General features: G+C 35.9%; 2 protein-coding genes, 1 long non-coding RNA gene and 1 other non-coding gene across 13 annotated transcripts; 2 read left to right on the top strand and 2 right to left on the bottom strand.

Moving 5' to 3' along the window:
- The first annotated feature begins 25425 nt into the window (after positions 1 to 25425).
- Positions 25426 to 72765, top strand: LOC101259792 (uncharacterized). Of its 7 annotated transcripts, none has more exons than XR_739342.3 (15): positions 25426 to 25884; positions 26662 to 27388; positions 32093 to 38073; positions 39019 to 40496; positions 43490 to 43753; positions 45295 to 45515; positions 53520 to 53791; positions 54759 to 57804; positions 57887 to 58019; positions 64769 to 65283; positions 65489 to 66391; positions 66832 to 67023; positions 69424 to 69683; positions 70119 to 70201; positions 72548 to 72765. XR_739342.3 is itself a non-coding variant. In XM_010317254.3 (13 exons), the coding sequence occupies exons 1-13, from the start codon at positions 25541 to 25543 to the stop codon at positions 69619 to 69621; spliced, it is 14274 nt and encodes a 4757-aa protein (XP_010315556.2). In that variant the 5' UTR covers positions 25426 to 25540; the 3' UTR covers positions 69622 to 70037. The 7 variants fall into 7 exon arrangements, 1 of the variants encoding a protein (XP_010315556.2); XR_739341.4 differs by lacking the exon at positions 72548 to 72765 and adding an exon at positions 72195 to 72478; XR_011214461.1 differs by lacking the exon at positions 64769 to 65283.
- Positions 67530 to 69426, bottom strand: LOC104645498 (uncharacterized). Its single transcript, XR_739339.3, has 3 exons — positions 68291 to 69426; positions 68084 to 68177; positions 67530 to 68004 (listed from the first exon to the last, which is right to left on the bottom strand). It is a non-coding gene; the product is annotated as an uncharacterized lncRNA (long non-coding RNA).
- Positions 72766 to 105015: 32250 nt separating the features above from the next.
- LOC101259493 (photosystem II stability/assembly factor HCF136, chloroplastic) lies at positions 105016 to 118024 on the bottom strand. 4 transcript variants are annotated; one of them, XR_011214459.1, is made up of 9 exons: positions 117471 to 117867; positions 116172 to 116407; positions 108930 to 109943; positions 108245 to 108377; positions 107967 to 108089; positions 106667 to 106741; positions 105797 to 105912; positions 105315 to 105399; positions 105016 to 105240 (listed from the first exon to the last, which is right to left on the bottom strand). XR_011214459.1 is itself a non-coding variant. In XM_004231433.5 (9 exons), exons 1-8 carry the CDS (start codon positions 117808 to 117810, stop codon positions 105333 to 105335), a joined length of 1221 nt encoding a protein of 406 aa, XP_004231481.2. In that variant the 5' UTR covers positions 117811 to 118024; the 3' UTR covers positions 105016 to 105240; positions 105315 to 105332. The 4 variants fall into 4 exon arrangements, 3 of the variants coding, with proteins under 3 accessions (XP_004231481.2, XP_069149346.1, XP_010315555.2); XM_004231433.5 differs by having other exon boundaries at positions 108930 to 109060; positions 117471 to 118024; XM_069293245.1 differs by lacking the exon at positions 105016 to 105240 and having other exon boundaries at positions 105314 to 105399; positions 108930 to 109060; positions 117471 to 117862.
- On the top strand, positions 117963 to 118035 carry TRNAA-AGC (transfer RNA alanine (anticodon AGC)). Its single transcript has one exon. It is a non-coding gene; the product is annotated as a tRNA-Ala (tRNA).
- Positions 118036 to 121414: the final 3379 nt, after the last annotated feature.

Here is a 121414-nt window from a genome sequence, read left to right as displayed (position 1 = left end):
GCCCCTCCACCATATTAATTAATTAATTAATTAATTAATTAATTAAATATTTAGGCTAATTACAATACTACCCTTATCCTAGAAAAGACTATTTTACCCCTAGACCCTCCAAACTTAAGATTACCCCTTTTTAAGTCCGATTAAGACTCATCCGAGTAAATCTTCATATTTGGATGCCCTACATGGTTGGACCCAATCTTTCCTAGATCATCTAACTCACCAAGTTAGTTGTCTTGGCTGTTGCAAGGGTTCAGAGTCTCTTCTACGCATCAATCCGTGTGAACCCGTTCTAATCGTAGGCATTCTAGATACATTAAGCATTACTTAGCATAGTCATTTTAGAATTGTTACAGATTAAACTTCTTTATTTCCCAATACACCATGTGTTCCAACTCTGTCGGCAAGTGACAAGCTTTTCCAAAGACCATTCGATAAGGAGAAGTCCCTATCGGTGTCTTGTAAGTAGTCTCATATGCCCATAAGGCATCATCTAGCTTGTAACCCCAATATTTTATTTGGGAATTCATAGTCTTCTGAAGGATCGGCACGACCTCCCTGTTAGATACCCCAACCTGCCGGTTAATTTGTGGATGATATGCGGTCACCACCTTATGCCTCACCCCATACTTTGCTAACATACTATGAATCAAGTTATTGATGAAATGCATACCTCCATCACTGATTAGCCCTTGGCGTTCGAAACCTAGTGAAAATGTGTATCCTGATAAATTTGACAACCACTTTGGAATCATTTGTTGGTTATGCATCTTCCACCCACTCAAACACGTAGTCCACCGTGATTAGAATGTATTGATTACCTGAGGACGACATGAATGGCCCCATAATGTTGTACAAATAGGGCTCATCCCATATATAGAGGCTGCATCATATTTTTAAACTTCTTTTTCTGGTGTATTGATGCCTCCGGTGGAAATAAACCACTCATTAGATAATTCACAATATCCGCGTACCATGGCACCTAAGCAATGTCTAATGCAAACAGTTGTTCATCAGGAAACTCTTCACAAATTTGTTCTTCATTCTCCAAATGCGATGAGTCCTCTAATAGGGATAGATGATTGGCTATTTGATTCTCTGTCGCCTTCCTATCTCTTATTTATATATCAAACTCTTATAGGAGTAGAATCCACCTACTCAGCCTAGGTTTGGCATCCTTCTTGTTAAATAAGTATCGAATAGCCATATGATCAGTGTTGACTATTACCTTTGTTCCCACCAAATATGACTTGAATTTATCAAATGCATAAACCAGACCCAACATCTCTTTCTCAGTCAAAGTGTAGTTAAATTGGGTTGCATCTAGTGTTTTGCTAGCATTGTATATAGAGTGAAACACATTGTTTTTTCTCTGCCCCAGCAATGCCCCAATAGCTATATCACTTGCATCACACATCAGCTCGAACGGGAGCTCCCAGCTTGGATCAATAATGATATGAGCCTCAATCAACTTCTACTTAGCATCTCAAACGCCTCCAAACATTTTTCATCGAACATAAACTTCATCACTTTCTCCAATAAGCTACACATGGATCTTGTAGTTTTAGAGAAGTCCTTGATGAACCTCCTATAAAAGCTAGAATGGCCAAGAAAGTTCCGTTATCCCTTCACAGATAATGGAGGTGGCAACTTCTCAATCACTTCTATCTTTGATTTGTCTACCTCTAGTCCACTCTTGGATACCTTGTGCCCCAGCACAATGCCTTCTCTAACCAAAAAGTGACACTTCTCGCAGATTAGTCTCCTCACACCTAGAAAGGACTTTATCAAGGTTAGTTAAACAATAATCAAAAGACTAACCAAATAACAAGAAGTCGTCCATAAATACTTTCACAAAATCTTCCACCTTATCAAGGAAGATTGTCATCATGCATCTTTGAAAAGTGACTGGTGCATTGCACAAGCCAAACGGCATGCGTTTGAAAGCATACGTGCCATATGGACAGGTGAATGTGATCTTATCTTGATCCTCAGGTGCAAATACAATCTGGTTATAACTTAAATACCCATCAAGGAAACAGTAATACTCTTAGCCAGCCAACCTGTCCAACATTTCATCAATGAAAGGTCGCGGATTATGGTCCTTCCTGGTGGCTTCATTGAGTTTCCTGTAGTCCATACATATGCTCCACCATGTCACTGTTCTTGTAGGTCTCAACTCATTCTTTTCATTAGTCACCACTATCATTCTGCCTGTTTGGGCAAACACTACACTGGGCTTTCCCATTTGTGGTCGGATATTGGGTATATGATCCCTGCATTCAACCACTTGATAACTTATTTTCTATCCACATCCTTCATCAAAGGATTTAGTTTCCACTTATGTTATGCACTAGACCTTTACCCATCCTCCGTGTATATCTTGTGCATACACAAAGTTGGGCTAATACCATGGATATCTGACATTTGTCATCCCAAAGTTGCTTTCCTCCTTTTCAGAATCAATAATAGAACTTCCACATGTTCATCATATAATATTGTAGACAAAATAACTGGTAAAGTTTTGTTTCACCAAAAAATACATACCTGAGGTGGGTTCGCAGTCCTTTCAACTCCAGCTTCAGAGCTTCTTCAATGAAGGGCTTGGGTGGAGGACCCAACACCCTATTTAAAGGCTCCGAACATTCTACAAAAGTAAATAACAATGACACATCTAGGAATTGCACAATTGCATGTGCCTCACATGTCCATAAATGCCATCACCCCTCAACACTTATTCTAGAGAATCCTTGGTTGCTATATACTTGGTTTCTTCCTCAAGATTTATCACGTAATGGTAGACAACTCCTCATGCAAAGGTGGAATATTTAAGGCTTTGTACACATCAAAAACCTGTACTTTATCATGAATTCTATAGTGATCTGCCCAGCTACCACGTCTATCATTGCTTTACTAGTTGCAAAGAAAGGTCGCCCAAGATGAATGGGACCCGGGTTTAGGCTTAAAATTGAATACTATAAAGTCTATAGGATAAATTAGAGATCCTACTAGCACTGGCACATCTTCCACAACACCCTCAGCTCTAGCTACAGATCTATCCCCCAACTGCAAAATTATGGTCGTTGGTTTGGGATAACCCAAACCCTATTTTTTTATATACAAAGAAGTTGGCGTTAGGTTTATACTCGCTCCCAGATTACGAAACCCTCGAGCATGGATAGTTTTCCCTAGAGTAATATGCACAGTAGCTACCCGGATCTTTCAATTTGATGGGAAACCTATTCTGGGTCCTGGAGTTACACTCTTCAGTAAATGTAATTATCTCATATTCTTTCAGCCTCCTTTTATTCGCCACAATATCTTTCACATATTTTGCATACCTAGGTATACCCTGCAATAAATCTACTAAAGGCAAGTTAATGGATTTTGTTTTAAACGAGGAAAAAACTTACCAAAACATTCATCCTCCTTCTATTTCTTGAACTTTTGAGAGAATGGATGAGGAGGTCTTACTATTGGTTGCATTTTTTAGCTGGTGCAACTGCTTCATTCTCGTTAGGGTTAATCTTTTTTGGTTCACTCTCTTTGTTTACCGCTTCAGTATTGCTTTTCATAGGAGCTAGCTCCTCCAATTGCAACCCACTGTGTGTACTCACTGCATTCACTTGTTTAGGATTTGGGTTAGTTTTTCCAGGCAATCCTCTTTATGGTCGTGAATTTTGGTCACTAGCAAATTACCCAAATTGTTTCTCAAAATTCTAAATAGCCAACTGATTATTTCGTACATCTATGACTAACTGAGCTTGATCCGCCATAATTTTCTTAAGTATCTCCTCAACACTCATGTTCCCTGATTGCTTCTTAGGTCTCTCCCTCTGAATCTATTGATGAAACCCCTGTGAGTTAGTAACCTTGAGGCCTGTACTGATTCTGCCCTTGGGTTTGATTTTGATTTGCACCGCATGAAAAGTTTGGGAGGTTTTGCCAACTTGGGTTATATGAATTCCCATATTTTTGTTGACCATCTCCTCTCTGGGCATAGCCTAAAAAATTTATAGCGTCTGGATTTGCACCACATATATCTGCAGTGTGACCACTTCATTCGCAAATCTTGCACCAAGACAGTGGTTGTTGATATGCATTAACTTGAGAGAGTTGTCGTCCCAATACCAAGTTGCTGAAATATGTACTCATCATATTTTGCATGAAAAAAATCTGTGCAGTCAGAGTAGTCATAACATCTATCTCTAACACATCTGCTATTTTCTAAAAACAAGTTTCAGTTCCCCTCCGTTCCACTTTGGATTTCCCTAATATCCAGTTCAACAAGGTGTACAGTTCAACATATGTTTTCTCTAAGGCATGTCCACCTACAGCTGAATCAAGCTCAATTTTTGTGTTACGCTCCAAACCTTCAATGAAGGTATGGACCAACACCTCATTAGATTGATGATGATGAGGGGAGCTCATCAACATCAACTTGAACCTGTCCCAAGCTCATACAAGTTTCCACCACCATTCTACCTAAAGCTTAAGATGTCAACATAGATGTTTTTCCAAATAGAAAAAATCTAATGAGGAACTTATGTGCTAGATCGATCCAGGTGATTATTGAATTAGCACTGAGCTCAACAATCTTTTTGCTTTCCCAAGCAGAGAGAAAAGGAATGTGGACCGTAGGATCCTCATGTGAGAGACTAGAAACTACCCATTCGAGTGCAAGATTTGCACCATACTTTACTTCATTTCAAACCTCCCACCAGATTAAGGTTTCTGAATTCACGATGTTATATTGGTAGGGCGTGGGATTTCCAGGTCTCTAAATCTTATCTCATTAGAATCTTGTGACTGAAGATGGCAATTCATCAATGACCAAAGGAATGGTTTATTCAGCTTGTCTCCACCTTCTATGTATGTATACTTCAGGTTCTCAGAAAGGAGACTACAACTCTTGATCATTGTCCAGTTTGAAATGTCAAATGACATGCAATAACGAAATTCTCAGATCAAGTTCTCAACACTATCGTTTTACTTCAAAAATCAAATATTTTCTAATTCTAAAGTCCTCAATAGCGGTACCAAAAACTTGTTACGGTCAAATCGCACACGCAAGTGCACGTGATCGCACAAGTAATAGAGTGGATCTTTTTGAGAGTCAGGTATCATACCCACAGGGACTTAAGATTAGAACTTATCAATTCTCCTAACTTATAGTTCAACACAAATGTAATTTATAGATTTCAAAATTTTTTGCTATCTACTTCTAACTTAAAATGAAATATAACTAGTATGATTCAATTTCACAAGTTTTTAAATAATGATTTTGGAAGATCCAGGGTTGCAACTCTCAGCAGAAATCATGCAATCAAGATTATTTAAATTGATCATTATTAACTATCGAATCACTGAATCACAGGGTTAGATGTATGATCATGGCTCCTGACCTTGAATTGCCTACAATATTTAACAATCTAACTACATTGTTGAGCGGGGATAGAATGATTAAATGTTGAGCATTACGATATCTTACGTTATGGTGATTCAAGCAAGGTCTCTAGGTATATCTCTATACTAGAGACGAATCAAGCTCTGTACAATCTCCCATGCCCGGCATTCTATAATCTTATTCCTCTTCCAAGTTTGATTCGGACAATAAATTTATTTCTATGGTGATCAAGCATGAAATGCAATAATAGGAACATAAGAGAGTTCATTTGATAGTCCATGATAAACCCAAAACCAAACTCAAAATTCATCTTGTTGCCACAACCCTACAACTAAGGTATTTAGCTATTCATAATCCAATAAACAATCTTCGATGGTTCTGAATCATCAGTAAGATTGAAAGGAAAAGAGATAGCGAATTAACCCTACAAACTCCAAAGCATAGTTCTCCAGTTGTACTCGTTCGAAAATAGAATAATCATAATCTAATAAAATAAAATAAAACCTTATTTATACTAAAAGTCGAAATGGCCAATTCTGGGCCTCAGGTGCAGGACGCGTGATGTTCTTCCTATTCTCGTCCAAGGTTTATTGCCTTTGGCGCGATGCGCGAATGACACGAGGCATTCTGCCTCAAATTTAATTCTCATCATTCATTTTCTGCTCCCTCTGCACAATACCAAACCAACACACAAATGCCTTAAAGCATTTTCTTCAGCTTTTTCCTTGCTTCCTTTTAACTTGAATCTTTCCATTTCTCCCTTTGTCCCTTTTTGTACACGTTTCTCCTAATAAGCTTACCTACATAACTAATCATGTCAGTTAGCTCAGAAATACATCAGACTCGATACGACGCGGGACCAACCCACAAATTCTTTAAAGCATTTTCTTCAACTGCTTCCTTGCTTTCTTTTGACTTGAATCTTTTAGTTGCTCCCTTTATTCCTTTTTGTGTTCGTTTCTCCAATAAGCTTCCCTATGCAACTAATCATTTTGGTTAGATAAAAAATGCATAAATTACTCGATACGACTCTAAACATATACTTTGTGAATTTAAACTAGGCATAAATGTGAACATACTTAGCATTATGGGCATATAAATATGCCCAAGATCAAGCATCGTTCGGTAATGCTTCAAAATGACATGGATTTATCTCGTTTGATGGTGCATGCTCAACAAATTGAGGAGAATAGTCTTAAGACGAAAAATAGGGAGGCCAAGAAGGCAAGGACCTATGATGGAGGTACTTCTAAGGATAAGTTTGAAATCCAAGACAAACCAAAGTTTAATAAAAGATTCTCCAACCAATTTCCTTCTAATTTCTCAAAAGCTAACAAGGATAGGGTTTCTAACCTTAAGCCTCAAGGAGGAAAAGGATGTGGTTCATAAAGTGAGAAACCCAATTGTGCCAAATAAGGCAAGAGGCACATGGGTAAATGCTGAGTGGGAACCAATAGTTTTGTTGTGGAAAGAGTGGTCGCATGGAGAAATATTTTCCCATGGCCAAGACTCAAGGAAGGGAGATCATCCAAGCTCAAGCAAGTGCTCTTAATCCGATGCTCCTAAGAAGAACCGCTTCTATGCTCTCAAATCTAGGGGTGATCAAAAGGATTCTCCGGATGTTGTTACCGGTATGTTGCAAGTACTTTCAATTAATGTTTATGAATTTTCATATCTGGGTGACACTTTATCATTTTTAACTCCTTTAGTGGCTATGAAGTTTGAATTACTCCCTGATGTCCTAGTTGAACCTTTTTCGGTTTCTACCTTGGTGGATGACTTCGTTATTGCTAAAAGAGTCTATAAGAGTTGTCCAATAGAGTTACATGGGTTGATTCAGTAGAACTTGATATGTTGAACTTTGATGTCATATTGGGGATGAATCAGTTACATGCTTGTTTTGCTTCAATTGATTGTAGAAGAAGGGTAGTTAAATTTCAATTTTCTAATAAACCTGTTTTAGAATGGAAGGGGGGAAACTCAATTCCTATAGGTCAAATTATTTCATGTCTAAAAGCTTGTAAGATGATTTCTAAGGGATGTCTCTATCATATTGTAAGGTTCAAGGACATTGGGTCCGACGCTCCTCCTTTAGAGTCAGTCCCCATAGTGAAGGATTTTTTGGAAGTCTTCCCTAATTACTTACCTAGAATACCTCCCGAACAGGATATAGATTTTGGCATAGATTTGATGCCAAAGACTAAGCCCATATCAATTCCTCCTTACCAGATAGCTCCAGCCAAGTTGAAAGAATTAAAGGCTCAACTCAAGAATTTTCTAGACAAGGGTTTTATACAAGCAAGCATATCTCCATGGGGAACTCAATATTATTTGTGAAAAAAAAGATTGGTGTCTTAGAATGTGTATTGAATATCGATAACTAAACAAGGTCATTATAAAGAATAAGTATCCTATCCCTAGAATTGATGATTTGTTTGACCAACTCCAAAGGGCGAGTTACTTTTCAAAGATTGATTTGAGGTCAGAGTATCACCAACTTAGATTTAGAGGAGTTGACATTCCTAAAATGGCTTTCCAAACAAGATACGGTCAGTATGAGTTTCTAGTTACATCCTTTGGTCTAACAAATGCCTCGACGGCTTTTATGGACATTACGAATACGGTGTTCCAAAATTATCTTGATTCATTTGTAATTATCTTTATTGATGATATCTTGGTATATTCCAAGAGTGAGGACGAACACGTGGGTCATTTGAGGATAGTATTGAAAGTCCTTAGGGACATTGACTCTTTGCTAAATATACTAAATGAAAATTTTGGCTAAGATCGGTGGCTTTTCTTGGTCACATTATATCTAGTGTAGGTATTGAGGTTGATCCAAAAAAGACGGAGACGGTTAAGAATTGGCCTAGACCTCTAACTGTCACAGTTATTCGAAGTTTCTTGGGTTTAGCCATGTATTATAGGAGATTTATTTATGGGTTTGCATCCATCACATCTCCCTTGACTACCCTAGCCCAAAACAAATTTAAGTTTGATAGACGGAAGCTTGTAAAAGGGCTTCCAAAAGTTGAAAGATAAGCTTACCTCCGCTTCGATTTTGACTTTACTGGAGGGTACCGAAGGGTTTGTTGTGTATTGACGCTTCTCGCGTAGGTTTGGATTGTTTCCTCATGCAATATAGTAAGGTGATAACATATTCCTCTAGACAACTCAAGGTTCATAAGAAGAACTATCCAACTCATGACCTTGAAGTAGCGGTCGTAGTGTTTGCTTTAAAAATATGAAGTCACTATCTATATGGAGTGCATGTAGATGTGTTTACTGATAATAAGAGTCTCCAATATGTGTTTACCCAAAAAGATTTAAATCTCTTACAAAGAAAGTGGTTAGAGCTTTTGAAAGATTATGATATGAGTGTCCTTTACCACCCCGGGAAGGCCAATGTAGTTACGGATGCTTTGAGTCAAATGTCTATGGGTAGTGTAGCCCATGTTGTCGATGGTACGAAAGAGTTAGTAAAATATGTGCAAAGATTGGCCCAGTTGAGTGTTCGACTTAAAGATTGTCATAAATGGGGTTTTTATGGTTCATCGTAACTCCAGATCATCTTTAGTGGTTGAGGTGAAATCTAATCAACATCTTGATCCTCTATTGATGGAGTTGAAGGAATCGGTTCTTAGTAAGTCCAATGAGTCCTTATCCCTAGGAGTATGGGGTACTTAGGTATCAAGGTGTATTGTGCTTTTTAGATGTATATGACTTAAGATGACAAATTTTGGAAGAGGCTCATGGTTCCCGATATTCCATTCATCCGGGTGCAACCAAAATATAAGGATCTACAAGAGATCGATTGGTGGAATGGTTTGAAGAAGTATATAGCGGAATTTGTGGCTAAATGTCCTAATTATCAACAAATCAAGGCCGAACATCAAAGACCGAGAGGTTTGACTCAAGATATAGCTATTCCCACTTGAAAGTGGGAAGATGTCAATATGGATTTTCATCATGGGCTTGCCTCGTACAGGAAGGCATTATGATTCGATTTGGGTTATTGTTGATAGGTTAACCAAATCAGCCCATTTTATTCCCGTCAAATCTACTTATTCATAGAAAAATATGTCAAGTAGTATCTCAAGGATATTGTGAGAATGTATGGAGTTCCTTTGTCTGTCATTTCGGATAGGGGTACTCAATTCATTTCTCATTTTTGGAAAGTATTATAAAGTGGGATCGGTACAAAGGTGAAACTTAGTACCGCATTTCATCCACAAACGAATGGTTTGGTAGAACAAACCATCCAAACCCTAGGAGATATGTTGAGGGCATGTGTCATTGACTTCAAGGGTAATTGGGATGACCATCTACCATTGATTGAATTTTCCTACAATAATAGCTATCACTCAAGTATCACCATGGAACCTTTTGAGGCCCTTTATTGGAGGACATATAGATCTCCGATTGGGTGGTTCGAGGTAGGTGAGTATGCTCTAATAGGTCCCGAAGCAATTTATGAGGTTGTGGAGAAGGTCCAGCTCATAAGGGATAGATTGAAGATGCCCCAAAGTAGGCAAAAATCTTATTCCTACAATAGAAAGAAGGACCTTGACTTTATGGTAGGTGACTTGGTCTATTTGAAGATATCACCCATAAAAAGAGTGATGAGGTTTGGTAAATAGGGGAAACTTAGTCCTCGGTATGTGGGTCCATATGAGGTTGTTAAATGCATCGGGAGTTTTGCCTATGAGTTGAAATTACCTATTTAGTTGGCTCTACTGCATCCGGTTTTCCATGTGTCAATGCTCAAAAAGAGCATAGGCGATCCAGGGTCAATCCTTCCTCTAGAAAGTCTTAAAAGTTGATGCTAACCTTTCCTATGAAGAGGTCCCAGTTGAGATTTAAGATCGGCAACAGAATAAATGAGGAGTAAGGAATTAGCCCCCTTAAACGTTCTTAAGAATAATCAGCTTGTGGAAAATGCTACTTGAGAGGCCGAGGCCGAGGCCGAAATGATATCCTGATATCTTCATCTTTTTCTGTCCTCTTCTAGTCAACGGTGAGGTTAGTAATCCCTCCTAGTTTTGGTTCAAGAAGGGTCATAGTATATTTGAACTTCCATGATTAATTATGCATGTTCTCTTGAAAATTCCTGTTTCATATATGTCTTAAATAATATATCCTTCATACTTGATGACACTTGATTATATGCTTGGTATAGTTGAGTTAGATGATATTTCTTGTTGTGAAATTACTCAAGTGTGAAAGTGATGAAATAATGTTTTGTCTCCTTGTTGAATATGTTAAGCTACATGAGAAGGAGAAGAAATTCCTCCTTGCATAACGTGAAATAATAAAATGTGTGCATATTTGGTAGTTGGCGTGGTTTCTACTCTTAAGGATGTCTTGTTGTGTTTGAGAATGGAGTGAATGTTTCCTCCTTTGGATTTGAATCATCATTATACATCATGTGTTGGTTGGGCTGCTAGTCTTGAGTCATAAATCCCAAAAAGATATTTAAAGTGTCATTCGAGGACGAATGTTCCCCAAAGGGGGGTATTTTTATACCTCAGAAATCCTATGACCTAACCTAGAGCCTCACCTAGTGAATAATGATTAAAATGGTGTTTATAAACCTAAACTGTTGTAATTAAATTTATTAGGAAGTATTAGATCCTAAACGTCAAGGAACGTCCATGACGTCCGAAAACTAGTGAAACTGAACTAGTAGATGTCCTTAGCTCTTGTGAAGGTTTGGGAGTGTCATATGAAGGGTAAAACTTGTGAAAATACTTGAAATAGGTAAAATATAATGTTTATAGGTTCAAAATGTCCAGTTGCAGCCCCCCAAAGACCACCCTAGGGACCCAAACACTTGCCCGACAAGCTGCTCAAGGTAGTAAGCAATTGTGCTTGGAGGGAGCATGTCCACGTCGCGGAATAGCTCCACCAAGGGCCAAAGTGTTGGTCTGTATCGCAGACATATTGCAGACTCTACTATCCCAAAATTTATTCTAGAAAACTTGTGGGAACATCTCCGCGACACTGACTTGTTCCGCGACGAAAATTTTGAAAATTAAAGTCAACTTTGACTTGATTAAAAGGACCAACTAAGTGAGGGGTGTTTTGGGTATTTTAGGGTATGGGTATATATTGATATTAAGTCAGCTTTTACCTCATTTCATTAACCCAAAACAAATCCCCAAATTGAAAACTCAACTCACTTTTCTCTAATCCTCTCTCTACCCAAACCTCCATTGAAGAACATTGAAGCTTCAAGAAGAAGATCAATTCTCCAAGTTTTCTACTCAATTTTGTGGCTAAGTCTTCATTAAGTTATGGATTATTTCACTCTTGGGATTCCATTCTCCAAGAGGTCCATTCAAAGATGTTTTCATAATCTCCAAAAATCAAGGGTTTTTTTATACACGTAGGTCTTCTTTTTAAACAAAAATTATGGATCAATTATGATGAATTATGATTACTTAGGGTTGTTGAGATGTATAATGATGAGTAATTGTTGTTGTTCATTTAAAATTCCATTGGACCCATGCTCTTCCCCAATTTCATAAATCTTGGATCTTATTTGATGAATTGGTTGAAAATGATGAATATAACCATTGTTATATTGGTGTTAATTGTGTTATCACTTCATGGACTGTCTTATATCATGTATTATTTGGGTTTTGATCTAATTCCTTAAGAACCCATTAATGTCCCTCTTCTCCTAACTCCAACTCTTGAATTACGTTGATTAATTATTAGGGGTGATGTAATTGAGTATATCCTTGTATGATTGACTATCCTATGATGATGATGGTAATTGATTTGATGGGTAAATATCATTGATTTGGTATCAAGTCTTGAATGGTTTTCATAGGGGCCATTTTTAAGACCTTAAAGGTCATGAACTTGTTATTGTAGTATAGTTCGTTTATCTTTGGTAATGTTGGTTATCAAAGTATGAATGATGAAGTTATGAATGTATGATCATGCTATGAGTATGATGGTTGTGAGATGATTATAGGTGTACTATTATAGGGGTTGTAGGTAAATCATATGTGCATCTTATGATCATGCTATGATGTAATGTTCTCACGTGATGTTGGACTTGTAATGAAAGGGCTTTCTCATCCTAGAACCTATGAGCTATGAACATGTTATATGAGGGGTCAAAATCCTAACACCTATGTTATGAATCAATGTTAAGGAAGACTTAAAGATACTTCAAAAAGGGAATTTAGCTTAGCACCGAGTAAACTTAACAATGAAAGGTGTTCCTTCACAAAGGAAGGTAGGTTCACCCGATGCTCTCAAGAGGTGGAACCTACAATTCTAATTAGCATAAAGAGGGTTTCTAGTAAGAACCTCCTAGTTCCTTAACTATGTGTCCTCATAGGAACCTTAGATAGTGGATCCACGTAAATGTTATATGAATGTATATGTCTTACCTTAGCAAGTAGGACACCCTTCTTTCGGTGTGAGGGGATGACACCACGTTCCATGTTATCTCATATGGTCTATGTTGGTTATGCCGATGTTCCCCAAATGTTAAAATGAATGAATGAAAGTGAGAAGATGAACACTAACTAGGAATACCAAAGAGGTATTACTTAGTGTAGGTAAAGGTAAGGGTATAAGACTTTGCCTATACATTACACAAGTGGACCTTGAGGGGAATTCTATGGTGGATTCTTTATGTATATATGAAATGCATGATGTTGATCTCATATGATATGATATGTATGATGTTGGTTTCACTTGATATACATGATGTTGGTCTAAATTTTTATGCATGATATTAACTATAATTGTTATGATGATGTATGAGGTAAAAGACAATGCATATGATCTCTTTGTTGGTTTACTTGGTTTATGTGGGGTTAAGGCTTCACATACATGTTAAACTAGTAAATTTGGATTGGGGTTATGAGTACGTTATTGTAATGTATTGATGAAATGGACTTTATATATGAAATGTTCACTATGGCTTTGTTATGATGGTACTCTTGAACATGAATATGAATATGTCTTGTTGTCATTGTGATATGGACTTTTATATGTTCTTACAAGTACATAAAGACTTTTAAAGTGAAATTAGCGTGTTTATAACAATATGTCCTTTCGTGCATGTTTTCAAATGTCATACTTGCATATGTATCTACACTTAGTACATGTGGTTTGTACTAACTCATATCTCTTCTATTTCTACATAAATGTAGTTTTGGGCTATTGAGGTGCTTCAAGGCCATTTCTCAAAGAATCTTGGATTGTCCCCAAGTTGGTGAGTCCTCAAGTCTGAGGACAAAAGCCTATAAATCTAGCTTTTTATTTTGTTTACAATAAAAGTCATTGTTCTATTTCCTATTTCAAGGACTATGTTGTATTCTCTTATAAGACTTGTAATGATGTAAAGGTCAAGTCCCACTTTTCATACTCTTATTTTTTTAGATGGTTATGTGAGACAATTATGGATTTTATTTTAATATATGAAGTGAAGTTGAACTTCAAATGAAAAGTTTTAACTTTTTCGCTTTTTATTCTATATATGATGCAATGATGTATACTAAGGGCTTGTACAAGGCTCTTAGAGGACGAAGACGCCGGTTACGACTAGGGAGTGCTCTCCGGTTATGAAAAACTTGATGGACAAAAATTGAACAAATATCGACAAGTGTTATTTGGTAGATTGCGCGAATCTACCAAATTAAGAAGCAACAAATGATGTGAAAATTGGAAGAAATTGAAAAAATAAGTAAAAGCTCTATAACGTAAATCGAATGATAAATAGATTTTATGAAATGTAGAACTAGTAAAAAAGGTGTTTATCGTTAGAAATATATGATAATACCCGCAAAGGAGGGAATTGGAAAAACTAGAGAAGGTAAAGATTTATAATAGTTAATTTCGGCACAAATCTATAATAAATTTGAGTGTTAATGGGCAAAAATTATCACACCTAATGATGAACAATTATGCCAATTTTTTAAAAGTAAGAAGAGAACTCTTTAAACTCATGGATTAAAAATCAAAGGATGAAATCAAATTTGATATATTTTAAAGGAAGAAACAGAGTTTTTTTTTTTGAAATATTACCTAAGAAAATTTTTAAACAAGGTCATTAAAATTTTGCTCCAGCCTAGGACGATATGAGCCTAATAGATGCTTTAGATTTATAAAAATGCACTAAAGCGCAAAAATATTAATATAAAACTAAATAATTTATGAACACAACATAAGAATTTAAAAATACAACATGTATCAATTAAAGAAAAAATAAACGCAAGATAATTTATCTTCTGAAAAAATAAGAAACCACAAAGGTGATGTTAGTAATAATCAATTAAAATCATGTTGTAAATAAATTCATATGTCACGTTGCAAGTAAGCAAACAAATATTTGCAAAGCACATAACACAAATATATTAATTAATGTGTCCTAATATATAGGTGACCTTTTTATGCCAGAGGTTGGCGTGACGTGCATTTGAAAAATAAATGTGTAAAAATATGTCGTTTCATTGCTCTTTAAATAATTAAACGAATCTATTCTCAAAGTTAAATACAAAAAATAGACTTAAGCTTTGTTACATATTATGAAAGAACTCGCATGTTCGTGGTTTTATCTCCATAGGTCAAAACTTGAGATCTTTATAACTATCTGCATCACAAAAGGGTTAGTAATAACCTTCCTCCTCAAAATTTAATTGGTTTAGAACAAACGGTCTATATTTTGGCACAACTATTTTTCAAATAATGCACACATAAATAATAAGAGTCACTTAGGATCGTGAACTCATTTGAAAGTTTGAATAAAGTTGACTAACGAACTTAATATACCAAGGATATAAGTCTCTTAAGTTTACATCTGAATGAAAAAGTCGAGTGAGAAGACTATGCGGTCAGTTTGAAGAAGATTTGAACACCACGCACATACGTCAACTCTCCTAAATTTTGAGATTTTAAAAGAAATGTGTGTGTGCACGTGTATGTATGATAGTGTAAATTTTTAAGAATTGCAGAAAGTATGAACGAAATGAATTTTTTTATAAAGCAGTAGCAAATTAAATAATTCATACAAAATAGTAACAAATAAGCAAATTATATCACATAAGCATGATAAATAAAATATTTAAGCAATTAAAATAAAACAAACAATAAAAAACAACAACCAAAAACTAAAAGTCTTAATTATTAACTTGTTTGAAACCTAAAGTCCCTAGCGGAGTCGTCATATTGTTATACCCCATTTTAACTCACGTCAAATAGTGTACAACATTGGTGATTCCTTAATAATTAACATAAGGAGTCACCTCCTAATTATTTTTAAGGTTAATTGAGACATTTAAAGTTTAACTAGGTAATACTAAAAATTAACTCCTGAATGATCTAATTAATTTATGTGGTTCGATATAAGGGTTCTAATTTATCCTACAGGAAAGAGGTTAAACATTCTTTAAGATTCTCTAAACATAATTACCGGCTAAACTTAGATTATTTATATTAAAAATAGAAACCGTGAACAATATGAAGTAATCAATATAATTAAGAGAATCTATTATAAGTATTTTAAGAAAAGTAGCACATAATAAAATAAGATTTTAAACTTCATTTAAGTAGACAAGTGATATGTTATATATGTTTATAAAATACTTATAATATAAATTTATGAAAAATAAATGTTTAGACATTTAATTATAGAAAAATAATTATTTTACGTAAATTCATGTTTATTAAATGGGGTAGTAATTAAATTCAACCCTTTTCTCTTAGTATGAAAGTAGACTCGTCTCCATCAATAATTTCGAAAACTCTAAACATGAACACAAAAGCAAATTATTTGAATATCATAACAAAAGTATTTGACGTACTAACACCTCAAACGAAATAGACTAAAATATTCCGCCAAGTGCCTAAATAAATTTGAATAAATGTAACTTATTTAGAATACTTTTCTTTCAAAATAGGAATAAATTTATAAGAAGTCATTCAAAATCTTTTTCAAGTTTAAGAAAATATGTCAGAAATTAGACTTTTATGATCAACTTAAGTATTTAGTTAGACAAGATATGAAGCAATCAACTAGCATTTTTTATTATATTCTTATGTTAACTATAGGTCTCAATACATAATTGCAACCACGAAATAAATCTAAGCACACTAATAAATCAAGATCATGAAATAAGGAATAAGAAAAGGAAGGTCATAGGCATCCCAAGCATATTGCTTGCTTTTTTCACTATCGTGTATAACTTAAGAATATAAATGTTGATTTTTTCTTGCCCGGATTAGAGGTAGCATCGAGTCTATGAGACTTAAAATTGCTAGAGTCTTCAATCAAGACTTTATTTTTGCTCTCCAAGGTGTACATGCAAAGAAAAATAAAGGTAGAGGATAAAATTTACACTAAAGATAAAAGAACAAAAATGGGTAAGATTTCAAATTCTAGTTGTTCCACTTAAGATGCATAAGGATTTCTAACAAGTCTCGACCAATTTCCGAATAAAGTTTAAAGACAAACCTAAAGATATAGTTTTAAGTCATTTAAATACCTACACATATTTTATAATTATGAAGGTTTTAAAGCAGCAAATACTAAGCAAAACAGAATATGCAGTAAACTAATTCATGAAGAATGATAAAAATATTTGAAAGTCATTACATATATCTCGTTATATAGGTTATAAGAAAAATGCTTTAAAACAGAACTTAAATCTGATATTTCAACACAAGCAACATACTAAAACGTAGAAGAGAATTATACAACATCTAAACAGTAAAAGAAGCAGAAAAGTCCTAAAGAAATAAAAGGGCTTCAAACAGAGAAAAAAATACTATTACATGTTTTATGCACTATAATATGATGTTTTAAATATTATATTTTACGGAACAGTAAAGCTGGATCGTCTATCAAGAATTTACATTTGAACTTCAACACCTCTGAGCTTGAATAGACTAAAATTTAAGAGTGAAGACTAAGATCATTAGTGAAAGAATTGAATTCCTTCTTGAAAAAGAAGAACAATGTTAAAGGTAGATAAGTTGTAGTTATTTGGTGTTTTTCAGTAAGTCGCTAAAAAGGTGAAATTGCTGAAAGAGTAAGTATTTATAGAGAAATCTGAGAGTTCTAAGCCAAACATTTGGTCGGAATTTTGAGTTCGAAATTTGAACTTGATCAAACCCGAACATTGGATTCATTGGATAAGTCTACAGGTAGAATAAAGAAAAAAAAAGCTTGGACAAATTAAGTAAGAGGCAGATGTTCTTACTAGAAAATGGAGAGGCAAAACTCGGATCTATGGATAAAAGAGCTTGGAACTGTATGAAAATGATGAAGCAGACAAAAGAGTCGATATTGTGAGAGGGGCGCGTTAGCTAGACAATCTGGAGAGTTAAAGTCATGTTTAGAGTTAAGGAGTATTATGGACCTTAACGTTAGGGAAAAAATGTGGGCCGAAGCATGCTAGAATAAATGGGCTAGTTTGGAATTTTTTGATTTCCTTTCTTCTTTTGAATTATTTTAGGCTTCTAACTTAATAACTAACATAATATATGTTAAAATATGATAACTAATAATTATATGATAAAATATGAATACCAATTTTATGCTTACATAAAATACAAATACAAAATAAGAATGTAATTAATTAAATAAGTAAGAAACTTGATACAAGGAGACAACAATTAATTATTTTAAGAAGGTAAATGATAATAGTAATTTCAATAATAAAATATATAATTTTGGTAGATAAATAGTTGTAATAGTAAAATAATTTTGAAAAGAGATAATTTGATACGTTATTAAATTAGAAGCTGGAAAAATGAATTAGAAAAAAGAAGAGTCAAAATTGGGTGTCAACACTTGTAACCTAAAAATTTATTCTTCTTCTTTTCCAATATCTGAGGTGTTACAACAGGCTTAGCCAAATTTATAGAACTTGTTATTATGAAATGCATTTTTATTAGAAGTGTTTTTTGGAAGAAAAAAAATACCTTTGTAGATTAATATTTTGTGTTTGGCGTTGCTTCCAATTGCACACGTAAGTCTACGCTATCACACAAGTAATATAGTGGCTCTTGAAAGAATTAAATTATCGAACCCAAAGGACTTGTCAATTAACTATTTACTAAATTATATTAATTCTTTATTTATTTAAAAGGGGGGATTTCAAAAAACAAATATTTTAACAAAACTAATAATAAATATAAAATTAAAAAAAAAACAATTAACTAAGAAAAGATAGATGTTTATAAAATTAATGAATGAATTGATCTAGAATTATAATTTACCAACAATCATGTTTAGCATCAATTTCATCAACTTATTTGGTTATCTAGTTATTGAATCACAGGGTTAGATGTATGATCATGGTCTTTTGACCTTTAATCATCTACAATAAATAACACTCTAACTACATCGTTGAGCGGGAATAGAATGATTAAATACCGAGCATTAAGTTATCTTCATGTATGGTGACCCAAGCAAGGTTTCTGGTTATATCCCTATCCTAGAAACGAATCAACTCTAACTATTAAGAGTTAAACAAGCTCCTTGTATTCCACGTTCTATCATCTTATTCCTTTTCCGAGTTTAATTTGGACAATATGTTTATTTCAATGGTGATCAAGCATCAAAATAGTAATCTCAAGAATGTAAGAACAACTAATATGATAAACAAATCATGTCAAATCAAAATCATTAAACAATCATATTGTAAGTAAATATAATCCAAGAAGGCAAGAACGAGAAGTTTAACTCTACATAGAATAGAGCAGTTACAACGAATCATTCAAAGAAAAGATGTAAAATAAAGAAAAGATGTAAAATAAAGAAAAGAGAAAAAAAGAAGAAACCCTAAATCAAAAGCTACTTTTTACATTATATCCTCCTCCTCTAATAATTATTCTTATGAACTATTTATAGATGTAGGAAACCCCGATTGAAATAATTGAGTCCAAATCAAATTAGGAATTCAAAACCTAAAAGAATTCCACGTGAAACCTTCATTCTTGGACTTCTTGAGATGTTGCCACGTGGCACAACTATAATGTGCACTTTTATTCGATTTCAGCCAACTTTGCATGTATATAAATATTAATATAAAAATTTAATTTAATTCATTAAGTTGTGCGCTTGATTTCCTTTTTCAACCTTCCATTTTTAATTCTTTTTAGCTTCAAATTTCTTCTTCTTCAAATCAATTTAATTCTACAAATAAAATACACTATTTAACACAATCCGTAAAATTCATGATCAAAAAGCACAAAATGTAAATAATAAATGTGAGACAAATAATGATAAAAAGTATGTATTTTGGTCTTACATCATTTGGTTAATCCATTTGATTTTTTTATCCCGTTAATATAAGAGATTTAATTTGTGCTTGGATCAAACATTTCAAAAATATTTTTTGGAAAAGTTGTGTTTTCAACTTTTGAAAAGAAGCTACAACTCAAAAATAATTATCTCCCTCCAAAAACACAATAAATTTTAAAAAGGCTCGATGAAGCAGAACATAAGTAGGAAGAAATATTAAATGAACATGACAAAGCAAGTTAATATTAATCTTATTTTACATGGCTGATTGAAATTTTTGCATCCGCCTCCACCTAAGCATTGTCAATTTGAATTTTCACTAAATTATGAATCCTTAATTCTGACCCAATTTATAACCTACAATTTTAATATAATCAAATCTAATCCAATTTTCTCTTATTTTATATATCAATTCATCCTATCAAATCAAACCCATTATATTGTCTTGCCCAATCAAAAGAGGGATGTGTTGTTGGGAAATAGGCAACAAATATCGAATCAACATCAGGTTACCGTTCATTAATAAATTCGTAGCATCGTCAAGAACAGATCCATGACAGCAAAAAGAAATGAATTTAAGGATAGTCTAATTCATTAATCCGATATAAAACTTGAATTAATAGTATGTTACTCACAGTTCAATAATTAAATGAGGTCACATGCCTTCACAATACAACAAATAGTGCAACTTACAATTTACTCACAATTAATTTAATTTCTTTGATCTATTTTCATTCATCTACCAATAGACTAAGTAAAGCTGAATCCTCTAATAACATTAGAAAATAAGTATACAACTTGTTATAGGCATTCATATCATATCAACAACACCTTAACTCCAGCAAGCACCATAATAATTGTTGTTCTTTTGTCAAATTTCAAAAAAAAAAAAATAGTGTTTGATTTGGAAGGATGGATCGATCCGTAAAATGAGAGAAAATCATGTTAGGGTTAATTATACTAAAAAGTGGGTATTGTTATATATCGCGTCAAGATTAATGACCCTACTTAATTGAAATCTAGTTGACTTTTCTTAGATGGAGGGGTTGGTCCCACGTGACTTGTAACGTCACTATAAATTTAGATGTTGACTCTTTAGTGTATTTGTAGCCTTTTGGAATAACGACGGGGGCATTTTTTATCCAAAAAAAATGTATCAAAGGGTATATAAGTGGTCTATTTCACATAGTTTATAAATAATTTTGACCTTTTTCGATCTAAAATTAGGCGGTTTTTTAACAGTGTCAATATACTGTTAGGGTTTTTTTGGTAGGAAGTATTAGGAAAAATAGTTTATGTATTATATATGGTATTAATGAGTAATATACTTGGTAGTATTTTTGGGCCTAAGTATAACTAATCCATGGATTAGTTATACACACCACATGCTATTATGGGATGTATTAGTGATACCTTTCATTTGATGGTATTAGTAAGGAAAATTCACACCATATACACATTTAAGAGTCAATTTTACGAGTTCTAAACATACTTTTAAATATTTCTTACTTATAACAATTTATTCGAGGGTTATGACATATATAAATTAAATTTAATTTTATTTAAAAATCAATTTCAATTTATTTAATAAATTATTACAATTTATTAATTTATTTAATAAATTATTAATTTATTTATAGTTTTATATAATTAATTTATAATATGTAATTAATTTGATTTCATTTACTTTTTTAAAACTGAAATTTTTTAGTTACACAATTTAAGGTATTTACATAGAACACATTCCTTGATTGCAGTTAACACCTCCCATACGTCCATCACATCCCTCTCCAAATCTCTCATTCATCAATCCCCCCCCCCCCCCCCCTCGGCCTATCCAATTCTATACGCCACCATTCCTTTAGTCCACATTCACCTTCGTCTCTCACATTTTTCTCATCACCCAATTACACTAACTTTAGAATTATCCATTCAATTTCGATTTTCAACGAAATCATATTGAAGAAAATGATTGTAACTCCTCGAAAGAGCCCCGATTAGTTAAAGGAACTTCCACGGATGAAGTTCATGCCCCATCTTTCAACATATTGAATCAAACACTGTCGTCAAAAATTGTTCAAACTCCGAGTAAGGGTGGTTCATCTCTATTGAAAGATCAAAAGGAAAAAATTGGTGAAACCCCTTCTAATTCTGATTTTGATTTTGTTAATGAATCAAAAAAGAAAAAAGGGAAAAAAAGCAATGAATGCAGAAGTTGCGTCAATCTTCAAAAGTATCAACAAGAAGATGAACAAAAAGAAGGTATCGGAAATCCCAACATCTAAAAAAGAAATAAAAAAATTATTAGGGTAAGTATTATATATTTTTTTCACATTGTTCAAACTACAGATTTTTGTCTAAAAATATTACATTATGCTTATCTTCTTTTCGAAACATTTGTTTGGATGAAACGTATATGAAATCTGATTAATATGTATATGACTCTGACTTTAATGTTAGATTATTGGATATTTGTATGAATTGTGATATAATATTGATATACAAATGGTGTGAATTGTGCTTTAACATATGTGTGATTGTCTATTAACTGTGTATATGATATGAATTATTAAATTGGTATGAATTGTCAAACTAGTGATCTTTTCTAAATATATCACATTATGATTATTTTCTAATCTAAACATATTGTTAGGATTAAACGTGTATGAAATCTGATTAATATGTGTATGACTCTGACTTTAATGTTGAATTGTTGTATTTGTATGAATTGTGATATAATATTGGTATACAAATAGTATGAATTGTGTGATGATATGAAATTATGAATGTTTATATGAAATATAAACTGAAGTTAGTGTTGAATAAAATTTGAATAACAATGGTGCAAAGTTTGTTTTATTTTTGTATAAATAATTTTATTTTATAAGCAAAGAAGGTGTCACACACTGGTCTTCATGTACAAATATGAATGTTCTTAGTGATTTATTGAGTTTTTTCGGGCAAGAGACGCTTTAATAATTTTTGAAACAAACACCATTGGTGTATTTATGAATTACACAACATAAAGATTCAATGTCAGTTATTGCAACATGTCAGAAAAGACATATTTTTTGCCAAAATAAATGGTACAGAATTACATTTTGAAATCAATAAATACGCAACAGTTACTGATCTTAAATGTGGACTACTTACAAACTTTGCTTCATATTCATCTATCCCAATTAGATTTATCACAAAATATATTGGTCAAATGAATAATGTCCCTTAGTTAGTCTTCTTGAATAAGTTTAAAGAGGCTAACTTATTTGAGCAAGAACGCCGTTTTAAGATTGGTGTTCTATACTTCATTAGTATATTTTTTACTGTTTCAGAAGCCTAAAAAACAACCATACCTAAATTGTATTTTGATTTGGTTATGCCCAGTTATTTAGTATATGATCTTCCCATGGGGTAACAAATGTTTCAAATTTGACACTCAAAGCTTCCAACCGTCGACTGGAAAAAAAACCAACTTCATTCAAATTTAGCTAGTTGCACCTCACGTTGCAGATTTGATTTTATGAGGGTTTTCATCCGTTTGACAACACATTTGCTATCTGTATTGCATCTGGCACACGTAAACACTTAAACTTATATAAAATTGAACAAGTAGACATGTGTGTCCTATATAACCATGATACACGTAGGACTCCACGTAGGATACAAAATTTCCATGTAGGGTGCTATATAGGATGAATGTATCAATTTGTTCAATTTTATACAAGTTTAAGTGTCTAGTCACATCTAAAGTTAAGAGTTATAGTTTTCAATTGATACCAAGTTAAGGGTCATATTTATGTATTATGCCAATAATAAAACGTAAAAAATACTAACCTGAAGAATTCCATCTTTCAATAGACACATAGTTGTCCATCATAGCAACATCAAGATTGTTTCAAACAAAAAAAACATGAATTAATCTTCAGTGATAAGATCTCTTAAAAAATTTGAAAGAGAGAAACGTGAAAGAAATGAATAAAGTAAAATTTTTTAAGTAATTTTAACAAATTAGAATGAATTAAGAAAACTAAATATTCTTAATTAGTTTGAATTTCCTTGATTTATGTTAATTGATAATTATCTTCAATTAATTCAAATTTTATTTTACTTTTTTTTGTAGACACGATTTATTTTACTTAGTTGATCTTTTTAATATTTTCAAAAACAAAAAAAAATTAATTATTATTATTTTTAAAATAAACTATTATAACCTGAAATTATTTATTGTTACAACTTGAAGTTAAATTCTACTGTTATAACTTGAAAGTATTAATCTAATATATGTCATATATAAAATTTTTACGTAGATGGTCTATCTATTCTATATTGAAGATTGACTTTTTAAGTGATTACTTATTAAAATGACAATTATTTACCCTCAAATAATTCAAGTGAGAAAATAGCAAACATGACCATTAAAGTGTTCTTCTCCTGCCTAGTTATAAGGCGATAGAAAAATAATATTGTCCGACAATTATCTATCTACCTTATCCCGATTACATAAAATATAAAATTCATAATAATTCAAGGGTATGATTGGAAAGAAGCTTTTTATAGAATTTTAGTCTAAACACAAAGTAAGTTAGGAAGCAATGAACCAAGCACTTGATAAAATCCTTCATTACTAATCCTGCACTAATAATTCTTGCGTTATTCATTGTTCCACCAAACATCCCCTTAATCCCTAATCAATAGAAACTTTGACCTTATCACTTTTATAAATTTCAACACTTGATATACACTTGTTGTTTATTTTTGAGTTTTTGGTCAAAAACATTCTTAAACTATACCCTAAATTTAAATTACATCCTTAAAGTATAATTCTTAGTAGAAAATATTGCTCAAATATTTAAAAGTGAACAATTTTCATCCTTCTATTAGATATCGTAAAAAAACTAAGGGATCTTACAAAAATATGAGCATAATTTCATTACATGCTATAAGAAAAAATTTAGACACTTATTACCTACTGAAACAAAAAATGTTTGGTAGCTGTGAGATACATTATCTGCTCTTTTTCTAAAATGCAAAAAAGGTGGAGCTTAATTATCTTTTCCTTTCTCATAGCCAAATTGTATTTAGATCAATAAATTTTAGACCAATATAATATTGAAGTGATCAAAATATCAATCATTTCTCGCATTTGAGTTTCTTTTTGCATAATTAGAAGTGGAAGTCTCCAGCAAACGCCGATTCTAACATATTCAATTGAGAAGAAACATATTTTAACTATAATATTTTCAATATGAAATTACATGAAAAATAAATGAAAAAAATTATTAAATTAAAAGATATTACATAATGCTAAATTCAATTATCGAAAAAGTTTACAATAACATTTTTGACGTATATAAAAATGATAACTACGAAGGAATGACTTGATTTTTGTATGTTTTATGATAAACTCAAATAGAAAGATGAACATTGTTCACTTTCATTTATTTAAAAATTATTTTCTACTAAAAATAATTTTTGAAGGATATAGTTTAAGTTTGAGATATAAAAATGATAACGACGAAGGAATGACTTGATTTTTGTATGTTTTATGATAAACTTAAATAGAAAGATGAAAATTGTTCACTTTCATTTATTTAAAAAAATTATTTTCTACTAAAAATAATTTTTGAAGTATATAGTTTAAGTTTGAGATATAATTTAAGTATTCATTTTTATACGCTTAGTTCTAAACAATTAAAATATAACAATACTACAGTTCATTATATATATATATATATATATATATATATATTGTTCCTCTTCTTCAGTCGGTCATGGTTGGTTCTCAATTCTACTTCTTGTAATGACTTGACTCACAAGTTGCGGTTGCTTCTGACTTGATCCCTAATAATTATTGCCGGGAAATGGATTCTACATCGCCGGAGTCAATCCTCCTCGAAGATTTCGGTCAGAAAGTAGATCTAACTCGTAGAATCCGAGAGGTTTTGTTGAATTATCCGGAGGGAACTACCGTACTTAAGGAGCTCATTCAAAACGCCGACGATGCCGGAGCTACCAAAGTTTGCCTCTGCCTTGACCGCCGAAATCACGGGACCGAGTCACTGCTCTCTGATAAGCTTGCACAGTGGCAAGGCCCTGCTCTTTTAGCTTACAACGATGCTGTTTTCTCTGAAGAGGATTTTATTAGTATTTCTAGGATTGGTGGCAGTGGCAAGCATGGCCAGGCCTGGAAAACCGGTCGCTTCGGGTAATTTCATATATTCAACATGTCCTCACTAGTTGGTTTTAATGTTAACTTTGGTAATTTGGTAACGGAGGCGTAATGTGTATACTTGAGTAAATGCCACTATGTCAAATTTTGGTGCTAGAGTGTTATCTCAAGTATTTTTGATATTAAAATTGCAAAATTCTACTTGAGATTCTGAGGGCTTGAACTAGATTACCGGTTTTGGAGTCTGGTCTGGTACTAGGCTGATTTTGTAAATTTGTGATTTTGTCTGTGTTTACTTTTGAGTTCAAATATTCGGAGGTCACATGGAAGCAATTCATGGAAGTGTAGAACAACTAAAATTAATAGGAACCTTTGTCAGAAAGAAGCTTGTAGTCAAAATTTTAAGTAGTAGTTATATACCTATCAAGGAGATTTAAGTTAGTGTAATTCTCTGAAGAAGGTGCAGACATATCAACTGCTATAATATAGAAAGTGTTTATTTTTCTTCAAAAGAACCTTTGATACTAAATATTGCTGTTCTTTTTTTCTTTTCTTTTCATTGAGGATTTCTGCAATAGCAATTAGTAATTCTGAAGAAGAGTCTTTCCCATTGTTTGATCTGAATTTCGAACATATTAATTCACAATGGGTACTTGTTACTGAATTTAAATGAAGAAAATTTTGCACCTTTTGCTTAAAAAGGGAATTAACTGAAAGGTCGAGGGAAAGTTGTACTGTTTCCCCCCTCAATCTTGTTAAGTTTCTGGCAAATGCAATCTTCTCATTTCTTTGAATTGGCGTTTTTTCTTTCAGGGTTGGCTTCAACTCGGTGTATCATCTAACTGATTTGCCATCATTTGTAAGTGGAAAGTACGTTGTACTGTTTGATCCCCAAGGTGTTTATCTTCCTAATGTCTCGGCATCAAATCCCGGAAAACGGATTGAGTATGTTAGTTCTTCAGCCATCTCACTGTACAAAGATCAGTTTTCTCCATATTGTGCTTTTGGTTGTGACATGAGAAGTCCTTTGCATGGAACTTTATTCCGTTTCCCTTTGAGAAATGCAGATCAGGCTTCTAGAAGTAAGCTCTCCAAGCAAGGCTACTTGGAGGATGATATCTCGTCAATGTTAGGACAACTTTATGAGGAAGGAGTTTTCTCACTACTTTTTCTTAAGAGTGTATTATCAATAGAGATATATGAATGGGATGTTGGTTTGGCCGAGCCACGGAAGACATATTCCTGCTCTGTGAACTCCGACAACAGTGATACCATTTGGCATCGTCAAGCACTTCTGAGACAATCTAAATTGACTGATTCAAATGATTCTTTCGTGGATACCTTTTCATTGGAATTCTTGAGCGAGGCGGTCAATGGGAGTCATCCTCAGAAGAGAACTGATAGGTTTTATATAGTACAAAGATTGTCTTCACCGTCTAGCAGGATAGGTGCTTTTGCGGCGAAAGCATCAAAGGACTTCGATATTCACCTTCTTCCTTGGGCATCGGTTGCTGCTTGCGTATCAGATAATTCAACCAAGGTAATGTTGTTTCTCCCTTCCAGTTATTTTACAATTTACAACTCAACCAATCAGGTAAATAGGTGAAGGCATGCTTTACGGAGGAGGAGGAATCTCAATATTTGTTGAAGTGTCTGGCCATGATAGGAGGTGGACGATTAGGATAAAAGGGTAGTAGATAGTCAATTATTAGTCTTGTGTTTTCGTACTCGTAGATTTCTATTTCTATTTGTTGTTCCTTCAGCCTTGCTTATTGTATTTTTGTGTTGTTCTTCATGCTTGTTGTTGTTATAGTCTTTTTATTTGTTGTTGCTGCATGCTGTTTCCTTTGATTCGGTTATCGTATTAGCTGTTGTTATTACTATTCCCTTCCCTACTTCTATACCTCTGTATTTCCTTCCCATATTTGTTTGGTATGTGTCACATGAACCAAGGGTCTATTGGAAACAATCTTTCTAGTTTCAAAAGGTAGGGGCAAGACTACATGTACCACCCTCCCTAGACCCACTTGTGAGAAATGTGAGTTAGGCCCCGCTTGTGGAATTACAATAGATATGCTGTTGTTGAAGAAGTGTGAATATTTTTTATTTAAAAGTTTAAGCATATTGTGTCTCGACATGCCGGCTCACGTGTTGATTTGATTCTTTTTCATTGGCCAAACACGTGGGATTTTGTTATTTTCTTGCTTGGGTGGCGGTGAAATTTGGTCTGGAACCTCTGCCTACTTTTATAGCATGTTAAAAACTAGTTCTTGGCCTAAATCAACTCCAAAAGCTAGTTTAAGATGTGAGGGTTACCCATGCAATATAAAGAGACCACCCATCTCTTAACCAACCGATGTTGGTCTCTTTTACAACCCCTCGCCTGCCTAGGATTGGACGTATAATACGGGGTCTAAACATTGAGAAACCAAGAATTGGGATGAGTCCTACTTTGCTACCATGTTAAAGTGTGTCAGTTTTTATGCTGTTAGAGGGATAACACATTTTAATTATTTAATTATATTATGTCTCGACAGTTGAGAAGTCTCACATTAGTTGGTCAAGGGATGTGCGGTATTCTCATATGGGTTGAGCAATCTTCACCTCTTGAGCTAGCTTTTCGTATTGAGTTAAGAATCAAGATTTGTGCCTTAAATATGATATTAGAGTAGGCGAGGATTCTAGGTTCAAATCTTACCGCGATCCAGATTAAGAAAGAATCTCCATATCACCCATGAAGAAGTATTAGGCCAGGACATGAGAGGCATGTTGAGAATATACTCAAGTAAATAGAATTGTGCTCTTTCTAACAACTTAAGCTTTTAGATGAGATGGTCACACAACTCAATAATATCATTGAGTATTAACGATACAATCAAGATGAATTATTGTCATTGTATCCCACATTTGGTATAGTGTGGATAATTTTGAAAACTTATGCTTACCTGCTAGCAATAGATCTCGTGATAAAAGTGTCTTTAGAAAATGTATTAGATAACATAGTTTAAGTTTACATAAAATGATTTATATTTTTACTTAACAATTAAGTATAGCCTGTATTGAACATACCAGTTAAAAAAAAATATGTGTAGTAGTTATCTACATTAACTAAGGTTTTGATGCCCAAAAAACGTGTGGTTGTGATACAAAAATAATTTCATAAAGAAAAAGCAAGATATCAAATAAAGCCGATATGAAAAGACAATTGCTAACAAAACAACTATGTTAGGAAAGAAGAAAGGAGAGAAATGAAAAATGGCTTAGTGGTAAGTGGCTTTGGAGGTTCGGGGTGGAAGTACATGCTTTGTGAAGGGAGGTGATAACGGATAAATATGGGATTACATAAGGAGGTTGAAGCACTAGGGATATCACCTTGCCTATCATGAAGGGATGATACTATTTTTGGGATACAACTCATTCTAGGTTAGAGATGGAAGGAGAGTTTGTTTTTGGGAACATGATTGGCGTGGGGACGTTTTATTAGATGATGAATTCCAATGCTGGTATAGATTGTTTTGCCAAAGAGACTTGCCAAGCCAACAAATTAAGGGTACACAAGGTAAAGAGATTTTTAGGAATTGAGATCTAGAAGGGAATTCAAGATTGGGAAGTAACTGAGTTTCAAAGATTGTCACCCTTTCTTCATAGGCTAGTCAATCTGGTTGATAATCCCGATGCTTGGTGTTGGGGCTCGAAAAATAATGGGGCTTTCTCAAAATATAATGGAATGTTCTCTGAAGTCCTTTTATGAGAAGTTTTTGGTTAGGGGAGGAACTGAATTTCCTTGTAATGCAATATGGATTCGAAGGGTACCGAGGAAGGTGTGCCTTTTCACTTGGCTAGATTCTAGAGGGGAATCTTGACAAAGGAAAATTTTAGAACACGGAAGGTTGTATGTGTCAGTTGGTGTTACATGTGTAAAGAGACGGGCAAGGACGTGGATCATCTTCTTCTACTTTGCGGGACAACATGAAAGCATGGTAGGATATGTTTAAGGTGGTTTGACACTTCATGGGCAATACCAAATTCTTTGATAGATTTGATGTTAAGTTGGGGTGTTGGCTAATCAAGAACTCATATGTTCAAAAGATGCATGTTGTGGAGATGAGGAAGTTGAGATGGATATGTGGGCATATTTGGATCGACAAAGTTAGGAGTGAGGTTATTTAGGAGAAGATGAGAGTAGCCCTCGTAGCGGACAAGATGAGGGAAGTGAAACTAAGATAGTTTGGTCATGCGAAGAGGAGGTGGTGGCCCTTGTAGCGGACAAGATGAGGAAAGTGAGACCGAGAAGGTTTGGGCATGTCAAGAAGAGGTGCACTGATGCCAGTGAGAAGGTACGAGAGGTTAGTTGTAGAGGGTACGAAGAGGTTTAGAGATATAGACCGAAAAAGTACTGTGGAGAGGTAATTAGATGATATGACACAACATCATATTACCGAGGACATGAACCTATATAGAAAGAAGTGGAGGTTGCGTATTAGGGTAGGAGGTTAATAAGGATGGAGTGTTCTCTTTCCTTTGTTCCTTTCTTATATCCGTCACTTACACCACTTGTCATATTTATTGTTATGCTTTCTTCATTGTTTTCTTCCTCTTTTACTTGAGTTTGATGCCCTTGAGCTTAGTGTCTTTCGGAAACCGCCTCTCTAGGTAGTGGTAAGATTCGTGTACACCCTACCCTCCCCTGACCCCACTTAGTGAGATTTTTTGTGAAACTAGTGTGGGATTTCACTGGGTATGGGTATGTTGTTGTTGTTGATGTTAAGTTGGAAGAAAGGGAGAAGGAGAACAATACGAAGGGCTTGGATTGTGGTTCCACTTGTTTTGATTTAGGTAGTTGGGAGAGACAGAAATCAGAGCTTTTGAAGGTGTGGAGTCAAGTTTCTCTCAGTTGAGAAGTAGTGTCTGTTCCCTTATTTGCTTTTGGTGTAAACAGAAAGTTCCTTGCTGTATAGATGATTGGATGGAGTTTTTGGAGAATTATATCATGTAGATTCTTTACCTGTTTGTATACCCCGTGTATATACGATCAATTTGTCCATGTATATGGATGAACCACATTTACTTGATCAACAAAATGAAATAAAAAATACCCCATTAGTACATCTTTCGTATGTAAAAATCATAACACTTAGAGGAGGTTACATGCCCTCCTTGATCCAATTCTCTCCTTCAAAATCCACATCAAACTATTGACTATGTTTTAAATTCCTGTATCATTACGATGTACTAAATTCAATTCAACTCACCATCGGAAGTTTTGAATGCTATGCACAATGTTATTTGTGTTATTTCATGAAGTGGTTGAAACAATTTGGGATATGTTAAAGGGCCGTGTGCCAGGTAAAAATGAAATAGAGGCACATAACAGTTTAGGATAAGGTTAAGTGTCATTGCAAATGAAGTAGAGGAAGTACTTGGTAGAATTTCTTCTTACTTCTGCCAGTACTCAGACCACACCTTTGCTACTCTTGTGGTTGGACAACACAATAGGCTGTCTCCCAACAAATCTCTCCTATTTCTCTAATACCCACCAACCCCCAACCCCCAACCCCCTTGTGCTTGTTAATAAAAAAAAAAACAGATTGAGAGAAAAAAGGAAAACAAATGCGGATCATCTAATCTGCCTATCCCTTCTTTTCATTTTGGTAATACATTTTTGTGGGATGTGCTTCCGGCGCCTATAATTGATGCGTCATATGTTTCAAATTGCTCATTTTATGGTATCCTTGTGGGTTCATGACACCACTGATTGGCTCTTGTGCTTAACTTTGGGCTTGTAACCTAAATTGTTGGTGCTACTAAAGTACGTAGGCATCAGTGCTTATTGGTATGGGTTTAGTCCTCTTTGGTGTTCCATATGTGTCATCTTCTCTGTTTTTAAGGTAGAACAACCAAAAGTTATCCCATCTAATTGATTGAGGATGGGAATCACATTGATGAACCAACTTATACATCTAAGTATGTTAGGAATTAGCTGTTCCCTTTTTTTTCCCCACTTGTTTGCTTCTTTTATATAGCCAGATTTTATGAGTTGTATATACCTGTTGTATCACTTGAAATGAAATAACTTTATGGCTTCAGAATTTAAGGGGACTCTGGACTTCTATGCTTCCTTTCTGACCCCACTCTTCTCCTTCTCCCGTCAAGAATTATTTAATTGAAAGGAGGGCTTCTCTATTAGTTAGTTTCGGTTCTTACTCATCTGATATATCTGTCGTTGTATATTTTCATTTTTCAGGATGATGCACTTAAGCAAGGTCAGGCTTTCTGTTTCTTGCCTTTACCTGTCAAAACTGGATTAAGTGCACAAATTAATGGATTCTTTGAGGTTTCCTCCAATCGTCGAGGCATTTGGTATGGATCTGATATGGACAGATCTGGAAGAATTCGTTCGCTCTGGAATAGGCTTCTCTTAGAAGATGTTGTAGCTCCTAGTTATGCTCAATTACTGCTGGGTGTGAAACGGATGCTTGGTCCTACTGAGACTTACTATTCTTTATGGCCGACTGGTTCATTTGAAGAGCCATGGAATATTTTAGTTGAACAGATCTACCAGAACATCATTGATTTCCCTGTTTTCTATTCCAATGTCAACAGTGGAAACTGGGTTTCAGCAAGAGAAGCTTTTCTTCATGATAGCAAGTTGTCAAAAAGCAAAGAGTTTGGTGATGCGCTTGTCCAGCTAGGCATGCCTGTTGTTTGTTTGCCAAATGGATTATTTAATATGCTTGTGACTTGTGTTTCTGGTATTAAATGGAAAATAGTAACACCGGATTCAGTTCGTCATTATCTTAGGCAAAGCAAGTTTGCTAGTGCAATAGACAGATCTTACAGGCTTATGCTGTTGGAGTATTGCCTTGAGGACCTTGTTGATACTGATGTTGGCAAACATACATTTGGTTTGCCTTTACTTCCTTTAGCAAATGGGGACTTTGGTTTGCTGTCTGAACCTACAAATGGAATATCTTATTTTATATGCAGCGATTTGGAATACGCACTTCTTCATAACCTTTCTGATAGAGTAATCGACAAGAAAATCCCTTGCAATATATTGGACAGACTGACCGCTGTTGCGAAGGCATCTGGTGCAAACCTTAGTTTTTTCAGTGTTCCCAAGCTCCTTCAAGTAATGCCCAAATTTTTCCCTGCTGCATGGAAATATAAAACTAAAGTTCTTTGGGACCCTGGGTCGTGTTCTACTCCAACAGTATCATGGTTTGCGCTCTTCTGGCGTTATCTCAGAGATAAATGTGCAGAGTTAAGTTTCTTTGGTGATTGGCCTATCTTACCATCAACTTCGGGGCATTTGTATAGACCCTCTAGGCACTTAAAATTGCTGAATGCAGAGAACTTATCTGATAAAATGCAACATGTTCTGATTAACATAGGATGCAAGATACTAGATCGCTGTCATGATATTCAACATCCAGACTTACCTAACTATGTCTGTGATGCTGATGGTGCTGGCGTTCTGCAGTCTATCTTTGATGTTGTCTCTTCTAGTGAGAGAACGGAAGATTTTCTTGAACATCTGGTAGTGGAAGAAAGAGATGAGCTTCGTGGATTTCTTCTGGACCCGAGGTGGTATATTGGCAATTGTATGGATGTGTCCAACTTATGCAATTGCAAAAGGTTGCCCGTTTATCGAGTTTATGGGGTAGAGCACTCTGGAAGTGTTAAGTTCTCTGATTTAGTAAACCCTCAAAAATACTTGCCACCTTCGGATTGTTCTGCATCTCTCCTTTCTGCTGAGTTCATTATTAGTTATTCAAATACCGAAGAAGAGGTGCTAAGTAGATATCTTGGTATTGAACGAATGAGAAAGGCTGACTTCTACAAGAAGCACGTCTTAAATAGGGTCAATTTGCTGGACCCTGACCTTCGTGACAACATCATGATTATGATTTTGAGAGAGCTACCTCATCTTTGTGTTGAGGATGCACATTTTAAAGAAAATCTGAGAAACTTGGACTTCATCCCTACGTCTAATGGCTCCATGAGAAGTCCTTCGGTGCTGTATGATCCTAGAAATGAGGAATTATATGCTTTATTGGAAGATTGTGATAGTTTTCCTTATGGTGCTTTCCAAGAATTTGGTATTTTAGACATATTACAAGGTTTGGGTCTCAGGACAACTGTGTCCACTGAGACAGTGATACAAAGTGCTCGAAGGGTGGAAAAATTGATGCATACTGATCCAGAAACTGCTCATTCTAGAGGTGAAGTGCTTCTTTCATATTTGGAAGTGAATGCATCAAAGTGGTTACCGGATCCAACCAAGGATGATCATGGAACCATGAATAGAATGTTCTCGAGAGCTACAAATGCATTTAAACCTCGTCATGTTAAATCTGACTTAGAGAAGTTCTGGAGTGATCTTCGGTTAGTATGCTGGTGCCCGGTTCTTGTTTCTTCGCCATATCAATCTCTACCATGGCCTGCTGTCTCATCCATGGTTGCTCCTCCTAAACTTGTGAGATTGTACTCTGACTTGTGGCTGGTCTCTGCTAGCATGCGCATACTGGATGGACAATGTTCTTCTTCAGCTTTATCTAATCAATTAGGTTGGTCTTCTCCACCTGCAGGAAGTGTAATTGCTGCACAGCTTCTTGAGCTTGGGAAAAATAGTGAAATTGTTACTGATCCAATGCTAAGGAAGGAATTAGCCTTAGCAATGCCAAGGATATATTCTATATTGATGAACATGCTTGCTTCAGATGAAATTGACATTGTCAAAGCTGTTTTGGAGGGCTGTCGCTGGATTTGGGTTGGAGATGGATTTGCAACTGCTGATGAGGTTGTCCTCAATGGTCCTCTACACTTGGCTCCTTATATTCGTGTTATACCTGTGGATTTGGCAGTTTTCAAAGAACTATTTGTGGAGCTGGGCATCCGACAGTTCTTGTGTCCTAATGATTATGCTAATATATTAAGTCGAATGGCAATTAAGAAAGGTTCCCTTCCTTTGGATACTCAGGAAATCAGGGCTGCTATATTAATTGCGCAACATCTTTCTGAAGTTCAGTTTTCTGAAAATCCAGTTAAGATCTACCTACCTGATGTGTCATGTCGATTGCTTTTTGCTACTGATTTGGTGTTCAATGATGCTCCCTGGTTACTTGATTCAGAAGATCCCAGTTCCTCATTCGGTAGTTCATCTAATATGGCTTTTAATGCAAGTCAAACTGTCCATAGATTTGTGCATGGGAACATTTCTAATGATGTCGCTGAGAAACTTGGAGTACGCTCACTTCGAAGGATGTTGCTTGCAGAAAGTTCTGATTCCATGAACCTGAGCTTGTCTGGTGCTGCTGAAGCATTTGGGCAGCATGAGGCATTAACAACCAGGCTTAAACATATACTTGAAATGTATGCAGATGGACCTGGGACTCTGTTTGAGCTGGTACAAAATGCAGAGGATGCTAATGCTTCTAAGGTGTTTTTTTTATTGGATAAAACTCAATATGGGACTTCATCTGTTCTCTCTCCTGAAATGGCGGATTGGCAGGGACCTGCTTTGTACTGTTTCAACGACTCTGTTTTTACTCCCCAGGATTTGTATGCAATCTCTCGTATAGGTCAAGAGACCAAACTAGAGAAACCATTTGCCATTGGAAGATTTGGGCTGGGCTTTAATTGTGTTTATCACTTCACGGATATTCCAACTTTTGTTTCGGGAGAAAATATTGTTATGTTTGACCCACATGCCTGCAATTTACCGGGTATATCTCCTTCGCATCCTGGACTAAGGATCAAATTCGCTGGGAGAAGAATATTAGAACAGTTTCCTGATCAATTTTCTCCATTTCTGCATTTCGGGTGTGATCTGCAGCATTCTTTCCCAGGTACCCTCTTCCGTTTCCCCCTTAGGAGTGCAAATGTTGCTTCTAGAAGCCAAATAAAGAAAGACGGGTACACACCTGATGATGTCCTAGCTCTATTTCATTCCTTTTCGGAGGTTGTTTCTGAGACGTTGCTTTTCCTGCGGAATGTGAAAAGTATTTCGATTTTTGTCAAAGAAGGTGCTAACAGTGAAATGCAAGTGCTACATTGTGTTGACAAGCAAAATGTAGGTGATCCCGAGGATGAAAGTAATCCAAATCATCAGGTCTTCAGTCTTATGTACGGGAAGCAGCATGACAAAACTAATAAAGTTCAGTTCCTTAACCAATTATGTAAGTCTGTGAATGTAGACTTGCCATGGAAGTGTCATAAGATTATGTTGTCTGAGAAGAGCACTTCTGGTGGTCGTGCACATTTGTGGTTAACAAGTGAGTGCTTAGGATTCTTTCGAGGTAAGAATAACCATGATAACCTTGATAATAAGTACCACAAAGCTATTCCTTGGGCATGTGTTGCTACTTGTTTACACACAATGAAAATTGAAAGCAATTTGGATGATGGTTTTGTTAAATCTGATCTCATTGCTCCTAAATTGCTAGACTTCCCAGCGGCATCGGCTGGTTCTATAGAGAATTTTGAGGGTCGTGCCTTCTGTTTTTTGCCACTGCCAGTGATTACTGGGCTTCCTGTGCATGTCAATGCATATTTTGAGTTATCATCTAACCGAAGAGATATATGGTTTGGTAATGACATGGCAGGGGGTGGGAAGAAACGCTCTGAGTGGAATATGTACCTACTTGAAGATGTTGTTGCTCCAGCTTATGGTTATTTACTTGAGAAAGTTGCTTCAGAAATTGGCCCATGTGATTCATTCTTTTCCTTTTGGCCAATCAAGATGGGATATGAACCATGGGCGTCAGTGGTGCGGAAACTCTATAACTTCATCTCAGATTCTGGTCTTAGAGTATTGTATACGAAAGCTAGAGGTGGACAATGGATCTCAACAAAGCAAGCAATTTTTCCAGATTTCGCTTTTGACAAGGCACAGGAACTTGTGGATGCATTATCAGATGCTGGGTTGCCATTGGCAACCATCCCTGAGGCTCTTGTGGAAAAATTTAAGGACATTTGCCCGGGAGTGCATTTTCTTACACCTCAACTGCTCCGTACTCTTTTGATTAGGAGGAATCGTGAATTTAGAGATAGAAATGCTATGATCTTAACCCTAGAATACTGCTTGCTTGATCTAAGAACTCCATTTCAATCTAGCACATACTTTGGCTTATCCTTGATACCTCTTTCCAATGGTTTATTTACAAAGTTTCAGAAGAGGGGGGAGGGTGATCGAATTTATATTGTTCAGGGTGACGGCTATGGTCTCCTCAAGGATTCTCTTCCCCACCAACTTGTAGACTCAGGGATCTCTGCTTTTCTCTATGACAAGTTATGTGAAGTAGCCCAAAGTGAAGACTTTAACATTACTTTCTTGACTTGCCCTTTGCTTGAGAGGCTTTTTGTGCAATTACTCCCAGCAGACTGGCAGCTGGCTAAACAGGTGAATTGGGTCCCTGGTTGTCAAGGACATCCTGATTTGGAATGGATGAGACTGCTGTGGAGCTATCTTAAGTCTTCTTGTGATGATCTCTCTTTGTTTTCGAAGTGGCCTATTTTGCCTGTTTTAAACAATCGTCTCCTGCAGCTAGTGGAAAATTCTAGTGTAATCAAAGATGGTGGATGGAGTGAAAATATGTCATCACTTTTGCTGCGTGTTGGATGCCTGACTTTGACGCGTGACGTCCCAATAGACCATCCCCAATTAATGCGTTATGTCCAGCCTCCCACGGCAAGTGGTATACTAAGTGCATTGTTGGCAGCTGCTGTGAAGATAGAAAAGATTGAGGGACTCTTTAGTAATGCATTGGAGGGAGAAATGCATGAACTTAGGAGTTATATTCTCCAGTCCAAGTGGTTCTGTGAAGATGCTCTGAATAGCAGTCAGATGATTATCATCAAAGAGATTCCTATGTTTGAATCATTCAAGAGCAGAAAAATGGTATCTTTGAGTAGGTCAGCTAAATGGCTAAAACCAAATGGTGTACATGAAGAATTGTTGAATGATGATTTCTTGAGAATCGAATCAGATAAGGAAAGGATCATTTTGAATAAATACTTAGAAGTTGCAGAACCTACAAAGGCGGACTTCATCAAACATTATGTAATCACTCACATGCCGGAGTTTATTTCTCAAGATGGATTACTCTCATCCATCTTCCAAGATATCAAATATTTGATGGAAGAGGATGACTCCTTCAAAGAAGCAATCTCCAATGCGTCTTTTGTTTCAACTCGTGATGGTTCCTGGAAAGAGCCTATCAGGTGTGTTTATTTATCCATTTAGTAAACTAGCTTATGTCATGCGTGAATGACTTAATCCTCGACGATCTCAAATAGTTGTTTTTTCACTCAGTCAAATTAGTTCTGCTTAGAAGTTATGCACAAGTATAATGCTACTAATTGTAAAACAATGTAAAGGTGAAGTTATCTGTATATTTTTTCTAATGGGTCACCAAATGATGCAGGAAGTACACTATGGGTAGAACATTTATTTCCCAGGGCTAGGTTGTAGATCATATTTCACAAATATAAACTGAATGAGGAGTCATTTTCTTACGAGAAGTGTGAAGAAGTCCCTGATCGATGGTTAACTTGATGGGTGGTCCACTTATATGGTCTTGGGATATCCTCTTCTCATGAGCTAAGCTTTCGGATTTAAGTTAGACCCAAGATCCATTTCTTTAAAATGTTGTTCATGCACCAGATCTTAAGCCCCGGGCATGAGGGAGGGTGTGAAGGAGTCCCACAACGGTGGTTAATGGGAGGGTGGTCTCCTATATGGTCCTGGACATTTCTTTCCTCATGAGCTAACTTTTGAGTTTGAGTTGGGCGCAAGATCCATTTCTTTACCAGAAGTGATAATCGGTAGCATTATTGTAGTTATATTTGATATAAAATTATTGGTACATGCTCGGTCCTTTTTGGTTTTGCTACATCAGTTTTTCTTTTTTAAAATCGACATGCTAAAAAACATAGCTCTAATAAAATCAGCGTAAGCTTGACATTTTCTGGGCCAACACACAGTCTTTCTCCTATTCGACCTCTGCTTTTAAGTTTTAACCGTATATATTTTGTATGGTGTATCTATGTGATCTACATACAATAACTCTCGTGTGTGTGTGTGTGTGTGTATGTATATATATATCTATAACATGTGGAGTATGTTCTTACATGTATGATTGTGGAATCTCTGTATTGTTACTGTAGGCTTTATGATCCTCGTATCCCAGAACTTAATATATTGTTGCATGGAGGTGCCTTCTTTCCATGTGAAAAGTTCTCTAGTCCGGAGTTACTTGAGATTTTGGTTAACCTTGGGCTTCGGCAATCTTTAAGCTTTACTGGTTTGCTTGATTGTGCCACATCTGTGGAATTGTTGCATAATTCCGAAGAGTTAGAAGTGGTGAAGAATGGTAGCAGGTTGCTTCACTTGTTGGACACTGTGGCGTCAAAGCTGTCAGCACTAGACGGGGACTCTAGTACTGGATATGAAACTTCTGAGGGGTCAGGTCTTAGTGTTTGCATTGAAGGAGCTGTTGATGTTACTGACAACCTGTCAGGAATTATTTCATTTCTCAGCAACTGGATCGACGATATGACTGGAGAAGAATTTTGGTCAGCACTGAGATCCATCAGTTGGTGTCCTGTACTTGTAGAACCGCCTATCAGAGGATTGCCGTGGTTAGCCTCAGGTAGAAAAATTGCAATGCCAATTAATGTTCGGCCCAGGTCACAGATGTGGATGATTTCATCGAAGATGCATATCCTGGATGGTGAATGTTCCGAGCATCTGCAACATAAACTTGGTTGGATGGATCGCGCAAGTATAGCGACTCTGTCTGAACAATTGCTTGGACTACCTAAATTCTATGCGGAGGCAAATGAAAGCCCAGATGTAGCACCTAATCTGGATTCAGTTTTGCAGGAGCAGGTGCTCTTAATTTATTCGCAGTTGCAAGAATTTATTGGTATGGATGACTTCGAGGTTCTCAAGTCTACCTTAGATGGTGCTCGGTGGGTTTGGATAGGAGATGATTTTGTTTCTCCTGCTGTACTTGCTTTTGACTCTCCTGTGAAATTCAGCCCCTACTTGTATGTTGTACCGTCTGAGTTAACGGATTTCAGAGATTTGCTTGTGGAGTTGGGCGTTAGACTCAGTTTTGATGTTTTTGATTACTTCCATGTTTTACAAAGGTTGCAAAATGATGTGAAAGGATTCCCCCTTTCTGCCGATCAACTGAGTTTTGTCAATCACGTGCTAGAAGCAATTGCAGATTGCAACATGGATAGCTTAATATTTGAGTCTTCTGGTACTCCTTTATTACTTCCTGATTCTTCTGGAGTTCTTACGAGTGCTGGTAATCTTGTTTATAATGATGCTCCTTGGATGGAGAGCAATACCGTTGGTGGAAAGCGTCTTGTTCATCCATCTATAAGCCAGAATCTTGCGGACAGATTGGGTATTCAATCACTTCGAAGTGTGTCATTAGTCAGTGAAGAGATGACAAAAGACTTTCCGTGCATGGATTACACAAAAATATGTGAACTTCTGGAGTTGTATGGAAAAACTGATTTCCTTTTGTACGACCTACTTGAGTTGGCAGACTGCTGCAAAGCAAAAAAGCTTCATCTGATTTTCGACAGACGGGATCATCGGTGTCAGTCCCTTCTGCAGCATAATCTAGGTAATGTAGTTTTCTGAACCTCCTACTGATTGGTTATTTAAGGCAGAAACATATGATTTTTGTGTGTTCTCGAGTTTGGAGCACCTTCCACGTGCTGTATGGCTGGCTTATTTTCTTTCCCTGCATGATTTTTGATTGTTAAAGTAAGTATATTGATTTAGCACCAAGTAACTGCTGTAAAAATTGACAAGGGCTGCATTACGACATATGTTATGAGCTGAGAAAGTCAACCATATCCTCAATGTCATTTGCAAGGGACATGTCGTGCCAAAAAAAGAAGAAGAAGAGAAGATATTCATACATATGTACTCAATGCCTAATTAGAGATTCTGATTTTCTTTTAAAAAATCTATTGTTACTTTCTTTCCAAAGGCCTGGAAAAAAATACTTTCTTTCCAAAGTGTCCACCAGATGAATAAAGGGATGTTATTCCAAGTGTTTATCTTGCCTTTCCCACTCTCACACCTTGCAGGTACTAGCACTTCAATAATTCTTCCATATTCCTTGGCATTGTCCATTTAACCCCTCTAATGTTTAGAAAGAAGTTCCATATCTGCAAAGTGAAGGTACAATGAAGAAATAGATGATTGACATCCTTTGTTTGTTGTCCGCAAAGCAAATACCTACTGCGTGTTGTATACCTACTGACATGCATCTTGTGCAACCGACCAATAAAAGCACCAGAGTTTTTAAAGGTTAATATTTTTTTTGGATGACTTTAGTGTATCTTCTCATTTAGAGGTAGATTGTTGAATGCATCTTACTGCACAATAGTAAAGTCTCGCCTCCTTCATCTTGTCCACCACGGGGGCCACACCCACCTTATCCAAAATATTCTCTTTCCTGACTCTTATCATTTCTAGTATGCCCACACATCTATCTAAATGTGCAAGTTTTTGACCGACCAATACTCCGCCAAAAACAATATACTAGTCTAACCGCCACTTTATAGAACTTACCTCTAAGTCTTGGTGACACATTCTTATCAACAAACGATACCGGGTGCAAGCCTCCATTTCAGCTGCCCACTCCAATACTGTGTGTAACATTCTCATTGATCTCATTATTACCCAGGATTACTGACCTAAGATACTTGAAACTTCCTCTCTTGGAGATAACCCGTTTACCAATCGTCACTTTTGCATCCACTTCATGAGTTGCGTCACTGAGCTTGTACCCTTTTATTACTATGTCTTAGTCCTGCAACTTAAACCCTTTAGACTCCGGGGTCCATCTCCAGATCTCAAGCTTATCGTAAACGTCCTGTGCATCGTAAATCAATATTATGTCATCGGCAAATAATATGGTACCTCCCCTTGAATATGCTGCATCAGTTCATCCCTCACCAAGGCAAAAAGCAAACAACCACAAACAATTGTATTTGAGCTTCTGTACAGTATCTATTTTTCCTTCAAAACATCTGCCATCCATTTCCTTCCTTATAACCCCAAATATACAAGCAGGCACTATAAATCCAAATCTTATTTAATAGCTTACTGATTTCCTGAAGTCCCCAGCAGTTTAGCACTTTGAATGAGTATGGCATAACAAATTGTACCTTGAATAAGTTGAAGAATAATGGTCAGCTCTGGTGAGTCACTGGACAATGCCAGAAAGAGGTGGCTGCAGCTTTCCACCTCTTTGTTTACACATAAAGCACCTTCTTCAGATTGTCATTCCCCTTCTCAGCAGATTGCTATGGATGAGGCAAGCTTTATGAGCAGTCAACCACATTAAAAAAAATTGTAAAGTGGCTTTGATTTCCACAACTAGTTCCATGTCCAATATGATAACCCACACTGTTGATCACTATTAAAAGACACTGCATTTAAATATTTTGTGAGCTTCCATTGTTTTTTGCACTCTGCATTACAGTTGAGCTGTGCTCCCTTAACATTGTTATTCTGATTAATTCTTTGTTACATTAATGTGGTTATGCAGTAGGAAGTAGAGTAGTTTTTTATGCGTTCAATTTATAAAAACCTTGGTATATCTGAAGGAAACAAATGAAAAGCCTATATGACTGCTACAAAGCAAAGAAATACTAAGTTCCATTGTAGATCTCAGAAGTGGCAAATATTCTTACTTCATAAAAAAAAAAAGTGGCAGACATCCAAGATAAGAGGATGAGTGAATAAAGTTTTTTCTTGCTCCATTTTATACGAAGAATTATTTTTAAGACCTATTATTATTGACAAACTAGTTTCCTAACCTTTTTCCATAAAAAGATTTCTTAGAAAAGGAAAGAAGTGTACCATAAGATAACTGCAAAAATACCTAGATTTTATATCATAAAAAATAATCTAAACAAAATAGTAACCTAGAAAATAACCCAAATCCTAATAACCTGCTTTTTAGGACTACTAAAGTACATCATGTCATCATGAACTTCTCCATTACTTGTACTATCTTCTAAAAACATTATTGCTCCGTTTCTATTTATGTGAACCGATTTGACTGGATATGTAGCTTAAGGAAATACACAATTTTCTTGAAACTTGTGGTTTTACACTTGCAATAACATTTGTGTGGCCATAAAAGCTTTCTATTATGTGTAAAAAGGTAATTTGAATTTAACTTGTTTTCATATTTAGAAAAGGGTCATTGTTTCCATATGGACTAATGAGGAGATCGGTTCACATAAATTGAAAGGGGTAGTAGCTTCTATTATCATCTTGCCCCCTTGGAATGCAGATTATGTAATTTACTAACACAGTGAGAACATAAACGAATAACCGACATCCAAAACGATTTCTGAAGTACTTTGTAATATGTACTTCTATAGCTTTTCTGAAGAATAACTTCTCTGCTGCCTCTCTTCCTACATTCTGTCTCTTGAAAGTAGCTATTGTAATATGTACTTCTATAGCTTTTCTGAAGAATAACTTCTCTGCTGCCTCTCTTCCTACATTCTGTCTCTTGAAAGTAGCTATTCTAGGTTTTTTGCTCTGTAGATTCCCTTGTCTTCATTCTAGAAACCTCTGATTTTGCAGGTGACTTTCAAGGGCCTGCATTAGTTGTCATCCTTGAAGGTGCTTACTTAAGTAGAGATGAAGTAGCTGGACTGCAGTTTCTTCCACCTTGGGGTCTCCGTGGTGATACCATAAACTATGGGCTGGGATTGCTTAGTTGTTTTTCAATAAGTGATTTTGTATCTGTTGTATCAGATGGCTTCTTGTACATGTTTGATCCTAAAGGTTTAGCACTCGCAATGCCTTCACATCGTGGACCAGCTGCGAAAATGTTCTCTCTAAGAGGTACATACTGCATTGTTGTTCTACTTAGTGCTTAATCATGCTTATATACTCCTGTGCCTAATGCTAATTATGCTGGACGAATGTGGAACTGTGGATAGATTTAGTTTTTACTGATACAATTTGGTACTGATCGGTAAATGCTAAATTTGATGGTCTAAAAATGTTATTCTAAATGATTATTAATGAAAAACTTGTCTAAAATAATTCGGTAAAAAGAAAAAAACAATTTAATTGAGCACTTGCTATTAGAAGTTACCATGTTAAAACAGAAAATATTAATGGTCGTATATTTACATGTAAATTTGGAACTTTGAGATAAATTTAGCATGATGATGACATGACCTGCCACTGCAAATTACATATGATCATAGGCAACGGGTTGTGCATTTTCTCCATTCCACTGTCTGTAATGATCTCATACTAACATTCTTTATAAATTTTGGGTTGTGTGCATATCCATATTATTTTATGCTTGTACATATATTTTACAGTATCTATGTACAAACTTAATTTGTTCTGACGAAAATATACTTTTCAAATGTGAAAAGTGGGTAAATGGGATAATAGGCCCTAACAACCTGCAAAAGTATGTAAAGACACTCGAATAATTTTTACAGGCTTCTTTTGCTATGATTTGTAGGAACTCATTCAGTATGTAATATAAATTACTATAAATTACTGACTTAAAGCACTGGAGAATTTCCAAAATGAATATCAAGTGATATAATCCACTAACTAATATATTCCTGTTGAAATTTGGTAAAAGGGTATCAGACCATAAAAGAAGGAAAGAAGATAGGTTCTTGAAGTTATTGTTTCTTTATGTTCCTTGATATGAATAGTAAAATTGATAACATGAAACTAAACTGTAATAAATTCATGCAATGGTCGAACTCACGCTTGGAAATGGTGTCAATATGTTATGAGGTCAGACCAAAGAACAAAAATTATAATTGATCTAAATTGTATTCATTGCCCTGTTATTAATAAAGTGATTGTGTTGGTAGATATGTCCAATTCCCATCTAGACAGACTCTTTTGGTTAGAGATATCTAGTTATCTACTATACAAGTGTTTAGACACAGCTTGAAACTATATATAATGCAAATTGTGAGATAGTGTTTGTATATCAATGCTTGTTTCACTATCTTGTCCATGTCTCAACATCAACTTGAAATAGGAAATTTAAAGTTGATAACCAACCTTGTTTGAAGAGTATTTCAAGCGAAATGATGGTTTTCACTCGCACTATTTCAACTTTTTCTCCAAGTGAAATTCATGTCCAAACACAAGTACTTTTTACCAACTTCAACTTCAACTTCAAATACTTAACGTTTCAACTTTATTTGAATATTGTCCAAATGGGGCCGTACACTGGCTGATGTGTTCCTACCTAAAAGTTCATGCTGCTGCCCAGAACTTTTGGTTCTGCTCGATCAACCATTATCATTACTGCATGTACTTTATGAGACTTTAAAGGTTTCAAGTTTTACATTTAACACTGTTAGGCATTGATGAGCAAGATTCTTGGCTTTGTTTAGGGACTAATTTGACTGAGCGATTCCGTGATCAGTTCAGTCCTTTGTTGATTGATCAAAATGTGCCGTGGTCATTGTCCAATTCTACTGTCATACGCATGCCATTTTCCCTGGAATGCATGAAAGATGGATCAGAGTTTGGCTTGAAGAAGATTTCAGTGATGCTGGATAAATTCTTAAATAATGCTTCTGCGACGATCTTGTTTTTGAAGTCAGTTTTGCAGGTAATGCTTCTCCATTTTGAAGTTGGATTTGTTGTACCTTAAATTTTTAAGTGGTGGCACGTTCTTTTATTTCCACTCCTTTACCTGCTAAATTTGAACAGTTACCAGAACATTGATTTTTTTTTCCGGATGAAGTATCCACCTATAGATCATTTCATGTGTGAATTCAATTAACATTCTCCTACCAAATAAAGAGGTGGCATGTTATCAACATACTTGTATAGTATAGTTAGTTGATAAATGCAACATAGATAACATATTATGTTGTACTTAATGAAAGTTGAGTTATAAAGTATTTAATGGGATATACACAAACACCACTTTTGGACTATTGGTTAACTGCGTATATTTATAAGATGAACTGTTGGTTGCTTGATTCTATTAAATTTTTTATTTCTTTTAGATCAATACAGTTGTTTTTTGTTGAGAAAAAGGCAAGTGTATTACAGATATCGCACCAAGAAACACCTGTCAAAAGCATTTACAAACTACATGAGTGCATCCGTTTCTATTCTTAAAGGGATTCTATAGCTCTATTAATTTCTTCAACATCATTAACACAAAACTGGTTACACCAAAAATAGAACTGCAAGAAATAATAGAGAAATATATTATTGAATTGTGTATCTATATTATTACGTTGACCCCTATTTATAAATATTATACGATAATCCTTTCTACATATGATATTATATACAAATCCTATTTCTATCCAAACAGGCAAACACTCCCCCTCAAGCTAATGCATACAAGTAATATATACGAGCTTGTTATAGATGTAACTAGTACGAGGACTAGGGAGAGGTTTGATGAAAATGTATGCAAGCTGATCACTCAACTTCACAGTTTTGTAAGAATATCTCCAAAGAATAATATTCTGTGACAAAATGACAGTCAATCTCATTGTGCTTAGTTCTCCCATGAAATACCGGATTCAATGAAATGTGAAGGACCACTTGGTTATATCACAAGTTCCATCTGACTAATTTCTCCAAATTTTAGTTCTCTGAGAAACTATTTAATCCAAACTAGCTCACAAGTTGCTACAACCATTGCTCGAGATTTTTCTTCTGCACTAGTTCGAGCAATCACACATTGCTTTTAATTCTCCAGGACACCAAATTACCTCCTAAAACACCATATCTGGATGTAGAATGTCTGTCAGAAGGTATCTCCTGCCCAATAAACATTTTTGTATCCAATGATTTGCTCATGCCCTCGATTCTTTAAGATTAGTCCTTTACTTGGAACTTACTTTATAAATTGCAAAATACAGACAATTGCATCCCAATGACTATCATAGAGAAAATTGATAAACTACTTATAAACTCACAAGAAAAGAAATGTTAGGTCTAGTCAGTGTGAGATAATTCAACTTACACAACCAGTCGTCTATATCTTCCAGGATCACTGAGTTGCTCTCCTGTCATGTCAGGATTTAAGCATTCGTATCCATAGGAGCGCCAATGGGTTTCCATCCCATCATTCATGCCTTTTCAAGAATGTCTTGAGGCGTACTTGCGTTGCGACATTATATCTGGAAAGAGCAACCTCAATATCTAAAAAATACTTCAGTCTGTTGAGATCTTTAGTCTGTAAATGCTAAAAGAGACGTTGCTTTAAAGTAACGATACCATCCTGTTCATCGTCGGTGATAACGGTACCATCAACATAAACCACCAAATAAATACATAGATTTGAAGAAGAATGCCAGTAGAACACCGAGTCATCACCCTCACTATAGTTCATGCCAAACTTCTGAAGTACTGTGCTGAATTTCCCAATCCAAGCTTGAGGAGATTGTTTCATGCTGCAAGGTGACCAACACAATCAACATACTAAGCTAGACTGTCCTTGAACAACAAAAGTAGGTGGTTCCTTCATAGAAAGTTCCTCCTCTACGTCACCACAGGGAAAATCATTCTTAATGTCCAACAGATATAAAGACCAATGACGGAAGATATAAAGACCAATGATGGACAAAAAGCATGGATAGAAAAGACAGAAATATGCTAGTTTAGCCATGAGAGAGCACATCACTATAGTCAAGGCGTATATCCCTTGGCAACAAGGCGAGCTTTAAACCGATCAACTTTGTTGTCTGGACCAACTTTGACTGCATAAACCAAACGACAACCAACAATACCTGAAGCTCTCAAGTATTACTCACATGTAAAGCATACATCTCGTAAATGATAGCTTGTCATATCTTGGATGAGAAAGTGCTACACTTGGACAAAGATGATACAAGGGCAAAATAGGTGATAACAAATGATTAATATTACGAGTGGACCATATACCCTTTTGAAGTGCAATCAGTTGATTGGGAGGAGTCAAGTTCTCCGTAGGTGCAGGGTCCGGTGCAGGTGTTAGTTTGGTATTCAGGAAGCATAGCACTGCGCTTAAATTTGGGAAAAGTGTGTTATATTCCTTCAAAAAGTCAAGAAATATCTTCTTGGGTTTGTTAGGTTTACAGCCTAAAGCATGATTTTCATGGTAGCCCATAGCATGAGCCAACTTCCTCACATTTTTGAGAACCTTATTCAAATTTATTATTCCTATGCTCTATTTTAGTTGTTAAGGCATCCTAAGTCAAATATTTTATGGTTACCTGCATTAGGTCTAGAATATGATTCTGTTTGCATGCTAGACAATTTTTTTTTTTTTAAGAACTGGTAAGTTGTATTCCTCAGATTAAGGGTGTGCTGGGAGACATCCAAGAAGTTATCAACCGAGAGCTATGAACCAAGAGTTAATTATAGAGAGCCTAAAAGATCTACCAATTGATCTGCATCCTCTACCTTTGCTTCTTTACACCAAAGTGAAAATTTACAATACAGTTCCACTTAAATTTTTGCAAGGTTCATTTTCAATTTTTTTTGCAAAGCATTGAATATATCCTCAAAACACCTCCCATTTCTTTTCTTCCACTGTCTACCAAATACATGATGGAACTGCTCTCCACAATCTCTCCGGGGACTTGCTACTCCATCTCCTGATCCAGCAGCTGAGAAGATCTGCTGTGTGTTCTTGCCTAGTCTAGTTGTTACCTATGAGGCTGAAGAAGAGTGACCACAGATGGACTGTCACTTCACAGTGCAGAAATAAGGACTGTTTGTCACCACAACCTCATTACAAAGGAAACATCTTGATGTCTATGAATGCCCCTCTTTGGTAGAACTTCATGAGTGAGGCAGAGTCACTATCAAGTGAACCACTTGATTTTGGATGGAAACAGATATTTCAACACCTTTGTCCATGGACTTGTTCAGCCTCCTGGTTTCCCCAAACTTCCAGTATACACTGTAACATAAAACCTCCCATCACTGCTATGTTTCCACTTGATTGCATCTGGGGCTGGGGAGGTACCTCTGAACTTATAAACTCCTTTCAAAAGACCAACCACCCTATCAATATCCCAGTCATTTAGATTCCTTCTGAAGCAAATAGTCCACCCTTTAGGAGTCCAAGAGTCTTCCCCAGTGGCTTCATGGTTGCTGCATGTGGAAAAAAATAGGGAACATAGTCTTCAAAGGGACTTGCCTATTCCAGGATTCCTTCCAGAACATATCTTTGTACCATCACCCACCTTATAGACAACATGTTTGCTAAGTCTACCTCATATATTCCTGATAGTCCTCCAAACCAAAACACTGTAAGGGCTGACCACTTCATTAGTGCACCATGGACTTGTCTGTCCTTATTTGTTCATGATCACCTCCTTCCACAATGCTTGGTCTTCATTAGGGCTGTTTATCGGATGGATAATTTCTCTTAACAGGTTGGCCTATCAGATGTCGGTTTTTTAATGTACTAATCCACTAGCCAACTGACAAGATATCGGTTGGTTCCGTTACAGATTGCTATTATCTGAAGATTATCAGACGGTGTATCGGATTGATAAGTATAAAATTTAACACACTATACAAATAATATTATTATCTACCAGATCTTAATAAATCTCACAGCCTCACATATAGTCTCGTCATTTATTTAAGTAGATTGTCACCTGACTGAAAGATTATGCGTAGAGTAAACAAGACCTGGCTGAAAGATTATGCATATAGTAAAAAAGACATTAAGAATCTCAATATTCATCCAAGCAACAAAAAAATCAAGTTATGCCATCTAAACAACTAAATAAGGTTAGTAGTCACCGATCAGTACTTAAAAAAACAGTTCTTTTGCAATATAATTCAGTAGCATATTTGTTCTTCTGCCTTGAAATTAAACAATCTCAAATCTCAAGTTAAAAAGATTATCCTTGAGAAGAACTTGCACATTGGAAGTGCTTCAAGTTGCACACTTGATAGATGATGTATCCATCATTCTGTTGGTTGATTTTTCCATTGCAATCATCTACAATAACAAATCAAACATAAAATTTTCATTAAACTGGTTCATTATAGGAAAATTAGCTTAAGAAGGACAATGTATGAGGAGAAATGATTAATGAATTTTTCTAATCAGGAGCAGTAATTACAACTTTCTTATTGATCTATTAGTGTAGAGGTTCTGCCTTTCTTTTTCTAGTTATATTAGCTTTCAACTATCTACTTTAATAGATGATGTGTTGACCAAAGTAGGAACTATAAATAGTTATCAAAAGCAGAACACAAGTTTTATCAATTTTCATAAAAATGCATCAAATTTAAATGGTAAGCCAAATGAAAATACATCAAGAAGCTTGGCTTAAAATCTGATATTATGACCAAAAAAAGATAAAAAGAAATCTTTAATTAAATTTGGAAAGACAAGCTTTATGTATAGTTTCATGAGGCAGGATTATAATCAACATATGTACACAACAATTAACTTACAACTTTCATTGCTTAAACTAACCTTGTGAAAGTCATCTTGTAGGTACAATTGTACTACACGTCAACTATTGTAGGGTCTTTTCCTTCGTTGGCAAAATCTGAGAAGAACAACAATATACAGTATATATAAGTCATTTACAACAGTAAACAATAAATATAATAAAAGACACTGTTACCTTTTTCAATTTGCTCGAGATTATCAAGATCTTCTTCAAGACTTCCAGGTTGTTTTAATTTTTCACTTCGTAGCCAATCTTGAAGAAATACTAAAACTTGCACCAATTTAGGAGTCAATGAGATCCTTAATTGATCGAGAAGACGTCCGCCAGTACTAAATGCAGATTTATATGCAACATTTGAAACTGGAATAACTAATACATCACAACATCTCAGCAAGAATTGGAAATCTAGTTGCGTTCATTTTCCACCAAAATAGAATATTAAATTCTTTGCTCTCATCCTCGGTTTCTTCACAAAAATACTTATCTAACTCTGTTCTAGCATCCACACCTCCACTTAGAGATTTATATTGCTTTAGATATTGCATAAGTGAATCTAAAAGTCTTGTACCTTGTGTACTTACTGAACTGCCTGAAAGCCCGGAAGTAGAAGTGTCTAATGAAGAGCAAGGTGAAGGTGCAACAAGCATAATTCATTTTGAGTTGGACTTGACATACTCGCTAAATAATGAAGTCATGTACTTCTTCACTTCTACTTGTATAGATGGCCCTTTGCTTTCTCCAAGCATCTACATAAGTGCATAGCCAACTTTCAAGCTTATAAAGAGGATCCAAAACACATGAAATAAAAATATCGTATTCATATTTGTCGGATCACCCCCAATATATCAAATTTTTCTTTCATCTTCTTTGCCATATAACTTAAGTCAGTATCTTCATTTGCAACCGATCGTGTCAAACATGCAGCCAGTGCACAAATATCAAGAAAATGAATATCTGATATGACATAAAGGGATCCAGATATGTCATGAGAAGCATAATTTGAAAAAAAATGTATTTTCAAATTCAACAGCTCTACTCAACATTAGGTAGGTGGAATTCCACCTAGTTGGAACATCTAAACATAAAGATTTTTTGCAATTGAGTTGTTCATGATCACAACTTTCTTGAAACCTTTTCAACCTCACAGGAGACTGCCTAATATATCTCACACAGAACTTTCTTTTAAACCATCCTGGATGACAAGCTTCATAATGTAAGCCATACACCTCACATGAAGGTGAGACCGTTCATCCAATTGGTTCCATCTTTGTCAATGGCTTTGTAAATTCTTTGACTGTCACGTCATTTGAGCTTGCATTATCAACAGTGACAGTGAATATCTTATTTGTCCCCCACTCACGTGAGCCCCTACTATAATTAATATTATATATTCGTTATTAGTATATAAATATAATAGAAGTGTAAATATAATATCTTTTAACGGGTTAACGGCTTATCTAATAAAAAAATTGAGTAACCTGCCTTCCACACCAATAAGCCGTTAATTTTAAAATATTAATCCGATTACCAACCGTATATCCGATAAGCCAATAAGTCAATTTTGCGGTTGACTTACTGGTTACGGTTCGGTTTTGAACACCCCTAATCTTCATTAGTGTATCACCATAACCACTTCATCAATAGACTAGTATTGTGTAATTTGAGGTTTCTGATACCAAGACCCCCTGATTTCTTATCAAGTTGAACATCATCCCATTTCACCAAATGAAAACCGTTACCCTCCTGTCTCCCTTCCATAGAAAGTCTCGTCTGAGCATGTCAAGTTTATCCACTACCCCAGCTGGAATAGGAAACATAGACGTCACATAAGTAGGTAAGGAACCCAATACTGCATTTATCAAAATCAGTCTACCTCCTAGTTCCATGCTAGAAAAATTATCAGATGTATATCCTATTTTTATTAAGGTATATGATTTATGAATGTTGGGGAACCCCGTATGTGATATCAGGAAGTTGAAAATTTATAAATATATGATTCTCTGGGAAAGACGCCCAAGCATCTATACAAGAAGGAAATCATCCACCACACTCCAAACCAGTTTTATACCATCCACCACAACTTCATAACTACCTTAAGATGCAACAGGAGGCGAAGTTCATCTCCCCCAAGCTTTAATGCATGAAACACCAACCCACATATGTGATTCCTCCCTTTCTCAGTTTTCAACAGTTAATATCACACTTTTAGCAGCCAACCTTTTAAAGCAGCACAACTCTGATGCCCAGGGGATCCTAATCATTTATACGGCAAGACCAATCTTATAGCAATCAAATAGTAGTAAGATATGACTGTGAACATGCCATCTGTGTTCCCTTGATCTCCACCTGCCATGTATTATCAACTGTGACATGCTTATGAAGCAGCTCTAGCTAGTTAAATTTAGTTGATTTCTATTTCTGAACATTTCTCATAAACCTCAAATGCTAATTATGCATGTTGTATCATTGCTAATCTTGCCAATCCAATCTCCATTTTCCTTATTTTCATTTTCTATCTTCACCATTTGTGTATTATTCTTTAATATTTTATTTCTTGCTGAAAATATTTTGGGGACACAAACAAACTGAAAAAGGAAGAAGAGCACAAGCAACACAGCCATACTGGCTAGAGTGGTTTGAAAGCTGTTGAGTTCTTTAATGGTCAAGGTTATTTATTTTTGTTATGCCTAAGGTTTAGGTCAAAGAACTGGACTGGAGATTTGTCCCTTTTTTTTTTCAATAATCGGGAAATCCTTCTGTGACCCGCCTTTTGGACCAATCACAGCCTTCTGAACTCGGTGGATAATGGGCCCACGCCTCTACCCTTCTCTTCTTAAATACCGGGCTTCGCTTTGCATGGTGTGGGGCTTGAACCTGCGACCTAATCCACAAATCCTCCACCTTTTGCCACTAGATCTAGGCCTTGGGGGCTGGAGATTTGTCCTTTCTTGGTTAGCTTTTGAGCAAGATCTGAACTTAAATGTTTGATTTATTTATTCAATCTTTTGCTTTATATTTCAAATTACTGTGTGCATATTCTTTGTTGGTCATCGCTATAACATTATTCAGTACTTCAATAGTGAAACAACACTTTTTCGATTTCATTGTGAATTGGCTGTGTGCATAGCCTTTGTTGATCTTATCTCCATAACATTGCTCTATTGGTGAAACAAAATTTTCAGATTTCATTGTCGATATGGGAGCAAGGAAGCCCTCAACCATCCTTGGAGTATTCTGTTGACCTTGATCCGTTATATTCAGTTAGTAGAAATCCTTTCTCAGAAAAGAAGTGGAAAAAGTTCCAGCTATCAAGTCTATTCAGTAGCTCAACTTCAGCAATCAAGCTACAAGTCATAGATGTAAATTCTTGGAAACAAGGAACTAAAATAGTTGACCGTTGGCTTGTTGTGCTTAGTCTGGGTTCAGGACAAACAAGGAACATGGCACTTGACAGGTAAATATCAGATGCATTGAGCTATGTACAACTTGGGCACCTCTGGTGGTCACAGAAACTAGCAGTGTTTGGTTTTGCTAACGGAAAAAAGGTAAAACTTAGAAAGAGAAGTGTATTGATAAATCCAATAGGGTAGGGTTTTGAAGGGAAGTAGACATTGTTTGGGACAGGCAATGAGGAAGTTTGGACATTTAAGCAGGTAGAAAGGCAGCACATAGTACTTTCAGGAAACTTTAGTGAAAGCAGTTCTTTAAAGATTTTCTGGTGAAAGGATAATCGTCTGGAGAAAAACTTTAGATGAAGGGGAATAGACAACTTTTTAGTCATCGAACCTTCACAACTATGGTAGATATTTGGTGATTGGCTTTGGCTGAAAATCTGAAAGGTGTTTCATATGTCCCTGAACATTTTAAGTAGTTTGACTCATAATATTTCATTTGTGCAGTCTCCCGTTGATGGTAAACTAGAATGAAATATGTTTTTAACTGTGTGATTCACTTGCATTAGTTTCTTTTTATTTTATATTTGAGTTTTATTTTAAAGCTCCAGATTCATTACTGGGAGGGTTGGCTCCTTTAGTCTGATATATAGAACTAGACTGACACTTAACTCCTTGATGAATATCATACTTGTTCCAGTAAAGAAGTCAGAGACAGATCCAATCTTACCCCTTTTTGTTAAAATATAGCAATTGGTATCACTCTGGTAGGTCTGCAAGAACAAATAAATAGACTATTGTGTAGAACAATTGATCACTGTTAGATTATCCTTAGGAATTTGAATGCCTCTTAGAAAACGAATAGAATGCACTTTTTCAGGGTTGTAATTCATTCTAGAATTCGCCATTGAGCACCCCCATCCCACCCCCTTCCCCCTTGATATTTACTGTAACAAATCCCTGGAAAGCATGTCCTCCATCAATCTGCCATTTTTGGAGCAGCAACTTTCTTACTAGCGGTTTTTGCAGGCGGTACATGGCATACAACCTTACACCTGTTGGTGGTGTTGCAGCACTGATATCTCAAAATGGGCAGCCTAGCAATACTTGTTCATCAAGCTTTATCATGTCCCCACTTCCGCTGTCCAGTACTATAAACATACCAGTCACTATACTCGGATATTTCCTAGTGTGTCATAATCAGGGACGTTTTCTTTTCAAGGACCAAGAAATGGAGTCTTTGGCAGGGCCACAGTTTGATGCTGGAAATCAATTGATTGAAGCTTGGAATCGAGAACTTATGTGTTGTGTTCGTGATTCTTATGTGAAGCTGGTATTGGAAATGCAAAAGTTGAGGAGGGAACCATCAACTTCTCTTCTGGAGCCTAGTGTGGCCCGAGCTGTCAGTTTGACTCTGAATGCATATGGTGATCAGATCTATTCATTTTGGCCCAGGTCGACTAGAAATTTGCTGATTGAACAAGAGAAAGATGGAAATGATTTCATGTCAATGAAGGTTTCTAAAGCAGATTGGGGATGTATCACTCAGCAAGTTATTCAGCCATTCTATGCTCGTCTTATGGATCTTCCTGTTTGGCAGTTGTATTCAGGAAACCTAGTAAAGGCTGAGGAGGGTATGTTTCTATCTCAGCCTGGCACTGGAATGGATGGTGGCTTGCTTCCAACTACAGTTTGTGTCTTTGTGAAAGAACATTATCCAGTTTTCTCAGTACCATGGGAGTTGGTTAGTGAAATACAAGCCTTAGGGGTTACAGTCAGGGAAATCAAACCTAAGATGGTCCGGGACCTTCTTCGGGCTTCTTCAACATCTATTGTTCTCCGATCAGTTGAGACTTACATTGATGTACTTGAATATTGCTTATCAGATATCCAGCTTCTAGAAACCAGTGAACCAAATATGTCTGATTCATTCAGAGACACTAGCAACTTAGATTCTGTTAAAGAATCTAGTGAAGGTCACACTAATTCTTTCTCTGAATCAAGCTCCAGTTCTCGTAGAATTCACAACACTCTACAACCTTCAAGCAGTTCTGGAGGAGACGCCCTTGAAATGATGACAAGCTTAGGAAAGGCCTTATTTGATCTAGGCCGAGTTGTTGTTGAAGATATTGGTCGTGGAGGAGGTCCTTTATCTCAAAGGAATGTTGTTTCAGGAACCATCGGGGATAGTATTAGAGATAGAAATGATCAAAAGCTACTATCTGTAGCTAGTGAACTCAGAGGGTTACCCTGTCCAACAGGAACAAATCATCTTACAAGGCTGGGAGCTACTGAACTTTGGGTTGGAAACAAGGATCAACAATCACTAATGATTCCTTTAGCTGCTAAATTCGTTCATCCTAAAGTACTGGATAGATCAATATTGTTGAACATTTTTTCTAACCGCACAATTCAATCATTATTGAAGCTGCAGAGTTTCTCCCTTACTTTGCTGGCTAATCATATGAGGTTTCTCTTCCATGAAAACTGGGTGAATCATGTGTGTGACTCAAATATGGTACCCTGGTTCTCTTGGGAGAACAATGCTACTTCTGCAAGTGAATGTGGTCCTTCTCCTAACTGGATTAGACTTTTCTGGAAGATGGTCGATGACTGTTCAGATGATCTGGAACTTTTCGCTGATTGGCCACTTATTCCAGCTTTTCTTGGTCGTCCAGTACTATGCCGTGTAAAGGAGCGAAAACTTGTTTTCATTCCACCTGTTGCAAGTAATTTAGACTCTATTGAACTTGAGGATAGGTCAAGTGGAGAAGCTGATCTGTCTGGATTACCTTTGGAATCTGAAGAGATTCAATCCTACAGCTTATCATTTAAAGTTGCAGAGAGAAAGTACCCTTGGTTGAGGTCGTTGCTGAACCAGTGCAATATACCCATTTTTGATAGCTCTTTCTTGGATTGTGCTGGTCGTTGCAAATGTTTACCCGGTCAGGGGAAATCGTTAGGTCAAGTTATAGCATTGAAGCTTGTCGCAGCTAAAAATGCTGGGTACTTTCCAGAACTCACTTCCTTTCCAGATTCAGAGCGTGATGAGCTTTTTACCCTCTTTGCTTCTGATTTTTCTGCAAATAGCTCTGGCTATGGAAGAGAGGAGCTTGAAGTGCTGCGTGATTTGCCTATATACAAGACAGTTGTGGGAACGTATACGAGATTGCAGAGTCATGAGCTTTGTATCATTCCTTCCAATACCTTTCTTAAGCCATTTGATGAACGCTGTCTATCTGTCTCTACTGATTCTAACGAGAAACCTCTTTTTCGAGCCCTTGGGGTCCCGGAGTTGCATGATCAACAAATTTTTGTCAAATTTGGATTGCCTGGATTTGATGAGAAGCCTCAGTCTGTACAGGAAGATATTTTGATCTACCTATACTCGAATTGGCAGGACCTACAAGAAGACTCATCAATTATTGAAGTACTCAAGGAGACTAAATTTGTTAGGTGCGCTGATGAAATGTCTGCAGAACTCTTTAAACCAACCGATCTTTTTGATCCCAGTGATGCTTTATTAACATCAGTGTTCTCAGGCATGAGAATTAAATTTCCTGGAGAAAGGTTTATCTCCGAAGGATGGCTACTTATTTTGAAGAAGGTGGGCCTTCACACTTCAGTTGAATCTGATGTTATCCTTGAATGTGCCAAGAGAGTTGAGTTGCTTGGAAGAGATTTCATGCCACCTTCAGGACTTACTGATGATCTTGAGAAAGATTTATTCAGCTCACAGGATGAATTATCGTTTGAAATCTGGTTGTTGGCAGAAAGCCTTGTGAAAGCTATAATATCAAATTTTGCCGTCCTTTACAGTAACCAATTTTGCAGTATTTTTGGGAAGATAGCATGTGTTCCTGCTGAAAAGGGCTTCCCAAATGCTGGCGGCAAGAGAAGTGGGAAGCGAGTGCTGTGTTCATATTCTGAAGCTATTATATTAAAGGATTGGCCACTTGCTTGGAGCTGTTCCCCCATTCTTTCTAGGCAGAGCATTGTCCCACCAGAATACTCTTGGGGGGCTCTAAATTTGAGAAGTCCTCCTGCATCTCCCACAGTTTTGAGGCACCTCCAGGTATGGTGGTTATTTCCTTGTATTTATATTAAATGGTACTTCATTACTCAGTCATTTAAGCATGTAGCAAAATGTACTATAGGTTATTGGAAGAAATAGTGGTGAAGACACACTTGCTCATTGGCCAGCTACTACAGGCATAAAGACAATTGATGAAGCTTCCTTTGATGTATTGAAGTACCTTGACATAGTCTGGAGTTCTCTCTCTTCTTCAGGTATGTGCGCTTTGCTTATCCTTTTTCTTGCTTATCCATATGGGGCCAGTTTATGGAGATCTATAAGAGATATGTGGGCTGATATGTATTAACTGCCCAGAGAAAAAAGGGGCGAATGGAAGAAAGACCCAAGTTTTGGAAGGATGAATGGCATGAATAAGGCAATTTGGAAGTTTTATTCCAAATATCTTCAATGTAGCTTTGTTCCAACAAAGATCAATAGCAGAGCTATGGACACCACATGGTGGAACTTACTTTTAGGAGGCAGCTAAATGATTGGGGAATTATGAGAGTCACTGAATTTCTTAACATAGTGGACACCTTTAATGGGCTTCAGATAGGGGAGGATATAACATGGAGGAGTGGTAACAACAAAGGTGTATTCAGAGTTAACAAAGCTTACAAAATGATGGATCAACCTAGCCATCATAATCGAAATTGGCTGTGGAACAAATTTGAAACAATAGGATACCTTACAAAACATTATGTTTCATCTGGTTATTGGCCAAAGAAGCAGCTTTGACTCGGGACAATGTGATGAAGAGATGGATAACCTTATGCTCAAGATGTGTTTTTGAAACTGGACAATGAACTATCAGGACAATGAACCATCTTGTGAGAAATATATTGGAAGAATATTATTGAATTGTGTATCTTAGTTGTTACATTGAGACCCTATTTATAGACACTAATTGGAACCCTTCTCCGACTAGGATTCCTATTCCTATTCCTATTCTTATTCGTATTCCTATTCTAAGTAGGAAATACTTATAACTACTTATTTCTGTTCTAACACTCCCCCTCAAGCTAGTGCATATAAATCATATGTACCTAGCTTGTTACTGATCTAATTAATACGGGACATGTCAGAGACTTGGTGAACAAATCTGCAAGCTGATCATTTGACTTCACAAATTTTGTAACAATATCTCCCGGGAGTATCTTTTCTTTGACGAAGTGACAATCAATCTCAATGTGCTTAGTCCTTTCATGAAACACTGGATTTGATGCAATATGAAGAGCCGCTTGATTATCACACACAAGTTTCATCTGATCAATTTTGCCAAATTTTAGTTCTCCCAGCAACTGTTTGAGCCAAACTAGCTCACAAGTTGCTGTCGCCATTGCTCGATATTCTAATTCTGCACTAGATCGAACAACCACATTCTGTTTCTTACTCTTCCATAACACTAAATTACCTCCAACTAAAACATAATATTTGGATGTCGAACGTCCGTCAAAGGTTGATCCTGCCCAATCAGCGTCTGTATATCCAATGATATGTTCATGGCCATGATCCTCAAAGAGTAGTCCTTTATCGGAAGCTAACTTTATATATCACAAAATACGAACAACTGCTTCCCAATGACTATCACAAGGGGAAGTCATAAACTGACTTGCAACACTCACGGTAAAAGAGATGTCAGGTCTATTCACTGTGAGATAATTCAACTTTCCAACAAGCCGTCTACACCTTTCAAGATTATTAAGTGGCTCCCCATGTCCCGGAAGAAGTTTAACATTCGGATCTATAGGAGTGTCAATAGGTCTACATCCCATCATTTCTGTCTCCTCAAGAATGTCTAAGGCATACTTGCGTTGAGAAATAACAATACCTGATCTAGACTGAACAACCTCAATACCTATAAAATATTTCAATCTACCAAGGTCTTTAGTCTGAAATTGCTTAAAGAAATGTTGCTTTAAATCGGTGATACCATCTTCATCATTACCAGTGATAACAATATCATCAACATAAACAACCAAATAGATACATCGACTTGGTGCAGAATGTCGAGAAAACACAGAGTGATTCACTCCACTACAAGTCATGCGTAACTCTTGAACTACTGTGCTGAACTTCCCAAGCCAAGCTCGAGGAGACTGTTTCAAACCATAGAATGACCTACGCAATCGACATACAAGGCTACTAGAGTCCAACCTGAGCAACAAAACTAGGTGGTTACTTCATATAGACTTCTTCCTCAAGATCACCATGCAAAAAAACATTCTTAATGTCCAACTGATAAAGAGGCCAATGACGAACGACAGCCATAGATAGAAAAAGACGATCAAATGCTTTTTTAGCCACAGGAGCAAAAATGTCACTATAATCTAGCCCAAATATCTGAGTATACCCTTTGGCAATAAAGCGAGCCTTAAGTCGATCAACCTGACCGTCAGGACTAAATTTGACTGCATAAACCCAATGACAACCAACAATAGATTTACCTGCAGGAAGGAAGACAAGTTCTCAAGTACCGCTCTTATGTAAAGAAGATATCCCATGAACCATAGCCTGCCTCCACTCAGAATGAGGAAGTGCTTCACCTGTAGTCTTAGGAATGGAAATAGAGGACAAAGATGACACAAAGGCATAATAGGGTGATGATAAACGATGATAACTTAAGAAAGTATAATGTGGGTTAGTATTTCGAGTGGATCGTAAACCTTTTTGAAGCGCAAGCGGTGGGCTAGGTGCAGGCAAGTCCGCAGTAGGAGCAGGGTCTGGCGCATGACATGAATCATCTGGGACTAGGGTTGGATGTAGACCGCGATGATAAGTTAGTAATGGTGGCACAACAACTGGAGCTGTAGAAGTAACTGTAGATTCTTCAAAGGTTGGCACAGGTAAAACTTGAGGTATGGGTAAGACCATAGATACATTAGGATGATTAGAAGATGTATAGTAAGGCTTAGACTCAAAAAATGTATCGTCAGCGGACATAAGGTGTTGTGAAGATCACGTGAATAACATCGATACTCTTTTTGGACTTGAGAGTAACCAAGAAAGACACTTTTGAGGGCACGAGGAGCTAATTATCTTTTTCTAGGGGCTAAGTTATGAACAAAGCATGTGCTCCCAAAGACACTAGGGGGGATAGGATAGAGATGTGACATAGGAAACAGTATGGAATGTGGAACCTTATTCTGAATAGAAGAAGAAGACATCCTATTTATCAAATAACAAGACGTAAGAACTGCATCTCCCCAAAAACGTCGTGGAATTATTTTAAAAGTAGTTTTCTTGATAAGGTCTGGTCGAGGCCCAGATTTTCTTGATAAGGTCTGGTTCGCTTTTGAAGAGATAAGACAAGTGGGGTCCACTACTATTCTTCTTTTCCGAATAGTACAAAAGACTTTCAGTGGTGGTAGGGTCCATCTGATATATCGATGAAGATTCCGTCTGTTTGAAACTCCTTTATCTCTTTCTAGATAATTCCGATCTTTTGATCTCTATCTGAAAAATTAATTATTTTGGTTTTTAATAACCTCAATTAAGATTAATCTAATGGATTCAAATAGGACCTTGCAAGGGCCTTAGGATTCATCATATCTCCATTCTTGTCACTTTGTGACGAAGCTTCATCAAGAAGTTGCATAATAGCAACTTCATCCGGATCATTATCTAATTCTGATAATGCCTTTTCCAGTTTTTTCTTTAGTTCACTCTTTGATGGTGAAGGCCTGGTTTGAGTCTTCTTGGATGAAGATGATGGAGATTCCTTTTGGCGGAATGATCAGGGTGATCCTTATACTTGTATGCGTTTGTATAGTGAATCCTTCTACTTACCCTTTTGTCATCTAGACCCTTAAATTCAATACAAATAAGATTTTTGAACCCCTCTCCTCATGTGTGTAGTTCACTCTCCCTTAAATTGATGACATGTCAAATCCACATCACCTATATCAATGACATGTCAAATTCATATCATCTATATCAATGACATGTCATAATTATCTTTTTAAAACATTTTTTAAGATTTATTAACCAAATTATTTAATTAAAAATAAAATAATTAAATTTATATTTATTTCTTAAAATAAAAATTGATACTCCTGTGACTTTTTCCCCCCCAAAATAAAGTCATTGTTGCATTTCTTCTTCCCCTTTCTTTCTAGCATCATCTATTAAGAAGATGAAGAGGATGAATATAGCCCTCGAGATGATTTCCTCCTTCAACCATCACAAAATTATCAACCTAAGCCGTCGCCGCACCATCAGATCTGGCCAAAAATCTTTTCGCTATCGTAACCAGATCCTTCAACCCTCACCTGCCTAATTCTCCCCTCACCTTACTACCATCGTCTCTCTCACTCTACAGCGAATCAATTGTCTGCGAGGAGCACCGCCACCATAAACCTCTCCCTTTGCCGGCGAACCAATGGACTCAAGGAGGTTTCAATGTCAACATCTCTTAAAACAATTACAAGACTATGGAAAGAAGGGGTTGGACATATTTTCGAGGAATTCTATGCTCAGGACAAAAAATTGTTATGACTATAGCACCAACTCATCCTGTTAATGCCTGAACCATTCAACCAACTTTTGTCTTTCAATTTAAGGTATGAAAGCTTGTAAAATTTTTAATTAAATTTTAAATTTAGGTTCTGCAAAAAGGCCCCTCCTGAAAATGGGTGAAGAAGATGGACACTTTTTTATTAGTTTGTGGTAAAAGAGAAAAAAAAGGGATGGGCAGGGGATGGAAATGGCTGAAAAGGAGGTGTAATGGGTGAAGAAGAAGGAGATTTTTAATCATTGGTCAAAAATAAATAAAAAATTATTTATTTTATAATTTTTAGTATTTATTTAAGTAAAAATGCTCCCTCACTCGCCTTAATATGCGTGTGGTTACACACTTTTGCCAACTCAGACATTCAAATCCACATAAGCTTGGTCAATGGTTAGAGGGTTTATTAAATTGTGTTTTATTGAGTTGAGGGGTCTAGATGACAAAAGGATAAGTAGAGGGGTTCACAATACAAACACATACAAGTATAAGGGTTGCCTTCCTTTTTAGCTGAGACCAGCATATGAATCGGATTTCTTTTGAAAGAAATTTGATCCAGTCAAAATCTGCAATAACAAATGTCCAGCTAATAATATAAGAAAGACGTTTCTTAATAAAATATTTACAGAGCTTAATATTCTCTGGGAGAGTGGATATGCCTTCGTTAATTTGAAATTGAGGATATTTATTTGCAAATTGCTTAGGCATAACTTGTTCAGTTCCACCAAAATAGCTCCACCATTCGTAGAACCATCTTGGGATAATGGAAGTTGCTACTTCCGGACAATACTTCACAAATCAAGTATTTGTGGTTGGCCTAACATATAAGAAGTTAGTCCAAGCATTTTTGTACTCATACCAATTATACATTTGTGGATTAAAACGTTTTGAAAAGTTGATAGGAGTTTGTAAGTGGTCGACTTGCCACTCAAATGGAGATAAAATCTTTTTAATAGTAAATTTGGAATAGGCAATGCTTTTCGGATCTGACTTATCAGCGAGTTCATGTTCAATCTCGGTAGACCCTATATCTACGAGAATAAACTCAAAAAATCTCCTGGTTTTTAAGGAATTATCCGTTTCTATGTAATTCTTGTTTGAGTAAAGGGGTTCCAGGAGGTGTTTAACCTCATAGCTTTCATATTCTTGTCTAAAGCAAGCATGGGGAAAACCTGCAAAGAAACAACGTCAAATTTCTCTTTTTCTTTTGCAGTAGTTTTAACAGTATTCGGAGATATTGCCTCTACGAAGCTTTCTGGCTGCTTCATTGCATAACTGTCACTAGTTTGAATTTGGGAAAATCTAAGTTTTCCCGATGGGGATGTTGAACTGGGCTGCTCCTGCTCCTTTTGAAAAGGCTTTTTCAAAATCAGCATGTTTGAAGAACTACTTGATGGTAGTGTAGAGGGAACAATTGGAGGCCATTGGGCAATGTTGAATATCTGTTCTGGTTCAATTCAGGCCTTATTTCAAATGGGCCTGCTGCTTTGCTTGATCCATTAGAAGTGGGCCTAATTGCTTTTCCGCCTGCCAAGGGCCTAACCTGTTGCCGACTCATTTTTACCATGCAAAAATTCACGGGTTAGAAAGTTGGGGAGAGAATTGACTTCTCCCTTGAGATATTCAATTTGAAAATCGAAACTAGAGAGTAAGGCTTGCCATCTAGCAAATCACCGGAGCCCTAACTCCGATGATCGGATCTGGAGAAAACTGCCCAGGTTCTGGTCGAAAATACTGGGTGATCCAACGGAAAAAATAGCTCAAAAAAAATGGCCGGAGCAGCACTTGCGCACCGGCGCGTGAGCAGATCTCGCCTGAAAATTCTCACCTCCGATCGGCGCGTGGGGGCGCGTGGGAGGGTATTTTCCGGTGGGTCTGGCTGGGGTTTGGTCACCTAAGCTTCTCGAGCCTCGTGACGGTGTTTTCTTTTGCACAACACCTTCAGAATGAAAAATGACACAAATCAATCCCACTGTCTTCACCGAAATTTGACACCGGTGACTTGAAATTCTCACCAATGCTCTGATACCATGTGAGAAATATATGGGAAGAATATTATTGAATTGTGTATCTTAATTGTTACATTGAGACCCTATTTTTAGACACTACATTGGAACCCTTTTCCGACTAGGATTCCTATTCCTATTCCTATTTCTATTCTTATTCCTATTCCTATTTTAAGTAGGAAATAGTTATAAATACTTATTTATATTCTAACACATCTGTTATAAGGAGTTGGCTTAGGCACAAGGTATTTTCCATGGTAGAAATCTTGGTGGATGCAGTAAGAATAGCTACTATTTCAGATCGGAACTTTTGCTTTCTTTTTATCCTGAAAGACTTCCTTCAGTCACTTTGATATTGATTTGATTTGAAGACGATAGTGTGTTATGTGCATTTCTGGTTTTGTTTGTCCGCTGATAAAAAAATTTCTGCATCTTTTCTTTTTCTTGGCAGACAAGGAGGCATTGTGCCAAGTGGCCTTCATGCCTGCCGCAAATGGTACACGTTTGGTGACAGCAAGCTGCCTTTTCACACGTCTGACAATTAATCTTTCCCCATTTGTTTTTGAACTCCCTTCACTCTACCTGCCTTATGTCAATATACTTAGAGAGTTGGGCCTCCAGGACTCACTGTCCATCTCATCTGCAAAGACTCTCCTTTTGAATCTTCAAAAAGCATGTCGATATCAGCGTTTAAATCCAAATGAATTCCGTGCTGTGATGGGAATTGTGCATTTCATCTGTGATCAGGCAAACACTTCGGACATGAGCAGTTGGCATTCTGAAGCAATTGTCCCTGATAATGATTGCAGACTTGTACATGCTAAGTCATGCGTGTACATAGATTCTTATGGTTCTAGCTATATTAAGTTTATTGAGATTTCCAAGCTGAGGTTCGTCCACCAAGATCTCCCAGAGAAGTTATGTATTGCCTTTGGAATCAAAAAGATTTCAGATGTGGTTATAGAGGTACCCAAAATGATCTGGTTACTTTTATGTATTTCTAGTTTATATAAGATTTTCATCATGTTCGTGCAGCTGCAGACGTCATGTTTGTTATATGTATTTGAAATTGTTTACCCCCCTTTTCTTCCCTGAATGATTAGCATACTAACATGTTTTTCTGTATGGCTACATGAGTCTCTTATATGATATTAATGGGCTATCTTTCCAGGAACTATGTTGTGAAGAACATTTGCAATCTTTGGAATGCATTGGATCAGTTCAGATTGAAGCTATAAGACACAAGTTGTTGAGCAGATCCTTTCAAGCTGCAGTGTGGACTGTTGTCACTAGCATGCAAAGCAACGTCGCTGACATTGATCATGCTACCTTAGAGGATATACAAAGCTCATTGAAATTGGTTGCGGAGAAGTTGAGATTTGTTCAATGTCTACATACACACTTTGTGCTCCTTCCAAAATCTTTGGATATCACTCGAGTTAGACCGGAATCGATGTTCCCAGAGTGGAAGGATACATCACGTCACCGGGCTCTTTACTTTGTTGAACCGTCTAAATCTTCTGTGTTGATCGCTGAACCACCAGACTATGTCTCTATTGCTGATGTGATAGCGACTGCTGTGAGCAGGGTGTTAGACTTCCCCGTCCCATTGCCAATAGGCTCTCTATTCCTTTGTCCCGAGGGCTCTGAGACTGCCCTTGTCGATATCTTGAAACTTAGTTCTCATATGCAAGCTAATGGATTCAGAAGTGACAAAGATGGTCTTCTTGGCATGGATATACTACCCCAAGATGCTTTACAAGTACAATTTCACCCATTAAGACCATTTTATGCTGGAGAAATAGTAGCTTGGCGGCATCAGAATGGAGAAAAGTTGAAGTATGGTAGGATTTCGGAGAATGTGAGACCATCAGCTGGCCAAGCCCTCTACAGATTCAAAGTAGAAATATCACTGGGATTGGTTGAGCTTCTTCTATCTTCTCATGTCTTCTCGTTCAAAAGTGTCACCATCTCTGGTGAGGACTCGTCAGCTGATTTTCCTGAGGGTTATTGTACGATGGACAGTAGTAGGAGTGAGGGTGTTACTGCAAGAGTTCAGTCAAGACCTTCTGAGGTACATACCCATGCTAAATTTCCTATTTAGAATCAAATGGTTTACATTTATAGTAGTGTGCATTCTTTAGTGCTTTGAGCAAAAACCTTTTGAACTCCGTCTTTTTCTTATAGTAGTAGAGTTGGAAAAATTCTAGTCACTTTTCCCAATAATTGAATTGTGTTTCAACATTTTCACTTTCATTGCAGAAATATTTAATGAGTACCCAATTGTAATTGATTTTTAAAGACCTGTATTCCTATCACTACATCCAAGCAAACCATCTATACATGTAGTTATCTTATCTACTCTCCGTGTGATAAATGGATGTTTGCTAAAAAGCCCTCCCTTCTCATATAGTAATCGACTGGAATTTTAACAAAACGTTGGTTCTAGGTTTACTTATTGTGAAAATTGATCTAATGTTTGTTACTTAAAGAGTTAAATGATGCTTCTAATAGGGGAACCACCAGCAGCAGCTTCAAGCACTCCAACATGGTCGAGTGTCTGCTACAGAATTGGTCCAGGCAGTTCAGGAGATGCTTTCTGCGGCAGGAATCAGTATGGACGTGGAAAAGCAATCATTACTGGAAACAACAATCACATTGCAAGAGCAATTCAAGGATTCTCAAGCGGCACTCTTACTCGAGCAGGTATCTTTCCTTGTTTAACGGCACATTTGCCATTTGTAGTTCTCACAGCGTTGTTTCCTACTACAACATGATCATTCTGTCCCTCCCCAATTCGTCTTGGTTTATAATGCACACATGTCCCTGGGCAACGGACTGTCATGGTTGCATATTTTCCCGAACCTTAAAATTCATTTCATTCAAACTGAAACTGTTACTGCATGTCTGGGAATAATTGGACAGTAGAATGGAACAACTGTTTGGTGAAAGGTAGAATATGTTTGTTCGCGCCTTCTGGCATCAGATATTGAGTCTGCGTATTTGGAGCAATTAAATGCAATCACCAGCTTAAAAGCTGAATATTGGAAATAATGTTGTCCCTTGAGAAGTGCATTCAAACTCCTATGCATATTGCGGTGTTTTGGATGGTGAAAGGCAACCTTGGTCTGCCTTGCGGTGAGGCGAGTGGCTTTTGGAATTGAGGCGCTAATTAATACCAAAAACCTCAAGTATTTAATTGCATGCATAAATAACCAAAATCTCAGTAGTAATAACACATTAACAAATATTTCAATTCAAAAAATAATGGTAGATGCTAAAATCTAGAGATTGAATGATTTGATAATTCATAAGACAATTGACAAGCAATATTAGAACTCTAGAAGTCTATTCTTCTTCAAGATTTTCAAATTTTTGAAGTGCAAGATTCAGTTATATATTGCTCCTCATCTTCTTCCTCGGCAGATTCTTGATAAGTTAGGGTCTGAGTCTGACTTGAACTTGTAAATGTAGTAGTATGTACTCCTTGCCCTAGTTAAGCGACCTTGAACTTCAAGAACGTCCCCTAAGACGATAGACCATTCATTTGCCTCATCAATATTATCCAAGGCAATTGCATCAATGGTATCACAAGCATCATAATGACGTTTCAGTGTTCTATTGTACTTGATGTACACTAGATTATTGAGATGTGATAACGCTAGGCTACTTCTCTTTTGAATGAATCTGCACATAATTTTTAGAAATTAATCAATAGATACTAATAATAATATAATATAGAAATTAGGATATAAAATCTTCTTACATGTTCAAACACACTCCAATTTCACTCACATCCAAATGAGCTGCAATTTACACTTGATACTTTCCTGGCAAACTTTTGCAAGGTTGGAGTTTGACTACCAAATATCGACCACCATTCAATTATAGAAAAATAAATTTAAAGGTTAATAAGTATAGATAAGTCAAATAACTAAAGTACAACTATAAAGAACTAAACCAACTCACTTACTTGGGCAGAGATAAGTAAAGTTGGTTGGATCTGTAGAAGAGTTATCCCCTAATGTTCTATTGTACAAAGTCAAAGAAGAATTCGAGCCATTGAGCCTTGCATCTTAACTATATTGTTCTCATGGGTTTGTTTACTAGCGGTTCTGTAGACCTATATCTTATTGAGAGGTAGTGCCTGATCCACATTCAAGTCAAAATAGAATCACTGACCCTTCGGGGTGGCCCAGTGGTTTGTGCTTGGGACTTCCATGTTGGAGGTCTCAAGCCCGAAACCCCTTGCTAGCAGAAGCAAGGGGTTTTGCCTTCTGGGTCGAGCTCGTCGCACCGAGCTTGCTTAGTGTGGTTTACCTCTCCTATGTGGTTTGCGAGCTATTGCATAGAAGCGGGGATTTTACCCTGTGCGCACCTAAAGGGTAGAGGTTGTGGATTCCCTTGTCATCAAAAAAAAAAAAGAATCACTACTATGATATCAATTTATCCTTACTCAAACCCTGATGATGAGGTTCTTGTTGCGGATGGGTTATTGCCATGAATCAACTCTAGTTAGATGTGGATATCACATAAATAGCGTTTGGGCTGAGAAGAAACAATAGGGCCAGGTCTTCACAAAGGTTAACAGATTATATCTGGGATCCCGGTCAGTAGGCTTGTTAAAGATAGGGGTGCAATCAGGGATTTGGTAATAAAAAGTAATAGGGTTAGCAAGAATGGGGCATGCATATTGTTGTTGCAAAATTCTCTCTACCCTCATTCCCTTTCTGAGTCCATCTCCTTTTCATTACCCTTCGTATCTCCATTGGCATTGCCCGCTATCTTGCTATTATCAGTGCAAGTTTGGTTCTCAAAATTGAATATAAGCAGCTGTTTTTTGTCTGAAACTAATTATAAATCGACGATTCGCTACCAATTGTATCTTCATTCGTGAAATAGAAATGAACTGTGTCGCAATATAATTCTAAAATCCCCGCCCGTCTTTTCAATGGTTGCATTATTTTACAGAATGTAATTTCTTGGTCCCCTTTTGAATGCCACCATATGATCTTGATCAATCTCTCAAAGTTGCAATATAATTTTATGCCGAGTACACAGCCAAATTATTAGAATAAGAACTTGGTGAATCTTGTGAATTTGCAGGAAAAGTCTGAAATGGCTACGAAAGAAGCTGACACAGCTAAAGCAGCATGGCTGTGCCGCATCTGTCTCAACACTGAAGTTGATGTTACTATAGTCCCTTGTGGTCATGTGCTTTGCCGTAGATGCTCATCTGCAGTTTCAAGGTGCCCATTCTGTCGGCTTCAAGTCTCCAAGGTTATGAGGATGTTCCGGCCCTGAATACGTTATTGCTGCAACCAAACCTCCTACCGTGTACTTCATTGGTGTTATTCATTTGTGTGGTATGCTATCATTTGATGCAGTTTTGAAGAGTGTTACTTGAATTGTTCTCCCAGTTCCGAGTGGCTTTCTTCTGGATACCGTATTAGAGTAAACCCCCCATTTTATCGAGTCAGAAAAGAAATTATTGTAGATGGAGCGGTATGTAAAGCTCAAATTTAGAGGTAAATTAATAGGATAGGGTCTTCTTATGATCAAGTCATGTACAGAATTAGGCATATGGCAACATTCATAAGGGTCCCTTGTAATCTAGTCATGTACAGATTTTTTTCTTGATAAGGTCTTATCATGTATGTAAAGCTATTGTGTTTTAAATGATGTCTATTCAAGTCACAATTGAAGTGTTTTTTTTTTTACAGTGTGCTTTTTAATTCTGGGACGGTGAAATCGGAGATAATTACTGATTGAAACTTTTTATGCCTTATATTATCTCCCAGGTTTTACCAGCATCTCAGAAGGTCTGGATAATGGCATGACGTCGTTTGGTTGGGAACAAGTATCTCAGAATTAGTTATATGAGGTTAGCTATTCTGAGATAATTTATCCCAAAATGTGTATGCGATAACTTATCTTATCACTATTATATAAATGGTGAGATAAGTTATTCCAAACATGACAACTCACATTATTGCTCATATCAAATGACTAACGTCTTTGACAAGAACTTGCCTTCATGAACGTACATATTGTCCAAGTAATATAATGCAAATCTAACTTTGACCTCCTGGAACTAAGCTTTTGGATAAAGACAATACAATTATTAACTTGGAACATTATGATTAAAAAAAATAGATAAGAAGGAGCTTTTGATAGCTTCATTGTTTACTTTTGAAAAGTTAAGAAATTCAAAGATCTGTTCCTAGTATCCCTATTGAGGACATAGTCCATGTTTATAAATTTTTACAAGTTTAGCCACTCAAAATTAGCATTATATAAAATTTTTAAAAATCTTCAAAAATACAGGTTTGAAATAAGGACAACTTTCACCTATAGCAAATAAAAAATTCATATTTGTATGTTATAGCAAAGTTTGCGTAATTGCGCTCTATAGCAAACATAGAAATTGTATAATTCGTTATACATATACAGTTGAAGCAAATTGTATAAAACAAAGTGTATAAAACAAGAAATAGAAAGACACTGAGGCAGAAAACTGTATAAAACGAAGTGTATAAAACGAATTGTATTATTATAGATGTATAGGATGATTATATACAATTTGAAGTTGTATAAAATGAGAAAGAGAGAAAGACAAAAGAGACTTGACAAGGAATATACAATTGAATCGAATTGTATAAAACGAGAAAGAGAGAAATTAGATACAATTTGAAAATTGTATAAAACGAGAAAGAGAGAAAGACAAAAGAAACTGGGCAGTGGAGTATTTTTATTGTATAATTATAAGTGTATAGGATGAAAATATATGTATTTGTATGTGTATATACAATTTTCTCACGCTTTATACAAACAGAAACACAATTTATACATTTCGCTTCTGTTTGTATAAGTGAGAAAGGCGAGAGTGGCGAGCTATATTTGGGAGATTGGCGAGCGAGATCTGGAAGAGGGGAGAGAGGGGAACAAAAATATATGTATTTATACAATTTTCTCTGTTTTATACAATTAGAAACAATTTTTATACACTTGTGTTTGTATAAAAAGTGAAGAAGCGAGCTAGAGATTGGAGGAGAGTGGCGAGTGAGATATTTGGGAGAGAGGTGCCTGACAATTTTTTGCGAACGTTTGCTATGGATCACAATTAAATCAAACTCTGGCTACTCCATTTATTTTAGGTTATTAGTTTGCTATTATATATAATTTTCCTTGAAATAATCTTCAAGAAAATCCATGGGCAAAAGTGAATACACAAAGGGCCCATTTACATAAATAATCCATATATATATATATATATATATATATATATATATATATATATATATATATAAAGCTGAATCTCAGTTTGCTGATGTGGCATGCCTCAATGGCCAATATTACTATTTATCAATTTTTCCATAATTTTCAAATTTTTTCATCTTTTTTCTATTAAAAATCTGTTTTTTTTTAAAAAAAATTCCCCTCATTATGAGCATTTAAAACATTTAAAACATTTAATCCTTCCTTCCGAATTAAGTTGTGTAATGGTTAAAAAGGAATGTATCTACCCTTCCATTTTTTCAATCAACCGTTACTTATTTTTAATTTGGACATGTAATGACTTTTAATATGCATTAATTTTTGAGTTATTATATGTTAATTAATTTTGTGTCTTCCCATAGTCTATGTTTTTGTGCTATATATATAGATTGAGATCTTTTTCTTTTTATGTTGTAACTTGCTTACTCTATTTTGCTTTTAATTAGATTGTTAATCTAGCATATACTTTTTTTATGGTATTAATCTGATATAGATGGTTTGATGATAAGGATTTTTTTTTTCCTTTTTATATTGGAGCTTGCTTACTCATTTTGCTTCTAATTAGATTGTTAATCTGACATTCTTTTTTTTTTTTCCAGTGTTGATCATTACTGATATGGATGATTTGATGATACGGAATAAAATTTGAAGAACGTGAAAAATAATATATTTGAAGAAAAATTGCAAATTGATTAATCTGGATATAATTTTTATTGACTAAAAAATATCTTATATAGATTGGATTTCTTTTTTCTTTTTATGTTGTAACTTGCTTACTCTATTTTGCTTTTAATTTGATTGTTAATCTAGCATATTCTTTTTTTTTTACGGTATTGATCTGATATAGATAATTTGATGATAAGGAATGTTTTCATCATTTTTATGTTGTAGCTTGCTTACTCATTTGCTCCTAATAGATTGTTAATATGACATATTCTTCTTCTTTTTTCAGTGTTGATCATTACTGATATGGATGAATTGATGATAAGGAAAAAAATTTGAACAACGTGAAATGCAATATATTTAAAGAAAAGTTGCGAATTGATTAATTTGGGTATAATTCTTATTGACTAAAAAATATCTTATTACATATTTTTGTAATACTAAATGTGTAGACCTGTTGAAATCTATATATATAAAATAAAGTGAAACATAGACGAATTGATGTCATACTTTCTTGTAATATTGCCATTATAATTAATCTTTATTTTTACTTTTTTTTTTCAATTTTAAATATATAATCAATCTATTAAATAAAAGAACTTATAATGGCTATGAATTTGTATATTAATATATGAGTAAATACATTTTAAATTAATTTTTTGTCTTTTCGTAGTCTATTATTTTGTGCTATACATAAATCAGATGTGTATGCTTTCCTAATGTAGTTTTCTTAATTTATATACCTTGCTTTCAGTTGGATTTAGCATGCCATATTTTTTTTAGAGTTAGATTACACATAAAGACAATTTGATGATAAATTGTTAGGATTTAAAAATGTAGAATGTTATTAATTTCAAGAACATGACGAACTAATCAATTTGAACATTTTTTTTGTTGACAAAAAGGAATCTTGTTCCATGAATATTAGTTTTTTTACACATTCTTTTTAAAACATTTTAAATTCTCAAATTACTTATGATTATAATTCGATGAATCATATGGTCAAAAGAAATTAAATTAACAGGTTCAAATCAAGTTGATTAAAGGTTTTTTTATTGATTATCAAAAAACTTTAAAATTGTTAAAGTATTGACAACTATCACATGTAAAAGGATTCAAAACTTTTCTTGAGAGGTGAAAAATTAAAGATGACAAAGTTTGATTTTACAACACATGCAAAGAAGAAAAAGACTCAACTGAAAATCATTCAAATTTTAGTTAATTATCCGTCATATATTATTAATTACGATATCTTTTACCGATTTCTCTTCGGATGCTACTAATTTAGTGTTACCAAATAATTACTTTCTTGGTGAAGTATAAATTAATTTCAAGTATTAACATTTTTCTCTTTTTAAGCTACAAACATTTGTCATATAACATTTTTTTTAAAAAATAAATAATTATATAAAGGATAAGATACAGTAATACTCATTGACAAAATAGTAGATGAACAGACACCCACAAAATAGCCATATGATAAAATTATTAATTTGTAATGTTGTAATCAATAAAATATATTATTTTGTGCAGTTACTTATTTATTTTGAAAAGGAGCAGAGAAGTAACGGTAAAAAGAAGGATGTGAAAAATGAAGGTAAAGAAAAGACAAGGATTAATGCGTTGTTTAGTGTGAAAATTGTGAATTTTATAAAGAATAATTATTTCAAAGTTATTAATCGTTTAAATTTTCTTTGTGAGCACAAATAAAAGTTGTTTTTTGAATTATAAATAACTTAAAGTGAAAAGGTGAAACATAATTTTATTGATTTTTAAAATTTTAAAATTCAACTTCAAAGTGAATTTATTGAAAGATAAATTTTTTTACTTCCAACATCATTTTCTTTGAGAATTTAACTCTCAACAAAATAATATTTCATGAACAAAATGGTAAAAGGGCGATGGATAAAAAAAGTCAACAAAAAAAAGAGAGAAAAACAATTTAAAAATATAGGAAAAAAGGAAGATAAAAATTATATAGCAAAACCCATTAGAGATACTGTGAAAAAAATCAAATATTATTGTTTACTTTCACATGCTCAAGTAGAGTAAATATATTTTTATTCCATTTGATGACATAAGGTAATATAAGAGATTAATCTTCCTTCAAATTATATCACACTTTCAAATGATTTAGTGAAAAACAAATATTAACAATCGATTAGATTAAAGTTTGAATTTTAATAAGTGATAACTATATCAAAAATTATTACCGCGCGAAGCGCGGTTAAATTCACTGTATAATATATCCTTATTTACAAGTTATATTGCATACTTTTTACTCTTACACAAATTAGCCTTAATTTTTTTTATCAGTAATTACTAATTACATATATAATAGTCTCATCATACTCTATTCTTATTTTCAGAAATTGTTAAATACAAAGTATTTAATAGTCTCTCTTTTCTTTTTTCATTGTGCGTCTTTCTCTCTCCATCCTTTCTTCTCTTTTCTTTTTCCTTGTGTGTCTCTCTCTCAACCTCTTTTTTTTTTTTTTAAATAATTAATTAGTTTAATGAAGACTTGAATTTGAATTGGTATTATTCTAAATAATAAAAAAACATTGGAGCTTATATCTTAATATTTAAGAATGTTTGGTGAAGATAAGAAATTATTTATTTCGAATATGTTTTTTGACGTCATTAATAAAATAAATAAATATAAATTATACTTGTAATACATTTTGAATTTAATACATTATATATATTATAGGCATTTTTCAATGCACGTGGTAAATATAATTAATATATTTTCAATACAATACAAATATATTTTAACACCGTTAATAAGAGAAAAAACAACAATTATAATACATTCAAATTCAATATCTAACACATATTATAGGCATGTTTCAATGCACGTCGTGAATATATAACTAGAACTGCTTTAATACAATAACATAATTTAGTACCTTTAATAAGAGAAAATAAACAATAGTCATAATACATTTTGATTCAATATATTATACATATTATATGAATGTTTTAATGCGTGGTGGATATGTAACTAAAAAAATTTAATACAAATATATTATAAGTATGATATGTGAATTTCAAACATTCTGATACTATTTAAATTAGTTACATTGTTACAAATGTATTATATTTGTTCTGAAATAATAATTATCGTATTTATATTGATGTATAATATCAAATTCGAGTTGTATTATAATTATCATTTATATTTATACAATTTTAATGCATTTTTAATACAAATTTTCAGAGTTTCACGACTTATTTTTCATAATCACTGCAAACTAGACCAACGGTTGTTTATATTCAATATAGTTTTGATACAACTTCAATACAATTTTTTACAACTTCACCTAATATACAATTTTAATATAACTTTAATACAAGTTTATATCAAATGGTTATTAAAACTAAAATTATGTCATATATGATACTAAAAATGAAGTAACACTTAAAAGCGTAACTAATCAAATAAAATATATTATTTAAGTAAAAAATCCTAAAAGAAATTATCCGGTCCCTTTAACAAACTTTAAAAACTAATGAAAAACAAGAATTTTTGACATGTTTTCTTAAGTTTTCAACAACATTTGGTAAGTTACCAAAGCCAATTTTTTTCTGTGAGATTAACAATACTTGCCAATCAACTGGATCAAGAGGCTTTGGAGAGCATTTCTTGTGGGAAGCAGAGAGGCACTCGTTAATATCTCAAAAGGTCATTACTTATCTGAAAATGATACAGTTGAATTTGTATGGACACATGTCTTAACTTAACTTGTTAGATCCGGTTATCAATAGTTGAATATTGTGAAATTAGGTAGTAAAACAAGTGAAAGAGAGAATCATGTGAAAGCTTCATTCAGGCTTTGAGAGTGTTGAGAGCAATGGATATCTTAGCTCCGATAACTTTTGTAAGTAAATAATGCTTACATGATAAAGATTGAATAAGTAAAGAAAACTTGGAGCTCAAGATCGAGTAAGAGTGTTATATAATTTTACAAAATGAATAATATAAAGTATTCAAGGGTAGAATATCATCCAATAAAAAAGCTCCACTCGAGCCTCAAAGTATAATGACCAATGGTCGTAGGCCATGTGGTTAATGATGCTAGCCAATGTTCCTGCCAAGCCCAAGCGATTTGTATGCCGCCGCCTACATATGTGTCAGTAGAGCTGAATGGGCTAATAAGATATTTATGCCCAAAAACCAGTGCAATAAGGCAGGAAAGGCCAAAACGGGGACGTAAGTTAATGAATTTAACTCCTCTTCAAAGAGTTATTTATATTTTCTTTTCAGAAAATCTTTACAATATTACATTTTTTTTGCTATTTGGCGAGATCAATCGCGATTGCCAAAATTATCAGCGATGCACCGAATCACTACTTGCATAGCCAAATGAACTTCACAAAGTTGATTTTGTTCATCAAGCGTTTGACTTTCGACGAGCTGCCTAGTTACTTAGGTGATGACCAAAGGCTCTTTTCATCGCCATCTGAAGTGAACTCTTGGGGTTTTAGAAATGTCTCCTCCTTCAGTGATGTGCCCAGTTTATTTAAGGTGCACCCTTTTTCCCATTTTTCCAAGTTCTTGTCTTCTTTTGTCCTCATGTCATCCTTAAGCTCACATAGATGAAGAAATTCAAACACATTTCTATCAGTAAAAGACATAAATAAGCATTGAGGACATAAATTCGATGAACTAAAATCACGAGTCAAAAAAATCCCCGACTCATCAACGCTCCCGACTTAAACTTTTGTCTATCCTCAATGATACCAATCATTTCAACAAAGATGTTTTCAATGCGTGCTTCTTGAGAGATAATATGCAAGTACTATCGCAAAGTTAGTTTCAAAGCTTACAACTTCCAATTATGCATTAAGAGCTTCAAGATGACTACACATTATCAATCAAAGGAAATTCTCACAAAAGTTCACTAAGATGCAAATTTATATATGCTCCACAAAAGTTTACAAGTGTCCTCACACAATGAATGATCTCATGCTCTTACAAACCACAAACATTTGTCAAAATAGGAATCGTAACAAACTCTCCCACTCACAAAGAGAATAACATGCACACTTCTACTCATATTCTTGCCCATATTTTCCAAATGATCAAGGAACTAGCTCCCACGAGATCACAAAGCTCTTTCAAGGCTTATAATGAGGCTAATGGGCATGGTAGGATAATTTTGGCTTAGTGACTCTACCTTCTTGAAGCATTATCAAGGCCCCACTTCTTTCACACTTTATTTTCTTATTTGAACATCAAATCTTATTCAAGCTCAATTCTAGCAACTTTCCTTGGGCATCAATGCACAACTCATTTCCACCATCCGAGGACGGTGCAATGGGATCCTCAGTGGGTTTGTACCTACTATAGCCGATCATGGAAGTGTATCGAAGGGACACCTTCATCGGGCCTATACAAGCACCTCCACTAGATCCTCTTACTCAGAATATGGATATGAACATAAACATCCATCCTCCATACGTACCTCTTCTTCGTCAGTCTCAAAGGTTTTAGAATTAGCTTAAATAATAGGCTCAACAAATCTAGTCATTAGCCCAAAACAAAAAAAAATGTTTGTGGATTTAAATGCATCCCTATCTTTCCACAACTGAACAACATCAGTCTTCAAAGCTAGAAATTAACATCAAAGCCTCCATTTTCTAATGCTCCTCAACTTGAGAAGATAATATATGAAGATGTTCCCCCATACACTTGTAGAGTCTCCTGATGACCCCTCATATTCTCCTATATTAGTAGTTCAAATGCAACCTATATAACCCCTTCAAGCATGGAGAGTACCTAAGCCTCTAATAAAGAGGCTAGCACATTTGTGGAATGCGCAAGGTTGCTTGTCCGCAAGATGACTATCTGAGTCAACAGGGGAAAAGCGTAGTACTCCCTCTGTTCCTTTTTATATGTCACCTTTTTAGATTGCACTTGCATTAATAAATTAATTAACTTTACCCTTCTACTTTTATTTTATATTTTCTTAAGTCAACTTTTTAATAAATGATGAATAATGCTAGATTTCAAAAAATAAAATGCCTTTGGATGACTGTTTATTTTTGAGTTTATTTTCAAAATTAGATTTTTTTTTTTATAATAGTTAATGGAGAGAGTATTTAACAAATGTATGATTTACTCCCATGAATATTAATTAAGTACTTATTAGTTTCCTAGGTTGGTCAAAGTATATATTTTTAAAATTAATTAACTACTCTATCAAGGGTATAATGGGAAGAATATGATAATTAATGCATTGATTTATGAAATGACAAATAATATGGTCCAACTATTTATAAAAAAGGGATGACATATAAAAAGAAACGGAGGGAGTAGTATTTATAATTAGGGGAATAGGAAAAAGAGTACATGAGGCATCAACCATCAAAATGGGGGGGGGGGGGGGGGGGGAACAAACTCGGTCTCGAAAGATTTTACATCTACAATCAGGGAGTCTATCGGTACCTTGTTCTTCCGCTCTGCCTCATTACGGAGGTACTATGCCTCTATCCTCTGAATATCGCAAGACGATGAAGTAGTGATCTCAACATTTCTCTTGACCATATACGGGACACCTTTCTTCCGACATAAGTATATAATAAACACAATGGTAATGAAATTTTCTTTTTCTTAGACCTCATAGATATCTTTGAGGGGAAAATATCCAAATTTAACCTTTGGTAGTCAATGATAACTCCCAATAAAGCTTTCTTTAAGTGGTGAAGGATGGATACATTTTGGGAAAGCATCAATAAGTTTCTTAAGAATCTAAAACCAATACCTCACAGCAATGTAGGTCCTTCTTCCCAATAAATTCTCCCTCAAACATTGGGTGTGGGCCCTCATTATTGTCGAGATGAACTCGATTGGAAGTTTCAACATCTCCATTTAGTTTGGAATGCTGACTTTGGTAAGGTACATAGTTCATATATATGTACGGGTTTCTAAACCAATCCTGAACACTCGAGTGGAGTCTCTTGGGACTTTGTTGGTGTTTGATGCTGGTGAAGCTGTGTAAGTGGCCTTGGACCGCTTAAGTAGCCTAGATCGCTTTAGTATATGCCTCTTAATGATCCAGGGAGCCGTTTTAGTGGAGCTCACCAGTATGCTCTTAGTCGCTTTAGCAGCCAACTGACTAATTTAGTGGCCATCACTGGTAGTTAAGATCCATTTTTAGCTTTCATTTCAATATATTTTCCTCAAGTTTTTGACCTTGGGAGGTCATTTTGGAGTGGTGCTTGTTGTGAATTGCTGTGAATCTTAGGGAAACTGTTTTAGCGCATTTTTAGGCTTGTAATTGGCATGTTAAACTTATAAATATCCCTCAAATTTCCTCAGTTTTGATTCATTGAAAGTGAATTCTCTAGTCTTGTGATGCATGGTTGTTCTGTGGCATATAAAGCTCTGATTATGCTGGTTTCGGGGCACAAGTTCTTTTTGGTGGTTGGGACACATTAGCAAAGTCAATTTTAGAAATCTTTGTGTAGGTCATTTTTGGCTCAATTGTTTTACCCATTTTCTTTTATTGTATTGAGTGTCTAAACGACCGTATAGATAGTGTGTTATTAATTTTATAGCATAGAATATATTGGAGGTGGCTTGGAAGGGGTATGCTATAATTTATAGGTTTTGGAGCGTGCATGATCAGCTTTGAGGTAGTCTATGATTTACTATCCTTGGACCTTGTTCGTTATTGTTCTAGCATGATAATTGGGTAAGTGTGGGGTTGGATGTGAGCATGTATTGTGATTTACACTGTGTTTTCTTTGCATTTAGCCTTATTTTAGGTTTTTGTTTAGGTAATTATTTAGATTTCTATGATTTTTCAATATCCAATTATACATATTAGTCGAGATTAGGATAAAATGGCCTTAGTGTTGTTGCTTCAAGCCTTAGCCTAGGTATGAACAATGTTGCTTTAGAATTCAAATTTTGGAGTTGAGAGTCTTGTTTTGGGAGTTGATTGGGGTTGGATGTGACCTTTTAGGGTAGGTTGTTAACTTTAGGTAGTTCTTTTAGTATTCATGATTGACTAGCTATTGGTGAGTGTTTTGCTAGACTTATTCAGGACTTTTTTTTCCTTTTAAGGACCAACACATCAAGAGCATGAAGGTTTTAGTGTTAAAGTTGACCCGAGATAGGATTTTTAGAGGGGCTAGCTAGTGTAGTAGTTATTTTGATGTAATATTCTCGGATAGTCTAGGGTTTTGTACAACTGATCTGATGTAAGATTATAAAAGTTGTTAGGTGCTTGTGCATGTCCATTATAATGTAAGCTACCGGGGTGGGACCAATTTTTTTGACATAAGATTTCAGGATTTTCTAGGTTCTTATATGGATTAGTTATGTAAGATTCTATGAAGGACTATATATTTTGATGTTAGATTCTGTCTATGTTGATATCAAGAGTTTTCGATGTAAGATTGTAAGAATAACTAGTTGTTTTAAGATTTTGGGGGTACGTTAGTTTTTGATATGGCCTTTTCGAAGATTTAGGGAGGGACTAGTTATTCTGGTGTAAAATTCTGAAAGATGGTAGATTTAAGGTGCGGGTGTTCATTTAAGATTTTTGCCTCTAGTGCACTCTTTAAGTGTGGCTTATGGGGTTCGACTGAGTTATTGTTTGCATAATTTATTGTTGTTGTGCATTTGTATGATCCTTCTAGGCTTATAGTGGTTTAGTTAGGTTGAGATAAAATTTGTTGTTTCATAATTTTCTATTGTAGTTTTGTTGCATTGCATTCCTAGTTATGATTGATTGTTATTTTTACCTTGGTCTACTCATTTTTTTATCATGTTATTGCAATCGCAAGCTCGGTCTTCCTATGATGCCTACAGAGTATCTTTAATTTTGGTACTTATAATGCACTTTACATATTTTTCCCTGATGTCGATACAAGCTCTAGCTTGCCCCTTGTTAGTTCTTGTTTTGTTGTTGGTGATATCCCAACGATCGAGTGTCAGCTTATTCGTGATCAGAGTTGACTCATATCCATATGTACATAGTTTTTGCTAGTATAATGTATTTCAAGATAACTTGTATATGTTTTGTTTATGTATATTTTGTATCTTTTTTATAGTAGATTTGCACTTACATTCACCAAGTTTTGGGTTGGATCTCGTATTTGTTCCCTTATTTTTGTAGCTTCTTATTCATATGCTTTACTTTGCTTCTTTCTATCTCTTTCACTCCATAGACATGTTATATCGATTTCGAACTGAGGGTTAGACTTAATTACTGATGAGTTTTAGTAGGTGTCATCAAGACCCTGGTTTATGAGGTCAACAAAAGGTGGTATCAAAGCTCCCAATTCATTGGCGTTGTTGGTGCAATGCTTATGTCTAGTAGAGTCCTACGGATCAGTATGGAGATGTTTGTATTATATCTTTGGGATTTTTAATCGTGTGTCCTCCGTCGTTATTCCTATTTCATTTGACCCTGAATTTTTTCATTTGAATCTATATTGGGGGTCTTTAGTCCTATTAGTTTCTATAATTATCATATGCAATATTCATTTGCAAATGGTGTGTACGATATGTATTGCATAAGGATGTTGCTCTTGGGATAGTAAATAGAGCTCTAATTAGGGGTAGAGTTAGAGGTCGGTTGGAGGTCTTGCTCAAATGGAAATGCCTATATGAGACCAGGGTAGAGACATGACCCCTAAACTAGTGATTGATCCCCGACAGAAACCTATTCCTCTACAGTCGGTGGAGTATGGGACAACCTAGTAGCCACCCAGACCTATAGTTGTGACAGGTTTACAGATTGTCATTGCATTACTTTTAGTTGTTCTAGGGGTATGTAGTACACCCTAACTAGTACACGAGCACAACTTTCCATATTGACTCCTTAATTAGTAAGAGGTACCTCCAATACCTCTGGCTTCTCAACCAGGGGTAGTTGTGGTCTCCATATAGATAAAAGAGCCAAAGATGCAAGGAAAATTCTTGAGACCAACTCCACTAAAGTTTTTAGAGGTTATAGGCGAGCATGCTCACGAATTCTTGACCAACTGTTGTGAGAGATTATACACACTAGACCTGGTTGATTCCAAAGGGGTGTACTATATGGTGAATAAGCTAGCTTGATCCACCAGGTAGTGGTGGCATTCATCCGTAGAGTGTAGATTAGTTGGATCACCTCCCCAGACTTGGATGCAATATTTTTTAGGCCTTTTCGACTAAGTTCATCCCTCACAACATTAGGTCCTCAGATACTAGGTTGTAGTTGGAAATCATGTCAGTATCAGAGTATGATACTTGTATCTATGGCCTCTATAGGCACACTACTTTGATTTTTCCCATAAAGAAGAAGAGAGTTTTGTGTTTTGTCTGAGGCTTGAGACTTCCACTCCGAATCATAGTCTTTTTGGCATCAACATGGAGGTTTTTTCTTAATTTAGTTGACCAGGCTCGAACTATAGAGGAGATCCACCATGAGATGCATGGGGAAGAGACAAGAGGGATCACTTTTAGGTAGCTAAAGTGGATCCCAGTACTGTGATAGGGGCTTATAAGGCAGATTTCACATGTTTATCAGCTTTAGAGGCAGTCTAGTCCGACCAGTTCAAGCCTCGCTTCAAACATCAGGTTGTGGAGGCAAGGTGGATAAAATAGTATTCTTTCCAGACCTTGGAAATATTGAGGTTGGTTTGATTGTAGCGAGGTTGTCCATTACATCTGAGCTTTCCTATGCGTAGGACAATAAATATTGCGAGTAGAGGTGATGCTTAGGGTCGAATGAGTGGTTTTTGTAGGTACTCGAGGATGTTCTAAGGTAGGTTGAGTAGGTAGTAGATCTTGAGCCCAATACGGGGGATAACATGGAAATTTGTATGTGTTTATTGCTAGATCGGAGGTTGAGATTTCAAATTAAGTGATTCAAGATACCATCTCTATTTTCTGCCAATCTGACTTTGTTTTATTTGTTACAAGTTCTACTTATTTGTATATATTTATTTATTTTTCTCCTTAATTAGAGTTGCATTATGATCCTTTGTCAGAGTCATTGCATATATTGACTTCCATGAGTGATTCTTTAGCAGTGAATGAGGTTTGTACAACCTGTGTTATGACAGTTCGGGAGTAAGACAAACATGTTGGCCTTATTTTGCTTGATATGCTTGATTTTGATGTTATTTTGGGCATTGAATGGTTATATCCCTATCATGCGGTCTAGGATTACTTTTCCAAGACCGTTACCTTATTCATGCCTAGTAATTACCCACTTGTGTGGCAGGGTTCTAGTAGTCATACACCGGCTAGATTATTTCTTATGTTGAGGCTCAAAGGTTAGTATCTAGTGGTTGTTTTCCTATTTTGCATTTGTTTGTGATGTCATTAAGGAGTCCCCGTAGTTGATTCGGTTTATGTTATTCGATAGTTTGCGGATGTGTTTCCTAATAACCTACCATCCTTTCTCTTGAAAATAACATATATTTTCTATTGACCTTGAGTTAAGAAATCATCCTATTTATATTCTACCCTACCACATAGAAAGAACTAAGCTTAAAGAGCTCAATATTCAACTCTTGTATCTTTTGGGTAAGAGCTTTATTAGGTCAAGTGTCTCGCCTTGGGGGTTCGTCTGTCCTGTTCAAGGTGTCGTGGTGTTTTCTAAGATTTATTTGAGATCTAGTTAACATCAACTGAGGATTCAGGCAGAGGAAATCCCTAAGAAAACCTTCATGACTAGCTAAGGCTATTAAGAGTTCTTGGTGATGTATTTAGAGTTAGCCAATACCCCAACAATGTCCATGAAATTGATGGTGCATGTGGTCAGGCCTTATATAGAATCCTTCATTATTATGTTCATTAACAATAGTCTTGTTCACTCATGGAGTGGGGCAGATCACGAGCAATATTTGAAGATTATGCTCTAGACTTTGAGAGATCAGTGGATTTATGCTAAGTTCTCTAAGTTAAAGTTTTGGGTTGATCATATGTAGCATTCTTGGGGCACTTGGTGTCCAAGGACAGGACCATGTTAGACCCAATTAAGATTGAGGTGGTGCATCATTGTTATAGGCCTACCTCTATGATGGAGATTCGGAGTTTGGTTAGGTTGGCAGGCTAGTACATATGGTTCGTTAAAGTCTTCTCGTCTATAGTAACTTCATTGACTAGGCTTACTAGATTGGATGTTCCCTTCAAGTGATCTGATGAGCTTAATGTGAGCTTTCTGAAGCTTAGGGAGTTACTTACCACCGCTTTTATTTTGACTCTTCCAATTGAGGGCAAGAGGTTTACAATGTACTATGATGGATCCAACGTTTTTTTGGGTTGTGTTTTGATGCAGCAGGGTTAGCTGATAACTTATGCATCGAGGAAGCTTAAGGTGCACGAGTGAAACTAACCCCCTTATGATTTGGAGTTGGCGACGGTTGTTTTTAGGTTGATAATTTAAATGTACTACCCATACAGAGTTCACTGTGAGATCTTCATTGGTCACATGATACTTAATATATTTTGATCTTGAAAGACATCAAATCAAAGTGAATTGAGCTCCTAAATGACTGTGATCACTCTATTTTGTACCATCCTAGTAGGGTGAATGTGGTTTGAATGCCTTGAGATAGAAAGTGCTGAATATGAGAAGTCTAGCCTTCCTTCCAGTTTCAAAGATACCTTTGGCTTTGGACATCCTACTTTTAGCCAATTAGTTTGTATGGCTTGATATCTCTGATTCTAATTGAGTTCTAACTTATGGTGAGGCTCGTTCCTTTGTATTGGGGCATATTCGTGGCCGACGGTTCAAGGATGTGGGTTTGGTAGTAGATATTTGTGATTGATTTTTAAGTGATGATGTTGGTGAGGTGAGACCTACAAATTGAGAATTTGACAAATTAAATATTTATACATCAATCAACATACACAAAAAAACATTTTGATGTGATTTTATATGAATAAATCACAATCATTGAGTATCCCAATGATTATGAGATTTCTTGACATAAACAAAGATTCACTTTGACCACTGTTTTATCGAAAAAATGGTTTCGAAAAGGAGTTTGTTTTATTTTAGACTTTTAGGAGTCGCCACTTAATTTTTAAGAAAAATCAAGAAAACTTCGTTTCTAAACAACTTAAACAGAAAAATTGTTTTGAAACATTTTAAGGGTTCGGGATTCCTATTAGTATCTTAGGAAGGTGTTTAAGGCACCTAAGATACTCCGTTAATACGATTTTCCGGCGATTAACTTATTTGACTATTTTTTAAAGGCTAGCGAATTTTGAATTTCTTAAGATATCTAGGCAAACTTATAAGTTCCGAAATCTTTGCAAAATCATTTTTTAAGGCTAAGGCACTTTATATTCAAACAAACTTGTAGAATTTAAAATTTTTTGAACTTAGGAAAGTTTTAGACGAATTTACGAGTTGAAAACATTTATCACTTTCAAGGCTTAGTTCTAAACTAGATAAAAAAGAAAAGCATTTCGAAGGGGGTTTGGAGTTTTCTAGTCCTAACACTAACGATACTTTAACAAACACACGTAAGCAAGTAATAAGGAGAGAGAGAGAGGGAGAAAGAGAGAGAAAGAGATTGGGTCCAATTTCGGTTCTGTTCGCCTTGACCGAACGTTGGACCCACCTGATTTTTGGGTTTCGACCCATTTTGTACCTGTCCTAATCTAAATATACAAAATAAAATAAGAAAATAAAAAAACAACAACAAGAGGGCTTATGCCCATTACAAAGTAAATAAAATGCAAAATATATAAAGAAGCTAAGGAAATCTTCTAGTCCATTCTTGGATTTTCTTCAATCTCCGTGGGATTTCGAATTCTTCTTGCCATGTTGTGGCTTTACTCGATGATGGAAAAATGCGAGTCTTTACGACTCTCTCGAAATGCCAAGAGAGGGAGTTCATAGAGAACTCAAGCAGAATTTATATGCCACAAAATAAAATAAAGGAATGAGTACATAATCCACTAGCATAGATAAAGAAAATAAAATAAATAAGGCATACATTATAATCACTTGAGGCAAAAGCATATTAATTAATAATCCAACATAGAAATAACAAAGTAAATCAAAGGTATTTCGAATAAAAACTGCTAGGCCACAAGGGTAACTCTATAGAAAGCCAGATAAAAACCCCCAAAAATAACCCACATTAACGAACAAAACTGACTTCAAAATTTGTTATCCTCCGACATACCGAAACCATAACGACTGTCAACCCGAGTTGGAAACAAACACGCACTCCAACGAATACCAAGGCTACTGCCTAACAGACCATCAAAAGAAATTAAAGGGGTAGCCAAACATAAAGCCAATAAACAAAGACAAGAATCTGTGCGACCCAACACGATGGCTTAACTTATTTACTACGTAGCTACTGTGCACCCGACTCAGCCGACAACAAGGTTATGTACTACTCCACACTAATATCCGATCAAAAACAGAACAACCCATTTATCATACGAGGGAAAACAAGCCAAGACTTGTTGTACTATGCAGGCAAAACAGTTAGGGACACATTTTATCGAACTATGTTTAAACAGTCGCGAAACATGGACAAAGAAAGGATCTCATTTGAAACATAATAAACCCAAACCCAACAGCTATATATGTCATAGTTATAGCAATACAAACCATATATTCGATTCTCAAATATTTCAATATGCTTGACAAACACAAAAAAAAAAAACGAAAGCAGCAGGCTAGCATACTACATGAACAACATCACAACAATCAGTAGACACACACTGAAACAACTGAATAAATATACTTAAACCAACACCAAACGTCAAACTTCCATATAAGATGAAGCAACAAGTTTAGAAAAGTTAATCAAAAATTTCTTCAACGACCACGACACAAAAACGAACCAGAACAAACCCAACAAAGCAATGAGCAACAGAAGAGACCATTACGAGATGAAGAGAGACGAGAAGGCAGTATGGAGTGGAGGGGTTACCTGTTGAGGAGCAGCGACAGGGACGGTGCGAGCGAGACGACAGCAACTTCCTACGATTCGAACTACCCAACTGATAGCGAAAATGACACTGACAACTCTAAATCTTTGAAGGCTTCTTCCCTAAGCTCCCAATACGCAAACGTATAACACTATCTTTCTAAGACCTCGTGACTGTCTCTTTTTTTTTTGAAGATCAGAAACTGACGAGGTGGTAACAGCTCTAGAAAGACCAAGACGAAGAATTCCCCAGAATTTCCCAACCACAGACGGAATGGAAAGCACAGACAGAATAGGAAGCGGAACCCTTTTCCCGAAAAAAATTTTTTCCAACCAAAGCTCCAACCCTTCGATAGAACTCTCCAAAATTTTTCCAACTCAAAAACCTCCAACCTCCAAATTTCTAACTCAAAAACCTCCAACCCATGTTTTTCCTCTCTGAGATTTTTCAACCTAAAATCGCTAACCAACAGAAAAAAGAAGCCGAATCTTTTCGAGACTTTCTTTTTCGACTCAAGTTTTCGTTTCCAAAATTTCCCCACTATGTAATTCTTTAAGTGACAATAACAAAAAACTTCAGCCAAACCAAACAATCGACAACCCCTTACTCTGGTTCGGATGGAATTTATATAGGAAGGGAGAATTTTAGGGTTCTTGGGGTAGGAGGGCGGGAGGAATTCTAACAAAGCTAGGGTGAAAATCGACATTTCCCTCAAAAACGAAATTCAAAATCCTCCCCCCAGCTGGGTTTTTGTACCAAAGGCTGCCAAATCTCTGAAAAACGACTCGTTGGACGGCTCGGATTGAGGCTATCGTCCTTGCGAGCGACGTGTCCTCATCTTGTTGTCGCAAGGACGAGCAATACGACCTGCTACGTAGTAGCTAGAGGCGTACTGCTGCCAGAGAGACGTTGGGAGACGTGTGAGAGAGGAGGACGCGGCTGGGAGAGGGCGTGAGGGAGATGCGGATTTCTGTTTGGGTCGCGTGGGCGTTTGAGAGCTGCGTCTGTTTTCTCCAGGAAATCGCGTGAGGGGGGGGGATTCTCGTGGGTGCTACTGTTAGGGTCGCGCGAAGGTAAGAGAGCGTGGGGGAGAAGGGGAGATGAAAGAGGGGAGATGGGGAGAGAGGGAGAGAAAGTGAGGGAGCATGGGGAGAGACGCGTGAAGGGACGGGATTTCCGTTGGGGGGTCGCGTCTGGGTTCTTTTGGGATCTGTTCTGGGAATTTGGATGAAGAGCAGGGGAAGAGAGAAGGGATACGGGTTTGGGTCGGGTTAGGGAGTTGGGTCGGGTAGGACGGGTTAAGTTGGATGTTTAAAAAGGGTATTGGGTTGGGTTGAGGGAGATGTGGGCTGGGTATAGTAATAGAAGTGGGATGGGTGTTGGGCCTAAGTGTTGGGTCGCCTGGGAATTAATTTTAAGTTGGGTTGGTTTCGAATATACACAAGATATACCGGCTATATACACAACTATGTAAACATTAAATCGTTATATTTTCGCAAAATTATAAAACTAATTAATTTAAATTATTTGGAAAATTTAGGAAGCTCGATAATTAAATCATACCGGAGCGGGTCAAAAATTGGGTGTCAACAACTGTCCCTCATTTTACTCGGGTTGATGCAAGCAATTCGAGGAAAATGAAATTGACCAAGCCAATTTTGACCGACCCCATTCGCCTTCTAAAGGAAGAATTCGACAAAGAGTTTAGGAATTATGGCCGAACCCTTGAAAATGGGTCTCCTACATATCTCAGGCTATATGCGAATTCAGGCCACTTGTAGTTCGATAAGCTTGATTTACCGCATGATTTTGGAAGAATCAAAAGCCACCTCGATACCGAATTATGAAGGTATCGAGATGCTTGAGAATAGAATTCAAAGAGCGAATGTTGGAATACAGCCGAGTTTTCAACATTGAATTCGCCTACATATCCTTAAACCTTCAGGAATCAGGCTGTGTGTAGTTCGACTCGATTGGTTGAAAAGGAATTCTATTATGCTAGATAACCTTCGGTTTCGGACAAGTGACAAATTAACGAGTATGAAAAGGAGGCTTGTAACCTCTTATCCATGAATGTGGCGTGCTTCATACCCGTAGGTAAGAACTTGCACGAACATAACTTTCAAAACTCTTGGTGTATCGTCACTCAGATTGGAAACTTGCTTTCGATAGATCGAAACTTCCGAATGCGAGACTGAAACTGACAGGAATAAAGAAAGACCGACATGCCTCGAGAGGGTGGTTCAATTGTGGTGGAAGTCGCTCCTCTGCTCGCGTCCTAAGAGTTTTATATTCCTCTTTGGACTGTGTCCCAGTTCGCTGCTAAGAAAAGTTCCACGTTGTGCTGCATCCTTTTTGATGTCGTCCGCACCTGTGGTTTTTGGAGAATTCATCCTTTTTGGATGCTCTCGAAAAAGACTGAGATAAAACTCGTCAGCTTAAAAATGCAATTAGGGTGGGAGACAGTGTCTTTTTACCGCGCTGACACTTCATTGTTCTCCTCAAATCGACGTCGACTCGATCGGTCTGGCGTCCAGCAAATAAAGCTTATGTCTTGTGTTTTGCAATAAAATATTCAATGTACATCTTCATTTGATGTTAAAATAAATAAATGAATGCGGATGCGATGTCGATGTCTCTTTTGTCGTCATCTTCGATGTTCTTCTTGATGTTTATTTTTCTTTTCTTTTCTTTTCTTTTCTTTTTCAAAAATAAAGGATGTAGTTGAGGCTGATGGATAAATATTGCTCTTGGGATACACAATTTCCCTTTCTTTATCCATGTATGTCCTCTTGCGGGGCATGAATATCTTCCCGCGATACGTAAATTCCTGCGAGGTATGAAATCCTCTCGCAATGCATAACTTTCAGCGAGGCATGAAATCTTCTCGCGAAGTGAAAATTTCAATGCGGCATGGATTCTTCTCGTGATGCATAAATTTCGGCGAGGTATGAACTCCTCTCGTCGTGCATAAATTCAAACGAGAAATAAAGTCTTCTCGCGATATATAAATTTGACGAGGCATGAAATCTTCTCGTTGTGCATAAATTCCAGCGAGGTATAAAGCGTTCTCGCGATATATAAATTTGACGACGCATGAACTCTTCTCGTCGTGCATAAATGCCAAACTCGCAATGCATGATTTTTCGCAATGCATGATTTCCACAATGCATGATTCTCCGCGATGCATGGATATTTATATCGTTTGTGTTGATGATAACAGCAAGACGACCTCCAGATAATATATCTAGTTGATCGATAACAATAAAATAACTATTTCTTCTTGGGTAATGCGTTGTCTTGATTGACAATAATTATCTTGCCTTGATAAGGTAATGTAAATAGCATCCTTTACGGAAATCGTGAAATCTTCGTTGAGATTCCTGTTTGATTCACCTTTGAATCTGGCTAGACACCCTACGTGAATTTCATATTGTTGGGAATGTCTTGAAATAAACAAACGCATTCCCAAGCATCTTGACACGAACGAGATGAACAACCTTCTGCTTTCAGTAAATCACTGGTTTTGGAGATAGTTTTCTCCTCTTTGGGAGCTCTCCGTAACGAGCTAGCTAGCTCAATAATTATCCAACTGTAACGAGGTGGATGCTAGATAATATTCCAACTGTAACGAGGTGGATGCTCGATAATATTCCAACTGTAACGAGGTGGATGGCTCAATAATATTCCAACTGTAATGAGGTGGATGCTCGATAATAGTCCAACTGTAACGAGGTGGATGCTCGATAATATTCCAACTGTAATGAGGTGGATAGCTCGATAATATTCCAACTGTAACGAGGTGGATGCTCGATAATATTCCAACTGTAACGAGGTGGATGCTCGATAATATTCCAACTGTAAAGAGGTGGATGCTCGATAATATTCCAACTGTAACGAGGTGGATGCTCGATAATATTCCAACTGTAACGAGGTGGATGCTCGATAATAGTCCAACTGTAACGAGGTGGATGCTCGATAATATTCCAACTGTAACGAGGTGGATAACTTGATAATATTCCAACTGTAACGAGGTGGATGCTCGATAATATTTCAACTGTAACGAGGTGGATGCTCGATAATATTCCAACTGTAACGAGGTGGATGCTCGATAATAGTCCAACTGTAACGAGGTGGATGCTCGATAATATTCCAACTGTAACGAGGTGGATGGCTCGATAATATTCCAACTGTAACGAGGTGGATGCTCGATAATATTCCAACTGTAACAAGGTGGATGGCTCGATAATATTCCAACTGTAACAAGGTGGATGGCTCGATAATATTCCAACTGTAACGAGGTGGATGCTCGATAATATTCCAACTGTAACGAGGTGGATGCTCGATAATATTCCAACTGTAACGAGGTGGATGGCTCGATAATATTCCAACTGTAACGAGGTGGATGGCTCGATGATATTCCAATTGTAACGAGGTGGATGCTCGATAATATTCCATCTGATTCAAAATAGAAACCTGAAATGGAAAAGCATATATACGAACCACTTATGGGGTGGATCGCCCACAGACCAAATGCTAAAGTCTTTGATTGGCCAATCAAAACACATAATCCACTTATGGGGTGGATACCCAACAAATAAGAATTATGACTCTGACATATTCAAGAAACAAAGTATGCTGAAATTACCACGCAACAAACATACTAAAAACTAAATTGACGTTTATGCACGTCGCGACTATGATTCTATTCTTTAAAAGAAAGAATTATCGAGGTGAATGACTTAATTCATTCACATGAAAAATAAAGACATTCTCGTCTTCCTTGACAAACTCAGCAGAATTTAAGTTTGTTGCAGTCATTTTAAACATTTATCGAAAACTTGAAACAATTCGATAATTTTGACTGCCAAGGAGATATTGGTCATCATCATCTTTCTGATGTGATGGACTCGGCAAATTCCCTTGCAACACTTCTAAGTTAGTGTCACTTTGATCATCTTTCAAATTTGATGTCGCTTTAATATACGACTTGACTTTATCAATACTATCACCTGCAAAGCTCGACACCAAACATTAGTATCGATGATGAAGTAAAGAATAAAAGTAAAGTTGAGGAACTAGATTGAGTCGTTTGACTTATCCAGATTAGGCTGTGATGAGTCCAACGGTGACTTTGATCATGACTCATAACTAGCAATCCTCCTGCACGATAAAAAGAAACTTGTTTATCACATACTTGAGACAATATAAAGGAATAGAGATAAAATAAGGTGGAAGATTTTCTAGGTTTTGTTGAGGAGTCCACAATGGGTGCAAGTGACGCCTTTTGTCATTCTTTACAGCTTTATATAGCCATTTTTGTGACTTCAATGTTCCTGCATCCAAAGAAAAATTCTTAGTTTGAAAGACTGATTTGTGTTGGTTTTGTCTCCATGCTCCTTCTTGCAGTTGGCTTGCACGCTCGCCCATTCTTTATATGACATATTTGATGGTATTTTTGAAGACCCTCCTAAAAAATTTGTCCCTGTCTAAAATATATAAGAAATCTCATAACTTGCTCTGTTAACTCTGAGGTTGCTCATTCTGGAATTTTGAGGCCCCTCCTCAAAATTTTGTCCTAGTTTACCTCAATAAGTAACAAATGACATTTGTGGAATTTTTGAGATCATCTCAAAAATTCTGTCCCAGTTGCAAGCTAGATTGTCGTAATTTTTGAGATCCACCCAAGGCTAATCTCTGTAGAATTTTGGTCTTCTGTTTTGACTTTGTTAAAGAAGTCCAAATTCAAATGAATTTTTGAGATCCTCTCAAAAATTCTGTCCCAGTTTCCATTATGAAGAGAAATGGAAATTTTACTGGGTATTATGACCGAGCCGTCGTGGCGCCTACGTATCCTGTTGGAGCAGGAATCAGGTCAAACGTAGTTCCCCTCTCAGGGGTTAACCAAAATAGGAAGTTTTGATAAAGAAATGGCCGAGGCCGACATAGGCCGCCTACGTATCTCATTCTTGAGAATTCCAGTCGAACGTAGTTCCAACCTCAAGGATTAACCAAATAGGAAGTTTTGATAAAGAAACGACCGAGGCCGACATAGGCTGCCTACGTATCTCATTCTTGAGAATTCAGGTCGAACATAGTTCCAACCTCAAGTATTAACCAAATAGGAAGTTTTGATAAAGAAACAACCGAGGCCGACATAGGCCGCCTACGTATCTCATTCTTTAGAATTTAGGTCGAACGTAGTTCCAACAAGAAATGTGCGATACATTTTCAAAAGAAAGGTAACAAAACTTCATATGCAAAATTTTGGCCAATGTTGGGCATTCTTCTTCTCGAATGAATATCTTCAAATGACTCAGTTAAGAAATGTCTTGTACTCACTCTTGAGCATCCAATATGTCATCCTTTCAGGCGGTTTCCTCAATATTGATCAAGTTGTTGTTGATCATGTTTTGTATCTTGTGCTTCGGAGTTGAACAATTCTCCGTGTCATGTCCAACAGCTCCTGAATGATAAGCACACCTGTGGTCAGCTCTGTAAAATTTTCCCAAAGGATTGGCTGGTCTTTCTTCTATGGGATGGAGCACACCCATTGCTTTCAACCTTTCATAAAGTTGAGTTTGAGACTCCCTTAATGGTGTAAATACTTTAGGAGCCTTCCTAAATTTTGGGCGAGGAAATTTTCCCTGATTGACATTATGGTTTTGATATTTCTTTTGAGAAGCTGACCTCATATGAGTAGCCGTGATCGTACTTACCTCCTCCACTTTTCCTTTTGATTTATCCATATCACTGATTCTAGCAGATTTTCCATTAGATCGCAATGCGGTAATTCTGGTGAGCTTTCCAGTCTTGAAACCATCTTCCAAAGCTTCTCTTACTCTGACAATCTTGACAAACTTTTGTCCCATCATACACAACATTCTTTCATAGTACTCAGGCTCTTGAGTACGAATGAACATTTTAGTGATCTCACGTTCGGACATTGGAGGTTGAACTCTTGCGGCCTCTTTTCTCCAACGAAAAGCGTACTCTCGATAATTTTCTGTAGACTTTTGTCTGATCTTATCCAAGTAGTATTGATCTGGGACATCTTCTATGTTATGTCCAAATCTTTCCGTGAAATCCTTTGCGAGTGCATTCCAACTTTTCCATTGTTTCAGCTCCTGTGATGTAAGCCACTCCAGAGCTTCTCCACTTAGACTTCGCCCGAAGAGACGCATCAATAATGCTTTATTTTTGCCAACTCCCACGAGTTGATCACAATAAACTTTCAGATGTGCTAGAGGATTTCCTGTTCCATTAAAAGTGACAAACTTTGGCACTTTGAACCCTTCTGGGAGGTCGAGATTCGGATGGATGCATAAATCCTTATAGCTCAATCCATCAACTTTGGAAATATAGTGCAGCTCCTTCATGGATTTCCTGACCTCTTCTTTCATATTCACCTTAACTACCTCTTCTTTTGACCTCCACTCTCTCTCCTGTTCCTTATAGTGATCAAGCTCGGCACAACCGACATGAGGCTTATTTGGAATTGGGATTCGGAAAGTAGTCTTTTGAGGTATGGGTGGAACAATGGAGGGATTCTGGGTATTTTGAGTGGCTTGATAATCTTGGGGGAAAGTTTGAGGATCGACATTTTGGTTTTGATGATGGGGGAAGGTTTGAGCATTGTTCGTATTTTGGTTTTTAGGGAGATGGAGGATTTGAAGGTTGGTATTTTGAGGATGGTATGGTGCTTGACACGACGTGGCGTGACAAGGATTGGGGGTAGTTAAGTCAATGGTTGGAGGATTTTGAGTGGGGTTAGAGGGAAGGTTCTGAACTGGTTCCGTGCTTGAGGGAGGAAAGTGGAGTGGAGGTCTTCCATCTCTTGGAAGGTTGAAAGATGAAATTGGATTAGACCCATCTCGCATTCTTTGCATTTCGACCCTTATTTCGGCAATCTGTTGCATCAACTGCATAATCAATTCATTTTTATCAGCGACAGCGAGTTGAGCCACGACAACATCATTCATGTCAATCTCCTCATTGTTATCCCCCATTGCTGTCTTTTCCTTTTGCAAATTTGCGGGGAAGGAATCTTTGGAGCCTTAGACCTCGGATGATAAACCAACTTACCAACACAGATCAGTTTTAGATACCTGACAAACGAAAAAACTCAAAAGACCAATATGTTAGTGCCTGGAGGTGGTAAATAATACAAAATATCCCATATAGGTGTAAACACATAAGAGTTGCTTTATTCGGAGATAAACTTGCTCACCAATATAAAGAAATGGTTAAATAGACAGGAATTTTTCTGCTTGACTTTGGGATTAGCAAATAAAAATGTCGACTTGAGTAGAGAAAAAGTTGACGGTATCTTTCATTACCGTACTTTGATTTTTGATTTCTTTGTAAGAGTCGAAGAAGATAAAATTTCTCAAGATTCTTTTGATCTGAAATGCTGATTCTTTTTCGGATATTAGAGTAGTACTAAAGAAAAAAGATTTTTTTTTAAGGAAACTAAAGACTCGAAGAGTATTTGGACGCACTTTGATAGTGACTTGATATTTGTGCTTACCGGTTCTAAAAGTATTTGAAGAAGAGTGAGCTAGAATATCTCCGGATAAAACAACATATTCACGTAAGCAGTTGTAACACATAAACAAATATTACGTGTTTTTTAACAGATATGTGACCCTTTTGTGCCAAGGGTGGGCCTAGCGATTTGAGGGATGTATACGTCCTTCAAATTTAAACACATAAGTATGAACGTCCATTTAGGCCGTGGGCCGTTTTGGACTCAAGGCGGTCTTTTAATGGGCCCACACTCCTTGGGTGTTGGGTCATCTTAAGCCAATGCGCTACTTTTCAGGATTTGGGTTCCGCTCTATCCTAGTTTGACTAAGAGTGGGTTGTATTTAGAGTGGAATGGGTAACCCAAGCGGACTACTTGGGCTGGGACATTAACGATCGTTGACTATCAAGTAGTCAACTACACTCGTCAGGGTGCCCCGAGAAAATTTTTGGTTAACGAATGACTGCGAACCCGCATAATCGTCCTTTAGAGGAAATGTAATAAGTGTCGTTTGACGGAAATATGTATGTTATGCATGCAACAGTTAAAATCTAAATGATTTAAACACTTAAACAATTAATCACAAATAATCAAATACGTTAATCTTAAGGTTAGAATCCTCCAACTCCCCAACAGAGTCGCCATTTCTGTTTTATCGAAAAAATGGTTTCGAAAAGGAGTTTGTTTTATTTTAGACTTTTAGGAGTCGCCACTTAATTTTTAAGAAAAATCAAGAAAACTTCGTTTCTAAACATTTTAAACAGAAAAATTGTTTTGAAACATTTTAAGGGTTCGGGATTCCTATTAGTATCTTAGGAAGGTGTTTAAGGCACCTAAGATACTCCGTTAATACGATTTTCCGGCGATTAACTTATTTGACTATTTTTTAAAGGCTAGCGAATTTTGAATTTCTTAAGATATCTAGGCAAACTTATAAGTTCCGAAATCTTTGCAAAATCATTTTTTAAGGCTAAGGCACTTTATATTCAAACAAACTTGTAGAATTTAAAATTTTTTGAACTTAGGAAAGTTTTAGACGAATTTACGAATTGAAAACATTTATCACTTTCAAGGCTTAGTTCTAAACTAGATAAAAGAGAAAAGCATTTCGAAGGGGGTTTGGAGTTTTCTAGTCCTAACACTAACGATACTTTAACAAGCACACGTAAGCAAGTAATAAGGAGAGAGAGAGAGAGAGATTTGGGTCCAATTTCGATTCTGTTCGCCTTGACCGAACGTTGGACCCACCTGCTTTTTGGGTTTCGACCCATTTTGTACCTGTCCTAATCTAAATATACAAAATAAAATAAGAAAATAAAAAAACGACAAGAGGGCTTATGCCCATTACAAAATAAATAAAATGCAAAATATATAAAGAAGCTAAGGAAATCTTCTAGTCCATTCTTGGATTTTCTTCAATCTCCGTGGGATTTCGAATTCTTCTTGCCATGTTGTGGCTTTACTCGATGATGGAAAAATGCGAGTCTTTACGACTCTCTCGAAATGCCAAGAGAGGGAGTTCATAGAGAACTCAAGCAGAATTTATATGCCACAAAATAAAATAAAGGAATGAGTACATAATCCACTAGCATAGATAAAGAAAATAAAATAAATAAGGCATACATTGTAATCACTTGAGGCAAAAGCATATTAATTAATAATCCAACATAGAAATAACAAAGTAAATCAAAGGTATTTCGAATAAAAACTGCTAGGCAACAAGGGTAACTCTATAGAAAGCCAGATAAAAACCCCCCAAAATAACCCACATTAACGAACAAAATTGACTTCAAAATTTGTTAACCTCCGACATACAGAAACCATAACGACTGTCAACCCGAGTCGGAAACAAACACGCACTCCAACGAATACCAAGGCTACTGCCTAACAGACCATCAAAAGAAACTAAAGGGGTAGCCAAACATGAAGCCAATAAACAAAGACAAGAATCTGTGCGACCCAACACGATGGCTTAACTTATTTACTACGTAGCTACTGTGCACCCGACTCAGCCGACAACAAGGTTATGTACTACTCCACACTAATATCCGATCAAAAACAGAACAACCCATTTATCATACGAGGGAAAACAAGCCAAGACTTGTTGTACTATGCAGGCAAAACAGTTAGGGACACATTTTATCGAACTATGTTTAAACAGTCGCGAAACATGGACAAAGAAAGGATCTCATTTGAAACATAATAAACCCAAACCCAACAGCTATATATGTCACAGTTATAGCAATACAAACCATATATTCGATGCTCAAATATTTCAATATGCTTGACAAACACAAAAAAAAAACGAAAGCAGCAGGCTAGCATACTACATGAACAACGTCACAACCAGCAGTAGACACACACTGAAACAACTGAATAAATATACTTAAACCAACACCAAACGTCAAACGTCCATATAAGATGAAGCAACAAGTTTAGAAAAGTTAATCAAAAATTTCTTCAACGACCACGGCACAAAAACGAACCATAACAAACCCAACAAAGCAATGAGCGACAGAATAGACCATTACGAGATGAAGAGAGACGAGAAGACAGTATGGAGTGGAGGGGTTACCTGTTGAGGAGCAGCGACAGGGACGGTGGGAGCGAGACGACAGCAACTTCCTACGATTCGAACTACCCAACTGATAGCGAAAATGACACTGACAACTCTAAATCTTTGAAGGCTTCTTCCCTAAGCTCCCAATACGCAAACGTATAACACTATCTTTCTAAGACCTCGTGGCTGTCTCTTTTTTTTTTTAAGATTAGAAACTGACGAGGTGGTAACAGCTCTAGCAAGACCAAGAGGAAGAATTCCCCAGAATTTCCCAACCACAGACGGAATGGAAAGCACAGATAGAATAGGAAGCGGAACCCTTTTCCCGAAAAAAAAAATTTCCAACCAAAGCTCCAACCCTTCGATAGAACTCTCCAAAATTTTTCCAACTCAAAAACCTCCAACCTCCAAATTTCTAACTCAAAAACCTCCAACCCATGTTTTTCCTCTCTGAGATTTTTCAACCTAAAATCGCTAACCAACAGAAAAAAGAAGCCGAATCTTTTCGAGACTTTCTTTTTCGACTCAAGTTTTCGTTTCCAAAATTTCCCCACTATGTAATTCTTTAAGTGACAATAACAAAAAATTTCAGCAAAACCAAACAATCGCCAACCCCTTACTCTGGTTCGGATGGGGTTTATATAAGAAGGGAGAATTTTAGGGTTCTTGGGGTAGGAGGGCGGGAGGAATTCTAACAAAGCTAGGGTGAAAATCGACATTTCCCTCAAAAACGAAATTCAAAATCCTCCCCCCAGCTGGGTTTTTGTACCAAAAGCTGCCAAATCTCTGAAAAATGACTCGTTGGACGGCTCGGATTGAGGCTATCGTCCTTGCGAGCGACGTGTCCTCATCTTGTTGTCGCAAGGACGAGCAGTACGACCTGCTACGCAGTAGCTGGAGACGTACGGCTGCCAGAGAGACGTTGGGAGAGGTGTGAGAGAGGAGGACGCAGCTGGGAGAGGGCGTGAGGGAGACGCGGATTTCTGTTTGGGTCGCGTGGGCATTTGAGGGCTGCGTCTGTTTTCTCCAGGAAATCGCGTGAGGGGGGGGGATTCTCGTGGGTGCTTCTATTGGGGTCGCACGAAGGTAAGAGAGCGTGGGGGAGAAGGGGAGATGAAAAAGGGGAGATGGGGAGAGAGGGAGAGAACGTGAGGGAGCGTGGGGAGAGACGCGTGAAGGGACGGGATTTCCGTTGGGGGGTCGCGTCTAGGTTCTTTTGGGATCTGTTCTGGGAATTTGGATGAAGAGCAGGGGAAGAGGGAAGGGATACGGGTTTGGGTCAGGTTAGGGAGTTGGGTCGGGTAGGACGGGTTAAGTTGGATGTTTAAAAAGGGTATTGGGTTGGGTTGAGGGAGATGTGGGCTGGGTATAGTAATAGAAGTGGGATGGGTGTTGGGCCTAAGTGTTGGGTCGCCTGGGAATTAATTTTAAGTTGGGTTGGTTTCGAATATACACAAGATATACCGGCTATATACACAACTATGTAAACATTAAATCGTTATATTTTCGCAAAATTATAAAACTAATTAATTTAAATTATTTGGAAAATTTAGGAAGCTCGATAATTAAATCATACCGAAGCGGGTCAAAAATTGGGTGTCAACAACCACAAAAGAAGGATGAAGAGTGTCTTGGTGATGAAACTTCATATCTAGTGCAATCAGAGCACTAATGCATCCTGCTAATAATACTCGACCAGATATCTATTTTGCATTAAATTTACTGGCAAATTCAGTTCCTCCCTAACAAAAAGGCATTTAAATAGTGTTAAGCACATACTTGAATATCCTCGAAGGACCATAGACATAAGTTTATTCTATTCTGAGGAATCCAAGTCATAATTGATAAGTTATGAAGATGCAAAATATTTATCTGATTCGCATAAAGCTCAGTCTCAAATATGCTATTTATTTACAAGTTGAGGCACAATAATATCTTGGTAATCAATGAAGCAAACTTTTGTCGTCCCCATACAAATTTAATAACCCTCCATGAAGCAAGTTGAGAGTGTGTCTAGTTAAGATCAATGACACACCATATTCTGAAAATGTGTGATATTTCATTGAAAAAAGAATACATAAATCAGAATGTACGAAGATAATCAACTGCAAATGAAAGTGTCCACAAGATCAATATTATTGTGAACAAGTTGAATGAGCAATTTACTTGGAACAACGAGGTCAGAGATGAATAGAATGATATTCAATAATGTATTTAGCTAAGCTCAAAATCTCGTCTTATCCATGAAATCAAAAAATGATATATCATGATGAGTTTAACGATGCACAATTTTTTGTGAATGCGATTTGATAACAAAGACACAATCAATATCAATATTTGAGAAGGTGGTGTATAAGGTTGGAAGATATCATCGCAAGAAAGTAAGTGATATTTTAATCAGGGGAAGTAAAATACGTGTTGCACTTTTTTTTCTTGACTGAAGTTTTGTCCCAATGGTTTTCCTGACAAGGTTTTTAATGAGGCAACAAATAGTGCGTATCAAAAGATATGTGTACTCTTTTTCCTTCCCTAGATTTTTTCCCACATAATTTTTCTACTAATGTTTTAACGAGGCACATTATTTAAGGACATTCAAGAGGGGTGTTATAAATCCATTGAATAGTGGATTGTCCATTTGATTTCTTCATGAATTACTTGGATTCATGTATGTGTAATTTCAAGGTGATATGAACCTTGGTGGATAACTATGTATCTATTCATTTGACTTTTAACAAGATGACCTTTGAGAGTGATATCTGAACACTATAAATAGAGATATCATTCACTATTGTAAGGTACACTTGAATAAGAAAAAACATTTTCTCCTTCATCTACTTATCTTGTCTTCTTCTCTTTAAATTATGTCATTATCAACTTATATTTTATAACAATATCATATTATGTTAAAAGTTAAAATAATTTTAGGCAAACAATAAATTACATTTTACATCTAGATTAAATTTAAATGTTATAAATTATTTACACATTAAATATCTATTGATAAAAATATATTAAAGTCTTTTCCCTCCTAAATTTATTGCAAGCTGAAAAGTAAAGTTAAAGGCACTCCTTAGAAATTATACATTGATTGAGGAAGTAATACATTGATCACTTATTAATTTATTTTCTGTCATATTAATATTGCTTAATGAATATATATATATATATATATATATATATATATATATATATATAAAAGCTAATTTTTCCATTATTTAAAAGTTATAATATTCTAAAAGTCATCATATTTAGTTCAATCTTTCAACCTTTCATTACTTATGATCAGAAGACCAAAAGTCACTATTTTAATTATTAAGACTCGTAATTATTTTAATATTGTTGAAAACAAAAATTTTACAAGTCACTACAGTCATTAGATAAATGTAGATATCTGTCATGCTTCTTTTTTTCTTCCATAGATTTCTCATTTGCATCTCAAATTTTTTAGCTATTATTGAAGATTTTTATTTGTGCTTATGAGTTTGATGTTATATTTTTCTTTTTATGTTTTGTAATAATTATTATAAAACCAATTTTTTTCAATTTTGTTTTTTTGCATATTCATGTTTGAGTTGAAGCAAGATTCATATGACTTAGATCATATTTGAGCAAATCATAACAATATTCAACATACGTTCAGTTTGTTTTATTCTTGCATAATGGATACATCTACAAAGAAAGTCGAATATTATATGTACTATTTAAGTTTATTATTTGTCATACAAACATTATATCAAGTACTTTGAGGTGACGTGCAACCACATTTCCTCCAGAAACTAGTAATTTGTATATGCGGCATAGTGCAGAATTGAAAAATAAGAAAATGAAGTAAATATGCACATGCCACGTGTCAAGTTTCGAAGACACGCACAAATTGTTGAGGCGGTACAATGCAATATGAAAATCTCATTCCTTTGGGTTTTGAGTTACCCAATTTGTTTTGGCCTAAATTATTTTATTTAGGGTTTTGTAGATCTTCTAATAGTCCATAATAATAATAATTCTAAAAAAATTTCTTCTTTTCTTGTACATTAAGAGCTAAAGACTCGTATTTTAGGGTTGTAGCTATGAATGATTTTTGAACATCGATTTTATGAGTTAATTTGGTTATGTTTAAATTTTTTTTGTATTCTTGATTTAACATTTGATGTTAATTCACCTTTAAAATAAATTCATTTTCTATTCTTAAATTTGAGAGATGAATAGGTAGATAGACAAGAAAATACAAGAAGTGTGATCTTTTTTGCATACCACTTGTTTAGATTTCTATTTAGGATTGACACCTAGATGAATAAAGTGCGTGGTTACGAAATAGGATGAAAAATAAATGTTCAACAGTTGACCACGCTCAATGATGTAACTGGACAATCAATTGAGGTAGATAGTTAGAGGTTGAGAGATCATGATCATAATATAAATCTTCTAAATCAATAATTTGATAACCGAGAAACCTGTTAGACTCATAGTCTAAACTAAGCAAACATCATGCAGGAATGACAAGGATTTGTGCATCGATCTTGGCATATATATGGGCAAAATAGTGCAGTTGTACGGCTAAGTATTAGTGTGCAACAAAGTGTTCAAGGTGTTTGGGCGTTGGCAAGACGGACGTATAACACCTCAGAGGCATACATATGGGCAGTGTAATCGGCAAGGCAAGTCAAGGAGTGTTAACTTGGCAAGGCAAGGTTGTGGGATTTGACGATGGCAAGGCAAAGACATTTAATACTGTGAGGGCGAATTGACAGATTTTCTGAAATAAAACCGAGTGTCAGGCTATGTAAATTTGGCTAGCGCATAGGCTAGACATGTGCTAGGCTCATGGTCTTGTTGTATTTGAATTCGAATTATATTCTAGTTGTTAAAATATAGTTGTTAGACTTGGTTTAAATCTGGTCAAGACTAGTGCCAAACACATGACAAATGTAATTGTCTTTTGTAACTGCCCTAACTGCCTTTTGCATGACATTTAAATGGTGGAATTTTGTTCCAAGGCATAAGGGGAATGTTCTGACCTTAGAACAATTTCATGAAGCCTATTCTTTTATTGATTATACATTAATAAAAGTTGAGAAGCATTTGACCAGTGTTTGTTGTATTGCTATACCTCTTTAAATTAAGTCTTTCAGACATGGTAAAAAATGTGTGTGTGTTAAAGGCTGAAGTTCTCAAGAGTTGTAGACTGCCTAGAAGAGGTGGTAGATAAAAAAAAATCATCCCTTTATCGAAATCCATGAAAGAGATGTGATACATGAATTCTTAGTATGTTGCAAACCTGGAATTGCCCGAATCATTAAAACTTAATTTTATTATTTAATTCTTGCATTGTTAGTTTACAAATGGGAAAAGGGTCAAAAATGTTCTTAAGGTATTATAAATGGCTTAAGAATGCCCTTCTTCCATCTATTGGATCAAAAATACCCTTCCATCCACCTATTTGGATCAAAAATGCCCTTAGAGTTAAATTTAAATCTAAAATAACCCCTTTAACAGAAGCTGATATGGCAAAATAATTTATAAAATTTCATGTGTTGGCATTGTGATTATTGGTCCACATGTAATTAGACTCAGTTTCATTCTCAATCGTATCCATCAATCCAAACTCATTTCTAAAAGACCCTACTTTTTCTACCTTCATCTTCATCTTCATCTTCCTTCTATAAAATTATTTGGAGGATTAAAAAAATATTTTAAAATTCTTTCGGTAAGTTCGAATCTTTGAAAAAAAGGTTATAAAAAAATTCTATTCTCTTGAAAAAAAGTTTAATTGACCTACTAATTTTGTGGTAGCGAAGACAAGTGAAATTTTTAATTTGTACCCCAAAACATGTCAAAAGAATTAGTGTATTTGCTGAGATGAGAACAAAAAAAATCATTCATTCAATCTTCCATGGAGGCAAGACACTCATCGAATCGAGCCATGTTTATCACATTTCAAGAAAAATGGAGCCTCTAACCGTAGAGGAGGAGTTCAATCTCCAATTAGCTCATGAAAGACTTTGAAATTTTTTTGAGAAATGCTTGGAACATCATGTTCTTATACTGATTGTTTTGATATTATTTTATTAATATTTCAAATAATTTTGTAGAAGAAAGATGAAGAAAGTGGGAGAAATGGGCTTGGGTTAATGGGAATGATAGTGAATGAAAGTGGGTTTAATTATATGTCTACCAATAAAATAATGCCACATATTTTAATTTATAAATATATATTTGCCACATCAACTTCTGTTAAAAGGTAAGGATAATTTTAGGCTTAAATTTAGTTGTAAGGACATTTTTTATCCAAATAGATGGATGAAAGGACATGTTTGATTCAATAGATGGAAGGATATTTTTGAGCCATTTTCAATACCTTTTGGTAATTTTGACCCTTATCTCATTTACAAATAAAATTCAAATTCTTTTGTCACGCTTGAATAAATAGTTAGAGATAAGTGTAATTTAATAAAATAGTTAATTGACAAAGTCCTTTGTTTCGATAATCTAACTCTTTTAGAGACACTATATTAGACCGCAAACACTTGTGTGTGCATTTGGAAGCAACAACAACCAAAAAACTCATACCCTTGTATTTGTAATCTTGAGCAACATTCTTCTTAGCAAATAAGTATAAAGAGTGCACATTGTTTGTCAAGAATTACATAACATTTAACAGCTTAAATCCTGTTGGAATAGATAATTGAGAAATCATTATTTGGGAGATAATCTAAACAAATGTCAAGCCAAGATATGTCTCATCTCATCAAAGTTTAATTTGTTTGAAATGTTTTGGTATATCATAACACATTTCAAAACGTCATCTCCATGATAACGTGTAAGTCTGATATATTTTCATTAGATAATCTAAAATCTCAAGCCCTATGAACACTTCCCTTAGGTATGGTGATAATCAGCAAAGAATAATCAGCAAAGAATTTTACAAGTGTTTATAGATTAAATTACAGTAGTTCAGTTTCAAGTATTTGCTTCCAAAATTGCCTGCACAAACACAAGAATGATCAGATGAATAATAAGTTGAACTTATTAGTAAAGAAAATTACACCACAATATACCTTGTTTAACAATTGTTTCTATCCAAGATACTTCAGTAAGACACCATCATTCCCCAGTACGAATCCCTGGTTATCATTGATAAATCTGCATCACAAAGATTGACTCAAAGTAAATCAAACCTTTCTCCTCAAATTTCATTGTGCCGTCTAACTTTGTTTTCATGATGTGAATAACAGGAAACCAAGGCTGACGATATTATAATACAAAGTGGGAAAGTGTGGAGTTATCTTTAGTAGTTTACTCACAGTTACCTCATTATAGACAGCAAACTAAGTATACCAACAAGCTTATAGAATGAAGATTGGCATATATAGGTTACAGTGGAATAGAAAATTATAAGGAGCAAGAAGAAAGGAGGAGCAAGGGTGGAATTCAAGATGCTAGAAGAGAGTAGACAGTTCAAACTTGAGACTTTAAGTTGAATGTGAAAGAAGTCACAAATTAAGTAGATAAAATCTTGAAGCTGTGCATTGGAGCTTACTTCACTGAATAAAGATTTGCAGCAATATTATCAGCCGCTTTATCACGAATCCATGTCTTTCCACCATTGGTGGTCTTCAATAAAATCCCACTGCCACCAGCAGCCCAGGCCTCATCCTGAATAGCAAACATATTTGCATTGTTTAATGCATTTACAACAGAAAAATGATCAAATATAAATTGTAGGAACTAATTTAAAACATCAACTTTTATTATTTACAAAAAGACCCTATTTTCCCAACTCCTCCCCCTCCCCACCCCTTCTACCACCGCGGCCATCACCACCACCGTCTCCTCCAATTCCTCCTCTACCACCAAGTTTGGGAAGAAGGGAAGAGAGAAGCGTTTAATACTATGCACCCCAAAGTTTTATCGTATTTGACCAAGTCAATGTCACCAATTTTAATTTCAAGACTTGAAAGACCCCTTCTATTCATTTTTCTCACGTTAGATAATGATTAAAGTTAAAACTTTATTTTTGCATATATTCGATACCCATACATATTATGCACATCAAGAGTAACTTAGATATTGGAATAAAAGTATGCTGACTGAGATACGGTGATATATAGTCATTCCGTGGATAACAATATTTCTTAAAAAGATAGTTCAGCTCAAGTAAGTGAACAAAATTATAACGACTAACAGCATCGTGCTCCATAATCCTTCCCCAAACGAACGGGAGAAAATAATAAAATTGGTGATTCAAGAATGGTGCTTTTGGGGCATTTAAATGTCAGTATCATTAAACAATACATCAGTTTTCCCCCAAACTCACTGATGTAGTAAACAATGCTTTATTATGCAACAGTGCGCATACCAGTGAACAGTAGCCAACATCAAGAATTATTTAATGCAACAGTGTGCATACCTGTGAACGGTAGCCAACATCAAGAATGCCAAAACCACGGCTTTGTACTGAAACTTCTTCAAAGTCCTCTGTTAACTGCAGATCCAGGATAACATTGAGCTTCATTATATAAAAAACAAGCAGAAACCAGAATTGCTACCGATAGCAAAAGCTCATACTCAAGAACCAAGGGCCCACTCCATTCTCTGCCATTGTAAGACTTTGTGCTCTATTATTCAGTCAACCCATTAGCTTACTTAATTGTTTATCAACTCAGCATTTCAAATATAGCCTCAAGAAAGTCTATCCAGTCAACCTCAGGTCATGTGCCCAGGGTCATTGATATATGATATACTCTCATTAATAAATAGAAGAATGTAGTACCTTAAGTGAAGGTAGTTAGTTGTATGTTCCTTAAACCTGCTGTAGTCTGCTAATGCATACCAGCTTCGTGTCATTGAGTTTTTAAATTTTACAAGTTCACTAAAACTGTCTCCATCTTGAATATGAATAACACTTTTAAAATCTTTACAAGGTACATATTAAACTGTATTAAGAACGGTGGAAAGAATCAAAATTCCTAGTACCCAATACATGTAGATGAGCCAAAAAGTCTCCCGTCATGAGATGGTTATCGATAGCTAAATTCGCTTATACTTGACCAGCCTCGTCAAAATGCAGTTGATCTGTGATTTTTTATAAGGATGTTATGAACTAAAGAGTCCTGCTCCAAGCAATTAGTTCAATGCAGATAACGCGACAAGTTTTCTATATGTGGAAAAGGAATAGCTTGCCCTACTATCTGTACAGATCCTCTAAAATAGAGGTTACACGTTACATTCATGTTGACTTGGGAATACCTTCCAAGTTATCTACTAAAAAAGAAAAAGAAAAATTCACATTAAGGATCATTCATGGTAGGGACAGATAATGGGTTTCTTTCATTATTTTAAATAAGAATTGAAATTGGAACATTTAGGTAATGTATAATATTTAATATCAAAGTGAACTTATGGGAAATCAGAAGATTCTAAATATAGTCGCTTTACAGAGATTCAACATTGCATCTTTAGATAAGATCTACCTAAGGAAGTTGATTTCTTCAACTGAGATATCAATGCAATTGAGCAGGCAAACAAATGTGTAAAGGATAGCAGGATATATTATAGTTCATCCTATCCCAAGAAGAAAATTTTATTTCATGCTAGTTTGATTTAGATACTATTTCTTTTTCTTTTTCTTTTCTTCCAGTTAATGCTACTATGTTCTTGTATTGCCTGATAGTCTGTAGCAGTTGAAAGTATGATCATAATTTACTAACCCCTGTGCCCTTGCTAAGATATAGCCCTCCACCACGCACAAGTAACCAAAGACCACCATCAGCCCTCCAGCCCATGCTTTGGATTCTTCTAGCCACGGCTCTGTTATGTGGTTGCCAGTATGCCTGTAATGTATTATGCATAAAACAACATGTATAAATATACAATTATATTGAAGTAAAAAGGGAAGAAATTTAAGCTTAACAGTTGATGCTACATAAGACAATGAACTTCTTAATTAACACGAACATGAAAAAAGTACGTGTTAAAGAAATCATACCTGCCCTGGCTCCCAGGTCAGGTAGAAGTTGCCACGGCTTGAAACTGCTACATAACGTCCATCAGGAGAGCGATTAACAGTACTGAAAGTTCCTGTATAGTAACTGGCACCACTAATACCACTAGAAACTGTTCTGCAATTTCATTAAGGATGGCTGTCATTCTCCATATAAAGAAGCAACAAAAATAAGCTTGGCAAGTAATGAATCATGAACCCCCAGATCTTAACAACTTTTAGCCATCACCTATGACGTAAGACAGCATCAAAACTGATAAGGTACTAAAGCCAAAAGCATAAATATTTGTTGCTAAAGGTAGGGTTTAACTCGTCAAAAACAATTCAGCTCGCATCATCTTGTTTAGCAAACTGTCAGTAGTTAAAAGCACAACCGGTAGACTATCGGTAGTTAGCTATTCTCCTGATAAGTAGAAGAACTTGAGAGTAGAGCACAGTCAATGATTCAAGAGTGACCTGGATAATAGGTTTAACCAAGTACATATTACCCTAAAGAAGAGTGGAAACTCCGCCTTTCAGTTATTGAGCTTTTATTTTTTCTTTTCCTTTTGATTAATGAAAGTCAAACCAAAATATATCTGTTCATTGAGTTTCTCTCATTTCATTGGAGAAGTAGCATATAAACCTCGAATCAAGATTTGACACTTCTGAAGTACACCTTAGAGATTACCTATTAAGGGTAGCGGAGACAGTTTCTTGAATAGCAGCTTTCCAGTTGTATCCCTTGTTTGATGTAATATATATTGCACCTTCATCAGTTACCATCTCTGCACTTTGTTCTCCGGTTGCCTTGATATAAACCTGTATATCAAAATTATTTTCTTTCCTTATGATTAGTAGAAAGAATAAATAGAAGAAAGGTAGTCAGATTTGTGTGCCTTGGTATGTAGGTAGAGTTGATTGCCATTATTGAAACAAAGGTATAGATGAACAAGAATCAATTACCAAAAAACAAAAGGGGACAGAGGAACAAGACTACCGCACAATTAACATAACATGAAGACCAATACACATTGATATATCGGCAATCAACATAACATGAAGACCAACACACATTGATATATTCTCTTCTTTTAGCTCAATGTCAAATTAACATTAGTAGAAAGTGGAGATTTCACTGCAATCACTATTGATCATAATGGCTATCTTGCTTTACACCTAATGTATCAGATCCTAAAAGGCAAGATTTTATATTCTATCGGGAGTTGCAGCTAGCAATGCCATTCTTGGACTTGTATTTCCCCATTATTTCATCTATTGTTTGAACACGGCATTGATTGTCTGACCGCTTAATATCCCCATAAACAGCCATCTCAATCTTGTCAAGGTCATTGTCGCTGAAGTTGATGTCACAAGAATATCCTTTCAAATGTTTTGTGTCAACTGCAACCTTGTCTGCTTTAGATCTATTCACCCTTGTTTGAAGAATTTGACAGTTATCTGACACTGAATCACCACCTTTAGAGAAGGGAACAATGTGATCATACTCAAAGCAGAGGCAACCTTGGCAGCTGTGGAATCGCTTGCCAATCATGTTGCCAGCTACATCTTTTCTCCACCTCTCAGGATCTCGACCTGGAACTTTCTCTGCTTTGGACCAGCATATCTTTCTAGCCTCCGAGTCAAAACTTCTAGGCCTTCCATCCCTGTTACCGCTCGTAAAACCACTGTTATTCACGCTGAGCTGATGCAAAATTGAAGGTTATCTGTTTCTTGCTTCTTCACTTTCATTCTTCCAGCCCAAGGGAAGGAAGTTGAGAGGGAGAAATGATAGTTATCTACTTTGATGGAAAACAAGCAAGTTTAAAATGGATCCATTATTTTATGTATTAATTCAATTTTGCAACGTTGTTATGTATTTCAATAAATGCTTATCTAAAATAACAGATTATGAGATTAGTGTGGAGGATATTTTCATAAGCAATTAGAATGTCTTTTGTGGCATGTTACAACTTTAAAGGTAAAAGTGAGAAAGGAACTCTTCTAGTTTTTATGAAATTTCTACAGAATCATTTACAAAACAAACTATAGACATTGCAAAGTTACATCAACACCTGCCCTTTCAAAATCCAGCATGTTTTGGCTTACAGTGACCTTCGAACAAAGCTTCATACCGCAGTTTTGGTATTGTCTTTTCAGGAAATTGCTCAAAATATGCTTGAGATCTTACCGAACAGTATTTTCAAGCAACAGTTGGTTATGAAGCAATGATGGTATTTTGCTACAGTGAAATGCTAGCAAGGAGTTCTTGAGAAACGTGCAGAGAACCGTGTGGGGGAGGAGGGAGGGTAAAAATTTCATCTAAAATTAAAGGATACATAGTGAAAATGAATGCATATCATCACTACATATTGACAATATGCCTCGCCTCTAGTTTTAATTCATCCCGACTCTACTGACTTAGCCAAGAAGAGGCAGTAGCACGATCTATCTAGTTAAACTTGCTAAGCAATGAAGTAATCAGATTCTAAAGAGGCAGCAGCAAGATCTAATTAAAACAAAACGCCCATTGAGCACGTTCCCCACATTTTTCCCACTAGAAGGATCACTATAACTGAAGCCGTTTGAGTTCACCACTGTAGAACTTAACAGTTATATCTATTTATTTATCACTATACTTAGATTCTATTAGACAATTGACATTTTTTCAGCTTATTATTATTTTTACTGTTTTTTACTTATTTCAATTTAGTGCTTCCTATTTTCTAGCTAGACTTAGTCAACTTTAGTTGCTCAACTTTCTGAAGTTAGTGGCCCCATTATGGCTGTTAGTTGCCCCCTTTTATGGTAGTTAGTGGCACATGTTCTTATTTTAGTTTTAATGTATATGTTTTTTCTTTGTATAAATTCAGACTTTCTGCATATTAATATACACAAGGAATTTCATAAGTTCACTCTACTTTTATTTTTTCAAATCAGTTTCTTGAGTATTTTTGTTCTAACAGTGGGATCAGAGCCTAGTTGATCTTACATGACAAAAAAGAAAAAGTTTTAACCTACAACACAAATGACATCCAACAACCTACCTTTAAATCTACCATTCATTTTCACTGGTGAAAATTAACAAATCTGGTCTGTGAAGATGCAAGCTTTTTTGGAAGCCTATGAACTTTGGGAAACTCTGACGGAAGATAAACCACTTGCTGCTCTACCAGCAAATCCTACCTTGGCTCAGATCAAATCCAACAACGAAGAGAAGGCAAAGAAATCAAAAGCCAAGTCGCTTATGCAGAATGCTGTGGCAGATACTGTGTTTTACAGAATCATGGCTTGCAAAACTGCAAAAGAGGCTTGGGATAGGTTGAAAGAAGAATATCAAGGCAGCGATAGAACACGTCAAATGCAAGTGTTGAACCTAAAAAGAGAGTTTGAGTCCTTGAATATGCAGGAGGATGAAACTATCAGTAAGTATGCTGATCGAATATCCTTAATTGTTAATAACATTAGACTTCTTGGTGAAGAATTTACAGACAAACGAATTGTGGAGAAAGTTCTTGTGACTCTTCCTGAGAGATTTGAATCTAAGATTTCCTCTCTTGAAGAATCCAAGGACCTGAACAAACTTTCATTAGGTGAACTAATGAGTGCTCTTCAAGCACAAGAGCAAAGGAGGACTATGAGACAGGAAAAGTTCATTGAAGGAGCTTTCTCTGTACAAAAGCAAAAAGGAAAGCAACAATTCCACCAAAAGAATAAGGGCAAGCATGATGGAGGAAACAATAGAGGAGATGTGAAGCAGAAGTTCCCTCCTTGCAAACATTGTAAAAGAAATACACATCTGGAGAAGTATTGTTGGTGGAGAGTTGATGCTATATGTGGCAACTGTAAGCAGACGAGACACGTATCCAAGGTCTGCAAATCAAGAGCAAAGGCATCTGGTGTTTTGCAAGCACAAGTAGTAGAAGCAGACGATGCACATGAAGAGCAACTATTTGCAGTTTCATACTTTTCAATCAGTGAATCCTCAGATTCATTGCTTCTTGAGAGTGGTTGCACACATCACTTATGCAATAATGTTGAACTGTTCAAATTCCTAGATGATACTTTAAAGTAAAAGTGGGAAACGGTGAGGCAGTAGAAGTCAAAGGCAGAGGTACAGTGTCTATCTCAACAATATCAGGTATCAAAACTATTTCTGATGTTTTGTACACACCTGATATGAGTCAAAATTTGTTGAGTGTTGGACAAATGCTTGAAAATAATTATTCTCTGCATTTTAAGAATCGTGAATGTGTTGTTTCTGACCCTTCTGGAGTAGAGTTATTTTATGTCAAGATGAGCAACAAAATGTTTTCAGTTGATTGGGAGAAAATAACTGAGCATGCTTACACTATTACTTCACAAACATGTACAAACCTATGGCACAAAAGGTTTGGTCACTTCAATCTGAGAAGCATCGCCGAGATGAAAAAAAAGGAGCTAGTGGAAAATATGCCTGAATTTCTTTCTAATGCTCAAGTTTGTGAAACTTGCCAACAGGGAAAGCAAACAAAATTGTCATTTCAAGCAAATCAAGTACGAAGAGCTAACAGACACTTCAGCTCATTCATACGGATGTTTGCGGCCCAATGAAAACAGATTCGCTGAGTGGTAACAGATACTTTCTCCTCTTTATTGATGACTACACCAGAATATGTTGGGTTTATTTCATAAGACTGAAGAGCGAAGTCTTTGATGTTTTTAAACAATTTAAAGCTTTAGTAGAAAATCAATGTAATCTTAGTATTAAGGCTTTAAGGTCTGACAATGGAGGAGAATACACTTCTTCTCAATTTGTGGAGTTTTCTAATAGCATAGGTATTGAACGCCAATTGAAATTACCATACACTCCACAACAAAATGGCGTGTCTGAAAGGAAGAATAGGACAGTAATGGAGATGGCCAGATGTCTTTTGCTCGAAAGAAAGATCCCAAATCAGTTTTGGGCTGAGGCAATCAATACCTCTGTATATTTGCTGAACAAATTGCCTACTAAGGTCTTGCAGGACATGACTCCATATGAAGCTTGGTGTGGGAACAAACCATCAATACACCATCTCAGAATCTTTGGGTGTATATGTTATTATCGAGTTCCCGAAACAAAAAGAGTAAGCTGGATTACAAGGCTCATCAAGGCATATTTTTGGGATATAGTTCATCCAAAGGTTACATAATTTTCTATTTGAAATCAGACAAACTAATTCTCAGCCGAGAAGTGAAGTTTGATGAAGCAGCTGGTTGGGATTGGAAAAATCAGAAGACCTCTTATTCTGATTCATTTTCAATAGAGCAGCCTCAACTTTCAGAAGATGAACTAGTGGATGATGTACCAGTGAGGAGAACTCGATCCTTAAAAGATGTCTATCAGCGGTGTAACTTGGTTAGCTCTGAACCAACAAGCTATGCTGAAGCACAAGACTCTCAGGCACGGAGGAGAGCTATGCAAGAAGAACTAGACATGATCGAGAAGAATGGAACCTGGCAGCTTGTTGACAGACCTAGAAATCGCAAGGTAATTGGTGTAAAATGGATTTTTAAGACAAAACTCAATCCAGATGGAACAATTTGCAAACATAAGGCTAGATTGGTGGTAAAGGGATACGCACAACAATATGGTGTGGATTACCAGGAAACATTTGCTCCTGTAGCAAGGTATGACACAATTAAGCTTATTCTTGCATTTGCATCTCATAGTTCCTGGCATATTCATCAACTTGATGTCTAATTGGCTTTCTTGAATGGTTTGCTTGCTGAAGAGATATATGTAGAGCAACCTGATGGTTTCTCAACTCCTGGAAAAGAGGATCAAGTTTAACTCTTAGCAAAGGCCTTGTATGGCCTAAAACAAGCCCCAAGGGCATGGTATGAGAGGATGGACAATCATCTCATCCAACTTGGCTTTAGTAGAAGTCAAAGTGAAGCTACTTTGTATGTGAAAGTCAATGCTGCAGGTGAGTCCTTAATTGTCTCAATTTATGTGGATGACATGCTTGTGACAGGAAGCAAAATTGAACTAATCCAAAGGTTCAAGGATGAAATGGAGAAAATCTTTGAAATGACTGATCTTGGAGTCATGAAGTACTTTCTCGGCATGGAAGTGTTGCACTCCAGTGATGGAATTTTCATATGCCAGCAGAAATACATTTCGGATATTCTAAACAGGTTCAAAATGCAAGACTGCAAACCTGTGAGTACTCCAATATCTACTGGTGTGAAGCTTGGCAAGGATGAGGATTCCAAAAAAGTGGATGATAGTATGTATAGAAGCTTAATTGGCAGTCTTCTATATCTAACCGCAAGCAGGCCGAACATTCTATTTGTTGTCAGTTTGCTCTCTAGTTTCATGCATTCGCCTAGAGACACACACCTCACAGCTACTAAAAGAGTGTTAAGGTATACTAAAGGAACTAACAAGTTTTGGAATTTTTTTCCCAACATCTGCCGAAGTAACTATGAACCTGATCGGGTACTCTAATAGTGATTGGGGTGGTGAAGTTGATGATTCCAGAAGCACATCTAGATATCTTTTCTGTTTGGGGACAAGTTGTTTTTGTTGGAGCTCTAGAAAACAAGAAACTACAGCTCAATCAATAGCAAAAGCTGAGTACGTAGCTGCTGCATCTGCTGTGAATCAAGTTATCTGCTAAGGAAGATGATGAAGGACTTAGGCCATGAACAAACAGAAGCTACCAAGATCATGTATGACAACAGTTCAGCAATTTCAATCTCAAAAAATCAAGTGTTTCATGGTCGAACTAAACATATCAAGATCAAGTTTCATTTTGTTAGAGAAGTCCAACAATCTAATGAAGTGTTGCTTGTTCATTGTTCATCTGAGAACCAGCTAGCTGACATTTTCACCAAGTCATTGCCAAAGGAAAGGTTTGAAGATCTGAGGCAAAGAATTGGTGTTTGCCACAAAAATGCCAAGGAGGAGTGTTAGACAATTGACATTTTTCAGCTTATTATTATTTTTACTGTTTTTTACTTGTTTCAATTTAGTGCTTCCTATTTTCTAGGTAGACTTAGTCAATTTTAGTTGCTCAACTTTCTGAAGTTAGTGGCCCCATTATGGCTGTTAGTGGCCCCCTTTTATGGTAGTTAGTGGCACATGTTCTTATTTTAGTTTTAATGTTTACGTTTTTTTCTATGTATAAATTCAGACTTTCTGCAGATTAATATACACAAGGAATTTCATAAGTTCACTCTATTTTTATTTTTTCAAATCAGTTTCGCTTCCCTTTTAAAAGGAACATCATCTCTAAGGATTCTATCGCCAACTACCAAAATAACCGGAAATGTTTCAAAAAACGTAGGCCTTCAACGTGCAAAAAGTTCATGCCCGTAAATCTTTGACCTTTTGTAGCCTGCTTGCATTATTAGATCAAGTTTACATCCTGCAATGTAGTTATTTCTTGGCTGAGCATAGGCGAGTTACTACATGAAAGATAACGGTGAATGTCAACAACTCCAAATGGCTTGTAATGGTAATATATGTTAACACAAATAATACTTACTCCTCATGCTTTACATACAAGAGTATGAATGAAAATACGGTCATTGGACAATATTTATACGAAAAATTTGTGCAAAACAAATATAGATAGGCATACTTTGTGTAAAACTTTCTTGAGTGTTCCCAAAAAGTTCTTTTAGAAATTGTGCCTCAAGAAAGTTTTCAACCAATGTTTGTAAGAAATAAGTTCTTTAGGAAACCTTAACCAACCATATTAAATAGAAAAACTATCCACAAACATCAAAATATTATTACAAAGCACTAAAGCGTAGGCGCACAGTGAATCATTCCAAGCAAAGTTTTCTATTAAGGTTTTAAACATCTAAGTTATCAATTTACCCTGAAAGTATAATGGGCTAACATACATGCTCAAATTTTGAATAAGAACCAAGAAGAATTGAAAAATATTATGCTTACCATGTCACCAGGAAGTTGAGAACTCAAAGGTATCCGCTCCCAGTTTTCACCAGCATCAGAAGTATGCAACAAGATTGCTGGTTTTCCAATAATCCACCCTTCCTTGCCTTTAAAACTGATAGAATTAAACCTATAATTGAAATCTTCCTCTTCGGCAGAGGCTATGGATCTAGGTACCCAAGTAGTTCCTCCATCCTTTGTTTCCAAAATAGTTTGCCTAGTCCCCAGAACAAAACCTGCCAGCCATTGTTCCACCAATAAGCACAAATCTTAAAGTCAATGTGTAAAACACACAGCTGTGCAGTAACCAAATATCTTCAAACCACGATTTCCGTTACTATTAAACTAAATTAAGAAAATATCCTTACATATAAAAGCACAAAACAACGAGGTTGTGCTTGACGATGTCTTATCACTTTAAACCAAATTAAGGACAAACCTCGAACTCAATGCACAGCACTACCAACCTATCAATAATGCTTAACATATTAGATGATTTGTCATTATTGTTTGTCTGGATTAGTACAATTCTCAAACATTGCACGCATTAGATCCTAAGGCTGTTGGATATTCTTCTATCTTCAAAGGGATGACTTAAACTTCAGCATTTCTTCTATCCTAAGAAGAATTACTTAAACTCCCCCAATCAGTTAGCTAAATTGAGCACAATTCTTTAACATATTTCCGCAGGCTTTGAGCATACTTAGGTCACAATTAATCAAACTTTTAAATATGATCTCTTATCCAGTTGTTCTAAAATACAATGAAGTAGCACATTCAGTCCATCATTCAAATTTGAGTAGCACTTGTAAAGCTGAATTCTCCAAATTACAAACAACGACCGTGAACAGATCATAAACAATTAAAAAATACAAGTTTTTCCAAAAGACCTCAGATTATTAAGAGTTTTTCAACACTTTATATGAAGTTTCTTTGTTATCAACTTTTCATACATCTAAATTTTATATCCAATTATTTGCATTTTGAGGTTTCATCCATACAGAAAGTATACTTCGTCCCTAGCAAAGAATATATGAAGGAAAATATTTTATTTATAAATTCAAAAAATTCTTGAATCTTATTTCTACCTTTTATCTGTACCAAAAATAACTAACAACATCCCTATTTATATTAATAAAAATCAAATTAAAATTGGAATAACAATCTTTCTGGCTAACAAATCTTAATTAAACATAAAAAAATAATATCATAAATAAAAATTCTAATCATATTAGGAATTCTACTGCAACCTTGAATTATTATTGGCAACAAAATGTAATTAGTTTTCCACATACATACCGTGATTTGGGTCGTCCGGAACGAAAGCAATGTCGAGAAGGACGACACCAGGGTCAATAGGAAGAAAAACTCTTTCCCATTCAGAGAGAGGAGTGTCTTCAGCTTTGGCAACAGGGAGAGGAGAGAGGCTTACTCCTACTCCTAGTAATGGAGGAAGAATAATGGCAGCAGCAGTGTCAGCAATCAACTGTCTGCGGTTAATATTAGCTGCTCTGCATAAAGGCAACCGAGGTGGAAAGTTATGGGGAAGAAGAGGACGGGGAGTGGTAGTTAGAGGCTTGAGAGGAGTGAAAATGGAGTGAGCCAAAGCCATTCTATTTGTTGGTGCAACACTTTCCATACTCAGTACTCACTCTTGTGATCTTATCACAAATGGGAAAATTTGCCTTCGCGGCATGTTTCAAAGCGTAACGAATGGTCATAAATTCGTTATCTGAGGACTCACATTTCTCCTTACAAACAATATTAATAACATAAAGAAATAATTAAAATGGGGATGTAGCTCAGATGGTAGAGCGCTCGCTTAGCATGCGAGAGGTACGGGGATCGATACCCCGCATCTCCATTCTGACTCGCCTTTTTGTCATTTGTGCTTTTTTTTTAATTTTTGTAGAATAATAATACATTTTTATTATTATTAATATGATTTATATTCTTAGCAATTTCCGGAAATAAACAAAATCATTCGGCTTTTATTGAGCAGAAGGCTTATTTTATGAAACATATTTTAGAAGAGTAATATTTCAATATAAACAGTCACATAATGTTATATATTTAGATCTCATATACGAGCTATTACATACTAGTATAAATATTTTTTCACTTGATTTTGATTTTTTTATGCTAGAGTTGTGTTTGATTATAATTTTTGTAACTAATATTTGGTTGTTTGAATGTGATAATTTTCTTTAAAAACATGAAATATAATTTATATTATGTCATTTTTATAAATATATAAATAATTTAGGGTACAACTTTTTCTTTCCGTGGTTTCCTCTTGTCGTTCTGCGAACCCGACTAGCTGTACGCACTGGATCCCGCTGTTTCAAGGTGGGTGCACCACGATTAGTTTCACGAGGCCCTGGAGACGCAACCGGTTTGTAATGCCTCCAGTGGCCCTGCTGGGGCTTGAACTGGAAACCTGAAGGACTTTGTCCTCAGGCCTTTACCAGTCGAGCTACCCTCAGGGTTATTTATAAATGTATTGTACATTGGTAATTTGATGTGGAAAATTCAATATGTTATAACGTCAAGTTAGACAATTGTCACTTGGACATTTATACTTTTATAATAATAAAAATGTAACTCATTTAGATGTTTAATCAAATACTTTTTTATGTGAAGAACTACAAACTATATATATATTAGAAAAAAATTGTTATTGTTAATAATAAAATTAAAAGAATTATAATTACAAATAACTTTTACATTATCATATTATCTGTTGTAAGATGTAACATATATTTTGATTAACTTCATACTCTTGCTGCTTAGGAGGGAAATGATCAAATTTGGGTATGAAATCAAATGGGTGAAATATAGATATTAAAAGTTGCCTTATGTCTGCTAATATTCAGGGTGTTTGGGCATAATGAAAAAGAGTGGTGTTATATGATCCATAGTGTAGTCCTTAGGGCTTGAAAGCGTTGGTACACTTCTTTTTTGTTATAGTGAAAAACTCAGAATGCTTTTGCTTGGAGGATTAAAATTAGCCGAACCTCATTAGATCTTTGTGTTATTTTTCTTCTAAAGTATACTAGCTAATTCAAGATATTTCCACAACATAGTGGTTAAAGTTTATTATGAGTCAACTAATTATGTACTAGTCTCTTTCTCACGATTTGTATCCATGGATGGTACTAAGCCATGTTTTTTTTTTAAAAAAAAAAGCTTAAAGACTCATGAGGGCCGTTTTATTAAAATGATAAAAATTTAAGTGCTAAGTCCATAAAATCAGCAATAAATCCATAAATTAAATAGAACAAAAATATCTGAAAAAGAAAGTGGAATAGTCAGTCCTCTAGAATAGCATCTCCACCACGACCTCTTCATCAATTAGCAATGGAGCTCCACAAATTGAGCTCCCATATGGGACCTGTCGATCGTGTACCAACAACTGAGGCGGGTGAAGGGATCTCTGGAAGATCGAAACGTTGATTGCCAGTGAGAAAAAGGTACCCACTACTCGATCTTTATCTCTTTTGAATGTTTATCTTTCTTCCATTGTAGGATTCAAATTCAAACTCAGGTGACTACTTCCTCAATATCAACAACGGTAAGTTTATGCCTCATCTCTCATGTCTACTCTCAGTGGGTTGAATCCCACAATGTGATTAATCCCATCATCTGGGCTTAGACCTTAAAGAGAGGTATTGACTTATTAAATCGTATAGGAAATTCTTGAGGCTGACTTGACGAGTAGAACATTTGAAAAGCTTAGGTACACAACTCAATATGTTATCTTAGATTGTTGAAGCAATAACAGAACAAAATACATCCCACACATATACAAGCCTAATACCACTTGTCCTGGTTTTATATCACCTGTGACACCTTAAACTCTCAACAGACGCATGATATGTAACAAAACGAATCTAATTGAGACTGAAGTTGTCTATAGCCCTGCTTAAATTAGGAATATTTTATCAGTTATTTCATAAATCTATGTATTGTTGGACATAGGATAAATAGTCTGTCTTGTTTTCAGATGAGGAAAACCATATTTTTCTGCATTTATTATAACTTTCCCTACTCTAGGAACTTCCTGAAACTAATTAAAATGTACATGCTAAATGAAAAACTAAGTTAGCAAAAAAATCAGCAAGAGTATTCCCCCTCCCTTAATGAGTGTTGTACTTTTACCGTCATCAATTCCACCAGTTTATTAATGGAGTTGACTTCGAAAGTCACACTTCATGGAACATCCCATTCTCCATTAAGTATTTTCACCAAAACATACGAATCAAATTCAAATAAACTTGCACCAAACCATGTTCCCAACAATATTGTAGACCTCCCCTCACAACATTAGCTTCCTCCACAATGCTAGTAGAATCATGAATTTTCACCCCTTTAGAACCTACTAGGTCACATGCTTAGTTTATTATACAAAATTGAAACACCCTGGAAAATCAATGACCTAAGCTAGAGCCTTGAATTATGAATAATGACTTAAAAATTGTTAAGATGATATTTATAGACCTAACCTAATGTAATTAACTTGTTTAGGAAGTGTTAGTACCTAAACGTCAAGAAACGACCATGACGTCCGAAAGATTTGTAAAATTAATAGTAGGTATTCTTAGGTCTTGAGAAGGTTTGAAAGTGTCGTACGGTTATTAAATCATATAAAAATGTTATAAGTAAGTAAAATAATGTGTTTAGTGTCCAAATGTACGGGTATGGCCCCCCAAGGACCACCATAAAGGTCCTTGAGGAGAACCCAAAAGATGCCAAATTGAAGCAGCTTCCTACGAGGCCCTTTGACGGACCATCAAGGGAATGAGGGGGCGTAAGTCAGGATCTTGGGTGGAGACTTAGTCTCGCCACAAAATCTCCCCCATTTCCTATCTCTGATAGGAACAAAAGGGCATACGACCAGGGCTTCACACCATATACAGTCCATAGGTGGTGGCCATAGGTCCCTACGGAAATTCGAGTTTTATTTTTAAGTCGAGAATCTTATTACGAGTTAGTTAATTAACTAGGGGTTATTATGGGTGGCTAGTGAGTTATTACCTAAATAAACCTAATTATAAGACCCCGACTCCAATACCCAAGTCATTCTAAGTAAACTAACAAAACTCAGTCAAACTCTCTTAACTCAAGACTTCATTGAAAAAGAAGGCAAGCTTTCTCTAGGGCTTCAAGAACAAGACTTTCCTCCATTAATCATTAAGGATTGTCAAGGTATGGGAACTCTTCACTCTTAGGATACCTATCAC

This window comes from Solanum lycopersicum, chromosome 2 (assembly GCF_036512215.1).
Source record: "Solanum lycopersicum chromosome 2, SLM_r2.1".
NCBI lineage: Eukaryota > Viridiplantae > Streptophyta > Magnoliopsida > Solanales > Solanaceae > Solanum > Solanum lycopersicum.
Note: the sequence above shows the minus strand (reverse complement) of the source record. Positions and strands in the feature narration are given on the sequence as shown.

Bases quoted from the DNA above. Each gene is read 5' to 3' on its own strand.
- LOC101259792 (XM_010317254.3), top strand. From the start codon at position 25,541: ATGGATTCTACATCGCCGGAGTCAATCCTCCTCGAAGATTTCGGTCAG. The intron at 40,497-43,489 runs GTAATGTAGTTT...CTGATTTTGCAG, and splicing joins CCTTCTGCAGCATAATCTAG to GTGACTTTCAAGGGCCTGCA. The intron at 43,754-45,294 runs GTACATACTGCA...GGCTTTGTTTAG, and splicing joins GAAAATGTTCTCTCTAAGAG to GGACTAATTTGACTGAGCGA.
- LOC101259493 (XM_004231433.5), bottom strand. From the start codon at position 117,810: ATGGAAAGTGTTGCACCAACAAATAGAATGGCTTTGGCTCACTCCATT. The intron at 116,408-117,470 runs GTATGTATGTGG...AATGGCTGGCAG, and splicing joins TCCGGACGACCCAAATCACG to GTTTTGTTCTGGGGACTAGG. The intron at 109,061-116,171 runs GTAAGCATAATA...TTTGATATACAG, and splicing joins CTCAACTTCCTGGTGACATG to GTTTATATCAAGGCAACCGG.